Source organism: Barbus barbus (genome assembly GCF_936440315.1).
Source record: "Barbus barbus genome assembly, chromosome: 4".
Taxonomy (NCBI): Eukaryota; Metazoa; Chordata; class Actinopteri; order Cypriniformes; family Cyprinidae; genus Barbus; species Barbus barbus.
This window is the reverse complement of record NC_136732.1, coordinates 38,989,642-39,132,806: the sequence shown is the minus strand read 5'-3', so window position 1 is coordinate 39,132,806 and position 143,165 is coordinate 38,989,642. Positions and strand designations below refer to the sequence as shown.

At 39.5% G+C, this 143,165-nt stretch overlaps 11 protein-coding genes across 17 annotated transcripts in view; 8 read left to right on the top strand and 3 right to left on the bottom strand.

Moving 5' to 3' along the window:
- LOC306863126 (myosin-9-like) overlaps positions 1-13,232 on the top strand; it is a 49,445-nt gene extending 36,213 nt beyond the window's left edge. For all 4 annotated transcript variants that reach the window (XM_079406323.1, XM_079406321.1, XM_079406324.1 and 1 more), the window contains 21 exons: positions 1-132; positions 231-437; positions 522-659; positions 739-862; positions 1,349-1,520; positions 1,618-1,830; positions 2,121-2,265; positions 2,350-2,556; positions 3,525-3,629; positions 3,716-3,868; positions 6,041-6,289; positions 7,175-7,387; positions 7,469-7,681; positions 8,873-9,034; positions 9,212-9,340; positions 9,416-9,504; positions 10,511-10,634; positions 10,718-10,926; positions 11,413-11,521; positions 11,606-11,778; positions 11,947-13,232. In XM_079406323.1, the coding sequence (XP_079262449.1) occupies positions 1-132; positions 231-437; positions 522-659; positions 739-862; positions 1,349-1,520; positions 1,618-1,830; positions 2,121-2,265; positions 2,350-2,556; positions 3,525-3,629; positions 3,716-3,868; positions 6,041-6,289; positions 7,175-7,387; positions 7,469-7,681; positions 8,873-9,034; positions 9,212-9,340; positions 9,416-9,504; positions 10,511-10,634; positions 10,718-10,926; positions 11,413-11,521; positions 11,606-11,778; positions 11,947-12,055 (3,375 nt within the window). In that variant the 3' untranslated portion in view covers positions 12,056-13,232. The remainder of the gene's footprint in view (positions 133-230; positions 438-521; positions 660-738; positions 863-1,348; positions 1,521-1,617; positions 1,831-2,120; positions 2,266-2,349; positions 2,557-3,524; positions 3,630-3,715; positions 3,869-6,040; positions 6,290-7,174; positions 7,388-7,468; positions 7,682-8,872; positions 9,035-9,211; positions 9,341-9,415; positions 9,505-10,510; positions 10,635-10,717; positions 10,927-11,412; positions 11,522-11,605; positions 11,779-11,946) is intronic.
- Positions 13,233-14,575: 1,343 nt separating this feature from the next.
- On the top strand, positions 14,576-18,393 carry LOC306863789 (mitochondrial glycine transporter A). Its single transcript, XM_079407341.1, has 7 exons — positions 14,576-14,927; positions 15,405-15,529; positions 15,601-15,685; positions 15,768-15,947; positions 16,396-16,564; positions 17,114-17,280; positions 18,034-18,393. The coding sequence occupies exons 1-7, from the start codon at positions 14,913-14,915 to the stop codon at positions 18,154-18,156; spliced, it is 864 nt and encodes a 287-aa protein (XP_079263467.1). The 5' UTR covers positions 14,576-14,912; the 3' UTR covers positions 18,157-18,393.
- Positions 18,394-33,964: 15,571 nt separating this feature from the next.
- On the top strand, positions 33,965-38,675 carry LOC306863397 (E3 ubiquitin/ISG15 ligase TRIM25-like). The gene is made up of 6 exons (XM_079406724.1): positions 33,965-34,640; positions 34,955-35,050; positions 35,505-35,738; positions 35,818-35,968; positions 36,093-36,152; positions 37,614-38,675. Exons 1-6 carry the CDS (start codon positions 34,035-34,037, stop codon positions 38,141-38,143), a joined length of 1,677 nt encoding a protein of 558 aa, XP_079262850.1. The 5' UTR covers positions 33,965-34,034; the 3' UTR covers positions 38,144-38,675.
- A 448-nt stretch (positions 38,676-39,123) lies between these two features.
- On the bottom strand, positions 39,124-48,487 carry LOC306863386 (ran GTPase-activating protein 1-like). The gene is made up of 16 exons (XM_079406710.1): positions 47,678-48,487; positions 46,810-46,932; positions 46,604-46,731; positions 45,513-45,572; positions 45,192-45,371; positions 44,940-45,074; positions 43,712-43,870; positions 43,336-43,449; positions 43,128-43,227; positions 42,217-42,301; positions 41,916-42,042; positions 41,693-41,809; positions 39,911-40,016; positions 39,745-39,833; positions 39,347-39,468; positions 39,124-39,262 (listed from the first exon to the last, which is right to left on the bottom strand). Exons 2-16 carry the CDS (start codon positions 46,919-46,921, stop codon positions 39,181-39,183), a joined length of 1,716 nt encoding a protein of 571 aa, XP_079262836.1. The 5' UTR covers positions 46,922-46,932; positions 47,678-48,487; the 3' UTR covers positions 39,124-39,180.
- Positions 48,488-51,239: 2,752 nt separating this feature from the next.
- Positions 51,240-74,794, top strand: LOC306863287 (zinc finger CCCH domain-containing protein 7B-like). Of its 4 annotated transcripts, none has more exons than XM_079406536.1 (22): positions 51,240-51,463; positions 53,560-53,635; positions 53,741-53,777; positions 53,950-54,147; positions 55,437-55,595; positions 56,632-56,772; positions 56,871-56,910; positions 57,773-57,963; positions 58,306-58,555; positions 58,635-58,693; positions 58,773-58,866; positions 66,364-66,525; positions 66,625-66,830; positions 68,221-68,321; positions 68,437-68,618; positions 69,441-69,496; positions 69,917-70,152; positions 70,255-70,360; positions 71,277-71,385; positions 72,860-72,993; positions 73,852-74,024; positions 74,118-74,794. In XM_079406536.1, exons 2-22 carry the CDS (start codon positions 53,577-53,579, stop codon positions 74,296-74,298), a joined length of 2,874 nt encoding a protein of 957 aa, XP_079262662.1. In that variant the 5' UTR covers positions 51,240-51,463; positions 53,560-53,576; the 3' UTR covers positions 74,299-74,794. The 4 variants fall into 4 exon arrangements, with proteins under 4 accessions (XP_079262662.1, XP_079262660.1, XP_079262661.1 ...); XM_079406535.1 differs by lacking the exon at positions 51,240-51,463 and adding an exon at positions 52,162-52,422; XM_079406534.1 differs by having other exon boundaries at positions 51,272-51,463; positions 73,852-74,794.
- A 2,933-nt stretch (positions 74,795-77,727) lies between these two features.
- Positions 77,728-81,662, top strand: LOC306868637 (zinc-binding protein A33-like; the record flags this gene model as incomplete). Its single annotated transcript, XM_079414896.1, has 6 exons — positions 77,728-78,117; positions 78,211-78,306; positions 80,370-80,600; positions 80,679-80,701; positions 80,783-80,904; positions 81,175-81,662. The coding sequence occupies 6 exons, from the start codon at positions 77,728-77,730 to the stop codon at positions 81,660-81,662; spliced, it is 1,350 nt and encodes a 449-aa protein (XP_079271022.1).
- A 6,055-nt stretch (positions 81,663-87,717) lies between these two features.
- Positions 87,718-104,485, top strand: LOC306863738 (thyrotroph embryonic factor-like). Its single transcript, XM_079407264.1, has 4 exons — positions 87,718-87,976; positions 89,129-89,494; positions 96,603-96,823; positions 101,546-104,485. Exons 1-4 carry the CDS (start codon positions 87,859-87,861, stop codon positions 101,759-101,761), a joined length of 921 nt encoding a protein of 306 aa, XP_079263390.1. The 5' UTR covers positions 87,718-87,858; the 3' UTR covers positions 101,762-104,485.
- Positions 104,486-105,594: 1,109 nt separating this feature from the next.
- Positions 105,595-111,875, bottom strand: LOC306863656 (protein Tob2-like). The gene is made up of 2 exons (XM_079407161.1): positions 111,650-111,875; positions 105,595-109,285 (listed from the first exon to the last, which is right to left on the bottom strand). Exon 2 carries the CDS (start codon positions 109,038-109,040, stop codon positions 107,880-107,882), a length of 1,161 nt encoding a protein of 386 aa, XP_079263287.1. The 5' UTR covers positions 109,041-109,285; positions 111,650-111,875; the 3' UTR covers positions 105,595-107,879.
- Positions 111,876-115,087: 3,212 nt separating this feature from the next.
- Positions 115,088-121,268, top strand: LOC306868636 (DNA-directed RNA polymerase III subunit RPC8-like; the record flags this gene model as incomplete). Its single annotated transcript, XM_079414895.1, has 5 exons — positions 115,088-115,198; positions 116,863-116,872; positions 116,957-117,017; positions 117,131-117,365; positions 121,087-121,268. The coding sequence occupies 5 exons, from the start codon at positions 115,088-115,090 to the stop codon at positions 121,135-121,137; spliced, it is 468 nt and encodes a 155-aa protein (XP_079271021.1). The 3' UTR covers positions 121,138-121,268.
- Positions 121,269-121,888: 620 nt separating this feature from the next.
- LOC306863876 (cold shock domain-containing protein C2-like) lies at positions 121,889-127,321 on the top strand. Its single transcript, XM_079407448.1, has 4 exons — positions 121,889-122,085; positions 123,734-123,978; positions 125,224-125,346; positions 125,782-127,321. Exons 1-4 carry the CDS (start codon positions 121,966-121,968, stop codon positions 125,942-125,944), a joined length of 651 nt encoding a protein of 216 aa, XP_079263574.1. The 5' UTR covers positions 121,889-121,965; the 3' UTR covers positions 125,945-127,321.
- Positions 127,322-127,464: 143 nt separating this feature from the next.
- Positions 127,465-141,183, bottom strand: LOC306863762 (phosphomannomutase 1-like). The gene is made up of 8 exons (XM_079407312.1): positions 140,891-141,183; positions 134,600-134,717; positions 133,451-133,527; positions 133,115-133,206; positions 132,923-133,022; positions 132,212-132,287; positions 129,116-129,231; positions 127,465-129,023 (listed from the first exon to the last, which is right to left on the bottom strand). Exons 1-8 carry the CDS (start codon positions 141,002-141,004, stop codon positions 128,775-128,777), a joined length of 942 nt encoding a protein of 313 aa, XP_079263438.1. The 5' UTR covers positions 141,005-141,183; the 3' UTR covers positions 127,465-128,774.
- Between the last annotated feature and the right edge of the window lie 1,982 nt (positions 141,184-143,165).

Sequence of the window (143,165 nt, the reverse complement as noted above, 5' to 3'; positions counted from 1 at the left end):
GTGAAGCCGCTGCTGCAGGTCAGCCGACAGGAAGAGGAAATGCAGGCCAAAGACGAGGAGCTCAACAAGGTTCGGGAGAAGCAGATAGTGGCTGAACAGCAGATGCAGGAGATGGCGGTCAAACAACAGCAGGTGTGAAACAGTCACAGGATACTGGTATATTTGAAATGGTACTATAAGACACAGTGCAGTTTCAGAGGGAATGTAAATGTTGTGATCTTTCTTTTTAGCTGAACGCGGAGAAACAGGCTCTTCAGGAGCAGCTGCAGGCGGAGATGGATCTGTGCGCTGAGGCCGACGAGATGAGGAACCGCCTGGTGGCCAAGAAACAGGAGCTGGAGGAGATCCTGCACGACCTGGAGGCCCGAGTGGAGGAAGAGGAGGAGCGAGCCAATCATCTGCAGGTGGAGAAGAAGAAGATGCAGCAGAACATTGCGGTAAAGAGAGTTTGCTTTCAGAAATGAGCTCGGGTGCATCTCTGTGATTTGTTGAAAGAGGAATATCTGTGTTTTGTCCAACAGGATCTGGAGCAGCAGCTGGACGAGGAGGAGGGCGCACGGCAGAAGCTGCAGCTGGAGAAGGTCACGATGGAGGCCAAACTCAAGAAAACCGAAGAGGAGGTGATGGTGCTGGACGACCAGAACAACAAGCTGTCCAAGGTCTGTCAGCAGATGCCATTGTTCAGACTCTGTGTGTGAAACGCTGGCTGTTTTTCTCACTCTTAGTCTGGTTGTGCAGGAGAAGAAACTTATGGAAGAACGAATCTCTGAGTTCACCACAAACCTGGCTGAGGAGGAGGAGAAGTCCAAGAGCCTGCAGAAACTCAAGAACAAACATGAGGCCATGATCACCGACCTGGAGGGTGAGTTCAGATGCTGTTTATAGCGTCAATAAAATCATCATTATATATTGGACATTTACATTTATTTATTCAGCAGATGCTTTTATCCGAAGTGAGGTTACAAATTAGGAATATTCAACCTAAAATATATCATATAAATATAGCATGATATATAATATGTATTATAATACGTAATATATATCATTTATAAGGTATAATTAATGTGAAATGGAGTGTGATTTATAATTCATATGTATATAATATATGATTCATAGTATAAATTTCATGTAAAATGTAGCATAATATTTGTGAAATATTGCATAATATAATTCATCTCATTAATTTAAAATGTGTAAAATATAGCATAAAATCTCAAATTAATGCAAAATGTCATGATTATGATCATGTTTATTTATTATGCAAGTATATATTGCAAATTATAAATATAATGCGACATCTTACATAAACTATATATTCTAAATTATGCATAAATAATACATATGCTAGACCGTCTGCGGCGTGAGGAGAAGCAGCGCCAGGAGCTGGAAAAGAACCGCAGGAAGCTGGAGGGCGACTCCACGGAGCTGACAGATCAGATTGCCGAGCTGCAGGCTCAGATCGCTGAACTGCGCGCGCAACTCGCCAAGAAGGAAGAGGAGCTTCAGGAGGCGCTGGCCAGGTGAGACGCACACGGTGGCCAGGCACAAGCAAGTGTCATTGCTTTGCTAATCCATCTGACGGATTAGAGCTGATAAGTGACTGTGGTTTCCCACCAGGATCGAGGAGGAAGCGGCTCAGAAGAATCTGGCACAGAAGAAGATCCGTGAGCTGGAGGCTCAGCTGAGTGAACTTCAGGAGGATCTGGAGCTGGAGCGAGCGGCTCGAGCCAAAGCTGAGAAACACCGCCGAGACCTGGGAGAGGAGCTGGAGGCGCTGAAGACCGAGCTGGAGGACACACTCGACTCCACCGCCGCGCAGCAGGAGCTCAGGTGTGTTGAGTATAATGCACAATGGTTATCAGGTTTATTTCATTTTCATGTTTGCATCATTTCCACCATTTTTGTGCACATTTCAAGTTTTCAGTGTTACAAAATGATAATGTGTACAAGACATGCAATGTCCAGGTTCAAAGGCATTTTTTTAATATATATTTGGATTGTTCTTGTAAAGATTCGTTGATCTGTTGCTTTTGCCTGGAGATTTCAACAGCAGCAATATGAGATGAAATGTTTATTGTGCAACCCCACTGGCTAAATATTTCACCTGGTGTTTCCTGCAGGACGAAGCGTGAGACTGAAGTGTCTCATCTGAAGAAGACTCTGGAGGATGAGGCTAAAGTTCACGAGCAGGTGGTGATGGAGATGAGACAGAAACACGGTCAAGCCTTCGACGAGCTCAACGAGCAGCTGGAGCAGGTCAAGCGGGTAAGACACACGCAAAACAAGCATCGGTGTCAGTTGTGTGATCTAGGTTCTTCACTCTGAATCCTTTTCCATCTCTTTTCTCAGAATAAGGTCTCGGTGGAAAAGACCAAACAGGCTCTGGAGTCGGAGAAGAACGAGCTGCAGATCGAGCTGCAGACACTCATGCAGGGCAAAGGAGAGTCCGAGCACCGCAGGAAGAAAGCTGAGACGCAGGTGCAGGAGCTGCAGGTCAAACACGCCGAGAGCGAACGGCAGCGGATCGAACTGGCCGAGAAGGTCGCCAAGGTTCAGGTGTGTATAACCACTGGAGTGGCACACACATTGAACTGCTAGGTAGTCCCAGCATATCCTAGCAACTGCCTAGTAACCTAGGGCCCTATGATTTCCGCGATATGGAAAACGCAGACGGAATCTTGGAATCCATTCATGAAAACGGAATTTACTGTATATTGCGGAATTTGTCAAATTTCAGATAAATAAATCAGCTTGAATCAAAACGCGATATGGACTAGTATCTGTAAATATTAAGCTACAAAAATTCTATTTAAATATAAATCCTGCATGTTCTGCGTGTCTCTGTATGGATGAATGGTGCAGACGTGCGATTTCGCTCGCTGTGTTTTCTGCCTCAATGTACATGAACACACAAACATAATCTCCAGAGCTGCTCTGAGGGTCCCTTCATGAGCGTTTTACAGTTTCTTTTGAGAAAAACTATCACATCATACACAAACAGAAACGTTTAGGTCTTCACGGCAACCCGTCAAAATAAGAGTTAGGTTTAACTATTATAAACTGTGACAGAAATATATTACTTAATCTAGGCCTAATGATAGTTAGTAAATTATTATTTAAACATTATTTTTGGAATATTTACCAGAAAAAAATAAAAAGTGAAAAAAACTCATTCAATTATTTATTTAAATCAGTTAATCAGAGAAAATGTAATGAAACTATTAAAATGGAATTCAGAAAATTAATGGGAAAACAGAATTTGGTAAAAATAAAACACACATTTCCCTCCAAAATAGCCACAGAATAATGCAGGGTTAAACTGTGTTGTGTCAAGACCAGGTGAAATCCTATTGAAGTGAAAGTGACGTGACATGTGACCAAGTATGGTAACCCGTACTCAGAATTTGTGCTCTGCATTTATCCCATCCAAAGTGCACATCCAAGTGATTCCTGTAATTATTTGCTCATTTTTTGGTGTAATGAAGGCATTTTGCATGATGTAAACGCTTCTGTTTCCCCTTCAGGCCGAGCTGGATAACGTCAACAGTCTGCTGAGCGAAGCCGAAGGGAAGTCCATCAAAGCGACGAAGGACTGCTCATCTGTGGAGTCGCAGCTGCAGGATGTGCAGGTACGTACGACGGCCCGCGGCATTATGGGATTTCTGCAGGTCTCTGCATCTCACACACTCTTTAAACCCACAATGTCTCCTCGCAGGAAGTGCTGCAGGAGGAGACGCGGCAGAAGCTGGCGCTGAACACGCGTCTGCGGCAGCTGGAGGACGAGCAGAACAGCCTGAAGGAGCAGCTGGAGGAGGAGGAGGAGGCCAAGAGGAACCTGGAGAAACAGATGAGCACCATGCAGACGCAGGTAAACACAGACACAGAGAAAACCTGGGCGGTGTCTGAAATCACACACTTCTCTACTATATAGTAGGCGAAAAACAGTAGTTGACAAAAGAAGTGTGTCCCAATTCAAAGGATTCATAAAAGTGTAGGCAAAAAGTACCCAGATGAACTACTACGTCTGGCGTTTTAATGAGTCAAATAAGTATTTGATCCCCTATCAATCAGCAAGATTTCTGGCTCCCAGGTGTCTTTTATACAGGTAAGGAGCTGAGATTAGAAGCACTCTCTTAAAGGGAGTGCTCCTAATCTCAATTTGTTACCTCTATAAAAGACACTAGTCCACAGAAGCACCAAACTCTCCACCATGGCCAAGACCAAAGAGCTGTCCAAGGATATCAGGAACAAGATTGTAGACCTACACAAGGCTGGAATGAGCTACAAGACCATCGCCAAGCAGTTTGGTGAGAAGGTGACAACAGTTGGTGCGATTTATTCGCTAATGGAAGAAACACAAAATAACTGTCAATCTCCCTCGGTCTGGGGCTCCATGCAAGATCTCACCTCGTGGAGTTTCAAAGATCATGAGAGCGGTGAGGAATCAGCCCAGAACTACACGGGAGGATCTTGTCAATGATCTCAAGGCAGCTGGGACCATAGTCATCAAGAAAACAATTGGTAACACACTACGCCGTGAAGGACTGAAATCCTGCAGCGCCCTCAAGGTCCCCTTCCTCAAGAAAGCACATGTATAGACCCGTCTGATGTTTGCCAATTATTCAGAGGAGAACTGGGTGAAAGTGTTGTGGTCAGATGAGACCAAAATCCAGCTCTTTGGCATCAACTTACCTCACCGTGTTTGGAGGAGGAGGAATGCTGCCTGTGACCCCAAGAACACCATCCCCACCGTCAAACACGGAGGTGGAAACATAATGCTCTGGGGGTGTTTTTCTGCTAAGGGGACAGGACAACTGCACCGCATCAAAGAGCCGATGGACGGGGTCATGTACCGCCAGGGTATTGAAGCCGGCCAGGGCATTGATAATGGGTCGTGGATGGGTGTTCCAGCATGACAATGACCCAAAACACACGGCCAAAGCAACAAAGGAGTGGCTCAAAAAGAAGCACATTAAGGTCCTGGAGTGGCCTAGCCAGTCTCCAGACCTTAATCCCATAGAAAATCTGTGGAGGGAGCTGAAGGTTCGAGCTGCCAAACGTCAGCCTCGAAACCTTAATGACTCGGAGAGGATCTGCAAAGAGCAGTGGGACAAAATCCCTCCTGAGATGTGTGCAAACCTGGTGGTCAACTACAAGAAACTTCTGACCTCTGTGATTGCCAACAAGGGTTTTGCCACCAAGTACTAAGTCATGTTTTGCGAAGGGGTCAAATACTTATTTGACTCATTAAAATGCAAATCAATTCATAACTTTTTTTAAATGCGTTTTTCTGGATGTTTTTTGTTCTGTATAGAATATTGTTTAATTATTCTATATAATTGTATCTTTATTGTTATTATTAATGACTTATTTTAGTTTCTTATGTAACTTATTTCTTATAGTTACTTAAGTTCTTTTATTTTATAGTTTGTAGTATTTCAAAAATAAATATTTTTAAATGCTATAATTTTGCATACGGTTAAGTATATACTTCATAGTGCATGCTATTATTTATTTATTATTTTCATTTTAAAAGCATGTTAAATAATATGCAGGATGTAACATTAAAGATTTCAAGCAGGGCTGTGCTAAATCATGTGCATGTTTGATTTAGTGAGTAGCGCCCAGTTATCATTTCAGAAATAGAAAGCAATTTAACACAAAATTGTGTTTTAATGCAGTTTTGTGTAAAAAACTCAACTTTTGGCAATTCAGTTAAATATTAAAGAGTCATATGTTATAAATCTCAATATACATTTTGGTAAATGTTTGCAGTGCATAAAGAAACAGTTTTTTATATTTTAATAGCATGCAGTATATAATGATTATCTGAAGATTTCAAGCAGTACTATAATAGATCACAAGGGCATCTGGTTACAGAGAGAAATACGCTTCATTTGCATTTTAATCAAAACTGAATTCAAATTAAGTGTAAAATCTTTTGCCAGTTCAGTATGCATACTGTGAAAATTAAACAAGTAGCTATTTTGATCGCAGCAATAGATGTCTAAAAAAGGTTTGTCTGTCTGTTCTGCTGCAGCTGGCTGACATGAAGAAGAAGATGGAGCAGGAGACCGGTTTTCTGGAGAGCACCGAAGAAACGAAGAAGCGCGTCCAGCGCGACCTGGAGGCAGTAACGCTGCGTCTGGACGAGAGGAATGCCGCCTTCGACAAGCTGGACAAGACCAAGACGCGCCTGCAGCAGGAGCTGGACGACATGCTGGTGGACCAGGACCATCTGAGACAGATCGTCTCCAACCTGGAGAAGAAGCAGAAGAAGTTCGACCAGGTGAGAATGAAAGCCGGGATCAGGATGGGTTTGATTCTTAGACCAGCGATTCTCGAGCAGTGACTGAAAATATATCAAAGTATCAAAATCAGCTAAAAAGATATTTCTTATTGTGATTTATTTTTTGTCTTGGAAAACCTGGATATATAAGGAAGCCTCATAGTGTGTGATTTCTACACATGGAGAGGTCTAGTTCTCATCTGGTAGAAATTGTGAGTAAAAAAATATTTGGGAAAAAAAAAAAAAAGCATTTTAATATAAATGCTAAGAATATATAATTTTTTTTTGCTCTGTTTTTTTATGCTGAGCTTCTTTAAAAAAAACAATTTGGAACATTTCTATTTATTTTATTTTTAGTCATTTTCATTTTTGGGATGTCATTTTTTTATAATTTTTTTTTCCAGGGGTTGTGAGTAACACTTATTTATTAATTTTTTTTATCCTTAATTTTTCGCTTTCTTGGGTATGGGGAGTAAGAACTATTTTTAACAATCCTAGAAAAAAAAAAAAAAAAAAAATATATATATATATATATGCATGCATACACGTTTTTTTTATTTTTTTCTAGATATACCAAAACTTTTTTTAAATTGTTTTTTTTCTAATTTAAAAATATTTCTATTCATTTTTGTTTTAGAAATGTAATTTTTAAATATTTTATCAGATGTTGTGAGTAGTAACCCTTCAAGTAAATCAGGAATGAATGGAAAAGTGGTTATTTTTGTCGAGTCAAAAATGTTGAGAGCCGCTGATTTAGGCGAACCACGACAAATGAATATAAGCAGTTTTCCGCATTTCTGCGCACAACCATCAGACTCTAAAACAGTAATATATGAATATAAGTAAAAATGCTTTGCTCAACTCCTGACGTGCTGCTGTTTTCAGATGCTGGCTGAGGAGAAGTCCATCTCTGCCCGTTACGCTGAGGAGCGCGACCGCGCCGAGGCTGAGGCTCGTGAGAAAGAGACGCGCGTGTTAGCGCTGGCCCGTGAGCTGGAAACCTTCAGCGACCTGAAGAACGAGCTGGACCGAACCAACAAACTGCTGCGCGCTGAGATGGAGGACCTGGTGTCCTCTAAAGACGACGTGGGCAAGAGTGTAAGAGGCTTTTGAGTCATCAAAGACCTCGATTATCGGTCGATCGGTGGAAATCTGACACTTATTCTGGTTCTCTCTCAGGTTCACGATCTGGAGAAGTCGAAGCGCACAATGGAGCAGCAGCTGGAGGAGATGAAGACACAGCTGGAGGAGCTAGAGGACGAGCTGCAGGCCACCGAAGACGCAAAACTGCGGCTGGAGGTCAACATGCAGGCCATGAAAGCGCAGTACGAGCGAGACCTGCAGGGACGAGATGAGCTGGGAGAGGAGAAGAAGAGACAGCTGATCAAACAGGTGCCAAGAAACCATATGATGCATTGTATTTATTTTAGGGCCACAGCTAATGTTCATTTTTATAATCAATAAATCTGTTAAATATTACCTACACACATATATACTGTATATGTATATATGTGTATGTGTGTGTTATTTAAAAATGAATGTTTTTTTGTTGTTCTTTAGGTTTTTATCATTAAAAGTTTTTTTTTTTTTATTTTATATTAATTTTATATATACATCAGATTAATCAATTTTTTCATTTTTCTAGTTTTTCATATGCTAAATCATGTGCATGTTTGATTTAGTGAGTAGCGCCCAGTTATCATTTCTGAAATAAAAGCAATTTAACACAAAATTGTTTTAATGCAGTTTTGTGTAAAAAAAAATATATTTTGGCAATTCAGTTAAATAATGAGTTAAATGTTAAAGAGAGAGTCATATGTTAAAAATCTCAATATACATTTTGGTAAATGTTTGCAGTGCATAAAGAAACAGTTTTTTATATTTTAATAGCATGCAGTATATAATGATTATCTGAAGATTTCAAGCAGTACTATAATAGATCACAAGGGCATCTGGTTACAGAGAGAAATGCGCTTCATTTGCATTTTAATCAAAACTGAATTCAAATTAAGTGTAAAATCTAAAACCAAGCTTTTTTTTTTAAATTGTGCATTTTTTTGTTTTGTTTTTAATTTAAAAGATATAATTAACTCCGAATTGATTAATTATCATATATACAAATATTTCAATTTATTTTAGTCTTAGGAAAGTAATTTTTATCTTGAACTTTTTTTTTTAATCCGGTGTTCTGGGTAAAAACTCTTTTTAAAACTAATTTTAATCCTTTAAAAAAATCTTAGAATGACATTTTTTCAAATATGTGTGTTTGTAGTCAAACCAACCCTTTTTTATTATTATTTATAAAAATAAATATATTTTTTTAGCTTTTTATGTGTTTGTCTGATTATCAAGGAAATAAAAAATTGATTATTTTTTATTTATATATATATATGTATGTGTATATACATGTTGTTTTTAGTTTTCATCTTAAAATGTTTCTACATCCGTTTAATCGTGTAAATAAGCAATGAATTAGGCATTTTATTTCACATACATATACTGCCCAGACTTGATTAATTGATAATGGAATTGATTGTTGATGATTCTCAGTATGGATTAGTTCTGTGGTGTGTTTGCGGTCAGGTGCGTGAGATGGAGATGGAGCTGGAGGACGAGCGTAAACAGCGCACAGTAGCGATGGCGGCACGTAAGAAGATGGAGCTGGACCTGAAGGAGCTGGAGGCTGCCATAGACCAGGCCAACAAGAACCGTGACGAGGCTCTCAAACAGCTCAAGAAAGTGCAGGTTCGTCTTTACAACATTACCATCATAAAATCAGTTCTGACGGCCCTGGATTAACAACCATCAACAGCATCTAAAGCAGAAAAATACTTTTTAAGCAAGGCAAATGAAATGTTCAACAATCATTAAATAAATAATCCTAAAAAATCCATGTAAGGAACAAACGTGCGGTTGTTTCAGGCTCAGATGAAGGACCTGCTGCGGGAGCTGGAGGACACGCGTGTGTCCCGCGAGGAGATCCTGGCTCAGAGCAAAGAGAACGAGAAGAAGGTGAAGAGCATGGAGGCCGAGATGATCCAGCTGCAGGAGGTCAGTGTGTGTCTCTGTCTGTCCTCATAGTCCTGAACCTCCTGCTGTTCCTGTCTGACATCTGTCTGAATGCAGGAACTGGCGGCCGCAGAGCGAGCCAAGAGACAAGCACAGCAGGAGCGAGACGAGCTGCAGGATGAGCTCAACAACCAGGCCGCTAAAGGGTGAGCAAACATTCACACGTCTGACGGCGATCATTATAGACACATTTTATTAGACCAAATAAGCAGTGCTGTTAAAATACTGCAAACAAAATCTTCCATTGTTATTAAGAATATTTTGACATTGTAAATTAAAATGAAAAATGTATGGAAAACCCTATTTTTGTTTGCCCTTTCATTTTATTATTTTTATGGAAAGCTGTTTTGTCTAACCAAAAAACTTAAAAAAAAAAATAATAATAATAATTTTTTAAAGAAATGTAAATGGAAGAAAACAATAGTCCAGGTTTTGATAGTTATTTAGGTTTTTTAATCTAAACAAAAAGCTACAAATACTACAAGGAAATCTTCCATTCTTATGAAAAATAGATTTTTAATCTATTTGTAAATAAAATGTACAAATAAATAAATTGATAACCCTATTTTTATTTGCACTCCTATTTTATTAATTGATTGATTTGTGGCATACACTGCCATTCAAAAGTTGTTCATCAGTGTTTTTTGTTAAAGAAATTAATACTTTTATTCAGTAAGAATGTGTTAAATTGATTAAAAATGATAGTAAAGCCTTATATTGTAAGAAAAGATTTCTATTTTGAATAAATGCTGTTCTTTTTTACTTTTTATTCATCAAAGAATCCTGAAAAAAGTATCACAGGTTCCAAAAGATATTAAGCAGCACAATTATTTCCAAAATTGATGATAAATCAGCATATTAGAATGATTTCTGAATGATCATGTCACTCTGAATTCAGCTTTGATCACAGGAATAAATTATATTTTCAAGATTCAAGATTTTTATTTGTCTCACACACAATTATGCAGGGTATAACCAGCAGTGAAATGTAGGTTTTGAAGAATATTAAAATACAAAACTGTTATTTTAAATTGTAATATTTCTCAATATTTCAGTTTTTTTTTTTTTTTTTCCTGTATTTTTTTTATTTAACAACCATAACCCTTTTCATCTGTTCAAATGGCCCATAATCCTTTGTGTTTGTGTGCTCAGCTCTCTGGGCTCGGAGGAGAGGAGGCGTCTGGAGGCGCGGATCGCTCAGCTGGAGGAGGAGCTGGAGGAGGAGCAGAACAACACGGAGCTGGTGAACGACCGGCTCAAGAGAGCCCTGCTGCAGGTGCGTCGCGCTCAGACCGTCCCGCCGCTGGCGTCTGATGCCCACAGCACGCTCACCGCTGTCTCTATCCGCTCTCTCCGCAGACGGACCAGATAAACGTGGAGCTGACGGCGGAGCGCAGCACCTCCCAGCGGCTGGAGGGAGCGCGCTCGCAGATGGAGCGCCAGAACAAGGAGCTGAAGCTCAAACTCGCCGAGCTGGAGGGAACCGTCAAGAGCAAATACAAGGCCACCATCACCGCCCTGGAGGCTAAGATCGGCCAGCTGGAGGAGCAGCTCGACGTCGAGACCAAGTACAGCAGCATTTACATTTACATAGAAACATACAGACATACATAGCATTTACAGACTGTTTACCATGCTATATGCATTTTGTTGTAATAATATAATAAAATAATATAATAATAATTTACAGTGACATAATTAAAATAGAAACTTTTCTTTTTAATTTCAGATTAAACGGACATCAATGACCTACTAATTTGTACATTTAGGTCTAAAAATAAGAATGTATACAATTAATAATTCATCTGTTTATTAATACATAGACAGAAATGTTTTAGATTACTTGCCATACAAGATATGTTTTACAATTCAGAATATATACAATAAATAATACATTAGAAAATAACTTGATAAAAGAAAATTACAGGGAAATGTAAAAACTTTTTTTATTTTACCATCAACATTTAGGTCTACTAATAAGAATGTACAACAATAATTCATCTGTTTCTAACAGTAGGGAAAAGCTCAAAGTAATAAATGATGTTTGTGTTCAGAGAGCGCCAGCAGGCCTCAAAACTGGTGCGTCGTACGGAGAAGAGGCTGAAGGAGGTGATCCTGCAGGTGGACGACGAGAGACGCAACACGGAGCAGTTTAAAGATCAGGTGATGCTCACTACAAACCCTGTCAGTCACACCGCTTCAGGTTAAAGTTCAGTGAGGTTAACGGTTGTTTGTGATTGGCTGCAGTCTGAGAAGCTGAACAGCCGCATGAAGCAGCTGAAGCGGCAGCTGGAGGAGACCGAGGAGGAGGCGCAGAGAGCAAACGCCAACCGCAGGAAACTACAGCGCGAGCTGGAGGACGCCACCGAGTCTGCCGACGCCATGAACCGAGAGGTCAACAGCCTGAAGAGCAAACTCAGGTGCGTCAAAACACGCCGTCACGCACGCTGCACAATAACATGCTATTATTATTCCGTTTTTCTACAAGTCTGATTAATCAAGGGAAGCAGAAATTAAAGTATGTTGTCTTACTGAGGCCTGCATGTGATCAAATGCATGTCTGACATTGAAACGTGTCTTTTGTCCAGACGTGGCGATCTGCCCTTCACCATGCGCCGCATCGTCAGCCGCTCGGGAATCGAGAGCGACGACGACCCGGAGGCCAAGACCGAAACCCCCGAACCCAAACCCGAGTGAAAGAAGCTGAACCGCAGCGTTCCCTCGCAAACACACACACACACACACACACACACACAAGTCTCAGACGACAACCTCCACGAAAACTCAGAGATACTTCGTCGATTTTTGTTTTTTTTTGTTCTTATTTTAGTGCCATAGTGTATTCATGCACACGGTGGTTCTCCTGACAATCACACACACGACAGCTTCACTCGCACAGAGGACCAAATTTGTTTTCATGTCATTGTCTAGAATAGAAAAAGAACGTAATGATATTTTTGTAAGGAAGCATTCCGTCATTGTAGTCCTGATTCCGGATCTATTTTTCTAACTGAAGTAAAAGGATTAAAAAATGGTGAAGAAGAGACCTTATTGAAGGGGACCAAAGCAAAATTGCTTTCAACAAAACTGTATTTTATTCATAAGTTTTTATAATGGTATAACGGATGAACATAGCGCTCCTCTCTTGCACCTCTGCTGGTAAATAAAAGATTGTGATGATAATTACAGTCACGCTTTTGGGCTTTACACAGGAATAAGGCATTTAGTAAATCAATCCAGCACCAAACATATTACAGATTTTCACGCCACCGTATATGCACATGAAATGGGGAAAGGCCGTTTGTTTTGAGCAATAAAACGGAGGTGTTTATCGCACTGTTGCAGCAGCTCGAGTAGGCTCATTTAGACATGGCACTATGCACTATCGCCTTAAATCTATTTGGATATTCCTCTTTTCCTTTAAGTATATGTGTCTTTATTAATGTTCAGGGCATGACTGGTGGTGGGTTAAGGTTTCTCTCACGCACACACTGTAAACGCTGAGCACGGGGACACTTCCATGGCTACTTCTGATCGCGTTTAACACTCTGAGATATATTTGATTATTCAATGATCTACATTCTCTGAAAGAACTAAGGAGAATGGCTTTGATAGCGATCTCCCTCCTGGAAGCTCGTGCTCGGTTTCTGCTTTTTTCGCTCACACTGCTGGGAAGTGAGAGAAATGTACTATTATTGATTATGTATGGATAGATAGAGCATTTCTCTCTCTCATTCTCATCGTCTCCCAATAATGACTTTGTGATGTTGTCTTATGTTCACTGTCTGTGCGACTCCTTAATGATATCTGGAGAGATTTGTCATAAATCGTTGGTATAATGATGCAATAAAATGGCTTTTTCAAAACCCCTTTAGCAAGTGTATGAGCTCTTGGCTTGATCTTGTTCTTGTCTTCTTTTTTTTGTCCTGGTTTTCTAACTTTAGTTACAGTTACAAACAAAAGTAGCCTAACAATGGCCTGTGCCAAAATGACCCCACTGCTTTCAACTATTTAGCGTTTAGTCCTATAAAATAATTAGTTTTTAACATTAAACCAGTAAAAGACATCACCCAGGCCTGGTTTCACAGACGGGGCTTAGACTAAGCTAGGATTAGGCCAGAGTTCAATTAAGTTTCATAAACATCCCTTAGACAAAAACTGGGGTGCATGAGACAAAACAAAGGCACAGTCAGTGCAAGTTTCTTTAAGCTGAAACAGCTCATTTTAGTCTAGGACTAGGCTTAAGTCTTGTCTGTGAAACCGGGGGTCGATTATAAGTGGAAACTAGCTTTAATACACGTGGTTTATCAGCATCTCGTTCACCGACGAACGTCTTTCCCAAATATTGAGAATGTTTCTGAAATCCAAAAGCTCTCTTTTATTATTTAGAAGGAATCCTGCGCATCACTGCAGATTAAAACTTTTTCCCAAATGTGTGAATATAATGTTTAGGCCGTTTAATTATATTCACCGTCAATTGTTAAGCGATTTTAATAATCAATAATGAAAATGGTTTATTGTGTGAAATATTAGGAGATCCGCCTGTAGATATAGGTTCATATGAATGAAATGGTATCAGTTCCAGAGCTCGTCCACGAGAGCGCGCTCACTGCAGAGCTGAAGGGCCCCAAACCGGTTCTGAGCGGATTTACACTGACGCAATCAATACCCTTTCAGTAAAGACTGTGTTCCACTGAGATTCTGTTGAAATAGTTTATTACTTTATTAAGTGACATGTTTTGTGCTAGATATATCATTCTCCGTTCTTATTCTCAGATAAATACTTCATTCATGCATTATAAATAAGCTGTTTGACACCACTTCGGTTAGGCTATTCTGCTCTAAATAGATTTAATAAATTGTTATTATAGTATTATTATATAATATATATTCTGCTTTAAATAGATTGAAAAAATTATTATAGTATTATTATATAATATATATTCTGCTTTAAATAGATTGAATAAATTGTTATTAGTATTATTATACAGTAAAGTAGTCAATATTTGAAGTGGATCAATAATAAGCACTTTTCGGTTTTTAGGACAACTTTGATGAAAGGTTTTGATCTACTTCTAATGTTGATTACTGTATGCGATATTAGTGTTATTTCTCAATCTTTACAGTGGGCCACTGGTCTGGCAAGCGCTAGCTGCTTATTGGCCAATCAGATTCAGTGTAGCACGCACCTTGCATCAGGCCCCGCCCCTTTCTTTTATACCTGTGGAGCAACAGCGCTTTACACAGTATTGATCATCAGCTTGACTTCTTCATTCTTCTTCTTTATTACTCTTATTTCTAAGATTCCCAACATTTACCAAAGCCCTTGCAGTAACAGAGTAAGAAGAGGTGAGCTGATCTTTTACTTAGGAGCAGTTTATTTACGACTAGAGTTTATAGGCCTGCGTTTAGTTAGTTGAACAACTCAAAAGCACTCTGCACAGAGAATAATAACCACTGTGCTTGTGTTTGGAGAGAAACACGGTCAGGTGAGATGAAGGAGATGCTGTTAGTTCCTCATTCTTTCAGAAACTGAGCTGCTCTGAAGATCATCATGGAGCTCTCCCTGGTAAGAGTCTGTTTGTGTTTTAATGCTTCGTCACACGGAACTACTTCTGTCTTTATGGCATCATACTGCTATAGTTTTTATTTGTATATTTCCTATTTTCATTTACATTCGTTTTAGCACGTTTTGTTTTTGCTCGTTTTTTTTACTTAAAAATTGTTTTATTTTAGTATCAGTTTTAGTAAAATATGGTAAGTAATTCAAAGTAAATGCAAAATGTAATACTTCAGAAACGATAAATGTTGCCTTGGCAAGTAGATGAAATAAAAAAAAAAAAAATTATATATTGCATTATTTCAGTTAATGGTTATTTTCTTTAAAGCAACATTTTTTTTGTTTGTTTTACAGATTGAGTTTATATTTTAATTAAGAATAGCAGTCTTTTAAAGCAGCTTTTGACTGACTGCAAGGTTAAATATATAGTATTTTAAATGTTGTCCCCACTCAACAGGTTTTTCTCTTTCTCTCCGTGTGATTTAGGCTCCTCCGGCTGTGAAAGCATTCATGTGTGGCTCTCTGAGCGGGACGTGCTCCACGCTGCTCTTCCAGCCTCTGGACCTGGTGAAGACGCGCCTGCAGACCCTACAGAACGGCGTCCAGCCCGGGTCAGTCCACACACAGGACGAGGGTCAGTCTGGCTGAATGAGTATTAAATGAACTGTCTTCTGTGCCTCAGGTCGGGTCGGGTCGGCATGGTCACGGTCTTTGTAAGTATCCTGCGGACGGAGAAGCTCCTCGGACTGTGGAGAGGCGTTTCACCTGTGAGTATCACACTTGATTTGGCACGAAACCTCTGTTATGTTTCTGTTTGTATGGTTATATTCTGTATTTCTGTCTCCGCAGTCGTTTGTGCGCTGTATTCCAGGAGTCGGCATCTACTTCAGCACATATTTCACTCTAAAGCAGCACTTCTTCGCTGATGGGGCCCCGGGGCCCTTACAGGCCATACTGCTGGGAGCCGGAGCCAGATGTGTCGCAGGAGTCTGCATGCTGCCCGTCACCGTCATCAAAACACGCTTCGAGGTGTGTGTGTGTGTAAAGACTTAATTATTTTATTGATTGAGGATGCATTAAATTGACGGTAAACACATTTATAATGTTACAAACTATTTCTATTTCAAATAAATGCTGTTCCTATTCATCAAATAATCCTGAAAAATAAAATGTATCGCGGTTTCCAACAAAATAGGAAGCAGCCCAACTGTTTTCAACATTGATGATAATCAGAAATGTTTGTTGAGCAGTAAATCAGTATATTAGACTGATTTCTGAAGATCATGTGACTCTGAAGACTGGAGTAATGCTGAAAATACAGCATTCAACTGTAATAATAATTGTTGATCAAATAAATGCTGCCTTAGTGAGCACAGGAGACTTCTTTCAAAAGCATTTTACCAACCCTAAACTTTTGAACGGGAGTGTATCTGTACACATTTTGTGATATATAACATAGTGCATGTGTGTGTTTCAGAGCGGACGCTATAAGTACAGCGGTGTGTTAGGAGCGCTGCGGTGTGTGTGTCGGACGGAGGGACCGAAGGCTCTGTTCTCAGGTCTGACGGCCACGCTGCTCAGAGATGCGCCGTTTTCCGGGATATATGTCATGATCTACAGCCAGGCCAAATACATGCTGCCACAAGGTCTGTACGCATGCTTCAGCTTAAATATGTGTGATTGATTAGGACTTTAGCGGCTTAAATGGTTCATTTTACAAACTTCTGCCTCTTATTTTATGGAAAAAAAATGCATTGTGACACTTGTTTCTTAAAGTTACATGGGAGCATTTTTAAAAGCCCTTTATGGGCGAATACAGTATATCTTGGAGAATGCAAAAGCTCTGGAAGCAAACTCATGCAAATTTATCTGAGAAATGCAAAAGCTTTGCATACAATCACAACATATTTTGGGGAACTGCAAACATTTCTCAGATGAACAGATTTTGTAAGCAAACACAACATTTCTTGGGAGCAAAACTCTTGTGAGTGAAAGCACAGTTTCTCTGAGGAATGCAAAGGTTTCGCAAGCAAACAAAATCATATTTAGTGAGATAACAGGCAGCAGGAATATTGCTCCTGATGTACAAATGTTTCTTCATAAGAGATAAGGAGACTGAGTGACGTTGGATTGCGTAACAGCCATGTGGAGCATTTCCACAGACTGTACTGATAAACTCTCTCTCTCTCTTTCAGAGATCAGCCAGTCGTCTTACGCTCCGCTAGCAAACTTCAGCTGTGGCATTCTGGCTGGTGTTCTGGCCTCTATTGTAACCCAGCCGGCAGATGTAGTCAAAACTCATGTTCAAGTGAGTCCAGACATCTTCAGCAGGACATCAGATGTGATTCGATACATTTACAAGGTAGGTTCTCCCAACATGCACCTCTCTCTGCCGCTTCAGATCAGCAACACAGCTCATCTAATCAGTTCAGACCCATTACTATTTGTTTTATAATAGTGCTATATTAAGTGAAAAAGAGTGAATGTCTCTATAAAAATGAAGTATGTCATTTCTGCAACAGCAGCGTAATCAAACAGAAGGACAAATGACTGTTTTCAAACAAGTTTCCACAAACGCTTACACCATCTGCTGTCGTAGCTGTATCCAGCCCTGTTAGAAAACTTGGCACAGAATATAATAAAAAAATAAAATAATGACACAGCTCATATTTAAAGCTGCAAAATTGTTCAGATTCCAAAAAGTCTGGTGATTCCATCGGACCTGTTCAGTGTTTGTCATTCGCATTTACGATCTGATTAGACTGACCTGCAGTGTTGTTATTACAACTACAGCTATTACGAAACATTTTTATTAACTGAAATAAGATAGAAACATTAGACTAAAAACTTAATGGAAACTAGAAAAGTTGCCTTGACAACTAACTGAAATAAAATAAAAAACATGACTTTTTTTTTATTCATTTTCATCCATTTTTTCATAAAAATGTGAATTCAAACTCTTTCGGATCTTCCAGAAACTTGTTCAAGGAACTAAATTACTAACTAAATAAATAAATGATTAAAATCTAATTATAACTCCAAAATGAAACCTAAAAAATGAAAGTAATTTAAACATATGATAATAACACTGTTGACCTGTCTATCTGTCTGTCAGGAGCACGGTTTGGTGGGGTTTTTCCGTGGCGCAGTTCCTCGATCTCTCAGGAGATCCATGATGGCGGCGATGGCGTGGACGGTGTATGAGCAGATGATGGCTCAGATGGGCCTCAAATCCTGAGACTGATCAAAACCACATCAGACACTGAACGAGATCTTCACACGGGACGTTTCTTTAACTGACTGTGATCCACGCGGTTCCCCGAACTTTTTATTTTCAATTAACTGAAGTGAGAATCGTGCTATAAACACAGATGTGAACTTTAAAATGCACTTTATATCAACTTGGCTTCTCTTGTGTGTTTGTGAGTGAATAATGCTGCTTGTGTTGTGCTATAATAAAGTTTTTATACGCTGTATGTTTGATTTTTGGTATTGGAAACAAGCAAAGATGACACACAAGCATATTAAAGCAAAAGCCAACACAGATGAGTTGTGTGAAACAATGCAAAATCAATATTACTCACTTATCAAAAAGAAACATGCAACCTCGGCGTCTGATTCGAGCCCTTCCTGCTCCTCGAGTTCTCTCCACCGCTGGAAGCCTGCACTGATATCTTGCCTGATCATAACCCTTCTTTTTAATGTTATCTATAGTCAATCTGCTTATATCCGTCCTGTACACTCAAATTGAGCTCTCTCTTCTCGCTATCATTTCAAGACACGCCCCTTACTGCTGATTGGCTGCATGTGTGTTTTGGGTCACACTGCTGTGAAAAGCAGTTTTCAAAATTTGCTTAGTGCACCTTTAACACAATATTCGATGAGCCTATATAGGGATTCGTGAAATGACAGGATCATGAGGAAGAGTAAAACAAGTGATTCATCATAAGGAGGCAATGACATGAGAAGTGCTAACAATACAATGTTTCTAATATAGAAATTCTAATGGTTTCCAACACCCTACCATTAGGAACATTACAAACAATCAACTAACCATTAAAAATGGTTTCCTGTAGTGTCATTTGGGACATATTCGATTCGGATTTAGTGGTTTTAACTAGGGTGACCATACATCCTCTTTTCCCTGGACATGTCCTCTTTTTGGACCTAAAAAAATTTGTTTTGCATTTGTATGCATTTTGTAAGACTGTTTTCCGCTCCTGAGTTTCTGACCATTAACGCCCGCTCCGCTGTGTGTGTTCTGCAACCGCAAATGGTTTTTTGTTAACTCTTGCCTGCTCCCACAAACATTCAAATATTGCATATAATTTTCGTTCATCAGGGAGCCGCTATCATACGGAGTATTGAAATCGCTCGCGCTTCACTTTCGATTTCGTGATCATGCATGCTCTGTGGAAAGGAAGCACATCTTACAAGATCAGATATTTGTCAATGAGCTCAGGAGCATCAAATTCTCCAGCATGGTCTGTCAGTCATCTCGCCCTAACCCATGATCGATCAATCTGCCTCCTGCAGCTCCTGTTGGATACAGTCTTTCCAAATCCACGTTGTTTTTGTTTTTCCATGGAATTGGCCTACTTTAAAGGGTTCCCATTATGCTTTTTCACTTTTTGAATTTTAGTTAGTGTGTAGTGTGTATGTTTGGGCATAAAAAGATCTACAAAGTTACGAATCTCAAAGTCCACTCCAAAGGGAGATTTTTCGTTTTTTAAAAAATCCCTTTTCAAGAACTACAGCGAACGGCTCGTTTGGACTACAGCCTTGTTTTCGGTGTTTGTGACATCACAAAGCGGCCCATTAGAAGATCATTAAAATAAATGCCTCTGGAAATTTGAATGGTTGGGGGCTGGGGAAAACACTTGGTTGAGCACTGCACTTTTCAAAATACAAACCCAGTGCGGGTGTTTTTATATGAAAAACTGTATTTCACTGTATTTCTGAAGGAAACCGACTGTCTTCAGACAATTTTGGATGTCATTTTCATTTCATCTTGCATGTAATGTCTGATAAAGCAGTGTTTGTGAGCAGAGCTCTGCTTTGTGTGCAGCGTTACAGGAGAAACCTGGCTCTCTTCTGCTCCAACAGCTCCTCCTGCTGGCAGAGAATTCATTTGCAGATATATGCCGCCACAAATAGTGTAACTCTGTGGGACTATGGTATAAATAAATTCAACTGTATAACAGTTTCAGTGCAATTCATGTTATAATGTTAGAATTAAAAAACAATAAACATAATACATATTACCATTGCACTTATCTGTACTTAGTAAATGCAGTTAAAAAAACAAACAACACAATATAACATTACCACTTTAATATGTAATATCCATGTATGCAAAGGTTCTGCGTGATCCTCTTGTTCAATATTCTCATGGTCAAAATTGATACAGCAATATTTGATGAACTTGCTGTTTTGGCGAGGGGCGGGGCAATACTGAAACACCGTCTAAGCTGTTCGCTAACCACAACCACTGGGACAGCTAACCAATCACAACACATTTCATTTTTAGGAAGGCAGGCCTTCATTAAACCCGGAACTAATCCAGCAGGCTGTGGAGAGACGTATTGTAATGTAAATTATGTGAAAAATAATGTGATTTTCGAACCTCCATGCATGAGAGCATGTTCTAGTACACCCCCAAAACAAAATCAAGACTTTGTAAAAGAGCATAATAGGATCCCTTTAACTGTTGCCATGGGTTGATTTTTCTCAGGTTTGAAATATTGCATAAATTACATTTGCCTGAAATGCTTGTATTGAAACATTTTGCATCTGCCTATAATAAAACTGTGCTAAATGTTAAGTTTTGTGAAGGAGGGCCACTAGTAGGAAGCCTTTCAGCTGTGTTTATGATCAGTCTGACAGTAACTTTGAGTTTTGATATTTGGGATATGGCCATTGTGCTACTTTGGGGAGGAGTGTCTCGCTGCAGCCCACAAGATCCAGGGGGCGGGGTTGGATCCAGATCCAACTCCTCCCACCTTACATTTACCTACACCTACCCATCTCCACCCCCTGATCCCTAAACCCACCCCATCTCCAGCCCTAAACCTACCCATCTCCACCCCTAAACCTACCCATCTCCACCCCCTGATCCCTAAACCTACCCCATCTCCACCCCCTGATCCCTAACCCTACCCATCTCCACCCCTAAACCTACCCATCTCCACCCCCTGATCCCTAAACCTACCCCATCTCCACCCCCTGATCCCTAAACCCATCCCTAAACCTACCCATCTCCACCCCCTGATCCCTAAACCTACCCCATCTCCACCCCCTGATCCCTAAACCTACCCATCTCCACCCCCTGATCCCTAAACCTACCCATCTCCACCCCCTGATCCCTAAACCTACCCTATCTCCACCCCCTGATCCCTAAACCCACCCCATCTCCAGCCCTAAACCTACCCATCTCCACCCCTAAACCTACCCATCTCCACCCCCTGATCCCTAAACCTACCCCATCTCCACCCCCTGATCCCTAACCCTACCCATCTCCACCCCTAAACCTACCCATCTCCACCCCCTGATCCCTAAACCTACCCCATCTCCACCCCCTGATCCCTAAACCCATCCCTAAACCTACCCATCTCCGCCCCCTGATCCCTAAACCCATCCCTAAACCTACCCCATCTCCACCCCCTGATCCCTAAACCTACCCATCTCCACCCCCTGATCCCTAAACCTACCCATCTCCACCCCCTGATCCCTAAACCTACCCTATCTCCACCCCCTGATCCCTAAACCCATCCCTAAACCTACCCATCTCCACCCCCTGATCCCTAAACCCATCCCTAAACCTACCCATCTCCACCCCCTGATCCCTAAAACCTACCCCATCTCCACCCCCTGATCCCTAAACCTACCAATCTCCACCCCCTAGATGTGGATGCAACCACGCCCCCTGGATCTTTTGGACTGCAGCGAGCCCTACTTGACTTTGGGGGCTACTTTAACCCCCATTTTTTCAAGAGGCATAGTAGTTGTGTTGCAGGTTTAAATTTGGCTATGATTGACAGGTTAATTTTATGTGTTGTTTATGCAGTAAAATAAAATTATTAAACAAACAAGACTGAGTCTCATTGCGCAGTCACAATTTTTATTTTTTATTGTTTTTACACAGACATTTAAGAAACAAACGTTTTTCTTACAGTCTGTCAGTGTTTTCTGATCTGACTGAGGGTCATCAGCAGAAATGAAGACTTTCTGAATGAAGGGAGCAGATAAGAGTGATGACCTCCAGCCTCTTACGCAAAACCCTTCAAACGATTCAAAGGAAAGTACACAAACCATTACAAGACAACAGCGATTACATGTGACATGCTGAACGAGTAACGCTTTACATTTGCTTCTGTGTTTGACATGTTCAATATTGTGACATAGAGAGACACTTTAATACAGCTTCAGCAAAACTATTGTCGTTTTCTAATCATTCACATTCTTAAATGTTGTATGTTTCTGATATAGCTAATAGTACACTTCTTAAACCTTTTTTTTTATTTTAATTTTTTAAGTTTCAAACAGCTTTACCTATACATAACTGTGCCATAGAGTGCCCCCCCCCCCAAAAAAAGAAAATACATAAAATTCAGAATATTTATATTTTAATTATAAAATATAGCTGTAGCTATATGCATTATACATAATATACATTTATATGTACATTTATGCTAGGCTATATACATAATATAGCTACATTGGTGTTATTTCTTTGTTAAATTATATTTTTTTAATGATATATGAATAGCTATACAGTTTTACTGCCGTAACAATAAAAAGGGCATTGTAGAGGAAACTATGAATAGCCACAGTTGTGTAAGTGAACATCTCATTGTCTATGTAAAGCTCTTTACCAGCTAATTATTTTTAGTTGTTTTGGTTTTCTGGAGATTTTCAGAGAGAACAGAATGACATTTTAACCCAGTAAACGAGGGACCAGCGAACATCAAATCACAGATTTATACTTTAACCTGTACAAGAACAACCTCATTGATAACACACACACACACACACACACAGACACACACACACACACACACACACACACATACACACACACACACACACACACATACACACACACACATACACACACACACACAACCACAACACACACACACACACACACACACACAACCACAACACACACACACACACACAAGACAAATTATTGTCCTGGTTTTTACAGCTCATTTTCACTTTCCCTTCTTAGGTTTTTGTGAGTTATGCATATATCCATATCAAATAAATGTTTCCTAAATTGTTAATTAAAAGCATGGGAACATGTTTGTTCACTGTGTAAACATTTGTGACACCGTCATTTAGGACATTATGTCTCTCAGCAAACAAGTTGCGACAGAATGTACACAGTGTTTAACCGAGGAGTCACTCCGCGTCTCGCCATTGTCTTAATATGGTCTTTGTCTTAATATGGACAATCCATCCCGTGTGTCTTAATATGGTCCCCCCGTCCATCACAGCAGCGCCACCTAGCGTAGAGGACAGAAAACACAATACAGAGACCCATAGAGAAACCCCCTGAACACAGGCGCCACCCAGCGGTGAGGCAACACAGTACAGCAGAAAACAACAGGCCTACAATCAAGGAAGAATTTAATTTGTTTACTTATAAAAATATTATGGAAATGCATTAATAACAGCATAATAAAATAAATGTTGGATTTGTTGCTCAGCTTTCAGTATGAGATTCTATATATTGATATAGTCAATATTCCATGTATATGATGAGTCAATGCATTGGACAACTCTCACGTGACCTAGTTATCTTATCAATCTGTAACCCGAGTTTTATTATTGCATGGTGTAGTTCAGGGATGTCAAACTCAGTTCCAGAAGGACCACACCCTGAAGAGTTTAACCTCAACCCTAATTAAAAGCACCTGATCCAGCTAATCAAAGCCTTCAGGCTTATTTGAAAACTACATGGTATGTGTGTTGGAGCAGGGCTTTGAACACTGAACAACACTGAAATGAACAAGCCGTTCCTAAAAAAACCTGCTTCTTAAGTATGTCATCAGGAGGATATATAAACCCTCCAAATCAAGGAGGAACTTGACTGTCGAGCTGCAGTGTGCATCTTCTCTCTGTCCGTGTTCATATACAGTGAAATGACAGAAGCCAGTATCTCATGCGCTGAGGATCAGTTCAGCTGTCCAGTGTGTCTGGATCTCCTGAAGGAGCCCCCTAAAAATGGCCTAGAGATGGCCATGGCTACATCTCATAGAAAATAGCCCACGAAATAGCAGGAAAAAACACCTCAAAACTGGCTAGAAAACAGAATTCAAAGAGAGAGGGAGAGAGAAAACGGTTTTAGGAATTCACATTTTTATCATTTATCATTTACGTATTTTCAGCCCCAGAAAATACAGAACAATGTCACCGCACATATTTGAAGTAAATATAGCAGTGAACTTACTCCAAATGCGGGGCCTGAAATGTCCGTTTGTGATATTACTGTGATCGTTATACCTTAGCCTAAACCAACACGATACCAGCCTAAACTAGCACTATACCAGCATAAATCAGCCTAAACTAGCACTATACCAGCATAAATCAGCCTAAACTAGCACTATACCAGCATAAATCAGCCTAAACCAGCACTATACCAGCATAAATCAGCCTAAACTAGCACTATACCAGCATAAATCAGCCTAAACCAACACGATACCAGCCTAAACTAGCACTATACCAGCATAAATCAGCCTAAACCAGCACTATACCAGCATAAATCAGCCTAAACCAGCACTATACCAGCATAAATCAGCCTAAACCAGCACTATACCAGCATAAATCAGCCTAAACTAGCACTATACCAGCATAAATCAGCCTAAACTAGCACTATACCAGCATAAATCAGCCTAAACCAGCACTATACCAGCATAAATCAGCCTAAACTAGCACTATACCAGCATAAATCAGCCTAAACCAGTACTATACCAGCATAAATCAGCCTAAACCAGCACTATACCAGCATAAATCAGCCTAAACCAGCACTATACCAGCATAAATCAGCCTAAACCAGCACGATACCAGCCTAAACTAGCACTATACCAGCATAAATCAGCCTAAACCAGCACTATACCAGCATAAATCAGCCTAAACTAGCACTATACCAGCATAAATCAGCCTAAACCAGCACTATACCAGCATAAATCAGCCTAAACTAGCACTATACCAGCATAAATCAGCCTAAACTAGCACTATACCAGCATAAATCAGCCTAAACCAACACGATACCAGCCTAAACTAGCACTATACCAGCATAAATCAGCCTAAACCAGCACTATACCAGCATAAATCAGCCTAAACTAGCACTATACCAGCATAAATCAGCCTAAACCAGCACTATACCAGCATAAATCAGCCTAAACTAGCACTATACCAGCATAAATCAGCCTAAACCAGCACTATACCAGCATAAATCAGCCTAAACTAGCACTATACCAGCATAAATCAGCCTAAACTAGCACTATACCAGCATAAATCAGCCTAAACCAACACGATACCAGCCTAAACTAGCACTATACCAGCATAAATCAGCCTAAACTAGCACTATACCAGCATAAATCAGCCTAAACTAGCACTATACCAGCATAAATCAGCCTAAACCAACACGATACCAGCCTAAACTAGCACTATACCAGCATAAATCAGCCTAAACCAGCACTATACCAGCATAAATCAGCCTAAACTAGCACTATACCAGCATAAATCAGCCTAAACCAGCACTATACCAGCATAAATCAGCCTAAACTAGCACTATACCAGCATAAATCAGCCTAAACTAGCACTATACCAGCATAAATCAGCCTAAACCAGCACTATACCAGCATAAATCAGCCTAAACTAGCACTATACCAGCATAAATCAGCCTAAACCAGCACTATACCAGCATAAATCAGCCTAAACCAGCACGATACCAGCCTAAACTAGCACTATACCAGCATAAATCAGTCTAAACCAGCACTATACCAGCATAAATCAGCCTAAACTAGCACTATACCAGCATAAATCAGCCTAAACTAGCACTATACCAGCATAAATCAGCCTAAACCAGCACGATACCAGCCTAAACTAGCACTATACCAGCATAAATCAGCCTAAACCAGCACTATACCAGCATAAATCAGCCTAAACTAGCACTATACCAGCATAAATCAGCCTAAACCAGCACTATACCAGCATAAATCAGCCTAAACTAGCACTATACCAGCATAAATCAGCCTAAACTAGCACTATACCAGCATAAATCAGCCTAAACCAGCACTATACCAGCATAAATCAGCCTAAACTAGCACGATACCAGCCTAAACTAGCACTATACCAGCATAAATCAGCCTAAACCAGCACTATACCAGCATAAATCAGCCTAAACTAGCACTATACCAGCATAAATCAGCCTAAACCAGCACTATACCAGCATAAATCAGCCTAAACTAGCACTATACCAGCATAAATCAGCCTAAACTAGCACTATACCAGCATAAATCAGCCTAAACCAGCACTATACCAGCATAAATCAGCCTAAACTAGCACTATACCAGCATAAATCAGCCTAAACCAACACGATACCAGCCTAAACTAGCACTATACCAGCATAAATCAGCCTAAACCAGCACTATACCAGCATAAATCAGCCTAAACCAGCACTATACCAGCATAAATCAGCCTAAACTAGCACTATACCAGCATAAATCAGCCTAAACCAGCACTATACCAGCATAAATCAGCCTAAACTAGCACTATACCAGCATAAATCAGCCTAAACTAGCACTATACCAGCATAAATCAGCCTAAACCAGCACTAGACCAGCATAAATCAGCCTAAACTAGCACTATACCAGCATAAATCAGCCTAAACCAGCACTATACCAGCATAAATCAGCCTAAACCAGCACTATACCAGCATAAATCAGCCTAAACCAGCACTATACCAGCATCAATCAGCCTAAACCATTCTCATTCATAAATATGAATTGTGTATTAATCTGCAGATGTGTTATGGTGTTTGTATAGTGAAAACCATCCAGGTCATTATTGCTCCTGAATATGAGACCAGAGACGAGTTTCTACAATGTGAGTTACTCTAAAAACACTGACAATCATTGAGAGATATACATAATTAAACATGATGATTTTACTAAGGGGTTGTACCAGAACCATAGCAACTGGACACTTTACAAGTCAGTTTAATTGTGTTGAAGCAGTTGATGCACAGCACGATTGAACTGCCTGGTGAGCCGGCCAATCACACAAATTCATATTAAACATAAAATCGGAGGAGAAGATGAGGTTTTTATTATTGCTGCTAGTGTAACAGAGGCCACACCGTTAAAAAAAATAAATAAATACTGTTGTTTTTCCAAAAAAATGTATAAATCTTGACAGCTGTGGTTGCCAGCATAATTCTGTAACAAAAATACAATAAAATTGTAAACAGAACAACCTGTGCATTTTAGAGTTTAACACTATAATGTAATTTGCAAACAAGTAAACTGCAGTGTAAACCAGCAAATAACGCACACTTCTATTAAAATCTGTTGTACCTTTACTGAAAACCACCATAATAATGCAGGTGGTAAAACAGGAAGTCAGATGAAGATTCATGAAAAAGTTAATCACAAGTAGCTGAATTATACTAGTGTACAGAAGGTGTAGTCATCGCAAACATACAACACCATAACAAAATAAGCAAATAAATAATTAGTAAAGAGCAGAGAACAGTATGACCATTCCATTCAGCAATGTGCAATGGGGATGCCTTGTTCTTTCAATTCTTGCTCAAAGTCAATAAAAATTAAAACTGAAGTATGGCATGCTTGTCTTGTTAGCATTTGTTTATATAGTACACTCTCAAAATAGATCAAGATAGCCGATTAATGAGGTGACCATGGCAGAAGAATTAGAGAGTATTGGGGAGTTTCCAGGAAGAGAAAGGGAGGAGAACACCTGCAATAAGATCATTGGTTGAAAACTGTATAAAAGTGTGAGCTGCAAGTGAGATGGTCAGATCTTCTATAGGCATCTTGGCTTTGTTGTCTTCTTGCAATTAAGTCTAATTTTGACTTCTGGAACTCTGTCTTCTGAGATTTATTTTGCAAGACAGAGAAGACGTTTCTCCACAACAGTAATAGGGATCTTCTCAAGCAGACCCAAGGACTTTAACAAGCTTTTGTGATTACAGAGAGTTTGTATTTTTGTCTTTATGTCTGTAAAGTTGACTGTCTGTCTTGACATCATTGTCAGTTCTGATCTCTCTTTTGTAGTGAAATCCATCTTTCAACTCAGAGACAAACTGCAGCAGTTCTCTAGTCTAGAGAGACTATAGAAGACATCTGGAAGAGGTGAATACTAATTTATTCCCAGAAAAAAAAACATGCAGCATCATTCATTAAATATGAAATAGTTGTAGTTTAATTTCTTGGTGACATTAGAATTAAAGTGCTTCCACTGATGCACCGATGTTGTTTGGTATTCATAGTGAAATGTTTCCAGGTCATTGTCCCGCCTGACAATGACACAAGAGAAGACACAAGACTTCCTATAGTGTGAGTCCCTATGAAAAACTGGTCTAAAAAACTGTGCTTCAACAAATAATTGATGAAACCGATTATGGAAACCAATTGTATTATGAAATGGATTGAGGTTTGATTCAAGATTTTACAAGTCAGAGAGAGATACATGTCCCTACTTTATTAATGAAAACAGACCCAGCTAATATGTTATCTTAATTATGTGAAGTCATAAGTGATTATGTGTTTATCTCCATCAGATTCTCATCTCTTGACTCTAGATCTGAACTCAGTGCATAATTGGCTCCGTCTGTCTGAAGAAAACACTGTGATTACTAGCACTGACACAGATCAGCAGTATCCTGATCATCCAGACAGATTTGATTGTTTGTCCGAGGCGTTGTGTAGAGAGAGTGTGACTGAACGCTGTTACTGGGAGGTGGAGTAGAGCGGTGATGGGTCATTACGTACAAGATCATCAGCAGGAAGGAAGAGGGTCCTCCGAATGCAGCTGGATGTAATGATCGATCCTGGAGTTTGTTCTGCTTTACAGACTATAGCTCATTCTGGCACAATAACATAGAGACTAAATTCCCTGTAGTGTCCAATAATAGAACAGGAGTGTATGTGGATCAGACCACATTCCAGACCACATTCACTCAGCCGCTCTATGCTTTGTTTGGATTAGATGATTCTATGATCAGCGAAACTGTGCCATCTGATCAATTAAATTGTGCAGACACTCTACAGATCATTTTGTCATTACATGATAAATCTGTATCAGTAAGATGTCATGGGGCTTTTCCAATCATAAATATAATGACTATTTAATTATCACAGGTATAATAAGAGTAAAGCTTCTCATCAGATAAGTATGAGTACAGTTGAGGTCAAAAGTTTACACCCCCCTTTTAGAATCTGCAAAATGTTAATTATTTAGCATCGTCTGTGGACGATGCAGTCAACACGGGACTGCATTATGTTCTGCAACATCAAGACCAGGGGTGTCCAAACTCGGTCCTGCAGCGTTTAGCTCCAACCCTAATTAAACACACCTGAAGCAGCTAATCAAGGTCTTACTAGGTATACTAGAAGCTTCCATGCAGGTGTGTTAAGGCAAGTTGGAGCTAAACTCTGCAGGACACTCTTTCACCATCGACGGGACTCCAATGGAGCGGGTCAGCAGCTTCAAGTTCCTCGTCGTTCACATCACCGAGGATCTCACTTTGACTACTCACACACAGTCAGTAGTGAGGAAGGCCCACCAGCGTCTCTTCTTCCTCAGGCAACTGAAGAAATTTGGTCTGAGCTCAAAAATCCTCAGACAGTTCTACAGTTGCACTGTGGAGAGCATCCTGACTGGCTGCATCACCGCCTGGTACGGGAACTGCACCGCTCTCAACCGGAAAGGCCTGCAGAGAATAGTTCAGACGGCACAGCACATCGTCGGAAGCTTCCCTCCCTCCAGGACATCTACACTCAGCGATGTGTGAGGAAAGCACAGAAGATCATCAGAGACTCCTGCCACCCGTGCCATGAACTCTTCTTGCTGCTACCATCAGGCAGACGGTACTGCAGCGTCAGGACCCGAACCAGCAGAACGCGAGATAGCTTCTTCTCGCTGGCCATCAGACTGCTAAACTCAAGATAACAAACGATACTCACCCCTACCCTCACTCTGGATTCCATCTACACACCAGCCACACTGACTCTGACAGCACTGTAGCATGTCTTGCACTGCACAGCTTAGAACACATGCAGCTCCATCTTCTCTTCTGCACTAACAAACAGTATCCATCACTAAGTCATATATAAAAGCTATACATACATCTATAAGTCTCTTGAAAATAGAGTTTACTATGTGTATGTATATTATGGAAATGTGTGTATTGTATATTGTGTACAACTGTCTATTGTTTATTGTGCAAATGTGTGTATTGTGTATATTGTGTATATTGTTGTTTATGTATATTGTAAATTTTTCATATCTTGTTGCTTGTACTGCCATGGCACAGAGTCTTGTACCTAAGAATTTCATCATCGGTACACTTGTGTACATGATGTGTGACAATAAAGAGATTTGATTTGATTTGATTTGATTTGATTTAGACAGACCAGGGATTTATGTGAGGATCCTGTTTGTGGACTTCAGCTCAGCTTTTAACACTATCATCCCAAACCTCCTCCTGCCCAAACTAACTCCGCATTCCATTCCCACCTCCACCTGTCAGTGGATCAACAGCTTCCTGACAGACAGGAAGCAGCTAGTGAGGCTGGGAAAATACACATCCAGCACCCACACCATCAGCACCGGAGATCCTCAGGGCTGTGTCCTCTCCCCACTGCTCTTCTCCCTGTATACCAATGACTGCACATCTAAAGACCCCTCTGTCAAGCTCCTGAAGTTTGCAGACGACACCACACTGATCGGCCTCATTCAGGACGGTGAATCTGCTTACAGACAAGAGGTTAAGGAGCTGGGTGTCTGGTGCAGTCTCAACAACCTGGAGCTTAACACGCTCAAAACTGTGGAGATGATCGTGGACTTCAGGAGAAACCCCCCTGCTCTCTCCCCACTCACCATCATGAACAGCACTGTAACGACAGTGGAGACGTTCAGGTTCCTTGGCACCACCATCTCCCAGGACCTGAAGTGGGACAATCACATCGAGTACAATGTGAAAAAGGCCCAGCAGAGGTTGTTCTTCCTTCGCCAGCTGAGGAAGTTCAACCTGCCACAGGAGCTGCTGAAACTGTTCTACTCCGCCATCACTGAATCCATCCTCTGCACTTCTATAACTGTGTGGTTCAGCTCAGCTACCAAATCTGACCTCAGAAGACTACGGAGGGTAGTCCTGACTGCTGAGCGAATCATTGGTAAAACCAGGGCCGGCGCCAAGGGGGGCACTCGCGGGCCGTGCCCCCACAAACAAGTTGCTGTGCCCCCCCAAACGAGTTACTGTCCCCCCCCCCAAACGAGTTGCTGTGCCCCCCCCAAACGAGTTACTGTGTCCCCCCAAACGAGTTGCTGTGTCCCCCCCAAACGAGTTGCTGTGCCCCCCCAAATGAGTTACATGTCCCCCCCAAACGAGTTACTGTGCCCCCCCAAACGAGTTACTGAGTCCCCCCCAAACGAGTTGCTGAGTCCCCCCAAATGAGTTACTGTGTCCCCCCCAAACGAGTTGCTGTGCCCCCCCAAATGAGTTACTGTGTCCCCCCCAAACGAGTTGCTGTGCCCCCCCAAATGAGTTACATGTCCCCCCCAAACGAGTTACTGTGCCCCCCCAAACGAGTTACTGAGTCCCCCCCAAACGAGTTGCTGAGTCCCCCCAAATGAGTTACTGTGTCCCCCCCAAACGAGTTGCTGTGCCCCCCCAAACGAGTTACTGTGTCCCCCCAAACGAGTTACTGAGTCCCCCCCAAACGAGTTACTGTGCCCCCCCAAACGAGTTGCTGTGCCCCCCCCAAACGAGTTACTGAGTCCCCCCCAAACGAGTTGCTGTGTCCCCCCCCAAACGAGTTACTGTGTCCCCCCCAAACGAGTTACTGAGTCCCCCCCAAACGAGTTACTGTGTCCCCCCCAAACGAGTTACTGTGTCCCCCCCAAACGAGTTAATGTGTCCCCCCCAAACGAGTTACTGAGTCCCCCCCAAACGAGTTACTGTGTCCCCCCCAAACGAGTTACTGTGTCCCCCCTCAAACGAGTTACTGAGTCCCCCCCAAACGAGTTACTGTGTCCCCCTCAAACGAGTTACTGTGCCCCACCACTTTCCATCCTCCCTCCTCCTCCGCAATCGATTTTGAAAGCGAAAGTACTGATAAAACAGCGCACATAAGATAGTACTGCCACCCCCCCCGGTTGAGACACAGAGACACAGATCGTCCGATCCTCCTTAATCCAATATACCAAAATAAGAGGGATCATACAAAATGCATGTTATTGTTTATTCAGTACTGACTTGAATAAGATATTTCACATAAAAGATGTTTACATATAGTCCACAAGAGAAAATAATAGTTGAATTTATAAAAATGTCCCAGTTCAAAAGTTTTAAACTGGGTTAATGGAGATGTGTAAATTTTTCTTATTTTGCCTAAATATCTTTTCTTTTTTTTATTTAGTACTGCCCTTCAGAGGCTACAGAAGATACTTACATGTTTCCCAGAACACAAAATAAGTTCAATGCACCTTGATCTTCAAATTCGAAAAGTTTCCACCCCCTGGCTCACATCATTTTTCCTTCTGTAGCATCAGTGAGCGTTTTAACCTTCTGTAATATTTGCATACAAACTTTTGACCTCAACTGTATAAAAATGGCTGTAATGTAAGAACTGATAATGAAAGTTGTTTTTTTTTGTTTGTTTGTTTTTGTTTTTTTGTGATGTAACTTGTTTGGCTTTCAAAAGTAAATTTCAACTCTTCTAATAAAATATATTTTAATAGGTCACATGCCCTGATGGTAGTTAAGTGGCAAACTTGAGTAAATATCAGACAATTTACTGTGATTAGCAATGCCACTAAGTCTTAAATAGTCTTGATAACCTTTTGATTTACTTATGACAGCCTGTGAGAGATGGAGATCAAAATCGAGATTCCAGTAGGCTAAACATATAAATAGCTGTAGGCTGATGAATAAATTGACGATCTGCCCCACTCAGATTCACCGAAGCTGCCCAGCTAACAAAAGTACGTGACTGTTACGTAAATACAACATAATCTGGTGACTAAAGTTTTGTTACGTCCACAAGTATAATAATTTTTTATTCTACCTTACTAGTAAACTATGTTATTTTTACAACATATAGCATTTTCATATAGCTGTATTGAATTACAAGAGTCTTGATATCTATATGCTGCTAGTCATCTAGTCAGTTTAAGTTTTCCAGGAGAAACATACATTTACAATTTATTTTGAATAATCTTTTTTTTGTCTGTTTGGAATTTAAGCTGGTTGCTCTCAAATGTTTGAGTGTACGTATGTTTATTTAAAACCTAAACGAAATGTCCTGCATTTGTGTTAAAAATAATATTCTGCTTACCAGGCATTTTGTAAAATGTTTTATTTTGGGTAAAAGTTCTTGCCCTTTTTTGACTAAAATTCATTTATGCAGAACTTGAACCTTGTGTAGGGATTCAGGAATGTGGTTGGATGAGATCTGAAAAAATGATAATGTTTCAGTAATGCAGACAAGCAACAGCAACAACAAAAATATACAGCACCTGCCGCAGTATTTCAATCATTAAAACAGCCGTACATTCGAAAGCATGGTCCAGTTATGATATTGTGGTGATTTTGTAATGTGCTGCAAGGTAGTTAGTAAGAGTATGGAAATCAGCAATAATGCAATGATGGTCAGTTCAGAGTATTTTATCATTTTGGCCATTTAAAACTGGAATCATTTAGTTATCTAAAAATCTGCTCAGTTTCAGTAAGTCACTCAGAAAAACCTGTTTCTCAAGCATGTCGTCATACAGATGCATCAGGTATCAAAGATGTATCTTGACTTTTGAGCTAGAGAGCATAACGTGTCTGTCTGTCTGTCTGTGTGTTCATACAGTGAAATGGCAGAAGCCAATATTTTAGTAGATCAGGATGAATTTATTTGTTCAGTGTGTCTGGATCTCCTCAAGGATCCAGTGACGATTCCCTGTGGACACAGTTACTGTATGAGCTGCATCGCAGACTACTGGGATCAGGAGAATCGGAAGGAAATCTACTGCTGTCCTCAGTGCAGACAGACCTTCAGTCCAAGACCTGTTTTAGGTAAGAATGTGGTGTTTGCTCAAATGGTGGAGAGACTCAAGAAGATGACACTCCAAGCTGCTCCGGGTCCTCCACCGGTTCCTGCTCATCCTCACAGTGGATCTGGAGATGTTCAGTGCGACGCCTGCTCTGGAATAAAACAGACCGCTGTGAAGACGTGTCGGGAGTGCCGGAACTCTTACTGTCAAATTCACCTTGAACAGCATGAGAATCTCTTCAGAGGTAAAGGACACAACTTGATGGACGCCACTGGACGACTGAGGGCAATGATGTGCCCTCGTCATGATAAAATGCTGGAAATTTACTGCCGTACTGATCAGCGATGTATATGCATGATGTGTTTGGTGGATGAACACAAACATCATGACACTGTATCAACTGCAGCAGCAAGAACAGAGAAACAGGTATGAATCGAACATTTTTACAGTTCATCTTGATGTATTAGTATTGTACTATTCGCTTAATATTACATTCAAACTTGACCCTCAGCTACAAGTATAAATGTAATCTAGCCCATTACAGTAAATCTGAATTTGAGAGTATCTCACTAAGTTTCTGAACTTTAAGGTCTCTGATGCCCAAACTGTGTTTGTGCATAAAATAAGGAAGAAGAAATCTAAAACATACACAGTAGAGGCTTGTTAGAAAATCAACTTACATTAACGTGGAAAACCAGAAAACCTTTTCTCAGGTTTTTCAATATTTGTGTTTCATGCAGGCACATTTGGAGGAGACTAAGAAGAAAATGATTCTGAGAATTCAGAAGAGAGAGAGAGATCTTCAGGAGCTGAGAGAAGCTGTGGAGTCTCATAAGGTGAGAAAGATAAACTGCTGACAGCTTGAAAAGGATGGGAAATCCTGCCATTTGTTTTGAAATCTATTCTTTCTTTAAAGAAGATTATGAGATGTCAAGAAGAAAGTCTGAGCTGCCTTTTTCAATTCATCAAAAGTGGAAAGTAATTTTTTTGATGACCCAAAATAATGTGTGATATTTTCAGAGAAAATCAGGTAGTTCTTGACACAAAATGAGGGCCTTGAATTTATTGCACAAGTATTTTTAATGGTAACTTTATAATACTTTTTATGCATGTAAAAAACTTTCATTGTATGGAGAAAAAAACCCTAGCTTGGACAGAAGAGAGAAAGCCATACAGTGAGTGAAAGACATAAAATTAGGATGCATGTTTGGGTGAACTATTACTAAGCCTCTCCTCCACTTGGTCAATGAGAACCATGAGCGGATGAGCTGATAGTGATGTGTTTAACAGCGCTCTGCACAGACAGCAGTGGAGGACAGTGAGAGGATCTACACTGAACTCATCCGCTCCATTGAGAAACATCGCTCTGAGGTAACACAGCTGATCAGAGTTCAGGAAAGAGCTGCAGTGAGTCGAGCTGAAGAACAACTGGAGCGACTGGAGAAGGAGATCAATGAGCTGAGGAGGAGAGACGCTGAGCTGAAGCAGATTTCACACACAGATAATCATATTCATTTCCTCCAGGTAACACAGATCTTCTCAGACACCGAGGACTTAAACCAGCTTCTGTAATTACAAGGAGTTTGTGTTTTTGCCCTTGTAGAGTTTGTCGTCTGTCTCTTTCTCTGGATCTACAGACAGCCTCATTGTCAATTCTCATCTGTCTTTTGACAATGTATTGAAATCCGTCTCTCAGCTCAGAGACAAACTGCAGCAGTTCTCCAGAGAGACTATAGAAAACATTTCTGGAACAGGTAAACATTACTTTGGTATCAGAAATAAAATGAAATTCATTGGATATATATAAATGCAGCATATGTAGGTTTAATTTCCTGTTGACATGAGAATTAAACTGCAGATGTGTTCTGATGTCTGTAGTGAAAACCATCCAGGTCATTCAGACTGCTGAATATGACACCAAGCAGGACTTCCTACGATGTAAGTTAGTAGAAAACCCACACACCCTTGCCAAAAAGTAGTATACTTCAAGTTTATTTTATTAAGTATACTTAAGAAAAGTTCAAGCATATTTTTAAGTATACTTTATGTAGTAAGTATACAAATATCAGTGTGCTTGTATAAAGTGTACTATTTCAATACTCATTGGGACTAAATTGGCCCACTTTCTTATATAAAAGTATACTTTAAGTATAACAGTACTAAACTTTGAGTACACAACTAGTTTACATCAATGTGTTTAGCTTGTACTGGAACGATACTAAAAGTGAATTTATAGATATACTGATAGTTTACTAATTAAATGCTTGCATTTTTACTGTAGTAGCACTTTGAAGTATAGTCTCAGTAAACGACTTTAGTAGTTTTATACTGCAATTATTCTCGTATGTTTTCTAGTGAACTTTACATCATACTTTAAGTATACTACTATGTCCCTATTTAGGTATTAATTTGTATATATAACAAAACAAGGTATCTGCTTGTAAACAAAAATATTTTATTCCAGCTTCATGCTTTTTTTTAACACTTGAATGTGGGTAAGTTTCATAAATAAAAAATAAAGTAATAAACATTTTGAACAAAAAGCTGAAAAAAGACTATGAATTGGATTCAGAATGATAATCAAGACGTAGATGGAGTCGATCAACACCCCAAAGCCTGACACTCATTATTACCTCTTCATCGGTCGACTTTTTATTCCATAACGTTACACAGTTTAGATGCTGTTTTATGTCTGATGATCGTGTTAAATTACATGTGGAAGCATCTGTTGTTTCGGTTTCTTGGATCGTGATTTTTGATAATTCTGTACAGAAGACATGTACTAGCGCCCCTACCATATAATAATGAAAACAGGGATTCTAGGAGCACAAGTATAGCTCAAATATATTTAGACTTTTTCTGAGTAGAAGTCAAGTATTAAAAGTCATTTTAAGTATATTTCTGAGAACTACATATAGCCCATTTCTGAGAAGTACATAAAAAATAGGAAAGTGCACTTTTAATGTACTTTTTGTTTAAAAAGTATACTAATATCACACTTTAATAAACTTCTCTTTCGTAAGGGCAAACTCTTTTTTTCTATAGCAGTTATACATGTGCAGTGTAGAGTAAACGCTAAGTGCCAACCGCTTTACAACTGTTTATGACATCTGTTCCCAACTGGCTGCATTTGGACTAGCATAGTTCCCATACTGCCCAGATGGGGTAACATCCAAGCGGCGACATCGCTGATTTGTTGTTTTATTTTGAAGGCAGGACTTCTTTTACTGGTGCATAAATTTAAAAATGCCATATTGGGCCTATTTCAATTTCTCCTTTCAATCTTTTGGGTGTTCCTTGGGGCAGCACATAAACTCCAATCTGGTGTGAATACAAACCAGTTTTAGAACCGGTGACTGCAAGTATCTGTTTCTAAAATATAATTTTTGCATCCATCAGATTTCCGCCAACTCACTCTGGATCCAAACACGGTGCATCCTTGTCTCTACCTGTCTGAGTGCAACACAGTGATCACTTACACCAACACAATCTACAATTATCCTTATCATCCAGAGCGATTTGATTACGCCCAGGCGTTGTGTGGAGAGAGTGTGACGGGACGCTGTTACTGGGAGGTGGAGTACAGCGGTAGTGCAGGAGTGTATATAGCAGTGGCATATAAGAGCATCGGGAGAAAAGGAGTGAGTTTGGCGTGTGCATTCGGATCTAATAATCAATCCTGGATACTGTTCTCTTCTCCCTCGAGGTGCTCTTTTAGTCACAACAGCATAAACACTGATCTCCCTGCAGTGTCCAGCCGTAGAATAGGAGTGTATGTGGATCACAGCGCAGGGATTGTGTCCTTCTACAGCGTCTCAGACACAATGAGTCTCATCCACAGAGTCCAGACCACATTCACTCAGCCGCTCTATGCTGGGTTTGGATTAGGTCTCTACTCAGCCGCAAAACTGTGTCGTCTACGCAGTTGAGTTCTTACATAGCCAAGTCTGCTGTGATCCTGCTCACAATTTTGTGTAAAGATATAATGGCTCTAATATTAAAACATAAAGTTGTAATAGCTGTGTTATAGTGGATTTATGGCATGTTTGAGCAGCATTAAACATCTAAATGCCACTTCAGAATTACTTTTGTGCCTCCTTTGGTACTTCTACTGACCTCAGATATGATAGCGTCTTATCAGATTGATCGGAAAAATGGTTGTTTTGTGGAAAGTGGGAACTGATAATCACTTGTGTATGTAGAAAATGTAGATGTGGTGTGATTATTTGTAATTCAATGTACTTTTGGCTTTTATGGAATTTGATGAACCTCTTGATTGCTTCTCATGTTGGCTTAATTAAGGAAATGCTTTATTTCTTTTTTATACGTTTGCTGTTTGGTTCAAGCAAATCAGTACAAGACAATTAGTGGACTTATATAATCTTGGGCCTTCTTTGTACTGTTTTGCATTTATGTCTGAAAATACTATAATCCATTTCCTGCAGTTTCAAGTGATTGATGAATAAAGAAAAAGAAATCCAAGACTGAGGTGTTGTTTTCATTGCAACTCAGATCTATTTTCTTGTGTATATTTATATAAACAGATAATTCTGTGAATAAATCAACAAACTATCTGACAGTTAGTCCCCTCAGTCTGGCTGTTAATCTGTTTGGGGTTTTTTTGCGATGTTTGCAAGCTTTATGAAATGGTGCCAAAAAAAATGGATGTCATAGGAAAGCAAAAATTACTATATTGTGATTATACTGTATATATATATACTGTATCTATAATTATCATATAACGCCCATTCCTTGTTAGAATAAAGCAGTATTACACTTGACCGTTCTGTCCCCCTCACTTCTGAAATAATGGATATAACCCGGCGTTAAGCACTTTTCTATGTTAAAAATTATTTTTATAAATCTGAAGGTTGGCTTAGATGGAAGATAAACTAGGCAGGAAGTCAGGTGAGGGTTCATGACAGTTTAATATTAACAATCAGATGTAAGTGTGTTTCAGAATTGTTCAGCTCTCAGATGTGAGTTTCTGCAGGGTGGATTTCAGACGCTCTCGAGCACTGCTGCACGGCTCCAGCGACTTATTCGGCCTGTATATAAAATAATCAAACACATAACACTGTTAATGACAAAAAAACGTTCATGAGTGTAAACACTACTGTTTGTTGGGTTACCTGGCCATGAAAGCGTTCAGCACAGTGATGTGTTCTCGAGGGAAATAACTCTGTTTCACCGCATGCTCCAAACACTGTAGATGTCCTGGGACGACCTTCACCGGCTTCAGCTTGTCTTCACTCTACAGAGAGAGAGAGGAACATCAAATTGCATTCAGTACAATTTCAAGCTGTTACATGCACAGATTTCGTAGAACGGTTAGATAAACACATGCTTTAGTGAATGATGTAATCCGGATTTCACAGCACCATAATCATGCCCACATTGGTACATAAAATGCCATTCATAACCTATTTTAGTTACATGATATTTCCAAGTAAAACTAAAAAACTAGATCTATTAGCAAACAGATTAGCTCAGCTTTCGCTCCCAGTCTGAATGCGCTGAACGTTTGTACCTTCAACAGTCCGAGCATCACCAGCAACGACGACATAAAACTCAAGCCCTGGAAGGAGGGTGTGAGGAAGGCTTTACTCAGCACTGCGTCTGAAACACACAGACACACGAGAATCAGTCAGACGTCTCAGATCGTCCAGCAGCCATTTGACGGATGTTCAGCTCACCGATGCTCTCCAGCACGGCTGATTTCACCTCGGCGTCGTCTTCCTTATACACAGACGAGATCTTCAGAAACACTTCTACTGTCTTACTCACATCCGACACGTCCACCTGCGGAAAACACGCACTGCGACTGTTGCAATTATTACACACAGCGCTGGGAGTAACTAGTTACATGCAACGGAATTAGGTCATTTAATTACAAAATAAGTGTAATTGTAATCAGTTACAGTTACTGAGAAAAGTAACTGTAATTTAATTACACATTTTATGAAAGTGTTAACGATTACAAAGGGGGTTACATCTGAATATTTTCACGCACACATCCAGATAGGTTTGATTTCTTTCCCAAATTGCATTGACTGCTCTGAAATCTGAGACACCAATGTTTCAAGAGTTTAGGATACGTTTATTTGATAACTGTTTTATTTCCTATTTGGGCTTGTGTATATGCTTTCTTTTGTAAGATTAACTTTTTGTTTAGTTTTTTCCCCCCAAGGCATTGTTAGATGCCAGTGTGCAAAGATTTGATTTCAAATCAGAGCAATTAAACTATTTCTTGTCATTATTTTAAATCTGTATTTAACCTCAGAACAAAATAAAAACCGGCCTATCTGTCACTGGGCTCAGAAAAATGAACTGAAAGGGAAAACACATTTTCTGAACTCACTGGCAGATATTTATCTCGTTTTAAGCATAAACTCACAAGACTTCATGTGTTTTTTTTGCATATAAAGTAAATGTATCTTGATTTAAGGATGTTAAGATATTTGTATTGGAAAACAAGAGAAATATTGAGGAAGATATTCATATTTTTGCAGTGCATGCAACATTTAATCCTTCAAATTTGTGAATTCAAGACTTTCTGCTCGATTTAAGACCTTAAAGGGGTCATCGGATGCCCATTTTACACAAGTTGATATGACTCTTTAGGGTCTTAATGAAAACTCTATAACATACTTTGGTTAAAATTTCTCAATGGTAGTGTAAAAAACACCTTTTTTACCCTGTCAAAATTTGCTCTGCACACAGCAAGCTGTGTTTTAGTCCATGTTGCTTTAAATGCTAATGAGCTTTGCTGACCCCGCCCCTCTTTTCCGTGGAGTGACGAGCAGTACTGTTTACTTTAGCCACGAAATTGGCTAACTAGCACATTATTAGGAAAGGCGATTTGCAAAGATTCATAAAAAACCCTTATACACTTCTTCTGTAGGTGAGGGTGGATCAGGAATGATTTGTGCGAACATAAGACACATTTATGTAGATCGGGATCGGTGCATTCACTTCAAAGTGAAAGTAATCCTCTGCGTCTCAGATGTTGGGAATAAATGACGACTGCTATGTTCATTATTACATCCAACAACTAAACACTTCAATCGCTTAATCTGAGACATTCTTGTCTTCCCCTGCACCGGATTCAACACAATGGCGGACTGATGACAGCTCGCTCAGGGCGGGTCTAAAGTTAGACGCTAGTGTCAATCAACTATCGTGGGAGGGGTCTGTACAGAACTACGTCATTCTGACAGGAAGCTCAGAACAGCCTGATTTGAGAAAGGAGATTTAAAATAGGGATTTAAAAGAAACATTGGGTGGATTTTTTATCATTATAGGATGGATGTGTACGCACACTTCCAACACACATGTGTTCAAACAACTTGAAAAGTTAATTTTGCATCCGATGACCCCTTTAAACTGCAGAAAGGGGAGTTAAAACTTTTTAAGAGCCACATAAACCCTGAAATGAATATAAAAGACTGTAAAAGTCACCAGCTGAAAAGACGGACCTGCTGCTGGATGAGGAAGCTTCTCTTTGCGCCGAGTCGCAGGAGTTTGTCTGGAGATGGAAAGCTCAGGAAAGACGAGACGTCTGGAGTACGAGGCGCTGAAGGCGGCGTTGAGAACTATGTAAACAGACACACATTTATTTTGTTCTCACTTACGTTTTCTGTTTTGTAATGTTGATTTGAATTGTGCTTCAAATGTGAAGAATTGATGGTTTGATCAAACCTGGTTTAATTCACTCTTTTCTTCCTCTCCTTCCTCTTCCTCTTCTTCCTCCTCCACATCATCATCATCATCGTCGTCGTCCTCCTCCTCCTCATCGTCATCTTCCTCAGGTTCTCCCTCGTCATCACTGCGACATGAGAAGGAATTACGCTCCATTCATACGAAATCATGTGAGAACCGAAAGCTCATGCAAAATCAGGTAAAGGATTAAAAATATCTCTTTTTGCATTAAGATGAAGATCATTTTAAATGTGCTGAAGTGTCATGAACGTCAAATTGTAGTTTGGGGTGTGTTTGATACCTCAGAGAGCCCAGTTTGTCTGCCATGTTCATGCTCTCCATCACCTCTCGCAGATTTTCACAGCCTTCTTCACCTAAACTGTTACCTAAAGACAAACATAATCAAATGTATGATGTGGATGTGTTTGTAAACGTCGCTGCAGTTTGTATTTTTTTATTACACAAGTTTATGTCAGGGATGTTATTTTAATATAATTTATATACTATTATAGTTTTTATTGACCTTTTTTAGTTTTAATATATAATAATATTTTTGAAACTGTTATTTTCATGCTTTCAGTTTTCATTTGAATTTTAGTTACATTTTTTGTCATTTTGTTGTGTCTTTTTATATTACTCTTTGGATTTAATTTGCTCTTTATTTCAGTTTTAGTATTTATTTATTTTATTTATTTACAGTTAATAATTAATTAATTTTATTATTTTTGCTGTTTTTGTGTCATTTTTATTAGTTTAATACATACATTTACATCGATTTTTCTAATTTTTATTTAAATTTCAGTTATTTAGTACATCTATTTAAACTAAATAAACATGTTATTTCGTTGGAAAGTTTTTTTTTATTTCAATGAACATTTATTTTAATTTAAAAAAGTTTTTAGTTTTGTTAACTGTAATAAACCAGTTATTTCTTTATCACTATTAGTGTATTTTAACATATTTCAACAGTGTTATGTATTAGATGATTAATATCAATGCGTTAACTTTCCAAGCAAATAGACAAATACATAGCCTTGACATAACGTTTAATCTTAACTAAATCTTAAATGTCTTTTAAAGACTGTCACAGGTTTATAACCCGTTCATCACCATTTGTTTGAGAGCCAAACTTGACTTAACCAGCCCATCATTAACTATCGCCGATTGTTCAGATGTTGGCAGATAAATCTTTTTTTTTTTTTCTGTTTGTACCATTCAGGTCGAGTTTTTCAAACTGATCTTTATGCTGTACGGATTGAGCCACTTCCAACGCAGCATACTCTGTGATTTCCCCAAAAGACAGATTCAGCTCCTGGTGAGAGTGAGACAAGCATATTTACTCATTTAGCTTTTTTCATGTCACCAGTTATAGCTCTTTTTCCAAGACTACATAGCATAAATATTGATCACCTATCAGTACCTTGAGTATCGGCAGTCCTTCTCTCAGGGTCTCTGCTATGGCACTGGCTCCTTCAGACCGAACAAGACAGTCGCCAAAATTTATCACCTGCACATTGCGCAGGTGTTTCAAAGCCTAACAAATAGAGAAACACATTTGAAATGAAGGCAAGAAACATCAGCTTTCATTCACTGATCAATTTTGGGCTATTTTGCTTCCTTAACATTTCTTCTTTCATACTAGTGAAAATAAAACATCCAAATTAAATATTTAAAATGTTTACTAATTTTTAACAGATATTGTTTTTGTATTTCGCTGTTGATGTCATACAGCAATTCAATAATAAAAATAATAACAGATTTTGCAGCTAAATTGCAGTATCTGTTTTTCAGTGTACCTGTGCCATGGCGATCGCCCCTCTCTTGGTGAAAGTGTTGTCGTTGAGGTTCAGGACTCGCAGTTGTGGGTTGTGCTGCATTGCTGTGGCTAAAGCTGTGACTCCTGGGTGATTGATGCCATTCTGGGGCATGTGCACTTCCTCCAGACTGCCAATCAACTGAGAAGATAAACCAACGCCAATGGATCAATGGAGAAGATAAAGTAGTGGACCAATGGAGAAGATGAAGCAATGGACCAACGGAGAAGATGAAGCAATGGACCAACGGAGAAGATGAAGCAATGGACCAACGGAGAAGATGAAGCAATGGACCAATGGAGAAGATACAACCATGGACCAGTGGAGAAAATAAAACAATGGACCAGTGGAGAAGATGAAGCAATGGACCAACGGAGAAGATGAAGCAATGGACCAACGGAGAAGATGAAGCAATGGACCAACGGAGAAGATGAAGCAATGGACCAACGGAGAAGATGAAGCAATGGACCAACGGAGAAGATGAAGCAATGGACCAACGGAGAAGATGAAGCAATGGACCAACGGAGAAGATGAAGCAATGGACCAACGGAGAAGATGAAGCAATGGACCAATGGAGAAGATGAAGCAATGGACCAGTGGAGAAGATGAAGCAATGGACCAATGGACCAACACCAGTGCACCAATGGAGATGATGAAGCAATGGACCAACGGAGAAGATGAAGCAATGGACCAACGGAGAAAATAAAGCAATGGACCAATGGAGAAGATGAAGCAATGGACCAATGGACCAACACCAGTGCACCATGGGTGATGGTCCATTGGCCCATTGCTTCATTTTCTCCATTGGTGCACTGTTGTTGGTCCATTACTTTATCTACTCCATTGATCCATTGCTTTATTTTTCCATTGGTCCACTGGTGTTGGTCCATTGCTTTATCTCCTCCATTGGAGAAAATAAAGCAATGGGCCAATGTACTTTAAAGCAATGAGTAATGGAGAAGACAACATAATGGACCAACACCAGTGGACCAATGGAGAAGATAAAACAACACCATTGAACAAATGGAGAAGATAAGGCAATGAACTAACACCAAAGGATTAATCAGCTGAGGGAAACCGAACAACATCTGCAATGGACCAAATGACAAAGGTCAGCAATCAGGTAGATTTTAAAGCACCAAATGACTGAAAATCAAGAAAATTATCAATATTATTCTGGAAGATTGTCATTTCTCGTATTGTTCAGCACCTGAAAGGCTTGCGCCAGCGCTGTGGCTCCATCGTTCTCCAGTCTGTTCCTGCCTGCGATGAACACCTTCAGCTGCAAGGGGGCACCGAGCGCACTCGACTGCTTATGACACACCGTCAGAGCCGCCGCCAGGATCTAAAGAAGCAGGTAACACCAAATTTCCAGAGAAATAAATTGGAAATATAATACAGCACAACAGTGACACCCACTTTTTCAGGGCATGATGACATCAGTATCATAAACCCCACCCACCTTTCCTCCACCGATGCCCATTCCACAGTTATTCAGACGCAGTTCCTGCAGCGTGTGGCAGGCGGTGCTCTTCAGCAGCTTCTCAATGCCTTTCACGCCATCGGGTCCGAAAGCGTTATCACTCAGATCCAGAACCTTGAGCCGAGCTCCAGCCATGATTAACGCATCGCCCAGAGAAACCTAGAGAGGCGACGTTTACCAGCATTAAACGGTCTGTTATAGTCACGACTACTAACTATGACCACACTGGGCTTGATGAAGTGTTTGTAAAAGTCTTTGCTCCAAAAGATGTAGAATTAAATCATTAAGTGCCCATCTTACCAGCGCTGGAGGAATCTCAGCTCGCAGGCGGCCGGTAAACATGTCGCTCCAGTGGCAACACTAACATAAGAGAAAAACAACAGAGGTAAAGAAGATAGTTTTAATTTGTTTCTAAATTTAACATCACTATATGACAACGTGTTTCGCAAACATTATTATCAGCATAATATTATCATCTAAATGTGGTTTCTTGCTCTTGGCAGCCAATAATTCAATGCGCAAATCACACTGTACTGATTTCCTAAGTATGGTGATGGAAAATATATAAAATATATAATGGGAGGAAATGTTATATGGTAAGGCTGTACAATAGGGTTTTGTTTGTTAACATGAACTAACAATGAAAAAATATTATACAGCATTTATTAGTTCATTTTAATGTTAACATTTACTACATAGATTTTTAATATCAAAAGTTGTATCTTTTAACATTAGTTAATGCACTGTGAACTCACATGAACTTTTTTTATTAACTAACAAAGATACTTAAATACTAATTATTAGTTATATAATGATATATTATACTGCTACATTAAACAAATATATAGCTCACTATTTATCCATGTTAACAAATAAGACCTTATTGTAAAGCATTACCAATATATTTAAACTTTAAATTATAAATTTTTTTTAAAAATCTATATTCAAATTATTTTGCAAGATAATGCACTGAAATATAATTTCTCATTTTATTTCCCATCTCATAATTTTTATCCATCATAATGTTGAATTTGTGTTCAAGTCTCGGTCATATTTGTTCATGTTTTGTTTTTTTAAACGATGTCGCACAACCTGTCCATGCTGACATCAGTCTTAATTGCATCAAATGACAGATACATTTGTGGAAAAACACTGTAGCGTTTGTGTTGACACGTCTTTGACATCAGCAACAGAATACATGTAATTTATCTTCTCACGCCTATTAAAATTTGATAAGCTGGTTTATTTTTCTGTCATTTCGATGCATGACTGGGTGCATTAAATTACTTGATTTAGCATTGTTTGTTTTTTCTGCTGCCTTTAAGCTCAGTTGTGAACTCCTGTTTTAGGCTGTGTTTAGGGTTTGGGAATAAGTCCAGATGATCTGGCACCTGCAGGTCGCTCTTCTTCTCCAGGGCTTTAGCGATGGTCTGCGCTGCCTCCACGCCGATGGTGTTTCCCTCCAGTCTGAGCGCACACAGACCGTCAAACTCCTCGATCGCCTTCACCATCTTCTCCACTGCATTACAACAGCACAGCATTACCTCTGCTACTCTTTCATAAAACATGCAAAATTAGGAGCTCATCGTCAGCTCACCAGACTGAGCGTTGTCCAGTTTAAGGCCTTGTCCTTTATAACTGAGCTCGCTCTCATCGACTTGAGTTTTGGCCAATGAGTCGGCGAGATTTGCCACATCATCTGATGCCATCTTGACAGCAACTGAAGAAAATACATAAACACACAAGAGTTTAACTTGATTGCATCTCTTCTGCTAAAGAGACAAAGAAGGCTCATGTGAATTATAAAGGTAACATTACAATTAAACCCTCTTCATTATTTACTATTAAAGTTTTTACTAAAATTATTACATTTCATGTTATTTACTATTATTAATAGAGCTGTCAAACGATTAATCGCATCCAAGATAAAAGTTTTTGTTTACATAATACATGTGTGCTGTGTGTATTTATTATGTATAAATAAATACAAACACATGCATGCATACATTTCAGAAAAACATGATATGTTTATATATTAAATATTTTCCAAATATATACTGTATGTGTGTGTTTATATAGACATAACAAATATACACAGAACACACACATATATTAAGCAAACAAAATCTTTTAATGTGGATGCGATTAATCGTCTGACAGCACTAATTATTAACAATGTAAATGAGCAATTAAATTTATTTTATTAACATTAATTCAACTGATAAATTCAACCCATGTAAACTTACTTTGCATGTTAACCTGTTAAATATTCCTAACAGCTGTTGTTCACCCCTAAAGTGATATGTGTATGTTTACATTAATGTAATGTTATGTGTCTCTATATGAACATGTGTTGCCACTGACGCAGCACGTAAAACACGTTTTAAGAGACGCAGCCTAGTTACAGCCACTAGACACTCGTTCCCGGAACACACTTCGCATATAAATATCCAGTTTGTACTTACAGTTGGTGTTTAATGTGATTTTCTGGGTGCAGATGTTATTTCTGTTGCACCCAGTTTCTTCCTCCCGCTCGTTCTGATGACGTAAGTAGCGTAGCCGCGCAAGGGTTCATGGGATTTGTAGTTCGTGTTTTTTTTTTTTTTTTGTACTTTACTGTTAGTGTTCATTACAAACACCACATACAAACCATAAAAACACTTTGTTTTTTAATCGTTTAGGATCATACGTTGACCAAATTCATCATATACATTGATTATCATTAGTAATTCGAAGGAGAGAGGCGGGAGTGTAACATCCATGTTTCTCGTATTTGTTGTTCAAATTCTTGTAGATACTGCAATGTTTGGAAGGAATTCAAGGCCACTGTAATCTGACTCAAACTTTTCCCAAAACACAAGGACATATAAAATGCCAACAAACTAACTGAGGTTTAAGCATATTTTACTGAAGAATAGGTCAATGCATGTTTTTGATTCTGCATGTTCCGTGTTATTTTTTCTTTAAAACGTTTATGGAAGTAGTTTAACAGAATCGGATGTTTTTAGCGGAGAGTCACTGTCACGTGATAAGTGTTACTTTACTCAACGCTGGTCAGGATTGGCCAATCACAGTCGTTCGCATGGATTACCTGTAGATCATAGTGTTTAAAAAATGGTGTTTTACTTTCCATCCCAGTTATCAATTCTATAAACGAACATGCTCAGAATAATATGCTTTGCACGCTATACACGTTCCCAATAATGCGAAAAAACGTCCAAATATTTAAACGCGTTTAGGTCAAGTGAGCCGCGCCTGGATCTCGTTGCACGTCTGTTTGTGGTATTACGGTACGGAGATCCGGAGCGGCCAAAAAGCTGACGAAGACCTATATTTCAGCGGTTATGAATTAAATGTGTCCCAAAACACAAAATATACAAGATACAGTTATATTATACTGTGCAGTTTATCATTAAAATAAAGTCTGCTAAAATACATTATAGCACTGCTTATTTTCTACATGCATTATTCAAATTCCTTCAGAGTTAACATGCAATTGTCAATATAAATTATATATAAATATTATATAAATATGGAAATTTCAATTCATTCTTCTTCAGGACGACCATGACTCTGTCTGTGTCAACCTTCGTTGGGATTTACTTTGAAGTTTTGGAGAAAATTAAAAACAAAGTCTGTCACAATACATTATGTCTCTGGTGTGCGTTTTCCGATAACATTGCCTCTTAGTGCACTACGAAGACTCTAAAGGTATATCTTAACTAAAGGTATACCATTTCTAGGCGTGTTCCCCGAGCTATACCTTCGGAGGATGCTTACAGGTATACCTTCTTACCTGCAATGTTACCACGTGCTGTACATGAGGATGGTGCTGGATTGGTTGATATCGATGGATCAAGAATGGATTATTCACTATGCAGGGGCTGATCAGTGCGTAATGTGAGAAAGCGCTGTTCTTTATAAAGGAATTGTTGGTTTTAAATAAAGACACAGAACTCTTTCCTGTTTGAAAGCAACAAACTTGGGTGAAACTTTTACGTTCACTTTGCTACATGCATCATGTCAGGGAACAAAACCAAGAAAGATATATGCCCAGAGCACCTCCCAGTGGCCACCACATAAAACACAATGAAAAAAACCTACATAAATCACTACTTAATAATTTAACAGCTTTTAACAACTGAAAAAAAAATTGGCCTGCACAAATCCTACAGAAAAACATTCTGATAAGATTGCTTTCCAACAAGAAGCACTTCAGAAATAGTTGAAATGGCATTCATCAGTAATCATGCAATCTTATAAAAATAATCCAAATTGCAAACTAAATCCAACCCTGGATCTTTTATATAATTTTTAAATTTTGAAACCCGCAACCTCATGCACAAACTAAACATGCATATCACTAACTGGCAGTATGCCTTCATCAACAGCTATATGGCAGAGAAAAAACGAGAAAGAGGAGAGCCGCCAGCAGCTGAATTTCGGGGCTGAAGGGGGAGTTTGGTCAAACTATGGCAGCGATACAGGGAATGATTGAGCTAAATCAAAGACGGCGCCGTCCGCTGAGCCATTAAGTGCACTAAAACTTTAGTCTCCTAGCTACTTTGTAAGAAGCTGCAATTCTTAAAAAACATTCACCTTCCACAGCAGCAAATTCAGCAGCTTATACAGGTGCATCTCAAAAAAACTAGAATATCATGAAAAAGGTCAATATTTTTTGTCACTCATTTCAGAAAGTGAAACCCATGTATTATATAGATTCATTACACATAGAGTGATATATTTCAAGCCTTTATTTCTTTAAATTGATGATTATGGCTTACAGATAATGAAAACCCAAAATTCAGTGTCTCGGAAAATTAGAATATTACATAAGATCAATAATAAAAGGATATTTTAAACAGAAATGTCAGGCTTCTGAAAAGTATGTTCATTTCTATGCACTCAATACTTGGTTGGGCCTCCTTTTGCATGAATTACTGCATCAGTGCGGCGTGGCATGGAGGCAATCAGCCTGTGGCACTGCTCAGGTGTAATGGAGGCCCAGGTTGCTTTGATAGCGGCCTTCAGGTCATCTGCATTGTTGGGTCTGGTGTCTCTCAGATTCTCTATGGGGTTCAGGTCAGGCGAGTTTGCTGGCCAATCAAGCACAGTAACACCATGGTCATTGAACCAGCTTTTGGTACCTTTGGCAGTGTGGGCAGGTGCCAAGTCCTGCTGGAAAATGAAATCAGCATCTCCATGAAGCTTGTCAGCAGAAGGAAGCATGAAGTGCTCTAAAATTTCCTGGTAGATGGCTGCGTTGACTGTGGACTTCAGAAAACACAGTGGACCAACACCAGCAGATGACATGGCAGCCCAAATCATCACTGACTGTGGAAACTTCACACTGGACTTCAAGCAATATATCTATAGAAAGCTTTAAATTACTAGCTACTTAACAAAATACATAAAAACGAAAACAAAAACTATTTAATATAGTCATTATCCGTGAAGATGCACTTCTCTCTAAAGGCGCGTCTAACGAGGAGATGGCGAATCCTTACTATTTCCCTCGGACACATTCATGGTAATTACTTTTGCTGGGGCTTTTGCTTTATTGTGTGTATTTGAAGCAGAACTCTTCATCTGTGCTGATGGCTCTCTGCTGTTGTTTCCACCAGCGGGCAATTTTTTCTCATCAATAATTGATGGATGTCTAAAATATAAAGATAAGGAGAAGCCTAAAACAGGCCAGAGGACCAGCCTGCGTCTGAACTATGACGTGAATATGGGCCCGAAGCCCGGCCCTAGGGACATAAAAAAGTCAGAGCCTGACTTTAAATTAAATAAAAAAAAATAATAAAACAATTGGGGCTAAAAGTGTGTTGTAACACAAGCGTTACTGAACATTTACCGAGTAAAATATTACTGAAAATTGATTAGTAATGCCTTACACTACTGTTACAGCAAAAAGTAATCAGTTACTGTAATGCATTACTTTTGTAACGCGTTACTCCCAACACTGGTGGTGGCCACTGGGAGGTGCTCTGGGCATATATCTTTCTTGGTTTTGTTCCCTGACATGACGCATGTTGCAAAGTGAAAGTGAAAGTTTCACCCAAGTTTGTTGCTTTCAAACAGGAAAGAGTTCTGTGTCTTTATTTAAAACCAACAATTCCTTTATAAAGAACAGCGCTTTCTCACATTACGCACTGATCAGCCCCTGCATAGTGAATAATCCATTCTTGATCCATCGATATCAACCAATCCAGCACCATCCTCATGTACAGCACGTGGTAACATTGCAGGTAAGAAGGTATACCTGTAAGCATCCTCCGAAGGTATAGCTCGGGGAACACGCCTAGAAATGGTATACCTTTAGTTAAGATATACCTTTAGAGTCTTCGTAGTGCACTAAGAGGCAATGTTATCGGAAAACGCACACCAGAGACATAATGTATTGTGACAGACTTTGTTTTTAATTTTCTCCAAAACTTCAAAGTAAATCCCAACGAAGGATGACACAGACAGAGTCATGGTCGTCCTGAAGAAGAATGAATTGAAATTTCCATATTTATATAAATATATAATATTTATATATAATTTATATTGACAATTGCATGTTAACTCTGAAGGAATTTGAATAGTGCCTGTCTAAATATGAATTAATGGTCAGTGCTATAATGCATTGTGATAGACTTTGCCATTCATTTTCTCTAAAATTCGACAGTAAAACCCAGAGTGAGTTGACACAGACAGAGTCTTGGTCGTGCTGAAAAATAATTTATTGACATTTTCGTATTAACTCTGAAGGAATTTGAATAATGCATGTAGAAAATAGTAGGAAATAAGCAGTGCTATAATGTATTTTAGCAGACTTTATTTTAATGATAAACTGCACAGTATAATATAACTGTATCTTGTATCTTTTGTGTTTTGGGACACATTTAATTCATAACCGCTGAAATATAGGTCTTCGTCAGCTTTTTGGCCGCTCCGGATCTCCGTACCGTAATACCACAAACAGACGTGCAACGAGATCCAAGCGCGGCTCACTTGACTGCGGTCCTCTCGCGGAAAACAGGTCTTAGCTGGAAACATTAGTCGGGTTCACAGCGAGGGAGCGGTGTGATGGTCACACATTTGGCAAATGCCTTGAGATTGATCAGCTGTCAGTCATTCCTCTAATGTTTTACACACAACCCGCCGAAGAAACACGCGAAACTTAGAGGAAAGCGCTTCTTGTCGCGGTTTTCTCCGGACGCAGGTGAGTTCAGAGTCTGACTGGAGTTATATAAAAGTTTGTGAGTTCACGGCTGTGACTCTAGTGCGACCTTATTCTGAGGGGATATGCGCTCTTTTGTGGCTGGCTTTATGGGCTATTAGTCTGTCGTCCTGCTTTCCAGCTCGGTTTCGTTTTTGCAGAAACGGGTTGTCTGCAGGAGGGAGGAAGCGAAGTCGAGTGAGTTTGGGCGTGTTTCGAATCTCCAGTGATCTCCCTTCTACTACAGTAACGGGTTCGAGTGTCATCCACCGAGGGAACGTTCTCAGATCTTTGACTAACGTTCTAACAGAACTCTCGAAGTTACAAACATTCTTTCAAAAACGTTAACGTTCGTTCAAAGTTACCTGGTTAACACAAAAACATTAACTTAGTTATACATTGTTCGTGGAACGCTTTTCTGAATCCTTTTAGTTGCCCTTACGAAAATTAACCATAGTTTTACAACAAATAAAACCAAAAAACCATGGTTACTATAGTTAAACACAAATAAAACCATGGTTACTATAGTTAAACACAAATAAAACCAAAAAACCATGGTTACTATAGTTAAACCATGGTAACCACAAATTAACCATGGTTTACTAACCGTAGTTTAACCATGGTGTCAAGTGGTAAAACTGTAGTTATACAAAAGATAATCAACACGCCAAAAAAACATGGTTACTACACTTTTACTACAATAAATCCATAAATTTTTGTAAGGGTGAGCTTTTTTGGGGATTTAGAAGTAAATTTCCCATAATGTTTGTAAAATGATGCAACTGTTATGTTTTCTTTATATAACCATATTTAATTTATTTTTTTCATAATTTTACAGTTTCGTTAGCAAAGTATTTTTTAGAACATTCTTGTGATAGCTGGATAGGGCATGTTATAATAATAATAATAATAATGCTCTTTAGGTAGCCAGCAAGGCTTTGTCCCATCAGATACAAATGAAAATGTATAAATGCATAAATATACTGTCATGTAATTATTTAAAACTTTGACTCTTTAGTATTTGGTGTACACCGTGTGTTGGGTTTATAATGCACACTTTTAAGAAAGCATTGGTGTCGTTTGAGACGGTGAACAGCTGGTAACCGTGAACTTTTGCACATGTGTTTGTTTGTTTTTCAGGGCTGTGATGGTCAAACATGAGCGGTGATCGTCAGAAGCGACGGGAGGAGATTCAGAGAGCGCTGAGCTTCATCAAGTACTAAAGAAATTGATTTTTCTTGTACTTTAAGCATTATTCACTCCTGCTAACTGTAGTATTTTAATCACAGTGTTGATTTTTGGTTGTTTTTCATGTCTACAGATGTTCTCTGCCTTATCCGGACCCTGAAGGCTATGAGGTTGGGCTTGAGGAAATATTTTGCACACAAACACTTATCTAAATGCAGACAAATTCACTTTTTCTCTCTGAAGCAAAGCTAAGTAAAGTCATTTAGCATGATTGGACCAGTTTGAAGACGGTCTTGTATAATAAGCTGTCTGTTTGTTTCTTGTGCTGTTGTTGTTCTTCAGGGGTTTGTGGTTCAGCTGGTGTGTGATCTCTTAGACGAGGGCGATGCCGCGTTTCAAGAGGGCGACTGGACGGAGGCGCAGGATCATTTCAGCGAGGGTGTCAACGTGGCGCTTTACGCTCAAGACGAGGGGCTTAATGTTCCCGCCGCCCTGCTGGAGAGTCTGTACATCAACCGCGCGGCCGTCCATCAGAACATGGTGAATTTGACACCGAGATCTATGTTCTTTTGTAGGCCAAACCAGAAGTTAGCATCGATCAGATTCTTTAGACAAAAACCCAATGGGATTTTTCTATTGGCTTTTGCATCGTTGTAGAAATAAGCTCTGGGAACAACCAAAGTTTACGATTCTTGCTGTTTACGATAATCAGAACACAACTTTTATTAATTTTGAAGCCTAAATAAAACGACCAGAAGATAAAAGACAAACATATACTATAAGCAAACTACACCATGGTAGCATTTAAAAAATCACAAGATGGTTTTATTATGTGATTTATGCCATAGAATAAAATGTGAGAATATCTTGAGTTTATTTCTAGCATTTAACCAAAACCCCATTTGCTTCAGGACGAAAGTGCTAAAATTCAATTCGTTTCTGGATTTTGAGCTTTTAGGTTCCTGTTGGATGCTTTAAATGTGACCCTGGAGCACAAAAGCAGTCTTAAGTAGCACAGGTATATTTGTAGCAATAGCCAACAATACATTGCAAGGGTCAAAATTACCGATTTTGATTTTCATAAAATAATTTTTCATTTATGACAAAAATCATTAGGATATTAAGTAAATATCATGTTCCATGAAGGTATTTTGTAAATTTCCTACTGTAAATATAATATGCATGGCTAAGAGCTTCATTTGGACTACTTTAAAGGCGATTTTCTATATATTCCATATACATTTCTATATAATATTTAGATTGTTTGCACCCTCAGATTCCAGATTTTGGATTAGTTGTTTCTCGGCCAAATATTCTATTCTAACAAACCATACACAGTGTTTCCCATACATTGATTTATTTGTGGCAGCCCGCCACAAATAGATTTCCCAAAAGGCTTTGACTTAATTGTTGAATAAACATGAGCACTGCACGTTTCAAAATCGAAACCTGCTTTTATATCACTGTATTTCTGAAGGAAAATTTAGACGACGTCATTTTCATTTCATCTTGCATTTAATGCCTGATAAAGCAGCGTTTGTGAGCGAAGCACTGCTTTGTGTACAGCGTTACCGGGGACACCTTTATTTCTCCTGCTGTAAGCGCCTCCTGCTGGCAGAGAATGAATTTGCATATGTATGCCACCACAAATAGATTGCAAGTCTGTGGGAAACACTGATACATCAATGGAAAACTTATTTCTTCAGCTTTCAGATGATGCATAAATCTCAATTTTAAAAAACTGACCCTTATGACTGGTTTTGTGGTCCAGGGTGACATATTTTACGTTGCAGATGAAGTGATGTGTATTTTGTCTCGGTCTGTGTCAGGGTGAGTTTGACAGCGGTGTGAAGGACTGTGATCGCGCTCTGGAGGTGTGTAAGGACAGCACTAAGGCGATGTATCGTAAGGCCGTGTGTCTGAAGGAGTCTGGGAAACTGAGAGAGGCTTACGAGTGCAGCACTGCATGTCTGCTGGCCTCACCGCAGGTAAACACCACACATCTGTTATTATCCTTATGGAAATAAAAAAAGTGTGTGTGTGTGCTGATATATTAATGCTAAATAAATGTGACTTATTGTAATTCTTCTGTACTCTAATGGACCCTTTTCACATTTACGGGTTCTCAGAAGTCGTCAGAGTTGGCAAACCTCAATAGTGGTGAATGGAAACTACAATAAATGTATTATTTTGTGTTATCATTTTCCCTAATAGTGCTTCTATGACTTTGTAATAGGGGGAAAAAAAACATTGTAGGATGCAAAATTTCAAGTCCGCTGTTAGATTAGAAATACCTTGGCATTACACTTTCTGTCATTAAATGCCAAGGTAATATAACCCAAACTATAGTGCTATAAATGTACATTATTATTGTTATCTTTTTTATTTAAATACAGAATATATATACAACGATAATCTGTGAAAACCTGTAATACTGTGATTATTTTGACTAGATTTTTACAGAATATTTCAAATGTACTTTGTATTAATTGATGAAATTGTTTCCTGTGGAAAAAACTTTCCATTATTAAATTTTTTTTCCACTTCATACTGTTTAATATCACTAAAAGGCCAAAAATGATTATATTTGTTTGTTTGTGCTTTAATCTATATCACTGAAACTCCTATGAAACTAAATATGTAAGTTACTTTAAAGCAATTTAAAAAAATTCAGAACATTTAAATTGGAGTAATTTAACTAATGCACTGTAAATAAATAAATGCTCAGCATTCAGAAACATTTAGAATATCACAATCACGAGAGCTTAAGGAATTAAACTGAAATAAATGGTTATTTGGCATAATTAGGAATAAAATTGCAGCTTGATTTACTTAATAAACTCTGTTTGTTTGGTGTAGTCAGGAAGGATAATTAACTCATTTACTAGTCAACTGTAACTCTTTGTTGCTATCTTAAATGTGTTTCATTAAACATGTTCTTGATTAGTTGTATCAGGGTCATGTGACAGTCTGGGGCTTGTGATTTTTGTCTGCTGTGTCTGTAATGTTTCCTGTGTGTTTCAGGATCAGACGGTCAGTAACTTGTCCAAGGAAATTGCAGCCGGTCTGGGCCTGAAAAACAGAAAAGCGTACATCAGTTCTCATGTGAGGGGAAAAGCAGCTGGATCTGAGGACGACTGTGTTGCGCTGTCACCTTTAGATGAGGCAGGAAACAAAAACTACTAATTTCTCATGAATTTCATCTGTGGAGTACAGCTCAGCTAGCTGATGAGTAGATTGACATCTTTTGTGTTTGTTTGCAGATTTCTTCTGTTGGGCTGGAGGAAGTGACAGACTCCGCAGGTATTTCAAAGAGACTGAATATCATGCTAATAGTAGGAATGCAGCATGTTTTCCTGCAGCTCAGAGTAAAGTGTGACGATAGCATCACCAAGGTCATGTGCTTGATTCCCAGAGAATACTGCTGATAACTGATAACATTTTTTCATTGCAATGTCCCTTTGGATAAATCTGCCTGCCAAATGCATTAATTAACATTAATGTACAAAAGTTTTGGGTGATGATCATTTTTTTTGAAGGAAACGAGGATGCATTCAATTGAACAAAAGCGAGAGTAAAGACGTTTATTATGTTCCAAAAGATAAACGCTGTTCTTTTGAACTTTCTCTTCATCAAAGGATCCTGAAACATAAAATGTATCCGTTTCCACAAAAATATGAAGCAACACAACTGTTTTCAACATTGATGATAATCAGAAATGTTTCTTGAGCAGCAAATCATCATATTAGACTGATTTCTGAAGGATCACATGACTCTGAAGACTGGAGTAATGATGCTGAAAATTCAGCTGCGCATCACAGAAATAAATTACATTTTAACAGAGATATTCACATAGAAAACAGTTATTTTAAATTATAATAATATTTCACTTTATCAAATAAATGCAGCCTTGGTGAGCAGAAGCCACTTTATACCTATTTCCAGTATGAATTATATCTCATTTTTAACATCTTGAGACATATATGTATATTTCTGAAAGGGTGATGAGAGATTCATACTGCATGTCCTTTCACATGCTTTTTTTAATCAAAAGAAGTCAGTATAATTTGTACAGTATGCTGGTGTTTCATTACAAACGTGTCTGCAGTCTAGTCTGACTCTGCAGCTGATTGTTTTCATGTTCAGTGTTTTCTCTGTCTGACAGCTGACTCTGATTGGCCGTCTCCTGTCTTACCCGCTCCAGTCCCCGTGAGCGACTCCCACGAGGCCCTGGGTCTGTCTGGAGCCATGCCGCTCTCAGTGCCCGTGTCTCAGCCGCTGGAGGACAATGAGCTGATGGGAGACGAGCTGGACAGTCTGTTGGACTGCATGTCTAAAGAGGAAGACGCATCGCAGGTGAGCCACTAACTAGCCAGACATAGATGCAGTGTTTCCCACAGTCCGGTAACACTGTACACAAAGCAGCTCTTCGATCACAAACGCTGCTTTATTAGGCATTAAATGCAAGATGAAATGAAAATGACATCCAAAATTTTCTGAAGACAGTCGGTTTCCTTCAGAAATACAGTGATATAAAAACGATTTTGAAACGTGCAGTGCTCATGTTTATTCAAAATCTATTTATGGCGGTCAGTTTTGATATTGTGGGAGTCCATCACAAATAAATCAGTGTATGGGAAACACTGTAGATGTTGTATCTTACAGTGGTGAGTTAACTCTCTCCTGTTTGGCGCTCAGAGCGGAGTCGTTCCCAGCGCTCTGCTGTGTTTCTCGTCTCCTCGTCTTCCTCCTGCCTTCTTCTCGTCCGTCGGGAGTCAGTTGAACTCTCTGGACCTCTTCACTACACCGGAGCTGAGCTCTGACTGCTCCAGCGGCGGTCTGGATGCGTTGGACTCCATCTGTCCCTCCGGTGGCTCCGTGTCCCTGCAGCGCCCTGTGGTGGTAGGAGGAGACGTGCTCGATTCGCTCTCTGAATTCACTCTGCAAGGTCTGACCATTAAACCTACGCAGCAGACTGTCGTGTGACACTTGAACTTGTGATGAGGATGTGTTTGTTTCTCTGTCAGGTGGGCAAGTGTGTCGCAGTTTTCTGCCGTCAGTCAAACTGACACATTCTCCTCCTATGGTAAGTCTGATGTTTTTGAAGATGTGGAAGCGTTAGTGCATCTCGGTTTGTTTAATTAGAGTGCGTGTGTTTGTTACAGAGGAATGGTCATGTGACCTCAACTCTGTCCAAGAACCCGCTGGAGCACACGCATGATTTCAGTCAAGCCTGCAGCAGCTGCTTCAGCAGCACAGGTGAGACTCTCAGACACTCACAATCTGCCTGTTCCTCTGTCATCTTTTTATTGTTTTATCGTTCTGTTTATCATTCTGTGGCAGCGTTCTATCATTTTATTGTTTTATAGATCATTTCATCTATCCTTCTATCTATTGTTCTATCATTTTATGTATTGTTTTGTTGTTCTATTTGTTTAATTGTTCTGCCGTTCTATTTGTCATTCGTTGTATCTGTTGTTCTATCTATTGTTCTATTTATTTTATCATTCTAATCGAGCCGTATAACAATCTCGAATTGTCCCCCTTTTATACTAAATCATGATATTGAAAAGGAATTGTTGAGATTTGGGAAAATCGCTAGTGGAATTAAAATGGTTCCACTAGGATGTAAAAGTGAGTCATGTTATGTCTTTTAGGCGTCAAGTGTTTATGTTGTTAGATTCAGCGGTTCTTGACATTTCCTTTCGAGTCCTGTATGAGGGCAAGTCCTACATGCTTTATGCAAGTACTGGAAGTTTAAAATGTTTTGAATGCGGTGAATTAGGACACACAAAAAAATGCGTGCCCTCATAAAACGAACACTGAAAATAATGAGTTAGAAAATGAAACGACAGGACCGAGTGGGTCACATGAAATGGCAAGGTCGGGTGGGTCAAAAGAGAATGATGGTGGGAAAGGAAAGGATTTAGATGTAACTGAAAGGAAGGGAGATGAATCAGAAAGGAATGAAACACAGAATAATCAGGATGAAAGCTGTGAAGGAATAAATGTAAAAAAACGTGATACTGGCTGTGAGAACGTTCAGGAAGCTGAGGTGAACTGGAAACTGGAAACAGTGATGATCATTATGTTAAGGTTGTTGATAGAGATGGATGATGATGATGATGGTAGTCTTTCAGAAATGTCTGACATTGTTTCTCAGAGTGGTGATGATCCGTTATATACAGTGAAAGAAATTAATGACTTCACTGTTGGGTGTTTCGCCCTCCAAACATCAGATAAATCATATTTTCTTATAATACTGCTTAACAATTTAGCAGACTGAGGATAAGGTTCTTCACTATTTTGGTCTAGTGTAAAATCTAAAGTACAATTCCAGTCACCCCCAAGAACCATACATACATTATCATCATTTTTTTTTTATTCACTAGATAATTTAAAAACCTCTACTCTTTCTACTCCATTATTTGGTGAGTAAATATTAATGAAAAGAAAAGGAAACCCCATTAACTCTACCTGTACAACCAATATCCTGCCCTTAACTATCTCATAAGAGGATATATTAATCATATTAAGCTGTTTTGCAAACAGAATTGCAACACCTCCGCTTAGATTAGAACCATGGCTTAGAAAAATCTTCCCCTCCCACCACATTTTCCATTCTATTTCATTACTTAGATCGCTATGGGTTTCCTGTAAAAAAATTATATCCATGTGTTTATTTTTAATCAATTCATTCAAAGCAGCTCGTTTTCTATAATTCCTTCCCCCATTAATATTAATTGTCCCTATTTTTATGCTCTCCATAAAAAGAGAAAAAAGAGAAAACAGCAGAAAGGAACAAGAAGAAGAAAACACCCCTTGTGACTTAATCATTTATTCTATTGCTTTTTAACCCTTTTTTTTTTCCTTTTCGTAATTGTGTCACAATTTTTTTCAGTCTAAATCTTTTCCTTCGGCTCAGTTCTTCAAATCCTACACTCCTCTGTATTTTAACTGCCGACCTCAAGAATCTTTCAACATCGGGAAAAAAAAGTCTGGACATCAAAAGTCTTTCCAAAAGTTTCGTCCAGGAAATCTCCATTTCTCCACCAGGAAATGACCATATTAGTGCTGCAAGGCTGGATAGGTTATATATAAGTAAAAATAATTCTAATAGAGTTTTAAAAGCTAATATTTTTCCAAATGGTTTTACTGATCATCATTTGTGCATGATAGAAATGAGTTTAAAAAAGTCACAGCATTGTAGTTATTATTGGCGTTTTAATCTGAAATTATTGCATGACTCTGTATTTTGTGAAAAGTTTGGGGTTTTTTGGTCTAAATGGGAAGAACAAAAAAGTGACTGAAGATTTAGTGCAATGGTGGGATGTTGGAAAAGCACATAAGAATTTTTTTGTCAGAATTATACAGCTCACTCAAATAGACTTATAAAGGACACAATTAAAGTACTTGAGAAAGAAATTACTGAAATTGAAGATGGAATTATTGAAGAGAATTCAGAAGTGGAACAATTAAGGACTAAATGTTGGGAAGTCGTGGCCTAATGGTTAGAGAGTCGGACTTGTAATCCAAAGGTTGTGGGTTCGAGTCTCCGGCCGGCAGGGATTGTAGGTGGGGGGAGTGAATGTTCAGCGCTCTCTCCACCTTCAATACCACGACTGAGGTGCCCTTGAGCAAGGCACCGAACCCCCAACTGCTCCCCGGGCGCCGCAGCATAAATGGCTGCCCACTGCTCCGGGTGTGTGTTCACGGTGTGTGTGTGTGTGTGTGTGTGTGTGTTCACTGGTTTTCTTCAATAAGAGAAATAGATGCTCCAAGTTCATATTTTTTTAATTTGGATAAGAAAGAAGGGGAAAGAAAACTTATGTTAGGTGGGCTAAGCTATCCAGTGTTAGTTCATAGAGGTATAAGGCAAGGCTGTCCTTTATCGGGACAGTTATACGCTCTGAACCTTTATTATATAAACTTAGGGAGAAATTGCAGGGGTTTTTAATTAATGGTTGTGAAAATAGGCCAATTACTATTTCTGCCTATGCTGATGATATAACTGTTTTTATAAGAAGTGACACCGATGTTTTGAACTTTAACAAATTCTTTGAAACATTTATGAAAGGGCTTCGTCAGCCAAAGTAAACTGGGAAAAGAGCGAAGGATATTTGTTAGGAGATTGGCAGGGGAGGACCCCTCCTGTGCTTCCAGAGGGACTTAAATGGGGAAGAGAGGGTTTGAAGATGTTGGGAGTGTTTTTAGGAATAGAGCAATATAGGAGAAAAAACTGGGAGGGTGGAGAAAATGAGTGACCGGTTGTCTCGATGGTCGTGGGTGCTACCTCAGCTATCTTACAGGGGCAGGGTATTGGTCACAAATAATCTGGCTGCTTCTGCGTTATGGCATAAAATGAATGTCATGGATCCCCCAGAAAGTGTTGTTAAAGAGCTACAAAAGATGTTAATTGACTTTTTCTGGGATGGACAGCATTGGAAAAAATCTGCTGTAATTTTCCTACCTATTCAAGAGGGAGGACAAGGCCTGATAGACATTGGGAACAGGATAAAGACTTTCAGACTTCAAGCAGCTCAAAGATTGCTGTATGCGGAACCATGCTGGGCTGATGCAGCGTGTGCTGTGTTGAAAAAAATGAATGATTTCAAGTGCAACTGTTTTTAATTAAACTGGCTGACATGGACTTGAGGGCTGTCTCCCCATTCTACAAAACTGTTTTGAGAGCATGGACATCTTTTTTTAAAGTTAAGAGAGATCTTTCAAACATTGGACTTTGGACAGAGAATGAACCTCTTTTTAATAACCCGATGATACCAGTACAGGCACTGGAGTCCAGGAGCATACAGAATGTAATGGCAAGAGCGGGGTGTACAAGAATGGCTGACTTAAAGAATGGTGCAAACTGGAAAAGTCCAGAAGAAATGCACAATATGACAGGCATCAAGTCTACAAGGATTATAAAGAGAATAATGGATGGAATTGTTTCAGCTTTACCGTCTGTCCTCAGACAAAGCCCAGAGGAAAATGAAATTCCTGAACCGAACAGAGGGAGTCATTTTCCCCGAGTGGAAATTTCGGCAGCGGTGGATGAGGAGCCAGTGGAAGGATCTATTCTGAAGTTCAGGACTCCTGTGCTTGATGGTTTTGAGACCGCTTCAAAAAAGGCACTGTACAATATTTGTCTGAAAGTGTCGCATTGTAACGTACTGAAAGACTGCAAGAGACAAGGTGGTCAGAAGTGTTTGGGCCAGACTCATCCCCTAGTGGCTGTTGGAGGTCCCTGTATAAACTCCCTATAGAGAAACGCACTGCGGATCTCCAGTGGAGGATTGTCCACTGGGCGGTAGCTACAAACAGACACGTGGCACACATTGACCCCACTGTAGGGAAAGAATGTCCTTTTTGTGGTACTGATGAGTCAATAGATCATTTGTTTTTAAGTTGTTTAAGGTTAAGAGGATTGTTTCAGGTCTTAGAAGGGTGGGTTAGAGATTTGGGGGCAGAGTTTAATAATGAATTATTCATTTTTGGACCAAAGTATGTTGCATCAGACAGGAAAAAAATATCGTTAATTAATTTTGTAATAGAGGGGGCAAAAATGGCAATATGGTTAACACGGAAAAGGAAATTAAAGGGAGAGGGGGAAGTAGGTCCTGAGGTGGCTTTAAAGGCTCTTATAGCACATAGAATCAAGGCAGAGTTTGCATATTTTAAATTGACAAATAACCTGGACAGATTTATTGAAATTTGGGCTTTGAATGATGTTTTATGTATAGTGGATGATGAAAATGAATTGTAATTACATCAATAATGAGTTTCTGTGACTGTTAAAAAATGTTGAAATGACGATTGTTTAAAAAATAAAAAATTTTAATAAGTTGCCTAATATAAGTGTTATTGTGTGGGGATATATACATGTGTATTTGGAAAAAAAGGAAAGTATGAAGTTTTATTTTTTATTTTATTATTAATTTGTTATAAGTGAATATTGGTTGACCTATGTCTAATATAATGTATTAAAAAATAAAGGTTAAAGGTCTCTCTCTCTCTCTCTGTCTCTGTCTCGCTCTCTGTCTCTCTCTCTGTCTCTCTCTCTCTGTCTCTGTCTCTCTCTCGCGCTCTCTCTCTCTCTCTCTCTCGCGCTCTCTCTCTCTCTCTCTCTCTCTCTCTCTCTCTCGCGCGCTCTCTCTCTCTCTCTCTCGCTCTCTGTCTCTCTCTCTCTCTCTCTCTCTCTCGCTCTCTCTCTCTCTCGCTCTCTCTCTGTCTCTGTCTCTCTCTCTGTCTCTGTCTCTCTCTCTCGCTCTCTCTCTCGCTCTCTCTCTCTGTCAATTCAATTCAATTCAATATGTGCTTTATTGGCATGACAATTGTTACAATGTATTGCCAAAGCATAGTGTTTACATTAAATATAGAACAAGTATGTAAAAAAAAAAAAAAAAAAAAAATACATGCATGTGTAGATATAATTAAACAAAATAGAACAAATTAATTCTAGAATTCTGTGAACAGTTTAAAAGTGTGTGTGTGTGTGTGTGTGTGTGTGTGTGGGCGCATCACTGATTTGTTGACTCCTCCCTCTTTTTGTGACAGGCATCAATGTATCTTGCTGCTAGTGAGATACAATCTTGTTTTTCACCTAATAAATACTGAAGTTGTGTTTTCTTGTTTAACATTTTGAAGTCAGGGTAAAGTGTTTCAAATTGTGGATAAAATGCCTCTCTAATGTGTTGATAGTTAGGACAGCTGGTGAGGAAGTGTTGCTCTGTCTCCACTTCTCCATGAGTACAGTATGGACAGATGCGGCTCTCTCTGGGCAGCCAGTGCTGTCGATATCTGCCCGTCTCTATAGTCAGAGTATGACCGCTCAGTCTGTACCTCGTCATCTGTCTTCTTAGTTTACAGTCTTTCACTGTACTCAGATATTCTGCAGTTGTGTAATCTCTATTTAGGGCCAAATAACATTCAAGTTTACTTTGTTTTTCTGTTGTTTCTTTCCAATAGGTTAGATAATTTTCTTTTTGTTCTTTTATAATTTGGTTGGGCCAAATGTTGTGGCTGATTATTTGAGTGTCCTGCTGCTGGATGTTAGTCATGTTAGTCTGTGTTTGCAGCTTCAGGACCATCTGAATCAGGGGACTTTTTTCAGGGTTCACTTCATGGTTTTTAAGGGCTTTAAAATGATAAGAGTTGGGGTCGCTCATTTTTAAGTGTTTCCAAAATTTGATGGCTCGTTTCTCAATGTGCATTAGTAGAGGGTATTGGCCTAATTCTGCCCTGCATGCGTTGTTGGGTGTGCTCCTCTGTACTCCGAGGATGCTCTTACAGAACTCAGCATGCAGGGCTTCAAGAGGATTTTTGTCCCATTTCTCAAATTGGTGATTTAGGAGAGGACCCCACACTTCACTGCCATATAATGCAATAGGTTCTATGACTGATTGGAATATTTTGAGCCAGATTCTAATTGGTATTTGAATTTGGATAGATTTTTTGATGGCGTAAAAGGCCCTTCTTGCTTTCTCTTTCAGTTCATTCACAGCCAAATTTAGTTTACCAGTTGCATTTATCTTCAGCCCGAGGTATGTGTAGTTTGTGGCATGTTCAATATTGGTCGTACCAAGGGTGAAATTGTGTCTCTTTCCCTGAAGTCTGGGTCTTTTCTGAAATGTTAGTACTTTGGTTTTGTTAGGATTAATAGTCAGGGCCCAGGTCTGACAGAACTTGTGCAGGATGTCCAGGTTCTGCTGTAGACCCTCTTCTGTTGGAGACAGCAGAACCAGATCATCTGCAAACAGCAAGAACTTAATGTTGGAGTCATGTAGTGTGAGGCCAGGTGCTGCTGATTGTTCCAGGAGTTTTGCCAGTTCATTAATGTAGATATTGAAGAGGGTCGGTGATAGTGGACAGCCCTGCCCTTGAGTGAAGAACTCTGTTCGTTTATTTCCAATTTTAATTGCGCATTGATTGTTTGAGTACATTGTTTTTATAATATTGTATGTTTTACCCCCAATACCTGATTCTAGAAGTTTTGACAGCAGACCTTCATGCCAAATTGAATCAAAGGCCTTTTGGAAATCTACAAAGCAAGCAAATATTTTGGTTTTGTTTTGGTTAATGTATTTGTGGATCAGGGTGTGTAGGGTGAAGATGTGGTCTGTTGTTCTATAATTTGGTAAGAATCCAATCTGGCTTTTGCTGAGGACATTGTGCTCTGTAAGGAAGTGTACAAGTCTTGTGTTGATGATCTTGCAGAACAGCTTCCCCAGATTACTGCTCTTGCTCTATTCTCTCTCTCTCTGTCTCTCTCTCTCTCTCTGTCTCTCTCTCTCTGTCTCTCTCTCTCTGTCTCTCTCTCTCTCTGTCTCTGTCTCTGTCTCTCTGTCTCTGTCTCGCTCTCGCTCTCTATCTGTCTGTTTGTTATTTATTGTTCTGTTATTCTGTTTTTCATTTTATCTTTTGTTCTAGTTATTCTAATTGTTTTATTGCTATTTATTGTTATATCATACTATTTGTAATATATATTTACCATTTTATTCTATCTTTTGTTCTATCTATAATTGTATTGTTTTATCTATTTTATTTGTCATTCTTCATATGTTGCTCTTTTTTTTTGTCTATCATTCTTTTTATCTATTGTTTTATCAATCATGTCTATCGTTCTATCTCTGTTTTCATCTGACGCTCTATTTATCGTTTTGTTTATTAATCATTCTATCTTTTGTTTTAGCACTCTAATTGTTCCATCCTTTGTTCTATTGTTTAATCTGTCATCTGTCTTTGTGTCTCTCTCAGGTCCAGGTGTGCTGGACTTTGAGTTCAGGCCTGATGTTTCTCACAGCTGTAAGAAGGATCTTCTGCTGTGCAGGAGGAGGGGCGGAGCTAACTCACCCTGGAGGCGGATCCGGCTCCGCCCAATTCGCAACAACTTTCAGGCCGCCTTTGTGCTCTGTAGAGGTGCGTCACCAGTTAACTGGTCAGTGACTGATGAACTAGTACCTTAATGTGATGTGATCCTCCCTGTGTGTGTGTGTGTGTGTGTGTGTGTGTGTGTAGAGGTGTTGGAGAATCAGGTGTGTAAGTACGGAGAGGGCTGTACATTTGCATATTGTCAAGAAGAGATTGACGTGTGGACGCAGGAGAGGCGGGGCTTACTGGTCAGAGAGCTGCTCTTCAATCCGCTCTCGACCAATGAGAGACGAGCCCTCAGCGTCATCGAACTATTGAACATACACACGGGCATGTTTATGTTCCTCTGTGAGGTAACAGCACACATCATTTTACAAGGCTTCAGCTTTATACTGATGGATTTATTCCACATTTGAAACAAGTGTCATATGATAATGTGTCACTTAAGTTTCATGAGAATCACACGATAACGTTCTGTTTGTTGTAATTGCGCTGCAGTTTTGGAGTTTGCTGCTTTAATTGCATGAGCTCTTTGAAGGATTTATTCTTATTGGTTGGTGGTGGTGTTATCGTTCATCAGCTGGAAAAAAAACGTGATTCCGTGGATACTGTCTCTGTGTCTTTATCATTATAGCTGTGGTCTGGACGATGCTACTGTTATATAGTTTGAACGATGTTTAAAATTATATTTGTATTGTTTCCGTCTGTGTTGTGAATGGACGTTTTAGTCACTTTTGTTTTTCTTGACAGAAATATTTAAATTTAACGTCATATTCATTAATTTTAGTCAATTTTACTCCTAAAGGAAACAAAAGCTAAAATTGCATATAAATTGACAACAACATGAAATTAAACCTAATAATCAACGCTTTGTATATTAATTTAAATCAGCAAAACCAAGTAAAGCTTGCTGTTAAACGTCAGTCATAATTATAGTCTAATGTTATGTTAATGTTAGTTTAAACAATCATACTCTAGATTTTCTTCTCCAAAAATGTTGATGTTTTTTGTCATATTTGTGACCATGGACCACAAAACCAGTTGTAAGTGTCAATTTTTTGAAATTGAGATTTATACATCGTCTGAAAGCTGAATTAATAATCTTTCCATTGATGTATGGTTTGTTATGATAGGACAATATTTGTCTGAGATACAACTATTTGGAAATCTGGAATCTGAGGGTGCAAAAAAATCGAAATATTGAGAAAATCTCCTTTAAAGTTGTTCAAATGAAGTTCTTAGCAATGCATATTACTAATCAAAAATTAAGTTTTGATATATTTACAGTAGGACATTCACAAAACATCTTCATGGAACATGATATTTACTTAATATCCTAAAGATTTTTGGCATAAAAGAAAAATTTATCATTTTGATCCATACAATGTATTGTTGGCTATTGCTACAAATATACCCCAGCGACTTAAGACTGGTTTTGTGCTCCAGGGTCACATTTTTCAACAGAATGTTTTCATTAAAATGCATGTGATTTATCATGGGATCTTATAAAACAGTAGCATAAAAATATAAAGAGTAGCTTTCATGAGCGTTGATTTGACTGAAGTCTTCCTCTTATGTAAGCAACACTATTTTATACAGATCTGTCGAAGTTGAAATAATGAGCTGGTTCTCCTGGATCAGTGCTGTGAACTTTGAATCATGCGTTTCAGTGAGAACGCATCTCTGTTTAAACTCTCTCTCTGTTCTGGTACTGAAACACATGTGGGGTCTGTCCTTCCACAGGCCTGTTTTGACTGCAGACCCAGAATGATCAGCAAACGCTGGAAGGAGAATCCCGCTCTGTGTGCGAACTTACTGACTCAACATCAGTTTGACAAGAAGAAGTACGTGAGAAACACAGCGCACTCATTGTCAGGCGTTAATAAAGACGTCACAGCTGAACAATCCTGGATCATTTGATATAAGCATGCACAGAGTATCTTTCTGTCTCTCTGTCAGGTGTTTGGTTCACGTGGTGAAGAGCAGCGCTGTGAGTTACAGCAAGATCCGAGCGTTGAGCGCTCGCTGTCAGTTTGACGTGTGTCGTCACGAGCTCTCTTTTGGCTGTAAGAGGAAGGACGGCTGCTGCTTCGCTCACTCGCTCATCGAGCTGCAGATCTGGATCCTGCAGAGAGACACTGGTACGCAAACAACACGCTGTTTACACCTGCTACTGTCATGTGACCTGAATCATTGCATACTTCACTCACTCAGAAGGCAAAAAAATATATAAAAGTGCACAAACATGACATTTGGAGTATCTAAAAAAAAAAACTTATTTTAGTCAAGTATCTGCATGAACGTCAGATTCACAGAAAACTATTTAAATTTGAAAGTCAGGGCAAATTGTGCTTATTTTGTCCTATGGGAAACATGTAAGTGTCTTCTATAGCTTCTTAAAGGTAGTACTAAATGAAAAAATGTGATATTTAAACAAAATTAAAAAATCCAGTTCAAAAGTTCTTAAAGCATTCCTTCTTGAGCATCAGTGAATGCTAAAACTTTTGTAATAGTTGTGTACAAGTCCTTCCGTTTTCTTCGAGGGATCTCAAAATCAGTACACTGAGGGAATGGGTTCAAATAAGCCAAAGATGCTGGAAAACCTTAAGAATTTATGGTATCTGGAGGATTTTTATGAAGAACAGTGGGCAGTTTAACTGTTGAGGACAAACAAGGGACTCAACAGCTATTACAAAACAAAAAATAAAGCGTATGTATGAATATGAATAAAGCATATGTAAACATTTGACCACAACTGTGCCTAATGCTTTATTGCTTTAAAGGTTTAAAAAAAAGAAAACAGTTGTCATTATAAACACTGAATGAATTTGATGTTAAAGTAACACATCAATACTAAAAGGACCAGTTCTGTGAGATCTATGCCTATGTTTGAGGTACTGCATAACATCAGCGATCCAGCAGGTGGAGACGCATGAAACTAAACTTCATCTGTGTGTTTTTAGGAATCGCTCATGAAGAGATCGTGCAGGAGTCTAAAACACACTGGAACAAACAGCGTGTGAGTTTCTTCTCCGTTATTAATTCATAGAAATATAAGGCATCCTTAAATAGTGCTTTATCAGTATTTATTTACCCTAGTGTTGTTCTAAAGTAGGATGACCTTCTTTCACAAATAGAGAAATTTTAGTAAACGTTCTTCTCACAATTCATATAATGGCAGTGGATGGTGACCTCCTTCAAACTTTAGAAAAGGATGTGAAAATGTCATAAAGTTGCTTTAGCATGAACCAAACCGATTTTTTTTTTTTTTGTGGAAATCTTGATCTTGGTTGCTGTTGTGTGTTTGTGTGCGGCATGAGGATTTTTTTATTTATTTGAGGAAGGATCCTTGGTGTTAGAGGTTTTTTGGAATTGGTACATTAATGCATTTATTTTTATAAAGCATTTCTCAACTCTATTTATATTGTGTTTCCATCAGCCTGCGGTCGTAGCTTCATACTCACCGAACAAAATTACTGCTGCCAAATCAAAGAGTCCAATCAGAACAGAGGAGACGAATGGGAACATGGGTCCTGTGCAGGGAACAGGAAGTGCTGAGGTCAAAGGTCACAGGCTGGAGCTGATGATGTTTGCGTGCGGTCAGTGCTGGAGAGACGGGCTGGTCAGTGAACCGGACCGAGCGCAGAAATACTGCACCGCTAAAGCCAGACACAGGTGCAGACGGATGGACAGAGGCTCACACACACACACACACACCTGAACACACACACCTGAACACAACCGCCTCACGCTCTTCCTCTGTCTGTCTCTCTTCAGCTGGACCAAAGACAGGAGGGTTTTACTGGTCAAATCCCAAGAGAGGAAGAAGTGGGTCTCAGTGCGACCTTTGCCCTTTGCCAAAACCTTTCCTCAACAATATGACGTGAGTAAATTAAAATACAGATATCGTACCGTAAACGCTGTTCATTGTTCAGAGACCTAAAACAGTGCTGTGATCTTTGTTTGGAAATATCTTCTTTGGCAAAATTGAGCAAAAACAGGCAATATTGTCTAAAATGAAGGCACTTAATGCTAACTTTATTAAACTTATTTTAATCTATTTATTTGTTGTCATGCTGATATCTGGAAAAAACAACACACTTTGTGTGATTTATGGTAGCTGTATTAAATTATATAAATATAAAAAGCATACAGAAGCATTTTTGCTGTCTTAAATTTAGAATGCCTTGAGATTTAATAGACTAATAAATCACGAGCGTGCACTCTTTGCGTGTGTTTTTGTGATCTACTCGATAATGTCAGATAGCACCTCATTACAACAACACTTATATCATCGCATAAAATATTCTGTATATCGCACACCCCAGACTCAATTTGACAGGAAAATGAATCGGCTGCAGTTGTGCACGCACTTGTTTGCACATGAGCAAAGGTGTTTTTAGGAGTCTAACTTGCAAGCGCCAGAGCACTGATTCGTCAAACTTGCTTTCCTGCAGTCTGTGTTCGTCTTCCAGCCTTATTTTGTAGTATGTAACAAATATACTTCGGGGAAATGTATCGGAGTAAAAGTATATATTTTAATTAGGATATGTAGTAGAGTAAAAGTGAAATTTGGCTGAAGTATAAAAACTAAATAAAACTAAATACTTAACTACTGTAACATATTATTATTATTATTATTATTATTATTATTATTACTTCGTTACATTACACCACTGGTAAAACAATGTCTCTTTTTAATGTAGGCTCATGAAATACAATATATTTGTTCTGTTAAAAACTCATTTGTTACACTGAAACTGAGCTCTTGAAGTATAACGCTGAATGTTTCCTCACAGATCTGCATCCATGTGCTGAAGCAGCGTAAATGCAGTTACATCGGGAACTGTAGTTTCGCTCACAGTCAGGAGGAGAAGGATCTGTGGACGTACATGAAGAACAACGGCTGTGAGCATTAAAGCAAACACAATCAACACTGATGTTCAGTCACGGTCATATGCTGCATATCCCAACCAAGTTGTGTGAAGTTCTGAGATTTGATTTAGGAATTATAGGATTTTGGGTACAGGTGTTTATGGCAACATTTATTAAATGATCCTGTTATAGCCATTCAAATACTAAAGTTCAAATTTTCAAATTATTGATCTAGGCTGTAATGAGAGTTCTACTTCACTACTTTTGTTGAGATTAAAAACCGTAAGAAGTCGAGAAAAGTAGAATTTAGTTTTTATTTTTGAATTTAGTAAGATTAGTCTTTAAAAAAAATATATCAGCCTATTTAACAAACCGTTTAATTGCCAGCATTTCTTGAGGCAAAGTTGAGGTGGGTGAGGAAATCTAACGTATGATATGCATATTGTGTGTAATATGTGTGTGAAACATTGCATTATATGCACTCATTTACACTCATATAAAATATGAAAATAGAACCACCCATTGCCCATTTTTCCAAATTTGTACAGATCTCTGGAACAAGAGTCAAACAGGCCACCATTTTTCCGTCTGACTGGCCTCAATAGCTGCTGAAATTTGTTTGGCCAATGATAGCTGTTTTTCAAAATATGTGAACAATAGGCAATGCTGGCACAAAGACATTGCCTAACCCCAAGTCAGTCGTACCAATGGGGCCATACTTGGAGCCAAGTTTTTTTCCTGTTTTAACACCACAGAGTGGCCAAGTTCTGCAGGTCTTTGCATGTGTCCTCAGAATGAGCCTATACATAAATGCACCAAATTTGGTGAAGATACATCATTCTGTTCAAGAGTCATAGCCATTTAAGTAAAAGTGACCATGCCCAATTTGAACATTTTGGCAGGCCTTTGTGCCAGTGTGTCAGGATACTGAAAATGAACTGATATTCATTTCAAGCGACGCTTTCTCCACGGTTTTGTTTCCTCCTGGACAAAACCTAAAAATGGTTTTGCCAAAAAATAAATAAAATAAATAATAATATTCAATATGGTGGGATATTTTTTTTCATGATAGAAAAGTAGTAGATGTATATGGTTTATTCGTCTTGAGCCAAGGATTCCAATAATATAAGGCACTTAAGTTGATGACAAAGTGTACTTTCTCATACTTTGTACACGTGTGTGTGTGTGTGTGTGTGTGTGAATTGGGATAATGGCCGTTTCTCAAACGGAAGGCTGCATCCTCCGGAGGTCGCATTTGTAGGCTGCATGCGTCATAAAGAAGACATTATTTTAGAATATTAACAGTTATAAATTTGACTCTTATTCTTAGTGTAAGTTGTTGTAATATGCTTTTGACTCGCGAATGTAATGCTTCGTTAACTGAAATAAACCAGGCTTGATGACGCATACAGCCTACAAATGCGACCTCCGAAGGATACAGCCTTCCGTTTGAGAAACGGCCCAAGTTTCCGAATTAATGATTGAGGTCAAATGTTCTCCACTGCAGACAGGGACATCCAGCAGGTGTTTGACGACTGGCTCTCAACCTCCCATCAGAACAGAGCATCTGACAGCACTTCACCATCCCAGCCAATGGAAGAGAAGCAGATCACCATGCCGACAGACTTTGCTGAACCGCTGGTATGTTCCTGCAGGTTCATTTTCACCATTCTCATGTTTGCTGTCCTCACACATGCTAATCAGTGTTGCCAACTCTCGCAAGCTAAGTAAGCAACCGCAGCTACAAAAACAAGCCTGATTATTTATTATCACCAATATAATTTATCAAATGCTTATCAATAAATGAGCCTGCAACATGGTAAACTGAAACCACTCTGAGTTTCAAGAGCAAAAACACAAGTTATTTTACAAAAATCATTAAATTGCAACGAAGCGGGTGGACACGCACTATCCTCCGATCACCTGTGAGCAGAATAGTTATGGAGAATAAAACAAGACCAGAGCACTAAGGGGAAGCTTTAATATAGCCACATATTTATAATAAAATAAACTCGAACCATGTATCTACTATTAGTATTACTGCTAATGATTAATGCATTATAAAAATATTTTACAAGTTAAAATCGGTCCCTTTACTCCCCTGCACCGTTCACCTTCTGCCATGTTTCCTCCATCTCTGTGCATCTCTGTTGGTGGCCTTGTTTGTCTATTTATGTCTACTAATGTCACATGTCTGCAAGTTAAACGCGATTTTACTCCAATAAAGGGGACGAGGGGGCATGATGTGCGATGACGAATAACCCTACAGCATATTAATTATTGCACTGATTGGCTTTTACCCGCAAGCAGACAGTGTCAGCAGTATATTGGGGAAAAAAAATCAACCATAAATGTAAAGTAACAAAGTTGCTTGTCAGAATTTGCTAACAAGAGACCATATTTTTTTAATATAAGCCCAAATAACGGCAACTCACAACCTGTGATTGATTTTTCATTTTTTTATTTGTTTTGTTTTTTTAACACGACTCTGCAAAAAAGCGGAACAGTTCCTACTGCCCTCTGTGTGGGAAACACAGTAACAGTGATCGGCAATGGCAGCAGCACATCTACACGGAGAAACACAAGCAGAGAGTGTTCAGCGGAGAGGGAGAGGAAGAGAGTCTGGCCTGGTCCTACCGCTTCCCTGGACCCCGTTTCTCCATCTGTCCCAGGTTCACCATGAGATCAATGAACATCATCAACGATGAAGGGTTTGTTATTAACAGTGGTCTTTGTCCTGATTGGCTGTGGTGTTTGATTGACAGGTTGGAGGATGGCTGTGCTGATGGTGTGAGTTGTGACTTCGCTCACAGTGACGAGGAGCTTCAGGAGTGGTGCAAACGGAGGGATTTCCTGCGCAAGACGTTACACAAAGCCAGAGCCGAAAATATGATCTCTCCAAATGACCATGACTTTGGCATCTTGACCTTCATACTTAAGGACTAAGCAAACAAGCCAAAATTTGTACTTTGTCTAAGAGAGTTTAATCAGGTGAGAGTTACTGCAGGTTCTGATGAGTTCACATGTTTTAATCAAGCTGAAAGATACTAAACTGAACTACGTCACCCAGAACACGAGTCTGACGTCTGTGTTTGATGAACGGATCTTTTACTTCATGTTGCTTAAATAGAGAATAAACGCAGTTCAAACACTTCATAAACGTTTCCTCTGTTAGACAGCGATCAGAACATTTCGTCTTTCAGCTGTTGATGTGCATTTAAGATCCTGGATTTGATCTGCATGCACTATTTGTCCAGGACTTCAGTAAGACAAAGAGGACAGATGTTATTTTTGTTAGTTTTACTTCTACTGTCATTCAATGTGTAATTTTCATTTTCTTGATCACAGTATAATGCAGTGAACATTACTTGTATGAAACATGTTTGTTTTGGTATTGGTTTTTGAATAAATTATGCTTTTATTTGTATTTTTAAGCAACATATTTCCTAGCTCTAGAGCTATAGCGTGTATTTCTTTTACAATTGTCTTCTCTTTACCCTTGTTCATGTTCCACGTTGTGGTTCTTCTAGTTTCAAATGTATTTTTCTTGTGCACAAAAAGTCGGTGTTGCCAAGTGTTACAGTCAATTAATATTAATATTCTTGTGTTATTGCAACTTTTGAAAAGTTATAATTTATAGGTAAAGTTGTATTTACTTTTTAATATATTGTAATTTCCCAGTCCATACTTGCATTGCATGTTCTTGAAGCTAGAAATACATTAACCAGTCTCACCTGGTTGATGATTTGCATGCATTATGCAAATGGAGTTGTGGTTACATGAACAATAGTCTTGGATGTTTGATATTACAGATAAGATGCAAACTTTGCTGTTTTCAGTCGTGATGGTGAAACAAAGCTTTGAGAAGCACCTCAACCGAATCGTAAAATGGTTCATCATTACTCAAAGCTTCTCAAGAGATTGCACACTAATGACCGATTGTGGTCAAAGCCAAAGGTGGGAAAAGGTGCCTTGGCGTCCCAGCCATTTTTGAACCATTTCATATAATAAAGAGATTTGTTATACAATTCTCACTTAAAGTATGAATAAATGAATGTCTGATCAAAATAAACGAAGATTATTGTGGAATGAACCGTTGAAGTGAACGAACCATTCCACACTTGAAACCTGTGCAATGGGGTTGTGTTATTTAAATCAGAATATGAAGCAGCCACATGGTTGTGTGTGCGAAAACTAAGCTTGGGACGTTACAGATAACATGGTTATAGTAAAAATGAATCCAGCTCTGTCACTTTAGGTGTGCTCGACTCGAAGCGGCGCTGCGCAGACCGATCAGTGTCAACATCAAAGAACCGCGAGACCTATAGAGAGCAGAGGGCTCCGTATGCTTTTGAATTGCTCTACTTTGATGTCAAACATTGATTGGTCTGCACAGCACCACTTAAAGTCGAACACACCTATTGCTTCACTGTGACGTTTCGTACAATCAGCCCTGGAGTTCCTCAGGGCTGTGTCCTCTCCCCACTGCTCTTCTCCCTCTACACCAACGACTGCACCTCTAAAGACCCCTCTGTCAAGCTCCTGAAGTTTGCAGACGACACCACACTGATCGGCCTCATCCAGGACGGTGACGAGTCTGCTTACAGACAAGAGGTTAAGGAGCTGGCTGTCTGGTGCAGTCTCAACAACCTGGAGCTCAACACGCTCAAAACTGTGGAGATGATTGTGGACTTCAGGAGAAACCCCCCTGCTCTCCCCCCACTCACCATCATGAACAGCACTGTGACTGCAGTGGAGACATTGAGATTCCTGGGCACCACCATCTCTCAGGACCTGAAGTGGGACATTCACATTGACCCTATTGTCAAAAGGCCCAGCAGAGGTTGTACTTTCTTCGTCAACTGAGGAAGTTCAACCTGCCACAGGAGCTGCTGAAACAGTTCTACTCTGCCATCATTGAATAATTATTTCTTGTGTGGTTTATAAAAGTTTATAGCTTTTTAAATGAAGATGCATCACTTTGTTATATTTCTCTCTTTGATTAAAAGTGTCTGCTAAATTAAGAATGTGTATCTAAAATGTAAATTAATTTTCTTGTCATTACAGTAATTGTAAATGAGGATGATGCAGAACAGATGGAGAGTCAGAAACTGGTTTGGTGTCTCTGTATAAGACTGACAATCAGCACCATAAGAGTAATTGAACACACTTGCAAATAAAGTACGTTGAGTCTCTTTTTGTGTGTGTTGCAGATTTAAGGTTTCCTAGCATTAATCTTTTTGAGAGTTTGATTTACTCACATTAACTTTTAAGACCCTGGCTCCCTAAAAAATAACATTCATAATCACCTACACGTGTTAACATATCATTATTGTTATTATTTTGTAATGAAGTGCAGTTTTTTTTTTTTGCTTGACTTATACCAAAGACTATAGAAATACAAAGACAGTTCACTCCTATACTAATGAATGTGAGAAAGTGCAGGAGATTTCAGGATTTATTCAGGCGAAGAGCCTTTGCTTATACAAATAAGAACAGGGACATAAGAGTGATATATATTAAGATAATTAATAAAGTAATATCAGATTAACTGTGTGTAAGATTATTATAATAATCTAAAAAACAAATGTGTTTAAAATAGGCCTGATAAAATAAAATAGTCTAAAAGTGTTAACTTAATAGTTAAGGTTAAAAAAAATAATGTGGAATTACAAAATATATATTTTTTAGCGCTATCTGAAATGCTAAGCAAAACAGGTTGGATATGAGATTTCGGAGGGCTTTTATTTTGTAATTCCACATCAGTTATATTTTGATATAATTGTTTTAACCTTAAGTTGTTACTTAACACTTTTAGACAATTTCATTTTATCAGGCCTATTTTAAATACCTTTTTAAGAGATTATTATAATAATATTACACACAGTCTGATATTACTTTATTAATTAGTATAATTAATTATCTTAATAGAATAATAAATAGAAAGACCGGCGGAAGATAAAACTAATCCGAATATAAACACTTATTATAGGTGTACCCTAGTGATTCAGCACAAGACAAAAACACGGGTTTGAATATGGATTCATGGTGTACTCGCTTATTATATACATTTTGAACACATAAAAGTCACGGACTGCTGCTTTAACTCGCGAAGAAACCCATTATTTCTCATTTCCTATCAAACTGACTCTCCTGTTGGACAAAAACGTTTTTAAGTTTTTTTTTTTTTTTTTTTTAGAAGTACGTGTTTGAATAGACATCAGATCTTTGTGATCGTCGTGATTATTTATTTTAATACATCATTCATAAAATGACAGAGAAGTTTAGATTGCTTGAGCTCATTTTGGTGATTTCTGAAGCCATCATTCAGAAAGTGAAAGCAAAGTTTATATTTCTGGAGCTCAAACGCTGAAGATGGATTCACCGGCCGAATATGACTACAGTTGTCCCGTGTGTCGTGATGTGTTCAGTGCTCCTGTGATTTTAGAGTGCAGTCACAGTGTCTGTAAAGAGTGCCTTCAGCAGTTCTGGAGAATCAAGAAGGTTCGGGAGTGTCCTGTTTGCAGGAGATTGTCCAGACATGAACCTACGTGTAATCTGGCCTTAAAGAACTTGTGTGAGTCGTTCCTGGAGAGAAATGAGAGCCTTTCTTCAGGATCTGAGGAGCTCTGCAGTTTACACAGTGAGCAACTCAAGCTCTTCTGCCTGGAGGACAAACAGCCTGCTTGTTTAGTCTGCTTTACTTCACAGACACATGTCAATCACACCTTCAGACCCATCGGTGAAGTGGCTTCATCACATAAGGTAGGAGGATTCTAATATAATAAACTATGTATGTCTCTGTACCCTCATACTATATGAGTTTCTGTTCTCTTGGATTTTCACTTTCAATCCTAGGATGAGCTCAAAACAGCACTGAAGTCCTTACAAGAGAAACTTCAACACAAAGAAAGCATTAAAGGGGAATTTGACAGAACAGTTCAACACATCAAGGTGAGATTCTTTTGAAATTTCATTTGATGAGAAAAGCTGAATTGGTTGCCTCGCATAGTTTCCCTTTGACTGGAAAACAAAACGATTCAATGCATGTTTTTATTTAATATATATCGATGGCAATTCTACAGTTTATGGACATTTATGATGTTTCAAAATATGTGGGAAAACATTTAGAAATATGCATTTAAATCTAATATTCATCCTTCTCAGGGTCACAGCAATTATTATAACTAGGGTGGCATGTCCCTTTTAAAAATGAGTCATATTCAACATTTCTATTGGTATTAGAAACTGAAACTCTGGATTGCTGGTTGCTTCTGCAGTGGTTGGGACTAACATGCAAGTGGAAATCCCATTAGCTAGTGCTCACTTTTCACACTCTTTGCTTTCAGCAAATCATTTTAGTCAAAGGCAGACAACTTGATTAATATTCATGAGCTGTTGACAATATAAATCTACCTGAGAAGATGTGAGCAAAAAGAGGAGATCGTTGACTGCTGTAAACTAAAGTAATCTAGTGCTGTTAAATAGATAAAAAAAATAGATTTAAGTATCTTTGTTTTTTTTATGTTAATAATTATTGTTAGTCTTTTTTCACAGAGACACCGAAAGACCAGTGACATCTCAAGCACCACAACCCAGTAATTCAGTTTAATCTGAAATCCTGCATTTTCATTCAGAAATGGTTTCCATGTTTTAGTTTTAATATTTAGAAAATAAATTTAAATACTGTATTGACTAACACACGTTCAGCTGTCATGCTTCCAAGTATTAAATAAATCTTCTTAAGGCTGGAATACACAACACTTTAAATACAAAGGACAATTGGTTAGAGAGCCGGACTTGTAACCTAAAGGTTGTGGGTTCAAATCTCATTCTTGGCAGGTGTGTGTGTGTGTGTTCACTACTCACTGCTGTGTCTGTGCACTTGGATGGGTTAAATGCAGAGTACAAATTCTGACCATACTTACCATAATTGGCCACATCACTTTCATTATGCTATTTTCTGATGAATCTGTCAACTGAATGGGTCTGACTTTTTTGTAACAAGCGTCAGCTTCTCCAGACTGTAAATTGGGGGAAAAATCAAGGCAAAATTAGTGTAGTGTATTCCAGCCTTTAAGCCATTTAACATTTTGTGAAAACAGGCTGATGAGATTTACAGCGGGTAAAATAAGTATTAAACATGTCACCATTTTTCTCAGTTAATATATTTCTAAAGGTGCTGTTGACTTGCAATTTTCACCAGATGTCGGTAACAACCCAAGTAATCCATACTAACAAAGACAAAAAAAATAAGTTCAGAAATTAAGTTATGTGTAATAAAATGCAATGACACATGGAAAAAGTATTGAACACATGAAGAAAGCGAGGTGCAAAAGTGCATGGAAAGCCAAGACACCAACTGAAATCTATCAGTGATTAGAAAGCAATCCTGCCCCTTGTCGGTGGAAATTAATATTAGCTGCTTCAGTCCCAACACCTACAGGACCAGGATGAGGAAGATGAAACAAGGGTGGACATTTCAGCAAGACAATGATCCCAAACACAGCCAAGCAAACTCTCGATTGGTTTCAGAAAAAGAAAATAAAGCTGCTAGAATGGCCCAGCCAATCATCTGACGTGAATCCAATAGAAAATAAGAATTCATAGAAGCCTTCAAGACTCTGTGGAAGAATGGGCTAAAGTCACACCTGAGCAATGCATGCGACTAGTTTCTCCATACAGGAGGCGTCCATTCTATTACACATAACATAACTTCTGAACTTATTTGTATTGTTTTATTTGTATGTATGAATTACCGACATCTGGTGAAAATTTCATGACAACATATTTCAGCGATATATTTACTGAGAAAAATGGTCATGTGTTCAATAATTATTTTACCCGCTCTATGTGTACTTTAACATACAGTGACAGAACATCTACTACTAGAGTACTAGTACTTCAGGAGGTTAAATGTGTCGATAACTAACACACATTTACTCACACACTCTTCACGCTGCTCTAGAATAAGTTGCATATTTGAGACGATTGGAGTGAATGTGATTTGATTTCAGTCTCAAGCTGAGCACACAGAGCGTCAGATTAAACGGCAGTTTGAGAAGCTTCATCAGTTTCTCAGAGACGAAGAAGAAGCTACAATCACTGCACTGAGGGAGGAAGAGGAGCAGAAGAAGAAGATGATGAAGGACGAGCTGGAGGAGATCAACAGACACATCTCAGCTCTTTCACAAACAATCAAAAACACGGAGGAGATGATGAACGCCAGTGACGTCTGCTTTCTACAGGTCTGATTTCAGATCATGGATTGATTGATTGATTGATTGATTGAGGTGTTGATGATCAGTGGTGTGTTTGTTCTGCAGAAGTTTCCAGTCTCAATGGAAAGGTGAGTGATCTGCTGGTGTCTCTGGTCTCTCTGCTTCTGAAGTCAAATCCACTGCAGTTCTGATCCTGAATGTTCTTCCAGAGTCCAGATCTCATCACAGCCGGATCCACAGATGGCTTCTGGAGCTTTGATTCGTGTGCCACGTTACTTGGGCAACCTGCCCTTCAGAGTCTGGAAGAAGATGCAGGACATTGTCCACAACAGTGAGTCCGGAGAATATCTGTGCTATTATACATGCACTGGAAATGATACATGGGGAAAATTTATAGAATTTATCATTATGTGTGAATAATTAGGTGAGCTACTACACCAAATTGAGCCATGAAAAGAGAACATGATATTTACAGTTACATTGATACAGCAGATCATTTTTGTCAATGTCAGTTTCTGTTTACATGGGATGCAAATAGGGTTCACTCTTGATCATTATGTGAATTTAAGAATTAAAGCAGCTGTTGATTGTGTCTCATCAGCTCCTGTGATTCTGGATCCAAACACGGCTCAGCCACATCTCATCCTGTCTGATGATCTGACCAGTCTGAGATGGAGCTTGATCAGTCAACCATTTCCTGGTAATCCAGAGAGATTTGACGAGTATGCCTGTGTTTTGGGTTCAGAGGGTTTTAACTCAGGAACACACTGCTGGGATGTGGAGGTTAAAGAGAGTTTGTACTGGAGTCTTGGAGTAACTACAGCATCAAATCAAAGGAAGGGACCTATTTTCTTTAACACTGAGGTCTGGTGGGTGCAGCATGGACTGGATGAGCGGTTTGGTGTTTCCGTTAAACAGAGGCTGGACAGGGTGAGAGTGTATCTGGACTATAACAGAGGAATTGTGTCATTCTCTGATCCTGTAACTAACACACAGCTACACACATTCACAACCACCTTCACTGACACCGTCTTTCCATTCTTCTGGTGTAATGATTTGAAAATTGTACCAGTTAATTTAATTGTCTGACAGAAGTATAATAGAATATTGTGATTCCCCAACAAAGGGACCAAACTGTAATATTAAAGGAGAGGTCCAAGCGGGCTACAAGAAATCCGGTCTCCCACAGACAATTGTCAACTTGTATTCTCCTTTTGGTGTTGGTCAAAAGGTTTGGCAACACGTTCCTCAAAGAGACTCCATTGGGGGAGATCTAACACCAGATGCTACAGGTGCTGGTCATAAAATTAGAATATCATGAAAAAGTTTATTTCAGTAATACCAATCAAAAAGTGAAACTTGTATATTAGATTCATTCATTACACACAGACTGATATATTTCAAATGTTTATTTCCTTTAATTTTGATGATTATAGCTGACAACCAATGAAAGTCCCAAATTCAGTATCTCAGAAAATTAGAATATCAATTAAGACCAATGCAAAAAAAATTCTTTAGAAATGTTGGCCAACTGAAAAGTATGAGCATGTACAGCACTCAATATTTAGTTGGGGCTCCTTTGGCCTGGATTACTGCAGCAATGCGGCGTGGCATGGAGTCGATCAGTCTGTGGCACTGCTCAGGTGTTATGAGAGCCCATGTTGCTCTGATAGTGGCCTTCAGCTCTTCTGAATTGTTGGGTCTGGCGTATTGCATCTTCCTCTTCACAATACCCCATAGGTTTTCTATGGGGTTAAGGTCAGGCGAGTTTGCTGGCCAATCAAGAACAGGGATACCATGGTCCTTAAACCAGGTCCTGGTAGCTTTGGCAGTGTGTGCAGGTGCCAAGTCCTGTTGGAAAATGAAATCTGCATCTCCATAAAGTTGGTCAGCAGCAGGAAGCATGAAGTGCTCTAAAACTTCCTGGTAGACGGCTGCGTTGTCCTTGGACCTCAGAAAACACAATGGACCAACACCAGCAGATGACATGGCAGCCCAAACCATCAATGACTGTGGAAACTTTACACTGGACCTCAAGCAACGTGGATTATGTGCCTCTCCTCTCTTCCTCCAGACTCTGGGACCTTGATTTCCAAAGGAAATGCCAAATTTACTTTCATCAGAGAACATAACTTTGGACCACTCAGCAGCAGTCCAGTCAAGACGCTTCTGACGCTGTCTCTTGTTCAAGAATGGCTTGACATAAGGAATGCGACAGCTGAAACCCATGTCTTGCATACGTCTGTGCGTGGTGGTTCTTGAAGCACTGACTCCAGCTGCAGTCCACTCTTTATGAATCTCCCCCACATTTTTGAATGGGTTTTGTTTCACAATCCTCTCCAGGGTGCGGTTATCCCTATTGCTTGTACACTTTTTTTCTACCACATCTTGTCCTTCCCTTCGTCTCTCTATTAATGTGTCAATGGTCGTCTTTTGGACAACTGTCACGTCAGCAGTCTTCCCCATGATTGTGTAGCCTACAGAACTAGACTGAGAGACCATTTAAAGGCTTTTGCAGGTGTTTTGAGTTAATTAGCTGATTAGAGTGTGGCACCAGGGGTCTTCAATATTGAACATTTTCACAATATTCTAATTTTCTGAGATACTGAATTTGGGACTTTCATTGGTTGTCAGCTATAATCATCAAAATTAAAGGAAATAAACATTTGAAATATATCAGTCTGTGTGTAATGAATGAATCTAATACACAAGTTTCACTTTTTGAATGGTATTACTGAAATAAATCAACTTTTTCATGATATTCTAATTTTATGACCAGCACCTGTATATTTATGTCCGATTCTTGAAAATATTGTTCTTTTGAGCCAATATGCAATGAGAAACTGGTCAAGCTGATTTACAAAATCAAATCTTAGTCCCGGGGCAATGATGCAAGGTGCACAGTACACAAGACCTGAATGAGCTGGTTCAAGTAACTGGCAAAGTTTTCCCAGGCAATGCTAGGAACCAGCACACCGGTTACTGAAACAAAGAACGGGTTAGAATCTGTTGAAATTTTCAGAGGATTACAGAGGAATTGCTGTCTGTTGTGTCTAGTATTGTCAAAAGTATTGGTACTTCAAGTCAGTACTGACATTTTAAAAATGTACAGAGTCAGTTCAGTACCAACCAATAGGCATTTTTTAAACACCCCTGTGCATTCGGTATTTTTGTGAGCAGTGAAAAGAATCCAGTTTTCCTATTTACAAGTTTTTTGAAGCATTGAACATTGTAGCCAATCATGGACATGTCTGTTGAGCGCGTGAACGCAATGGCCAGTAACAAGTCAAGTCCGAATCTGCTTAACATTGTTTTTGTTCTACACACTGGTGTATGCTTTCGTTATTTCTTTAGAGTATAAACAATAAAATTTAAGAGATTAATTGTAGAGCGAAGGCTTGTTATAATAAAACTTTTCACAAGATTTCAGAACCTACTTCTGCCCAAAACTAGCGATTGACAGCTTCAGTGATTATAAAGGGTGTGCTCTTTATAACCTATTCACAATTTGAATAAAAGATGTACTTTCATGCTGCTAAGTACAAACTGCAACGTTTCAGGAGTGACAAACGTATTTAATTGTGAGATTGAATCCAAAATTGCAATGACTAAATGGGACAAAACGGGACTAAGGTGGTAATGTGAACACTGTTTTCTGGACTTAGGTGTCCGCCTGCAAACTGTAACCATGTCCACCAAAAAGCATGGTCTGGGGTATGGCTAATGCAAACTCCGGTACGGATCACATCTGATGTGAACACAATCATATAGGTCAATGAAATGAGCTGTTATTAATGGTGTATACATTGTTCAAACTGTGTATTTGTGCGTTTACTCACTTGCTTTCCTGAACGGATATGCTGTGAGCAGAGATCATATCGTATTTTTGGTTTAAGAAATTGATTCTCGCATTCTTTTGAACCCTTTGCATTGCATTAATGACAAATGGATGCATGTGCCGTTCTGTATTGGAACTTTGGAGACTAATCTAAATTTTCAAAATCCGTAGTACAAAAACGAAGCGTCCATTCATTTTGCCATAGTTGTTACCAAGCAACAGGGACAAACAGCTGTGACTCTGATGTAATCAGATCAATCGAGTTTTGTCCAGGCAATCAACTTTAAAAGATCCCTAATTATATTGTGTTCCTTTGTTCTTTATTGTATTACTAGCTTTTCACTCGCCTGTTTTTAAAGGAATGTTTATTTCATTTAAAAATATTTGAAGGCTACATGCTGTCTTAGTGGATTGTTTTCTTTAGTGTATTATTTAATATATTTTTATTTTTTAATAAATAAAATAGTTAAATATAGTTTCGGTGAAGTGGTGCAGGTACGGTGACAAAACCTGGAAGAGTAATTTGCCATGGGTTCCCTCAAGTTTTTCCAATTCATGAGTGAAATACGAGCTGTGATAAATGTAGATTGACAATACATAGACATTTTGTTCTACAGTGTTATACAATAAAGGCAATATTAGTTTTTGCTATGGTACCAATAATCTGTGTTAGTGCTGACTACTGAAATTTTGGTATTGAATAAAAAAAACCTGCAGATATTTGTTTCTGTGCATTTTATGTCATGTTACTAATACAACTTATTATTACTAACATATTCATTGTTCAGTTGCAATTATATTTCTTCATTAGAAGTGGTTTGATTGACAGCTGAAGAAATCTAAAATATATTTCATCAATTTATCAATGACAGCACTGTGACCCAGTGTGCTCGCTACAAGCCTGGCTGAGACTACTGGTAACTTGGATCAGAAACTTTCTCGTTTACTTTCTCTACATTTGTATCCCTGCCTGAACTTATGTTTATGTGATTTATAATGAATTACTTGTGCTTTCAGGTTAAGAAACATCTCAAATGTGGCGTAATGCAGATTTGAATTGAGCCTATTTGTGCAGTATATTGTACTGTATGCATGAAGTACTGCGTGTTTATGATATGATGCTTTGATATAGAATTATAATCAGTAACAGCCTCAGACGATTAAACATCTGATATCTGATGAGATTATTACTGTTCATTCAAGGTCGGTCTGAGGCTTCAACTCATTCATTCATTTTGAGGAAATGACCCAATCAGGTTGTCCATGTTCAAAATGAATATTATCTCTTTAATGTTTTCTGACTTTAAAAATATATCGTTCTCAACTGACATTTGAACTGGGAGCAGTCTCTAAACATCGTAAACAAGTTTTTCATGTGCGATTAAGATAAATGAATGTTTAGAACAAGACATTGTTTCAAAGCAGCTGTACAAATAAACATGAAACTTCTATTTACTTTCATTTTTAACTTCTATTTACTTTTCAGGCATGCTATTGTAACATATGTAAACTGAGCAAAACAATCGCAAAAGAGCAGTAAAATGATCATTGGTGTTATGCAAAAGAAATAAGACAATAAAAATACAAAATCACTAAAAACACAGACAAGGAGGCCACATGCATTTAAGAGATATTAAACCCATTTTTTTAAAGAAAGAAATCATATTGCAGTACTATCACAACATCATATTTCTCATTTGCTATTATTAAGTCAGCCTTTTACAGAAATTCTTCCTTGATCTGCTACGCGTTTAAAAAATAGAAATAATTAATTACTTAAAACAAGAATTACCCTTTCAAAATGTTTGCATGAAATGAATAACCACGAATCTGATTGTCTATCATTTTAAGTTTAATTAATGTAAATTATCAAAGAACAATTAATGTATACCTGATATTGTCAGGAGTTTGTGAAGGGATGTAGTGAGGACTCAAATGCAGAGTATTACCGTGTTAACGCTTCAGCAGAAATGCAGTTAATTTCCTGAAAACAACAGTGATTTGACCAATTACATTAAGGCTACGCTTCACCCAGCACAGTTTGTAATGTAGGCTGCGCACAAATGAATGTTAATTAACGACCAAGGCTAGTAAACGTCTCCTATAAACTGCATGTGGAAATTAACCATGAACACAAAGCCACACCACACAAATGGCTTTTAATTGGTTTATTTTGTTAACAAACATGTAACTATAATTGAGGTCTTTCCATCGATCAATTTCTTACTTACACATTTAAAATATTTCACGAGGTTAACTTATACCCTACTTGTGGTCAGTCTGCACAAGATCAACAAGCTTGTTTGCTTTAGGGGCCCTTTACAAGACAAGCATTGGATCTACGTCAGAGCGTCCATGAATCTTTCTACAGCATTGCTGGCAGGGCGGCTAGGGCGATTTTTGACGCTCTCGTCGGCGGCAGTGTGAACACAGTTAATGGGCTTTTATTGACAAAAACTGGACTGGCAGTTGGACTTCATTGCTGGACATTAATATGTCTAATGTGAGTGATTTCCATGCTGAATGACATCCAGCATGTTTTCAACTCTTTCCTGGAGATTCCCACTTGTTCAACTAGCATGCAATCTCAATTCATAGGGACACGTCTTCCTCCTGATCCACAAAGTCTGGGAAATACTAGCACAGTGTAATAACTGATTAAAAGCAGCAGTATTGTGCTTAAAGATATCCGGTTAGTATAAAACCTGTAAACTGATCATATCCATAGCCATATCACCCTGCAGCCCAAGACTGGTTGCCCACTGAAGCTAAGCAGGGCTGAGCCTGGTCAGTATGTTGGTCCCTGTGGTCTGTTTGGGTCCTAATGCCCCGGTATAGTGATGGGGACTAAAATACACTCAATGTCTTGCCAGTGGGGCATGAGCTGTACTCGGCACGTGCAGAAGCCCGCCCACCCAGTGTACGCGCGCGCTGGCGGCACGTGTGAAGGCATGAGCGGTAGCACATTAACACACTTCTTGTCTTTAATAAAGATGTTTTAAAGTGTCAAGAAGCTGACTAAAACGTGCTGTATGGATATTGAATTGTCGCCGTTGATGTATGTAAATATAGAAAAAAAAATGATGATTTGCCATTTTCTGATGCATTTACAGCCAAATGTTGAGTGTATTTAGCATGTTTCCCGTGTTGGGGTATTTATATATTTATATTGTTGTAGAGCTGGATGAAGCGGATTAACCGTTGACCAATCACAGAGCGAGAATCCGCCTTGGGCTCTTTAAGAACTGCATAGACACGCCTCGTCTGTTTAAATATTCATGAGACAACCAATCAGCGCTTCGCGTTCATCATGAATATATGAGTGTTAGCCAGTACGCTTGGAGTGGATCGCTACGGTGTTGTTTTGGCTGTATTTTCTCAAACAGAAACAGGAGGATTAACGGATACAAGCGACGTTTGTGATTTTCCTCGGATAATATCACGCTAATGATGCCCGGACAGGCGTTAGTGACGGTGGCCATCGGTCCGCAGAAATCGTCCGGTTTTGTTTCAAAGAAGATCATGAATATTCCTACTCCAAACATACTGGAGGATCAAGACGACGGTGAGAACCATAAACCTGACAAAATACAAATCAAATATACAAACGGTTCCGTTGAAATCGAGTTTGTAACGTTAGTCGTGCACTTGTCTTCACCTCTACAGCTGCGCGCTGATTGGTCGCTCAGATTGACAGCTGCGCGCTGATTGGTCGCTCAGATTGACAGCTGCGCGCTGATTGGTCGCTCAGATTCACCTCTACAGCTGCGCGCTGATTGGTCGCCCAAAAGAACAGAGAGTTCCCTCAGAAGAGTGCTGCTCCAGATCCATCATATCTGACTCAAATACCGCCGCTTTTTAATATAGTTTCGCTTCTAAATGGTCGTTTTTGCAGGTTTTCTTTAAAATATCATGATACACGCCTGTTGTACATCGTCGAATTCAACAAATTGTGTCTTAACACATGTTGAATGCCTAACATATGCTCAAAACAATGGTGAAATTATCTATCAAAGATGCAAAAGTATCTTCTACATGTGGTAGTTTTTTTCCCATGGTATATATTTGGATACTTGGGCATTTATTGTAAGGTGGAACCATTGAGTATCCTAAAAGAACACCTGTACAAGAATTGTAGCAGCATTATGTTATATTCATACCATCAATGTAATATATTTTACCACACTCATGGTTATTATATGGCACACTAATGTTAGTGTTTTCTCCTTCTCTGTAATGTTTAACTCGTTCAGGATCTGTAGATCTGGAATAGAGTTGTATTCCTGTATGCTGGCGTTTAAGAGAGTAGGCTATTTTAGTTATTGATCACGTTTTGTGGATATAACATGTCAGTCTTGTGCTTTTACTGTGGTAAAGACTGACCTGCCCTTTATGAATTTTATTAATAATATTCATATCATCTGGCTTGATAATGACCCACATTAGGGCATCTGTAGGGGTGTCAATCTTTGACATCTCACACAATTGTCTAAAGTCTTTTCTGACATTTAAACTGATAACTAACATGGGTAGTTACTGATAACACACTAATATGCATGTGAACAGTTTTTACTGCAGAAAATTGAAGTGAAGTTGGATTCTATTGCATGTTTCTGTTTTATTTTGTGTATTATTCATCAAACTCCTATAAAGCAAATGGGAATAAAGCTCCCATAAAGCTTTGGTATTTGACTAAACTGTAGTTTCTCTCGCACAGACATTGGGAAGGAGAAACAGGGTTCGATCAGCGATGGGACGTCCGGCGACAGCGGTGGTTCGGGAGGCACGGGGAGTGTCTCTGCCTCTCTCACCCCTGCCATCTGGGACAAAACCATCCCGTACGACGGCGAGAACTTCCACCTGGAGTACATGGACCTGGACGAGTTCCTGCTGGAGAACGAGATTCCCATCACACTGGAGGAGGAGGAGCTGAGCAAGTGTCCCGAGGCAGAGTGGCTAGACAGCGACACACATGATTCCTCTGATGAGCCGGCGGCCGTCCCGCAGATGTCTGAGGAGGAGCACAATGACGAGGAAGAGCCTGAGGACGACTCGCTCGCTGTGAGCATTGAGACGAAAGCAGGTGAGATGACAAACAAGCACGTTTCATTGTTGTTGTACTGTAACATATATATGTGTTATACATATATGAGGTTATGAGGACATCTAGTGGTCATCTGATATAATGACATCCAGAGTAAGGTGTGTATGTTTGGTTACTGAAGAGGTGTTAATAAAGTTATGTGATGGAGCAGGTGCTCGTGTTCGTCTGTCTGTCTAAGAACAGAACATGGTGTCAGAATAAAAAACTGATATAAAACGCAAAAAAAAAAAAAAAAAAAAAAAAAAAAAAGAGGATGGCACAGTTACAGCCACCACCGCCATTGGTTCTGCAAGGAAATCTCTCGGAAAATTGGAAGAACTGGATACAGAGGTTCGAGCTTTTCTCGCTAGCTAGCGGAGTAGCAGAGAAGTCTGAGACGGTGGAGTGTGCTACGTTTCTGCACGTGGCGGGGGAAGAGGCCATAAAAGTATGTAATACATTCGAGTTCTCAAGAGAGGAGAGAAATAAGATACAAGCACTAAAAGACAAGTTTAAACATTACTGTGAGCCTCGAAAAAACCTACCGTACATCAGGCACGTGTTTTTCACGAGATCGCAAGGGCCTGCAGAAACAATCGACACGTACGTCACTGATCTGAAAAACAAAGCAAAAGATTGTGAGTTTGGTGATCTGCACGATTCATTAATTCGTGACAGGATTGTATGTGGCATAAGAGAGGATCAACTAAAAGGCAGACTTCTAAGAGAAACGGATCTCACATTGGAAAAGGCCATAGACATTTGCAGGGCCAGCGAGATCACGTCGAGTCAGATGAAAGCACTCAATGATGAAGTACATGTACACAAAGTTGAATCCATAAAGCCAAAGAGAAGAGACACCAAATCAGAGCAGACGTCAGTGATGAGAAAGGAATGCAGCAGATGCGGCAACAAGCATGAGTACAGAAAATGCCCAGCCTACGGGAAAACATGCAAGTCTTGTCAGAAGAAAAATCATTTTGCAAAGATGTGTAATACCAAAGACCTGCAGAGTCAGAGTAAAAGAATGCACGTGATTGAACAAGATGGTAACATGTTTATTGGTACAGTAACAGTGGAAAAAGAAAGAAATGTAATGTCCATCAACTCAAGTAAAGAGGATGAACAATGGGTTGAGACAATCCAGATAAACAAGAATGATGTAAAAGTGACACTGGATACAGGAGCTGAATGTAATGTCATGTCAGAAAGTGTGTACAATTTGCTAAACATAGCAGGGAGACTGCAGAGGTCACGTTGCAAACTTGTTACATATTCTGGACACAAGATGGCGCCATTGGGCAACAAAGCACTGAATTGTGTGTACAAAGGACAGAAATACCAAATCCTGTTTGAAATAATGAAGCATGATGCACCTGTCATTCTAGGACGATCTGCATGTCAAAAAATGGGCATGATTAAAAGACTGTATGAAATTGAAAAGAGCTGTGACATTCTCAAGGATTTTGAAGATCTATTTGAAGGATTAGGCTGTTTACCAGGAGAACACCACATACAAATTGATCCAAATATCAGACCAGTTGTGCATGCGCCAAGAAGGATACCTGTAGCTCTGCGAGAGAAAGTGGTTGAAGAACTACAAAGAATGGAGCAGATGGGGGTCATCGCAAAGCAAACTGAGCCAACTGAATGGGTTAACAGCATGGTAACTGTAGTTACATCAAAGAAAATGCGCATTTGTATGGATCCTAAAGATCTCAACCTGGCAATAAAAAGAGAGCATTATCCAATGCTGACAGTAGAAGATGTGGTCTCAAGAATGCCAAATGCAAAGTATTTCTCTGTGCTAGATGCGAATCAAGGCTTTTGGCAGATAAAGCTGGATCATGAAAGTTCAAAGCTTTGCACAATGAACACGCCAATTGGGCGATACCGTTTTCTTAGGTTACCTTTCGGTATATCCTCAGCGTCAGAAGTCTTTCAGAGATCCATTGCACAAATGATCGAAGGACTGGAAGGTGTGGTAAATATCATCGATGACTTGCTGGTGTGGGGAGACTCCATTCAAGAGCATGATGAAAGGCTCATAAAGCTGCTGGAATGTGCAAGAGAAAACAATTTAAAGCTCAACAGGAACAAGTGCAAAATACGGATGACAGAGATCAAATACATAGGACACATACTGAGTGCTCAAGGAGTTAAGCCAGATGAAGAAAAGGTAAGGGCAGTGACTGAAATTTCACCACCACAAAGCAAGCAAGAATTGCAAAGATTTCTTGGAGTAGTGCAATATCTGGCAAAGTTCATTCCCAATATGTCTGACATAAGTGCACCTTTGAGGAAATTGCTGGAGAGAGAGACAGAGTGGCACTGGGAGGATGCTCAACAGCAAAGTTTTGAAAAACTTAAAGATTTGGTTACTCAAAGTCCTACTTTGAAATTCTTTGATGTGAGCAAACCAGTCACATTGTCGGTAGATTCCAGTTCAGAAGGAATAGGAGCTGTGATTCTGCAAGAAGGAAGGCCAGTGGCTTATGGCTCGAGAGCTCTGAACGACTGTCAGCGTAGATATGCACAAATTGAAAAGGAGTTGTTAGCCATAGTTTATGGATGTGAAAAATTTCACCAGTATGTGTACGGAAAGGAAATCATGGTTGAAAGTGATCACAAGCCATTGGAGAGTATATTTAAGAAGCCGCTGCATCAGGCACCTATGAGATTACAAAGAATGCTTCTACGACTACAGAGATACAGTCTGAAGGTGATGTACAAACCTGGTAAGGAACTACACATAGCAGATGCTCTAAGTCGTGCTTATCTACACGAACAGAAGGAAAATCTGCTGGAAGAGGATCTAGCAGTGAACTGGATTGCGTCACAACTTCCTATTTCAGAAAAGAAACTGGATGCCTTCAAAAAAGCTACAGCAGAGGATGCAGAGATGCAAATGTTAAAAAAGGCAGTGCTGAATGGATGGGCGAAAGAACGATCTATGATGCCAAGATCAATACAGCAATACTGGACATTTCGAGAGGAAATCAGTTATGAAGATGATCTGTTATTTAAAGCAAACAAGCTCATTGTTCCAAATCAGCTAAGACAGGAAATGATCAGCAAAATACATGAGTCACACCAGGGAATTGTCAAATGTAAGGCAAGAGGCAGAGACATTTTGTACTGGCCAGGTATGTCGACACAAATTGAGGATGCAGTATCCAGATGTGCTACCTGCAATGAAAACAGGAACAACAATCAAAAGGAGCCATTGTTCCAACATGAAGTGCCAGGGCGACCTTGGGAAAAAATAGGCACAGACATTTTCTACCATAGCGGGTCAGCATTTCTGTTGTGTGTGGACTACTTTTCAAAGTACATTGAGGTAAAACTACTCAGGGACACGACAAGCTGTGGAGTCATCAGGGAAATGAAGTCCATCTTTGCAAGACATGGAATTGCAGATATAGTAGTATCTGACAATGGACCTCAGTATGCAAGTGCTGAATTTTCAAGTTTTGCAGAGGAATGGGGATTCAAGCATGTGACTTCAAGTCCTGGTTATGCACAGTCGAATGGACAAGCCGAGAGAGCAGTGCAAACAGTGAAAAATCTCTTAAAGAAAGCGCACAGTAGTCAATGTGATCCGTACATAGCACTACTGGAGTACCGTAACACGCCAATGGAAGGGATAGGATTATCACCTGCACAATTACTGATGGGGAGACGTCTCAGAACGAAGCTACCAACATCATCTGCATTGCTTACCACTGAGACAATGTCGCAAGTGCATGAGCAACTAAGGCAGAGACAGAAGAAACAGAAGCAGTACTATGACAGGATGGCTAAATACTTGCCTGATCTGCAACCTGGAGAAGGAATAAGGATGCAAAAGGGAGCTGTTGTTCTAGAAAAGCATGAACAGCCACGTTCTTTTATAGTAAAGACTCCTGATGGAAAGCTATTCAGACGAAATCGCAGACATATAAGAAAAACAAGAGAAACAGATTCTTCAACATTTGAGAAAAGCATTGACATGGATACTAAGAGTCAGCAGTCGGTTGATGCATCACAGAACAATGCACTTGACAGTAAGGACATTTCAATTGAAAGAAATGGTAATGAAAGTGAAGGAAAAGAGCAAGCTTACCGTACAAGGTCTGGAAGAATTGTAAAAATACCTGAAAAGTACAAAGGCTGAGAGTTAATGCAATGTATGTGCATTGTTGGATGTGTAAGAAGTTGAAATGCAATAGTTCATGAGTATAAATGCATTTGTAAAGTGTGTTGAATAATTTTGTAGTCATGCTGAAAGTTTGGTAAATGAAACTCAAATGTTGTGTTTAAAAGTTTGTGCAGAAGTTCTATACATCAGTATAAAGGAATATACTTAAGAAGGAGGATGTAACATATATGTGTTATACATATATGAGGTTATGAGGACTTCTAGTGGTCATCTGATATAATGACATCCAGAGTAAGGTGTGTATGTTTGGTTACTGAAGAGGTGTTAATAAAGTTATGTGATGGAGCAGGTGCTCGTGTTCGTCTGTCTGTCTAAGAACAGAACAGTACCACTGATATTATATGTGACCCTGGACCACAAAACCAGTCTTAAGTCGCTGGGGTATATTTGTAGCAATAGCCAAAAATACATTGCATGGGTCAAAATTATTGACTTTTCTTTTATGCCAAAAATCATTAGGATATTAAGTATAGATCATGTTCCATTATGTTGTACATTTCCTACCGTAAATATATCAAAACTTCATTTTTGATTAGTAATATGCATTGCTAAGAACTTAATTTGGACAACTTTAAAGGCGATTTTCTCAATATTTAGATTTTTTTTGCACCCTCAGATTTTCAGATAGTTGTATCTCTGACAAATATTGTCCTATCCTAACAAACCATACATAAACGGAAAGCTTATTTATTCAGATTTAAGATGATGTATAAATCTCAATTTTGAAAAATTGACCCTTATGACTGGTTTTGTGGTCCAGGGTCACATAAATGGCCCCCAAAATAGCTTCAGTAATGTAATGTATCAGAAGAGTAGCTTGACTGTAGTTGAACGACTCAAGTAACTTAACTAACTAGGTTTTCAAAGTAGCTTTTTCTTTGCGATAGCATATGTTTGGAATGGATGGTGTGATGGTTTAAATTGTGAGACCGTAGACATGGTAGAAATCAACCTCGAGGTCAGAAACATAATATCATAACAATCAGGTTAGTTCGCATCAGGTGCGCAGATGGCACTAGGGACGGGGGGGACATGACCCCCCCAGTTTCATAGTGACCCGATCCGTCCCCCTCACTGTCTCTACGAAAGGCAACATCAGTATACGGAGGATAAATCAGGGTTTCCGCTATGTACATTAGCCTAAGTAGTGGCGGCCAGGCCACATGCACTAAGCCATTTTTGAAAAACGCTTTTGACCGCAGTGTCTGACCGAGTCTCAAAACACGTGCAGCCAATCAGCAGTAAGGGGGCGTGTCTCGTACTGATAGAGAGAAGAGAGCGCTCTATTTGAGTGCACAGGAGTCAGGACGTATATTAGCAGATCGACTATCGATAGAGAGAGATGGCAGATAAAAAAAAGAGGAAAGTATCATAGAAACAAAACATTAAAAAGAAGGGTTACGGTCAGGCAAGAGGTAGGACCCGTGTAAGTATAGATCGGAGCAGCTTTCCAGCAGTGGAGAGAAACTCAAGGAGCAGGAAGGGCTTGAATTGGACACCGAGGTTGTGTTGTTTCTTTTTGATAGGCGAGTAACGTTGATTTTGCTTTGTCTTGAAAATGCTTTTGTGTCATCTTTGCTTGTTTCCGCAATGGTCGTTGCCATGGTTGTGTATGTAGGCTAGGCCTACATGTGGATGCTGAGATTTTTTTTAGTTTCACTTTAACTTTCGAGATTCGCAATCGCACGTACTCTGTTTATACTATGGAGCAGCAGTACTAAGCCAGTACTATGAAGCTAGATTCACACTTTGGGCACACCCTCTCACTCAAACCCCCCCCGGACCCCCCGACCCCCGACAACTGGACTGCTGACAGCTTGGCCCCCCCCCAGTTAAAACATCCCATCTGCGCCCCTGGTTCGCATTAACATGCACTACGACCTGGCTTATAGTAATATAATTGTGGAGCTTTTCGTAAGCATGACAATTTTTTTTTTAATACATGTGAAACAAAAAATGCAGTAATGGAAAAGAATAGAAAGGGATGCGTCTCAGATCAAGCTGAGGAAGAGTTTGTGTGTAATGTTAAATAATTTAAATGTGACAACTTTATTAATCTATTATAGATCTCATCTGATGTGTGTCATAGGTTTGAACCAGATTCAAACGCGTGTCATCCAGTTTATCAAAATATTTTGATGGAAGCTTAAATCTGAAGTGGAATGAAAGTGTATAAGTGTAAATTTGAAAAAAAAAGTAATTATGACACTTTATGATCTCACACTTCAGACTTTTTTGTAAAAAAAAAAAAAAACTGCATTGTAAGATGTTAACTCAGAATTCAGCGAAGAAGGTTAGTTGTAAGATTATATACTTATCATTTTAAAAATAAAACTCAGAATTGCAGGATATTAAGAAAAGTCTGAATTGTGAGATATCGACTCCAAGAATTCCAAGAAAAATTCCAAGAAAAAAAGAAAAACTTGCAAGATTTAAACTGGCAGTTCTGAAGGTTAGGGATTAGGAATATTTTAATAATATTAGGGATATTTATTATTATTTTAGTTTTCTGGTATCAGTTTGACTGCTTTAAATCTTTTGTTTTAAATTCAAGTGTTAATCTGATGTTTTGATCCATCAAGATCCAAATTAAAATAATAATAAATTATGAATGATCTGGTGTATCTAAAAATAGACAATAACACAAGATTCTTTAACATCTCTACATCAATCCATGCAGTTTGAACCTGCAGACCATTCATTTATCAGTCAAAGCACACATACATACATAAACCAGCAGAGAAATAGAAACTCAGCTAACTGCTGGTAGTTAGTTTGACCTGTTAACTGACTGAAGCTTTCTGCTGTTGAATGAATCTTCATCAGGTTCATTATTTTCTCTGATCATGGGTTTAATCTGTCGATTTTATTATAACGGCTGTACATCGCTCTGTTTTTACATTCCAGAACCCAAAGGTGACCCCGACCGTGTGACACCCACTCCGATCGACCCGGAGGAGATCGAGGTGAGTGTGGCCTTCCAGCCGGACCCCACGGATCTGGTCCTGTCCAGCGTTCCCGGAGGACAGCTCTTCAATCCACGGAAACACCGCTTCTCTGATGACGAGCTCAAACCACAGCCCATGATCAAGAAAGCCAAGAAAGTGTTCGTTCCTGAAGATGCAAAGGTGAGACTGAACCGACTGAATGAGTTTATGAACAGAAAAATCAGGAAACAGTGAGATGGCAGCAAACATGTGGCTCTCATGACAAGTTTGAACACACAGGACTCTCGCTAGACATCCAGGAAATATATTTCAATTATAATGATTAAATTTGATTCTTAGGAGTTAACATGCTGTTATTTGGCATTAGCAGCGCATACTATCGCATACTATACTATTGTTTGCCAACTTTTGATTGATCTATCATGTTAAAGTCAACCAGAATTACTCTTTGCAATCCATTTCACGAGTTCACACTTACATATATTTAGCACGAGTAAGGTAATGCGTATTTGCGTGCTGTCCTTGGGAAGGGCTCCGGGCTCAGGAATGGCCCGAACCCAGAGTACCCCTCATAGTGTGGTGAGAACTCTAGTGATACCTCTTGAGTGGAGAAGGGGTGGTGGAGGGTTGCTGATTATCCGTCAAATGAATAGAGGCATGTCAGCTGTATTTATAGCCATGCATTGATTAACTTTAGTGCGAACCTCCTATGTTAATTAGGCTAAGTATCTGACGCGCTCCTCCCGAACTTTGTTAATAAAACATAATTTCACGAGTTCACACTTACATATATTTAGAATGAGTAAGGGAATGCGTATTTGGCGAGTATAGTAATGCGTAGTTGGCGTGCTGTCCTTGGGAAGGGCTCCGGGCTCAGGAATGGCCGAACCCAGAGTACCCCGCAAAAAGCAATTGTGTTGGACAGCCGCCAGACTAAGAATCCCCCAAATACGCACTGAGATCTGGCGGGAGCTGGTTTTGAGAAATCGCTTGTATGATAGGCCGAAGTTTGCGTGCTCCGTGGGAGCGGCTTATCAGAGGACAGAGGGCGGGTAGCTGACCGAGAGAGCCCATGAAGCCTCTGACTGGAGATCAAGACTCCGGACGTCGGATGAGTGGGTCCTATCTGCCTGACAGGTAAAAAAAAAAAAAAAAAAAAAAGAGTTTGGGACGTCCAACAAGGAGGACTCTCGCAACATCCGACGGGAGATCAAGACTCACGGCATCGGATGGATGAGCCTCGCTTGCGGGCGTCAAGTATAGGAGCCCAGTTGGGAGAACTCTCGCCGACGTCTGACGTGAGATCAAGACTCATTTCATCAGACGGGTAAGTCTCGCCGGGCGGGTAGGGAGAAAAGGAAAACCGGACTGGGAGGGCTCTCGCAGCATCCGATGGGAGATCAAGACTCGAGACATTGAACGGGTAAGCCTTGCCAGGCGGGGGAAAAAGATGTGAGGTTTGGCTGAGAGGTTTCAGACAGCGTTCGGTGGGTGGGACGAGACTTATGGCATCAAACGGCTGGGCCTCGCTGACCGTCGGATGGAAGGTAAAGATGAGTGGCCGGGAGGCTCTTGCCGACATCCGACGGGAGATCAAGACTCGCTGTGTCGGACGGGTAAGCCTCGCCGGCCATAGGATGGAAAAGGTAAGGTTGTCTGACCGGGAGGCTCTCGCGGCATCCGATGGGAGATCAATACTCGCTGCATCGGAATGGTTAAGCCTCGCCGGTGGCAGACTGAAAGCCAAGATTGCTTGGCTGGAAGGCTGCTTTAGCGTTCGACGGTGGTTCGATACTCATGGCGCAAGTAGGCAAACGTCACCGGTAGTTGAAAGAGAAACGTATTCTAAAGGCTCTTGTCGCATTCGACGGGAGATCAATACTCGCTGCATCGGATGGTTAAGCCTCGCCGGTAGCAGACTGAAAGCCAAGATTGCTTAACCGGATGGCTGCTGTAGCGTTCGACGGTGGTTCGATACTCGCAGCGCGAGCGGGTAAGAATCACCGGTAGTTGAAAGAAAAACAAGGCTCTCGCCAGCATCCGACGGGAGGCCAATACTCACGGCATCGGACAGGTAAGCCTCGCCGGTCGTTGAAAGAAAACCATCTTCGGAAGGTTCTTGACGCGTTCGACAGGAGTTCAATACTCGCGATAAGCTTAGCTGGTAGTCGACCAGAGAAGCAAAGTTGCTCGACCGGGAGGCTCTCGCCGGCATTCGACGGGAGATCAATACTCGCGGCATTGGATGGGTAAGCCTCGCCGAATGTAAGACGGAAGGGTAAAGTTGTGTGGTCGGGAGGCTCTCGCCGATGTCGGACGGGTAAGCCTCGCCGACCGTGGGATGGAAAAGGCTGGGGTTGTCTGGCTGGGAGGTTTTTGCGGCATCCGACAGGAGATCAATACTCACTGCGTCGGATGGTTGAGTCTCGCCGTTAGACCGACTAAAGCGCCAAGGTTGCTTGACCGAGAGGCTGTTGTAGTGTTTGACGGGAGTTCAATACTCATGGCACAAGCATGTAGGCATCACCGGTTGTTGAAAGATAAACATATTCGGAAGGTTCTTGCCACGTTCGACTGGAGTTCAATACTCGCGGCATGGAACGGATAAGCTTAGCTGATAGTGAGGTGGAAAAGGCGAGGTTTGCTCGGCCGGGAGGCTCTCACCGGCATCTGATGGGAGATCAATACTCGCGGCGTCGGACTGGTAGGCCTCGCCGGTAGACGGACTGAAAGGCCAAGATTGCTTGACCGGAAGGTTCTTGCCTCGTTTGACGGGAGTTCAATACTCATGGCACGAGGGGGTAGGCTTCACCGGTTGTTGAAAGAAAAACATATTCGGAAGGCTCTTGCCGTGTTCGATGAGAGTTCAATACACGCAGCATCGGACGGATAAGCTTAGCTGGTAGTCGGGCAGGAAAGGCCAAGGTTTGCTCGGCTGGGAGGCTCTCGCCGGCATTCGATAGGAATTCAATAATCAAAGCGTCGGATGGGTGAGCCTTGCCGGTAGTCGACAGAGAAATGTATTTGCTCCAATGGGAGCGCTCTTGGAGCATCTGACGGGGAGTTCAATACTCAGGATAATTTGGGTCGGCTAAAAGGGAAGACGCTATGAGGATTACTTGCGCAAATGTAGACAAAGCCAATAAGCTGCTTCTGATAACACGTCAAAAATCTTGGTGCTGCTTGCATTTGAAAGTTAAGCATACGACAAAATAGGATTTCCTGTGCTAGCGTAGCCCAAATAAATGCCATGAATCTGGATGGATAGGCATGGCTTTGGAAGCGGAGGTGATGTCGACTTTTGACAGCCAGGCGCTGAGACCCATGATTTTATCAAATGGATTGCCTGATCGATGTCCTACTATTGTGAGAGAATTCGTCGAGAGGAAATCGAGGCGTTTATGCTTGAAATGGGGAGTTATGCAGAGCTGATAGATCGATTAGAATGCATTTCTTACCCTGGAAATTTTCCTAGCAGCCACTCCAATGGACTAATGCTGAGAAGGCGGTCATGGAAAAGGGCTGATCATGAACCCTCGTTTAATTGCGCCGCCTATAGGGGAAAACTGAATAGATCATGTAAATCCGCTTTGTTTACTCTCCACGAGGACGTTGCGTCGGAATTAAATCAGCGTTTGCCTCAGGCTTAAATACGAACCACTTTCCGATCGGAGGGATTGTTCGCACGGATGATATTTGCGTCCGAATGATAAGAGGATGGAAGCGATGCCAGTGGAGGCGAGGTAGCCTCGGCGTCGAGCAGAGAGCAGCAGCCGTGGCAAAGCACTGGAGCTTGGCAGTCGTGTCTGGCGGAGAAAGACCGATCATGGGGCCGGCAGATTGGCCGGAGGATCCGAAAAATCCTCAGTATAGGTCTTGTTGTTTGGACGGGACGCGTTGAGTCTGTGATGCAATGGTAAAAGGTGCAATCCGAATGCTGATTATACGTCAAATGAACAGAGGTATGTCAGCTGTATTTATAGCCGTGCATTGATTAACTTGAGTGTTAATTAGGCTAAGTAGCTGACGCGCTCCTCCCGAACTTTAATAAAACATCATTTTACGTCTGTTATGTGAATTTTCCAGGTAAAACTGGACAAAAAATGTAAAGCAGGATTTTTATGTGTGACAGATTGATTGGATAAAATACAGTTGGTATTTGGTACCAAAATTGATCTCATACTAATTTGTATTTATTGATTATTCAGAATAAGTCCTGGAACATAAATTAGGGAAATTATTATCGTTAACTAAAACTTGCTACTTGCCAAGGCAACATTTTTTTCAAATTTAATTTTAATTTGAAGTACTAAAGTAACGGAAGTTGAAGTACAAATTAATATAAATTGTATAGTTAAATTAAAAATATATTAATAGTAAATGTCATCATGCAACTAAATGACTAAAGCTCTAATGTTAATAAAATTGTAGTAGCATGTCAGTGATACTAAAATAACACTGATGAATCTTGTTTTGCATCAAACCTAAAGTAACTTGTTTCTGTAGTCAAAATTAACAACTTTAAATCAATTATTTTTCTTCCTTCCTTCCTTCAAGCTCTTTTATCTTTGATTTGAGCATATAATGATTTGAAAATCAGACTAAAAGACAAAGTTTGTAATGATGTGATGCTCGTCGTAGCTGGTTGGTTCGCTTTATGGCTTATATTTATGGCTTATATCTCTTAAAAGAAGACTTTTTAAAATCCCTCTATTAAAAATAAACACTTCGGGAACCAAGGCTGCTGAAAAAGTAGATGGGCACGCTGTTAATAATACATGCGATACAGACTATGACAATCTTTTACAGTTTGTTTTTGTTAATGGTACAACATAAAATGTAAAGTTACAACTTAAATCGTTTTACCTGCGTCAGTAACGAGATGTTTGCATTTTTCCACAGGATGATAAATACTGGTCTTGGAGGAAGAAGAACAACGTGGCGGCGAAGCGCTCTCGTGAGGCCCGGCGTCTGAAAGAGAACCAGATCGTCGTCCGCGCCGCCTTCCTGGAGCGAGAAAACGCCGCGCTGCGACAGGAAGTGGCCGAGCTGCGCAAAGACTGCGGCCGCTGCAAGAAGATCATGTCGCTGTACGAAGCCAAATACGGCTCGCTGTGAGGGATGCGCTTCACCCTGACACACATCAGTCACCCTTATAATTCACACCGCAGTTACACAGCCGGGGATTGTGGGTAATGTGGCTCCGCGCGGGAAGTGGACGTGAATGATGCGAGCGCGTGTTTTTAAGAGGATGTTTTAAGGGTCTTGAAGACACAAAACACGATAACACAGCATAACCTTTGACCTCTGCCCTCTCCACGACCCCCATGTGAACCAAGCAGTGTTTTTAGAGGTTAATTCAGTATGAAGACGAGATTATGCGGCCGACTGGAAAAGTCGCACGCCGTGGATAGCAAGTTAACATTCAGAGTGTTTTGTCATGGAAAACATGACTTTACGTCTGTTTTTGGCTAGTTTTTAGCCCGTTTCCTCTTTTTTTTACTTGACACGTCGTCTATGTTTGTGTACAAGAGGTTTTTCGCAGAAAACAAGCGCATGACCCTCGATATGAAGCAATTATTTTTTTTTCTACGAAAATGAGTGCACTTCAAGGGTAAGTGCGAACTGGAGAATTGCGGTTTGCGAAGATTTGAAAGACAGACGAGTCTGTAAATATACGCTTGTATCCGTCCACTAGTGTCGTTGTTCTTCCAGAATGATCTTACCATATAAAAAGCAACATTTCTATCATGCAGATTTTTAAAACTATAGCGACTGTGCTTCGTTCAAACGCATCTTCACGGCAGTTAACTGGACGATTATTTTAACGCGAGCGTCTGTGCAGGAGTTTAACTGTGAGAGACTGGATCTGGAGCGTTTAATCCAGGGCAATAATGTGCGATTCATCTTTACCTCAGACTAGATATTTCTAATGACTGTTTTTCTTTTTTATTTAAAATACATTTTTTAGTCGGGCAGCTCAGCATCAGTTAAAACACAAGTGTAACGAATTTGTGTAAAATGTTTTTTTTTTATTCTTACCAATGACAGTCATTATTGCATTGTTAATATATGATTGAACTAATAATAATAATAATAATAATAATGCATTTTTAGATAAATATTTGCATTGGTCAAACCATTGTGGCATGAGCATGATTTGTTTTAGTCAGCGACATTAGCATAAACAGTACTAGCATCACTAGTCTCACGTTATTGCTGTTTTTCACTGGTTTCCAAGTTATTGTTTTTTAAATGGTGGAAAATAATAATGTGCTTCCAGTGTTTATGGATTTTGATAGATTACAATAATCATGGTTTGTTTTTAATGCTGTGCTTACAATTACATTTTTAACAGATCATTTTACATTTATATTACTTTTCTCTCTCTATAGTTTTTTATAATATATATATATATATATATATATATATATATATATATATATATATATATATATATGCTTGAGGGAAAAAAATTGGATCGGAGTGTGTGTGTGTATATTATATATTACACAGTGCATATACACACACGCATACATATTTATATATACACACAATTTTTTGCATTTTAAAAACTAATGTCGTCAGTCATCAGGACTGTTTCTTCCAAACGGGTTTCTAGCACTTACAGGCGAATCTATTGTAAATCGACGAGTCGTTCGTGCATGCTGTTGTCATGGTGATGATGTGCAGTGGGCGTGTCCTTCTCTTCCATATATTCAATTGTTTTGATAGATTTGTTGTTTAAACTTTCTACTCATGTTTGATTTCATTCTACAAACCAAACAAAACTTTCACGTCAATCACTGTTTCAAATGTACAAGAATGAAGTTTGTTTGTGTTTGTTTTTATATGGCAATTTTGTGATTTAATCTGAATTGTGACGTTGGCCTTTGGTGTTTGTTATTAATCTGTCATATAAACTCCAGATGTTGAGTTCTACGTTGGACTCTAGAACTGAAATGTAGCATTTTTTATTTTTTTGACGTTTTTGTCTAAACATGTAACTTTCGATATATTGACACACTTTTAAAAATAACTTTTTTTAAAGAGTCCTGTTGTTTTTATAAAATCATTTTCCTCTGGTGTCATGCAGTATGTTATGACTGTATCATGCATATTAATAAAGTCGGATATCAGTGATTTGACCTTGCTGAGGTTGTGATGGATCTGCGCTGTGATTGGCTGCTGCTGATGACATCAGGTGCATTAGACACATCTGCAGTACAACGGCTCTCGCTGTAGAGACGATCAGTGACCTCATCTGTGCAGAAACACACATAAATAATACTGTACAAAAACATCATTCTGCATGTGCTTTTAATGCACTTTTGTCTGTACAGCGTCCTCTGGATGTGTGTGTGTGTGTGTGTTTGTTTTCCTCCATTGTGTTGGTTCATTATTATTCTCAGTCTGTTACGTAACAATCATCCTCACACTTGAGTGTCGTTACATAACATCTGCTTCAGAGACACACACTGAGCTGAATGTGTCTGAAGAGACCGAATCAAATCACCTTTATATGCTTGAGACAACAAAAATCATACAACCAGAAAATAACCAGTGTTTTAGAAAAACAGATTCTCAAGTCGCTTTTTTTAATTTTAATAGTAAAGTTTTAATATAGTATTTTTTATTTTTTTGCAGTTTTGTTTAATGTCTATATTATTACATATACATATTTTATTACACATATAATATACATTGTATTACCTTATTTAAAAAAATGCAGTGAAACAGAAGCATTCAGTTTATTTGAGGTTCAAGTGTACTTGATCATTGTGTCTGGGTCATATTTCACCCCAAATGCTCAATATTTATAGAAAAATAAAGCTTATTTGTATGTCCATTTATTAATTATATTATTTTTTGTTGGTTATACTAAAATGAGAAATATTGGCAACAAGCTAAAATAAAATCAAGTTTTTGTATATTTTAATTTACTTTATTTTGTAGTCAAGCATAACTCTGCTTCACATCTCAAATCGTGCTGGAGAAACCAGTTTTCGTTCATGTGGTGCTGAGTCTAACTGATCACTCAGAATGTGATGCCGAGAAAATCTGATGACTAGGAAATTTGCATAAGCATTTTGATAACAGGTCTGTGTCTTAATCATGCGTTTCATTCACGCAGATCAATGTCTTAAGTGTTGACGTTTTTTGGGATTGTTTCATTGAGACGAGTGCGATTTAACTTTTTCATTATTATTACCATCACTGTGTTTGACATCATATAATTGATGCATAATCTGATTTAATTTACTGACAATCAGATTTTTTTCTGCCGAGACTTTATAGGTTTGATGTTATAAGAGATGCAAGACATTCACATCTCAAGCAAGCTCTTTAAAAAAAATACCTGCTTTGAAAAAAAATGAAATAAAGTTAAAACTGCTCCAGTAATATCAGCAGTCATTGTGTTTCACACAGAATAAACAGAAAACAAACCTCAGAAGAGATATTATGAGCGTAGCGAAATTATACCTGAAAAAGAAAGAAATGGACATGTTCTTGAGATTCACTTCAAATATGTATCATATACAGAATCACATTAGACTTGTATTTATTCTACAGCATTGATTCTGGTCTAAGTTTGCACTAATAATGCAAATGTCAGGTTTAAAGAAACAAATTTGATCCGATCCACATAAACCTCATGTAGACATGACAAGTGCGTTCTGACGATCAAAGCAAATTTAGACATTTTAAACATCCATTAAAAAAAAAAAGTAAATAAGATTATATAAATGGAGCTTATGTACTATTTAAACTAGCTGTGTTTCTAATAATCAATGTGTTTATTACATGACTGGAAAACTGAATAGCCCATATAGACTGTTCTGTGTTCTGATTGGCTGAAGTCTGTGGTCAGAGGTCATGACCCACAGCTTCATTCCCAGCCGCAGGCGTTTATTCAGCTGCATGAGAACAACACCACATCTCAAGAGTTTGACATGCAGAAATGTTTTAATCTGGCAGTTGTACTGTCAAAAAACAAACCAAGACCGTCATGACTCTTAAACTCTTTTTGGATATTATTAATGATCAAAAATGTGTCCTGTATCAAAATGACTTCAATTCAAATTAAATCACATTCGATACAAAGAAACAAAGAGCTGGAGTTGTATTGCAAACCTGACTATTAACCTTATTGTAAACCAGGTTCTTTTGTTTTGTATTACAGTGGAAATACTATCACAGTTTCCAAAATGAGAATTTTAGACTATTTCCCAATAGACAGGATAGATAATGACAATGATTAAAGGATGTTTGCATTTTTGTGGATTTAAGGGTCAATAATAATAATTTGAGAACCCTGCAATGCCCAAAGAGCTATAAATGTTGGGTTTGAACATTAAAGATGATTGGAGGTTTATACACCATGCTTTGGAACACTTCATGTTTTCATGCCATAAACTATATTAGGAAATCAAGGACTTCAAGAGCAAACCAAAAACTGCTAGTGTTAAACTGAAATGACTCCAGTAGAAGGTACAATGCACATTCAGCACTTTGTTAAACACATTTTATTAGTCATTTCATTTTGCATATATTTATATTCATATAGTTATTTCTGAAAATATAACTTCAGCACGTAAGAAACTAAACAAAAGATCTTGAACATAAGAAATATATACATATTCGTGTCATCGTCGTATATATATATCTCAATTTGCTTTATAAATGCTGTAGAGAATTCTTTTGAAAAAACACGAAAATATAGAAAAATTGTAAATAAATTACAAACAAATGTAAAAATACACCCAGTCGCAGCATTTATAGAGAAATCTAAACCCCGCCCACCCCAGATGAAACCAATGGAAACGATTGAATATTTATGAAGCTGACGTTCACATTTCAAATGTCGAGGAAGGACATCACAAGAAGTACAGTCTCACCCAAGCATCTTTTTTTCCATACAATCTTTAAACTACATTACCAAGCTATAGTTCAGTCATAATTGGCCATTAAAGGGCAAGTAAAGGACCTCTAGCATCTAGCATATAGTGTTTATTATGAGGCATTACAGGAGTTTCCATAGGCCCCGTGCGTAAAGTGCAGCGCGGCTGGACGGACGGTACGCTGAGGGGGAAGTGATGTCATAAAGGAAGCCAGCATTGGCTCCTACCTTCAAGAAGATTCTAGAACGTCAGCCTCCATCCTAGCGCAATAAAACACAGCCACTGCAGTCAGAATATATGAGGTAACATTCAGAGTCCTAGAGCGGAGAAAGCAAAGTGCAATTTTCACTGTAGCATCTCTTGCAAACCACCATTTACAACCTCTGGAAAATAAAAAATAAAGCATTAAATTCAACACGCGTCTCTGTGACGGAAAACTAATCTGTGCAGCTCCGCACCAATGACCTTTAATCTCATGTCCCATCCCTTCAAAGACACTCAGCAGTTTATCAACACCTCCAACCAGTACCTCCACGCACTTCTGACCAGGAAGCCAAGTGCGAAACCAATCAGACTCACAACAATCCAGCAATCGATCATTCAGTTTGTTCATCTTCGGTGTCTAAACTTACCAGATCTTCCAGAATGAAAGTATACATCAATTCCCAATCTGACTCACTAGAAACGGGTACAAACTCTGGCTGGTTTCATCAGGATTTGGCTCAATGTGTTCAAACTGAAAAGGAGAATCCTAAAGCTAATCTAACATACCAGACATGAGCTGCCTCTTAATCATCAGCTCAAGAGTACCAGACCTACATCGGTTCAGGAAACATATCATAAAATTACCATTAATCCTCAATTATGACATCTGAGGTGTGACCGAGCTGTTAACATGGCTGTAATCTCCAGAGCATCAGGTTTCTGAACATAAACACCATCCTAAAAACCCCTTTTAGGCATCTAGAATCTTCTCTAAGAATATTAGCTTTTTTTCCCAGAATCAAATTTAAAAAAAATACCATTAACCAATATTATTGAGACAAACATTTGGGCGATAAAGTGACTCGTTACTGAAAACAACAAACACAAAAACACCTGTGCAACAGGAGGCTGGTATTCAAGAGAGTCAATTCATAAAAAAAAAAAAAGAATAAACCGCATGAAACGAGAAACAAATGAACAGAAAAATAACAAAATCACAAGTAATACTCAATTAGTAGTCATAATACTCTTGATTTATCATGGTGGTAGTAACAGTGATTCATTGAGGGGAAAAAAAATTGTCCTCAAGGAAAATGTTTCAGCATTGGGATCTCTTCAACTCTGAGACTTTAGTTGGCCAACACCACAGGTTGGAAGGCCTGGCCGGAATACTGCAGGTTGTACCCGAGTCCTTCCACGAATGGAGGTTTATCCACGAAGGAAATTCCAGTGTTGCCTCCAATGATTCCCACAGCCTGACCTGGTTGTGGACTAGAGAACGGATCAAAGGAGGCGTGTGGGTGTGGAGCCTGGAATGGCGTCATTGGCGGACCGTCGGCGTCAAAGTAGAGGGGCCTCTGGGAAGCAGGAAACACAAACTCTTTGGCATTTGGAGACAGTTGGCTTGGGATGGGTCCAGCTAGAGAGTGCATGGAGAGGGAAAGGAGTTTGTGCTTTACCAGCCCCGGTGGGGAGATGGTGCCGGGGGAGCGCGTGATCATCCTCTGTTGCGGGGCCGTGGCAACGCCAGAACTGGAAGCAACTCCGGGGTTCCCACACTTCTTCATCTTGGTGGAGCCAAATTTGGTGGCGGCAAAGCTGGCTGTGGTGAAGGTGATCGGCTGAGGTGCCGCCCGGGGGTTGGTAGTAGAATACAAAAGACCGGCGCTTGGTGGCAATGGGGTGGATGTATTGGAGGAATGAGCACTGGGATTGGTGGGAGTGCTGGGAGTGGCGTAACCGAAGAGTCCCGGGCAAGATGAGGTAGAAAGAGGAGTTGGCGAACTGGAGAGTGAGGGTAGCATGACGGGCGACACCTGGCCACCGATGGGTATGAACACCTGAGCCTCTGGGTTAAACCCCACACTCTTGACGTCCTCGAACTCCACGTCTCCATTGAGAGCAACGTCGGACCTTTCAGCGTCGCCCCCTAAACCCGGCGGATCCTCCGTGTAGAGGACTTTCACGGCACCCTTCTCCCCAATTTGGTAGGACACTTCGTAAGGGTCGATCCAAATGCTGAGCTCGGGGGGAACGTTGGCACAGACCTCTTCGGTGTCCAGACCGCTCCTCCTGGCTGCCAGCTCCACTACAGGGTCCCTGAGAGCTCCCAGATGGAGGCAGCGGAAGGCAGAACCACGTAAAGGAGCTTCAGGGTACCAGTGCCCTTCAAAGCGGGACACCAGGATACGCTCCAACTCCTCGCCAAACAGATCCGCCCTACGGCGTGGGAGCTTGTTGTACAAATAGGACACAATGAAGTTCAACGCAACCTTCACCTCCAGATGCATGATGAATTTGATTATGTCTTGAAAGCTCCTCCGGTTAGACTTAGAACAGTCCTAACATCTCTTGAAAACATCAAGGTGAAAGTCTTTAGACTTCGCCTTAAGCATCAATTTAAAAGCAAGGGCCTCTGATTTCGGATTGTTGCTCAGAAATTGCTTAAAAGTGATTGTTAGAGACCAGCTGATTTTTTTTAAAATCTTCACCAAGCACTGACGTATGAAGACAGCAGCTCTCCAAGATCCAGTCTCTAGAAAGACAAAGACAGACCAGTTAAACAGAATATTTATACTCAATGCATTGACTGTCACTGTGCATGATGGTTTGTTTCAGCAGAGGCTGAGGCCAAGGTACCAATCCAGGATTATCTTCATGAAATCTCTCTTCTGTCCCTCTGGCTAAAGCACTAAGGATTACACATGCTAAGAGAGGGAAATTTACCACCGAAAGCGCATGATCCACTCACACTAGCTCAACGAAACGCTGAAAGGGAATGCTTAACAAGGATATATTTATACTTTAAACCCAGTGAACAACATCTTTAAGTCACTCATGTAACGACATCACGCACACAAGCAGTAATATCTTCTACAAAAATTAGCTAAGGACCATATTTGTGCATTTCGAGGTTTAAACCATCTGAGGGGAAACCCTTTAAACTGCTGATAAAATGGTGCCGTTTAAGGCAGGGGTTAAAAACTACACCTCCCAGCATGCACCACGCCGCCGCCTTTAACGTCATCACCACACGTGTGATTGTTGATGTGACGCCTCCGCATTTTCAAAACACTGATAAGATCCGTTAAAACCTAACAGTCTATGGTTAAAACCCGTTTTATAAATGCACAGCCCTTGTTATATTTCTAATCCGCGGTGAGTTGAAGCACATACGAGGACAGTCACTGCCGGTAAATGTCATGAAACGGATTATGATTATTCAAAAAAAGAGCCGCGTTACGTTCCAATAAATCATAATACCAGCACTGATATAATCATGCAGCAAGTTACAGAATTAAAACCCAAGGTTTAGATGTGTGATCTGACTTTTTCCTTGTGCAATTATCTTCAAAACGCGTGAATGTCAAATATAACGTTTGCAAAATAGAATCCATATTCGAGATTATATAATGCAATTTAATATTGATATTACTGATAAACTATACGAGTCGTGTAGCCCATCTTAAGAAGTCATATCATGCATTCAATGTCACTCAATGTCAGAGTTTGATCAAATGCCATAACATTAAACATTTAGGCAACAGACAGAAATTATTATTATTTATTTCGTTACTAAACAATTATCCACAAGCCAGATTGTCTGTTTACACTCCCCATCTGTAACAAAACAACATCCAGCAGATTCACATGATCTCCCTAAACTAAAGCACATCAGCTTCATCTAAACACCAATCAAGCATCTCACTCTTGACTTTATAATGTTTAACTGGTATTAAACTATTAAACACTATTATCCAACACAGCACATTCAGATATAATGCTGGTGCATGACAACAGAAACAACTAAAGCAGATGGGATGCTGGATGCTGCTATTCAAGTTGAGCTGCTGTGTGTGTGTGTGTGTCTGTATGTCTGTGTCTGTGTCTGTGTGTGTGTGTACGTCTGTGTGTGTGTGTGTGTGTCTGTCTGTGTGTCTCTGTGTGTGTGCACGCGTGTGTCTGTCTTTCTGTCTGTGTGTGTCTGTCTGTCTGTCTGTCTGCCTGTCTGTGTGTGTGTGTGTGTGTGTGTGTGTGTGTGTGCGCATGTCTGTGTGTGTGTGTCTGTGTCTGTCTGTGTGTGTGTGTCTGCCTGTGTGTGTGTGTGTGTGTGTGTGTGCATGTCTGTGTGTATGTCTGTGTGTGTGTGTGTCTGTCTGTCTGTGTGTCTGTGTGTGTGTGTGTGTGTCTGTCTGTGTCTGTGTGTGTGTCTGTCTGTCTGTGTGCCTGTCTGTCTGTGTGTGTGCATGCATGTCTGTGTGTGTGTGTGTGCATGCATGTCTGTGTGTGTGTGTGTGCATGCATGTCTGTGTGTATGTGTGTGTGTGTCTGTCTGTCTGTCTGTCTGTGTGTGTGTGTGTTGGGGGTTCCCTCAAAGAAACTTAATTTATTTTAAGAAAACAGATCAACATATACTCTTATACCAAGAGAGGTTTAACTCAAAACCACAAATCCTAACATTATAATGAATGTTGCACTGTTTTATCAATTGACAAAAACAGTAGAATAAGATGATCCATGAAGTTATTTGTGACACTGAGATATGAGATGAGTTTATAAATATCCAGCAGCTCTGAACACTGAGAAATAACCAGCTTCTGCAAACCTATGGCCTGCTTTAGTCACCATTAAAGCCAAGGACATCTGTGCAAACACACATTCATCCAGGGTTTCAACAGTGTTGCATGCAAAATTGCAAATGCATCAAATATCATCAATTAGCAACATATTATTGCATCTTTAAATGTGTTAGTTTATGACCATCTAAAATGGACGACAACCCATCACTCATTCAAATGAAAAACAAATATTATGAATTTATCCTTTCAACATCATGGCCAGCGCTAATAAATTCTGATGAAAGCAGCTGGCAATTTAAACAAATAAACGAAGTACTTACGGATTCAAAGCTCGTGTTTTTGTCCTGTGCTTATCATATCCATTAATCACACAAATATCAATAATTATTCGTGCTTTTGGCGTTGAAAAAAATCCCTCACAGAGAAGCGCTGTCTAGTGTTGCGTTTGACTGAAACGCACTTCTATTTTTATTTAATTTAATTTAGTTTAATTCATGGCGTGACGCGTCTACACTCCCGCGCGCGCCCGTGGAAACTTCACTGTATGACGACCTCGCGCATTTATATCTCAGCTCACGCGCGCGCGCTCCGTTTTCTGCCGGAACTACTTTCTGATTTAGATCTTGCGCAATAACTCAACCCACCCAGATGGATAAGCGCTCAAAAGTATGTTAAAACGCGTTGAACTCATTTAAACTTTATAAGAGTCATACAGTACTCGATTTTAAGCTGTGTTTACCTTTAATACTATAGTATGTTTTAACTAAATGTTAAAATCAGGCTGATTTGAGATTTGTATTGGTCTCAGAGATATTCCTGAGGGAGCTGTTTGTTTCACTTCGTCTCTATTTAATTTGGCGAAATAATGTTTCCAAATGTCAGGCTGTGCGGCGGAAGGCTAAAAATAAAAGATGTCATAGCAACAATGCAGCCATTGGCTGAGAACGCAGCGGCAGCGTCCACTCAGCAGGGGGCGTGGTGACGTAGGTTCAGCGCGTAACAAAGTGCATGATGGGAACTGGAGTTCCGAACGATGCAATGAGTTTTAAATTAGAAGATTTATGAAATGAAAAGCAGATTAAATGTAAAGTGATATTTAAACCCCAAACACAAATAATTAGAGGCAGAAGAAAATTATTTTGTAATGTTTGGTCAGAGCTCTTTACTGGCTTTTGGAATATTTTCTCATCGGAAAAAAAAAGTTTTATTGTTTTAATTTTGATGATTAGAGCTTACAGCTAATGAAAGTCAAAAATCAGTATCTCAAAATATTAGAATATTTACATTTGAGTTTCAATTAATGACCATCCCTACAGTATAAATTCTGGGTATCTCTTGTTCTTTGAAACCACAATAATGGGGAACACTGCTGACTTGGCAATGATCCAGAAGACAGTCATTGATGCCCTCCACAAAGAGGGTAAGTCACAGAGGGTCATTACTGAAAGCTGTGGCTGTTTACAGAGTGCTGTATCAAAGCATATTAAATGCAAAGTTGACTGGAAGGAAGAATTTGGGTAGGAAAAGGTGCACAAGCAACAGTGAGTGCATCAAGAGTCACCACGCTCAGACGTCTTCAGGAAAAGGGCTACCAAGCCACTTCTGAACCAGAGACAACGCCAGAAGCGTCTTACCTGGGCTAAGGAGAAAAATAACTGAACTGTTGCTCAGTGGTCCAAAGTCCTCTTTTCAGAAGAAAGTAAATTTTGCATTTCATTTGGAAATCAAGCTCCCAGAGTCTGGAGGAAGAGTGGAGAGGCACAGAATCCATGTTGCTTGAAGTCCAGTGTGAAGTTTCCACGGTCAGTGATGATTTGGGCTGCCATGTCATCTGCTGGTGTTGGTCCACTGTGTTTTCTGAAGTCCACAGTCAACGCAGCCATCTACCAGGAAATTTTAGAGCACTTCATGCTTCCTTCTGCTGACAAGCTTTATGGAGATGCTGATTTCTTTTTCCAGCAGGACTTGGCACCTGCCCACACTGCCAAAGATACCAAAAGCTGGTTCAATGACCATGGTGTTACTGTGCTTGTCTGGCCAGCAAACTCGCCTGACCTGAACCCCATAGAGAATCTGAGAGACACCAGACCCAACAATACAGATGACCTGAAGGCCGCTATCAAAGCAACCTGGGCTTCCATTACACCTGAGCAGTGCCACAGGCTGATTGCCTCCATGCCGCGCCGCATTGATGCAGTAATTCATGCAAAAGGAGGCCCAACCAAGTATTGAGTGCATAGAAATGAACATACTTTTCAGAAGCCTGACATTTCTGTTTAAAATATCCTTTTATTATTGATCTTATGTAATATTCTAATTTTCTGAGAGATTGAATTTTGGGTTTTCATTATCTGTAAGCCATAATCATCAAAATTTCAAGAAATAAAGGCTTGAAATATATCACTCTATGTGTAATGAATCTATATAATATATGGGTTTCACTTTCTGAAATGAGTGACAAAAAATATTGACCTTTTTCATGATATTCTAATTTTTTGAGATGTACTTGTATTACAAGTATTACACTATAAAATAGTCTTACAAGCAATTTAGTTTTTAAGTCTTAAAATAATTCAAATCTAACATATTTTGGGAAAAATAAATAAATAAATAAATGAAGGAAGATATGCTTTTATTTGGCAGGTTTCTGTTTATCTATGCGGTCACGTGACGTCAGTGCCGTAAAGCGCCAGCCGCTGTCGTGAATCGGCGCATGTGTGACTGTTGTCATGCTGTGCGCCCAAATCATGAAAGATTTTGTTATTAATAGTGTAAATGTATAAACTGGAGCTGCTGGATACTGTCTGCCCGCACAGAAACACAGACTGCTGAAGCTGCCGGAGGACTGACAAGTAATATGACAAAGCTGCAGAACATCAAATTTAAGAGTGACAGATTCATAAAGCAGTAACTAATAGAAGTTCATAGTTAACGCTACTCATAGCAAACAAGCTCAGTCTGAAAGATCTCGTAGTCTGGTTTCCGCGGGTTTAGAGTTCTGGTCTGGTTCTAGGTCTGGTTCTGGTCTAGTCTGGGTCTGGTCTGGTTTAGTCTGGTTCTGGTCTGGTCTGGTCTGGTTTTGGTCTAGTCTGGGTCTGGTCTGGTTTAGTCTGGTTCTGGTCTGGTCTGGTCTGGTTCTGGTCTAGTCTGGGTCTGGTCTGGTTTAGTCTAGTTCTGGTCTGGTCTGGTTCTGGTCTAGTCTGGTTTAGTCTGGTTCTGGTCTGGTCTAGTCTGGTTCTGGTCTGGTCTGGTCTAGTCTGGTTCTGGTCTGGTTTAGTCTAGTTCTGGTCTGGTCTGGTTCTGGTCTAGTCTGGGTCTGGTCTGGTTCTGGTCTAGTCTGGTTCTGGTCTGGTCTGGTTTAGTCTAGTTCTGGTCTGGTCTGGTTCTGGTCTAGTCTGGGTCTGGTCTGGTTTAGTCTGGTTCTGGTCTGGTCTAGTCTGGTTCTGGTATGGGTCTGGTCTGGTTTAGTCTGGTCTGGTCTAGTCTGGTTCTGGTCTGGTTTAGTCTAGTTATGGTCTGGTCTGGTCTGTTCTGGTCTAGTCTGGGTCTGGTTCTGGTCTGGTCTAGTCTGGTTCTGGGTCTGGTCTGGTTTAGTCTAGTTCTGGTCTGGTTCTGGTCTGGTCTAGTCTGGTTCTGGTCTGGGTCTGGTCTGGTTTAGTCTGGTTCTGGTCTGGTCTAGTCTGGTTCTGGTCTGGTTTAGTCTGGTCTGGTCTAGTCTGGTTCTGGTCTGGTTTAGTCTAGTTCTGGTCTGGTCCAGGATGTTTGTGCTGGTGGAGATGGTGGACACGGTCCGGATCCCTCCGTGGAGTTTCCACCGACAGCTGAACGAGGCGATCGCCGAGGAGCTCAACAAGAAACTCGCCAACAAGGTGAGCTGGGTCATGCATATAAGAATTATCAATACATACATCCTCAAAATATTCTTCTGCTCAACAGGGATGCATTTATTTCACAAAAACAGTAATACTGTGGAGTAGTAGTATTATGAGTTAAAATATTATGTGACCCTGGAGCACAAAACCAGTCTCTGGGGTATACACTGTACACTGTATGGGTCAAAATTATCCATTTTTATTTTATGCAAAAAATCATTAGGATATTAATTAAAGATAATGCTCCATGAAGATATTTTGTAAATTTCCTACTGTAAATATATCAAAACTTAATTTTTGATTAGTAATATGCATTGCTAAGGACTTAATTTGAACAACTTTAAAGGTGATTTTCTCAATATTTAGATTTTTTTGCTCCCTCAGATTCCAGATTTTCAAATAGTTGTATCTCAGCCAAATATTGTCCGATCCTAACAAACCATACATCAATGGAAAGATTATTTATTCAGTATGTATAAATCTCAATTTCAATGTCAGTGAACATAGTGCCATCTGAATGAAAAGTCCTTGTGTCATTGTCACAAACCTGCTTAGTCATGTTGTCAATATAACAATGTACTCTGGAGGCATGCTCTGATGTAAACTATGGTAACAGTTTGGATGACAGTTACTGTACTGAAATGCAGAAGGCTGCGCTTCTTAGGCATGCCATATATCCTTTCAAAAGTACAAATCTACACATTACTGTACGTGGGATATTGATTGAAAGAGACTGTTTCTAAATGTTTGAATTATTGAGGATATGGTCGATCTCCCAATATTTAGCTGCACCCTTCAGCCATTGTAAGGCCATGATTGACAACATGGTCCACAATAGTGGCCCTTATTTCATCTGATATGGCCTATCTGTGTCCTTGGCCTCTTCTGCCTCTTCCTCTGTTTTGCCTCTGTACCCTTCCTCCATGCATCCTTACTCTTCTTCTACTCGGCTGTTCATCCATTGTCAGAATTTGTAACTCTTGTGTTATCCTCTGTCTATATGCTTTCCAATTGAAGGCTGATGAGATGCACCTTTGAGCTATTTCAGAGAACATGCTTATAATTGGTTGATCTACATTTTCTTCATTAGTGAGAGTCAAGATTCAATTGCACGATTTATGGTAAATTTACAAGTCTAATAGAAATATGTAGACAATATGCTTGACAGTTTATGACAACTAGATTTAGCATCTAATGACTTGTACGATGAACTAATGACTAGATGTTTTGAGGGGTAAGACTATAGCACAGAGAACTATATTTTGAGCAACATGACAATAGCAACTGATAATGTAACCGCATTTAATCATTTAGCAGACACTTTTATCCAAAGCGACTTACAAATGAGGACAACAGAAGCAATCAAAACCAACAAAAGAGCAGCAACATGCAAGTGTAATGACCAGTCTCGGTTAGCCTAACGCATAGCATGTTTTTTTTTGTTTGTTTAACTTGTACTAAAAAAAAAAAATAATAATAATAATAATAAAAACGATATAGATCAATTTAAAAATATTTTTAACAAATACAAAAAAAAAGATTTACTAAAAAACTCTAAAATAAAAACAAAATACTAAAATAAAAACAAATTCTGAATATTAATAAAAACTATAATAGAATCTGAGTGATACTGAAAGAACACAGAATGATGGCTTGATTAGAATATGGAAGGTAATTGGAAAAGGAAAATGTCAAAGTCTGCATGTGAACCGTCGTTATGAGGTGAATAATGAGTTCATGTTTTTGATTCCACAGTGAGCCTCGGATTCTTCGATGACATCATAATGCCAGAGTCGCTACAGCAACCGGTTACATTGTATCCTGAATCATGGCTTCTACCATCACATTAACATGACACTGTTAATTAGCTACCAGTGTATTTGTTGCATCATGTACCCAGCATGCTCTGTTCCTTCACGGTTGGCATAGCGATGAGGCGGAGCAGGTGTGGGTGTGGGAGTACGAGACGGACGAGGGCGCTCACGACCTCTACATGGACCAGGGAGAGGAGATCCGCTTCCGGGTGGTGGACGAGATCTTCATCGACACGTCGCCCACGGGTCCCAGCGCAGAGAAGGAAGGGCCGGGCACAGCCGCAGCCACAGCGCCACCTGCAGGAGCGGAGGACAGCGCACAGCAGAAAGAGGCTCCATACACACTCTTAGTGAGAATATTAGACTTTAAAGTGCCCCTATTATGGATTTTTGAAAATGACCTTTCATGCAGTGTGTAACACAGCGCTAAGTGAATGAAAACATCATGCAAAGTTTTAAATCTGAAAGTGCACCATGTAAAAAGTTATAGGGCCCTATTTTAACGATCTAAGCGCAAGGCGCACTTAGGGCGTGTCTGAATCCACTTTGGCTAGTTTCAAGGCGGGAAAAACGGTCGGCGCGCTTGGCGCATGGTCCAAAATGGTTGTCCCTATTCTCTTAATGAGTAATGGGTGTGTTTTGGGCATAACGTGCAATAAACCAATCTATGTCTCATCTCCCATTCCCTTTAAAAGCCAGTTGCGCTTGTGCCATGGCGGATTCGCTATTTACACGGCGGAATTTGCAAGAGCAAAGACTGAACGAGTCTCCAGAGAGGAAACGGAGCTGCTTGTGCGCGAGCAAATAGGTAACCTAATTCTGAAACATGCAATGATTATCCATTATGACATGTAGGCATTTTTATATTTATGTAGCCTACGCGTTAATAATCTTTTACATTGTAATCCTTTAATTTTGAATATTAGTCATGTTTGTGTGCTGCTGCGTGTACCTGTGTGTGTAATGATCAGAGCGTACGTGCGTTGTGGATCCACCTGTAGGCGCATATTACTAACTCGCTCTTTAAATAACCAAAAAAAAATACTGCGCCATTGTCTATTTCAGTTGTCTCAAAATAGCAACGCGCCAACAAAGCGCCTTAACACACCTCGTTTTCAGACCAGCATGCCCATGGGGCGCACAAATGGGCGCAAATGCATTTGCTATTTAAACAACTTGGTGCAGGACATGAAAATGATAACTGCGTCGGGCTCAAACTAGTAAAAAACACCTGCGTCGTGCCTGGCGTCTTGACGTCAACATGAAACATTAGCGAGGAGTTGCGTGACGTGCTCAAGAACCTAGTCGCACTTGAGTAGAGCTCCGTACGTTTGGCCCTTTTTTTTTTTTTTTTTCGTTTTATTTTAAGTTTTATTCATTAATAATACTTTCACTGATGGCATAGTTGTTTCCGTCGACTTCTCCGATTAAGAAGAAATCCAAGCCACCGACTGCGAGTGATATGATGGACAAGATGGCGAACACTGTTACACACTTTGAGGACATTCTAAGAACCGAGTTGACGGCGATGCGGAACGAGTTCACTTCTCATGTCAGTTGTTCAGTCGCTATGCTCTAAATTGGATCTTCTTACAGGGGAGATGAGAGAACAAAAGAAAGTTGTCGCTGATCACATTAGACGCGCTCGAGCAACAGGTTGTGGACTTACAGGATCGCAATAGGTGCAGCAATCTGCGTCTGGTCGGATTGCCTGAAGGTTCGAAAAGGACGACCCTATGGGCTTTTTGAAAAGATCACTACCGAAGTGGCTCCCGTCTCTGGTGGGCAACGAGATTGAAGTGTAGCGAGCGCATCGCGTGTACACAAGGCTCTCCTCAGATCGCGCTAAACCACGGGTTTTCATCTTTAATCTGCTGCGGTACACGGACAGGGAGCTCATTCTGCGGCCGCCAGACTTCATGCCCCGGTGAAAACTTCCGACGGAGCAACGCTGTCTTTCTTTCAAGATTTTTCTCCGGTCACCGCAAAAAGAAGTAGTGCATTTGCACCAATTAGGAAGGAAATGAGAGAAGCTGGCATCCAGAATTTTCTCCTTTATCCTGCAACACTGAAGGTCATTCTCAATCAAGGTGAACCTAAAATGCTACACTCCCCAGAAGAAGCGGTAGTTTTTCTCAGATCCCTTTTTCTCAGATGCTCTAAATGGTTTGGTGACCGTTCCTTTCTCTGTTCACTGTAATGTTCACTTCTTAATTCATAGTTACTAGAAGCTTTCATTGTGCATACAGTATCGCTTACTGATTATGATGTCATTTTATTTATGTTTTATTCCTTCTCTTTCTTTCCTTTTTTATTTATTTATTTATTTTGTAATAGAGATACTACCTAGTCAATATGTGACTATGGGGCCAAATGTTGGTGCTACAGTAATGTGCAGGTTTTTGTTGATGCCATGGACCATATTAAGGGGTGCTGGCAGATCAAGGTTTGTTCTGCCATAGTTCATGGGAATGTTTTTATGTTTTTTTAATGATAACGGGGAGGGTGGGGGGTGGTTTAATGGTAGACTCAACTGGTTTTATTTCCAAACTTGTATTTTGTCTTATTATGCAGTAATTCTGTTTGACACCTATGACTGACCTTAATATTCTGAGTTGTAATATTAATGGCCTAAATGGCCCTCACAAACGTACAGTTTTTCAGGATTTTTTGCGAAGAAGACAGATTGATATAGTGTTAGTTCAAGTATCCCATTTGAAAGAGGAGGATATGCACAGGTGTAATAAGTTTTATGAAGTGGTATCTCACTCATCTTCGGATACTAAAATCAAGGGTGTCCTAATATTGGTGCGGAGGACTTTAAATATTACTATTCTAGATAAAGGTTGTGATACAGCCTGGTCAGTACCTGGATGGGAGACCTCCTGGGAAAACTAGGTTGCTGTTGGAAGAGGTGTTAGTGAGGCCAGCAGGGGGGGCTCACCCTGTGGTCTGTGTGGGTCCTAACGCCCCGGTAAAGTGACGGGGACACTATACTGTTACAAGCACCGTCCTTTGGATGAGATGTTAAACCGAGGTCCTGACTCTCTGTGGTCATTAAAAATCCCATGACACTCATCGTAAGGAGTAGGGGTATAACCCCGGTGTCCTGGCCAAATTCCCACCACTGGTCCTTGTCAACCATGGCCTCCTAATAATCCCCAACCACTTGATTGGCTCTATCTCTCTCTCCTCTCCACCTGTAGCTGGTGTGTGGTGAGCGCACTGGTGCCATTGTACTGTGGCTGCCGTCGCATCATCCAAGTGGATGCTGCACCTGGTGGTAGATGAGGAGAGCCCCCCCCAACATGATTGTAAAGCGCTTTGGGTGTACAGCAATACACAATAAAGCTCTATATAAATGCATCATTCATACAGATGGTAGAATAACACATATAAAAACAATAGTGGAGAATAGGAATGTTGTATTTATTTCAGTTTATGCCCCTTGTACTCCTGACCCCGTTTTGTCAACCTATTTCTTGAATCTTGATGAGGATGTGCATGTTTTATTTTCCGATCAGGTATGGGGTATGTTTACATTGTCTTCTAAAAACCCTAATCATCAAATGATTAATTGGAAATTGCTGCATAGGGTTTACTTGACTCCAATAAAACGTTTTTATACAAATCTGTCATCTAATCTCTGTTCCCAAGGAGTTTTAGGCAGGTATTTTTGTTTTGGGTTACTGTTCCTGAAAAAAATCAATAAACAGTTGAGAGAAATGAGATTGAGACACAAATGAGACCAATCGGACCAATCACCGCAGATTAGCGTCACGCAAAGGATGGGTTTGGAAAAATTAATCGTTGAGTGAATCGTTTGGAAGTCGTTGAGCAAGTAAGGTAAAAATAGATGCATATTATAAGACAATGAAAGTGTTTTTTGAGCTTGCATGCATGCCAACCTGTTGTTGGGGACTCCCAAAACCAAAATATGAACCTTTCATAACCCAATATAGGGGCATTTTAAATAAAGCTACAATGAATGTATAACCCGCTCCAACCACCATTTGTCTTTGTAATACCATACACTGTAATACCACAAACCTCTCTTGTTTTCTTTTGCAGGGATCTGTAAGTAAACCAGGTCTGGGTCTTCTGTCCTGGTGGAACAGTTAACAGTCTCATCTGTGTTATGAACTGTGAAAAATCAGCTGAAATTTCTCCTAAGACTCGTTTACACAATAAACTGAACATCTGTGGACCAATCAGTGAGCAGCTGGTGCCGACCAATAGGAGACGCTTGATAAAAGAGCCATTTATAATGATTTAAATGGGATTATTGTGTTGTATTGCTGTGTCCTACAGAGTTTACTTTATAGATAAATTCATTTCTTTTTCTGACACCGAATGGAATATTTTTGCGTGATCATGTATATATGGCTTTTTACAAAAATGGAGTAAATGAAAAATTTACTCTGTATATAATCTATGTATATAATTTAAATTATATACAGTATAAGATTGCTAAACCTTTTTTTTTAGCTATTATTTCTCTATTTTAGGTTATTGACTTTTGGACTTTCCCTCCATCATAAGTTTGGAAATAAAAACAATAATAGTAAACAAATAAGGAAACTTGCTTTGCACCTGAACATCCAAATAATATGGTACTAATGTGTAAAAATGTGTGATGTTTTATAACAGAATAGCTGTCCCCACATTATGATAAGCATCATAAATATCTATCTATCTATATATATATATATATATATATATATATATATATATATATATATATATATATATATATATATATATATATATATATATATATATATATATATATATATACACACATACATGTTCTTTAGCTTCCACTAAGGCTGTATGTGTTGTCAGCTGACTGTAGTTGTTTATATAATCTGATATGGCACGAGACAGTGTAGTGATGGGAGTGACTCATGTGAACGGCTTCAGTGCGTCATCTTCGGGATTCGGTGATGCATGCACAAACGCGTCGGTTCTCCCGGTAAAAGCGTGCTAACGGGGATCACACGAGCTCCTCACTGTATATCTCATCTTACAGGACGGGACGCGAGCATCTGTCCACTCCAGACAGCGGCTGTAAGTTTCTGCGTGGGCTCCATGTATTTGGGCGTTTTTCTTTCTTTATTTTGTCTGTATTTATTCCCGTACTGTTTGTACTATAAATAAGCGTATAAAACATCGGAATTAAAATTATTAAAGTTAATGCTTGTTTTTATTAGGCGTGATCCCATCCCATCGCCCTCCTTTGGTTGTTTTTTAAAACTTAGCGCCCTTCCTAGACAGCAGTTCTTATAGGGTTGTTCGTGCGCATAGATAACGCATAGAAGTGCTCTAGTAAGTCATCAGAGGATCTCGAGGCACAGACCCTGTCCTCCGTTAAGAACATTCTGGAAGCGGAAGATGAAAGGAACATTGCATACATCTGGCGCCAGCTCTAATCATTTTGACGCGTTTTTTATTTTTTATGAGTCAAAATCATCGCGTCAAATTGTAAACACTTTTTCTGTCTAGTTCTTGTAAGTCAGTGCGAATTTAGTTCGCGCACTGAATGCAGATCATATCATTTCTTGTGCTGTCATTGTATGAGGAATTGCATTCCATAAGCGGCGATGCTGAAATCATTGCATAATTAATATTATTGCCATTAATGGCAGAAACAGCAGCGGCTCTGACGTCACGAGGCCAGGTTTCGCGATCACTTGCGCGCGACCCCTAATCTAGACATTATACATCTGACACCTGATGTAGCCTGCTGTTAGGTCTGATCATGTTCAGAATCAACAATATTTTCTTTGCAATTTCAATCCAACTTTATAAAATCAAAGTAGAGATGATTTAAAAAAACAGCTGATATTTAATTTCGGTTTGTTTGTGGCTGGAAATATAAGGTCAACCATATAGAAATGTAAGCATTGCATTGTGGGATACAAATCTTGTAGGCACAGCTGAAAAAAATTAAATACAAAAAATGGATAAACAAATAAAATAATAATTAATAAAAATAGAAACCACCACAGAAATTCTATTGGTTTCCACTACAAATACCATCACAAACCATCAACTTGTAGTCATTAAAACCATTAATCTGTAGTGTGTTTAGGGACATATTCCATTAGGATTTATTGGTTTTAACAAGCCATAGAAGTCGACCAATTACCAGTAGAGACCCACAGGGTCCATTACAGTTTCCATTAAACCAGTACAAGTCCCATTATAACCAGGAAAAGCATTACTGATTCTGTGATGGTTTCTATTGGGTTGCTGTTGTTTTCCCAGCAGGGTACTGCGCACAGGACATAACAGCCTTTGTAGGCTACAAATAGTAGGTTTGCGCGCTATCCTTTAATGAAATATACATCTGACGCCTGTAGGCCTACAAGAGAGTACAGTTCAGTCTGATCCCAGAACGGCTCCTTGTGTTCTTTAAGGCCTCTTTGAAGACAATGCAGGCTTTTGTGCACGAGGAACCGGGCACGCAGCACTCGCGCCCCGGGCGCAAACCGTCTTGAATGTAAACTCACACACACACAGAGAGGCTTTGTGTGCACAGAATAAATGTCAGTGCAGAAGCTGTTTTACTGCACGTCGCTCCTCACAGAACAATCTGTGCCACTGCAAATAAAAAACAGAGTAAAGTGTCAACACTGCACAATGTGCGTCAGAGGGAGAAGCCGCAGCTAAATAACGCGTTGGATGTGATGTGAGTTTAGTGTTTCTCTCGCAGGTCGTCTTCCGCAAGCATCCGGAGTTCAGAGAGCAAACCTCCGCATCTAACGCCGTGCCCGTGACCATGGCGGAACCGGAGCTGTCGCCCGCGGCGGACCCGTCTCTGCGGTCTCCGCGCTCCGCGCCGCTGTCGCTGTCATTCCCGTTCCTGCGAGAAGGCAGCCGCGTTTGGGAACGAGCGGCGCTGCAGCCCGGGGAGTTACCAAGTCCTCTACCCACCAAACGCACGCGCACGTACTCGGCGTAAGTAAGTTCTGAGAACCTTCTAGGAACGTAAATAGAACGTTCTCTTTAGGTTCCCTGGAACGTTCCAACAGATTTCTTTTGCCTGCAAAATTCTACGAAATGTCGCTAATTACAGTTACAGTCATGCATTTGATACTTTCAGAAGTAAGTAAGCCTATGTTCCCTGGGGATCGAATCCACGCCCTAACGTTCTCATTAAGTTATCTCATAAGTCTCATAAACATGTTATTTCTGAATGTTCTCAGAACATTCAAAACATCACATTTTTAAAGGTTTAAACAATGTTTTTTCCCCTTATATGTGAATGTTAGATTAAACATTACCCTGCTAAAAAAACAATAGAAGCCCAATAGTGAAGTGAAATACTGCCAAGTATGGTGACCCATACTCGGAATTCGTACTCTGCATTTAACCCATCCAACGTGCACACACACAGCAGTGAACACACACACACACACCGTGAACACACACCCGGAGCAGTGGGCAGCCATTTATGCTGTGGCACCCGGGGAGCAGTTGGGGGTTCGGTGCCTTGCTCAAGGGCACCTCAGTCGTGGTATTGAGGGTGGAGAGAGCGCTGGACATTCACTCCCCCCACCTACAATCCCTGCCGGCCCGAGACTCGAACCCACAACCATTGGATTACGAGTCTGACTCTCTAACCATTAGGCCACGACTTCCCCCAGATTCAATAGAAACCATCACAGAAATTCCAATGGTTTCCATTAAAATACCATTATAAACCATTAGATTTTTCCAGTAAAACCATTACAAAATTCCTTTTCGTAGTGTGTTTTGGGCATTTTTCCAATAGGATTTAACATCCATCACATACCAGTAGACACCATTATAGTTTCCATTAAAACCAATACAATTCCCATTAAATCCATTACATTTCCTATTGTGTTTTTCAGCAGGATAATGTTCAACTTTAGCATTTTGCCAGCATGACGTGACTCTTGAATGTTCTCTGAGCCATCTGAAACAGGTAACATTAAAAAACACTAAAACGATCAAAGAAAACGTCTGATGAGCATTGTATTATGTTTTTGTGTTCACGTTTTTGATAATGTTATTAAAGCCCAGATCATTCTGAACAGATGTTGAAATGTTACAATAGGTTTGTTCGTAACTGAGAGAACCTTGCCAATTCCTCTTTAGCAGGATTTACAGACGCTAGCAATTTTGAACACAACACAGTACAAGTGAATCTGTGTAAATCTTGTCTCTGTATGTCTGCAGAACTGTTCGTGCTAACGTGGGTCCCGTCTTTAAGGGCGTGTGTAAAACCTTCTCTCGGTCGAAGGGCCACGGCTACATCAGACCCGCTCACGGTGGAGAGGACATCTTCGTACACATCTCCGAGTGAGTCAGAGTTCAGACTGAAGCCATCAGATGCTGGGATTTAGTGTGAAAAATACAAGAAAAATTCATAATAATAATAATAATGATGATGATAATTATAATAATACATTTTTGTCCAAAGCTTTAATTAATTTCTATGGTTTTAGAAAACAATAAAAAAAAAAATCTGGTTTTGTTAAATCTGTTGAATTTATGTCTTAGTTTTTTCTCTTTTTAATACAAATGATACATTTAATCAAGAAAACAAAAGTTTCTACATACCTAACCTGATATTTATTTGAAATAGCTGTGCTGCAGAAGAAAGTGTCATGTTTGTTGGCTGATGAAGAATGACTGTAAAATGCAGTAGCTTCATATCTCAAATCTCACAGTGTTTTAGAGGTTTTCCTGCTGTCATGTGTTCGTGTAAATCACTCGTCCGTCTCTCTCTGGCAGTATCGAAGGAGAGTATGTTCCTGTGGAGGGAGACGAGGTCACATACAAGGTCTGTCCGGTCCCGCCCAAGAACGTGAAGGTCCAGGCCGTGGAGGTGATCATTACGCACCTCAAACCAGGAACCAAACACGAGACCTGGTCAGGCCAGATCATCAGCTCCTAGGATCCAGTCGGAGCAGGACTGTGGGGAGGGAGGAGGGTGGGTCTTCCCAGAAGAGAGAGCAAAGCATCATGGGAAAGCTTTTGAAAGTTGAAGGGTGCAGAGAATGTTGAGTTCAGCTGCGTTACGCGAACATTAGACCTGAAACAGACTCTACACAAGTATTTATTTCACACGTCCATGTGGTTTGGAAAGTCTCAGAATACACATCGCATTCGCAAACAGCATTACAGAGGTTTGTGTAGAGCTTGTTTCTGGTTAAAGTCGTCTGTAAGTGTGAGGAACTGTGAAATGATGGTTGAACATCCACAAACTGGACTGTGAACGAATCAAAGGCATCGATTCGGAGGCACACGCTACACTTGTGGCTGTTTTTGCCTCTTATATTTATTTTTCTTTATTTATGCATTCATTTTAATGTTAAATTGATGGTAATAGGGTGGATCTCCCAAAAACCTGTCCAGAACATTAAAAAAAATTAAGGGAAAAATTAAGCAATTATGTCCTGCATAAAAGATTTTCAGGACAATTTAACACAATTACCAACAAATTCATAACACTGCAGAAAAAATGAAAAAATAAAACACTCAAATATCATAATTGACTTTATGCATTTATAGGTAATTTATTCATGCATTTTACAGATTTTAATTTTAAAACCATGAGAATCGTTACTGAGAATAAAACCAATGTCTAAAAATGTCGGTAAACAACAGTAAAACATTTTATTTAATGCAATGAGAATTTTAGGGGGTAGGTGCTTTATTCTCATAAAAGTCACAGTGCAAAAACAAATCATAATCGTCCTAAAGTTAACCTCAATTTTCATTATGCTAAATATTTTTCATTTGATTTCAGGGTGAAGTACGAATCAGAGATGATCTTGGCAGGTTTGGAGGGTTTCGTCCATTAAGCTCCGTTATATATGCTGGAACTGAAGTATCATGGACTAATATTGCACTTGAAACTTGAAACCCCAAATATAAACGGCCAAACTGACTTCATCTCCCAGGAATCTTTCTGCTTTTCAGGGTAAAACGAGCAGCATTTTGAAGACAGCTGAAGAATAACAGTCGGCTAGCAAAACCATTTAAACAGCAGAAGCGACTTAAACGATCTTGTGTTGTTTTTACTGTATGTGACGTTCATTATGTGATCAGAGATCCAGTCACGTGAAGATCATTTGGTCACATGATCTGTAGCATGTTCTTCAGTTTGTCTAGTGATTTGATCGTCAGATTTCTACGCTTCTGAACCCTCGTTTGGGCTTTAACCCATGTCTGCTTTTAAACCTCATTTTTATTTTCAGCACTTTTTAGAGCTCAGAACACAGTGATCTTCGTCATTACCATGTGGATTAATAAAATTAATTTATCATTTACACATTTGTAAGCTATCTTGCTGCAAAGCACGTTATTAATCATAAAAGTAGGCGAAGGTTTGCATGGCAATATTGCATTAGTTACAACACCTGCACATACACAAAATACACCTTAAGCATCCATACACAGATCAGACTTTATAACAGTTTATGAAAAAAGTTTTTATTTAAAATAAACAATAAACACACAATTTAAAAATTATGTTCATGATTCATCACAAGGCATATTAGCATTTGCATTTTACATTGATTTTTTTTTCTTTCAGACTCTGAACCACAAAAATAACAACTGTTTCAGTTTTTGAGTGAAGTGATAAAACTGAAACAATATATATATATATATATACTGATGGAGATACTCAATAAATGACTGTTTAATAGAATTAAGGTCACATTTCTATAATCCAGCACTGTTTACATCATTAGTGTAATTTTTGATATGAATCAATTCAAGTTAAAGTGCATATGTCATCAGATATGAAGCAACGTTCATAGCATGAGATCAGTAATGGATTGTGAATTAGAAATACTTGCTGTCCGGTTAAAAAAAAAAAAACATGTCTGACAATGCCCTGGAAATCTGTTTTCAGGGATCAACGGGAGTGTTTCAGCGACGACGCAGACTCTGTCTGGAATGTAAATATCACATCTAAACAGATTCTTTACCATGTTAAAAGAGAGCGATGCGACAAATCAATCAACTATTAATTAACTTCGTGTCAAATCTGATGAGATTGCATCGTTACAATCTCATATCCTTGCACTACACAAACACGTAGCTCCAGACCATTCATTAAATATGCACAATTGTCATAAATATCTCGAGAGCACATAAGGTGGGTAAACAATCCACATTCAACTAAGCACAAACATCTCACATCTCAAATCAACTGCGACAGTAAATAAGATCAGAAGAGCATGACAAAAGTTGAACTTAACATGAAACAGACCTATTGGTCAGAAACAGGGGTCACGTTCACACCGCGGATCCTATGTCACTCCTCGATTGGGTCCATTTACACAAGTGACAAACAAATTAACTCCTTAATGCAGTGCCAGCAGCATTTGTATTCAATCTGATACAGCACTGAAATGAAACTGTTTTGGACACCGACTAGAAAACTGTAGAACAAATGCATTTCTTCAGTATTTCACCAAACAGGGCCTTAACCGATAGGCTATTAAGTGGCTGGAGTGAGTCATGTGTCCTGTGCATCATTCAGAGGATTCATTGTGTTTTACATACAGGTGTCACTCCGGAAATGTTGCAGTGTGAACGTGGCCACAGCAAACAGCTTTTATTAGAAAAAGAAGGGAAATCTTTAGATTTAAAATTAACATTTGAAACTATTTGAATTTAAAAAAAACTATGACTACACTGATGAGGCTCCATCAGTGATAATTACATACAGTCCCTTTAGTCTGCGGATCAGCAGTGGTTTGGGTTTGCCTTCATGTCAGCTGGTTCTCAGGCTCGGTGCAGCAGACTGCATTACCCACAGTGACCAGCAGCGGGCGCAGTAGCTCTGCACACAGGCAGTCTGGTGTACGTGCAGGTGCACGCAGATGGGAGGAGATGGCTTTCTCATTGGGAGGAGCCTTGAAGAATATCTCCCTGCAGAGCCTCGCTGTGTCTTCAGGGGAGCGGACGGTGAAGCCAATGGTACGAGGGTCTTCGAAGATCTCGTAGTCATTTCCACCCTAAACCGTGAACAAATATTAAAAATAAACAGACATACACACATTAATATATATATATATATATATATATCCATATCCATTCAATCACGTACCAATGACGTTTCATTGCCGAAAAAGTAGATGGCGTTCAGTCCTTCCTTCTCCAGGACGTCCAGACAGAGGCGTTTGTCCCAGCCCTCTGGGAAGATGTCGAAACTGATCAAACCCCCTGCAGACAATGACAAAGCCAACAATTAAGAGGAACTTTAAGAAAAGATAGTCTGATTCATTTAACTTTGGCGTAACCTTGAGCATCAAAAGTTTATCTAGGATGCCTGCAGTGTTTTTCCAAGTTAAAGGTTTGGAGATGATGTTCAGTAAAGGTGTGGTGAAAGATTTTAGCTGTTTGAAACTTCTACCTGCTCTCATCCCAAATATCAGAACAAAACCCCACCGTCCTAACACATGCCAGCCAGTCTGATGCCAGCAAACCTGAACATGTAATTGAATAACAGGTACACAGTGCTTTTGACTGGCTAAATAAATCAGGCTGCTTCTCTGACACAGTTTTATTGTTTGTAAAATATTAACCCTGTAAAGCCTAATATATGAGAAAAACCCTAATGTTTTTAAATGGAACCATTTTTTAACCTTTAGACTAATTTAAAATAAATAAATAAATAATAAAGTTTACATTATATGTTTTTGTTAAATATCATACTTGATCCATAAAGCTTTTATAGCTCATATTATAATATAGTGAGAATATAGAGGAAAGCAACAGGGCCCAAAATGAGCAAAATCGTGCAGATGCTGATATTTATATGGCAAAAAGATGAAATTCTGATGCTTGTACTGTAAATCAATAAGATCTTTATAACAGAATAGCACAGGGGTAGCTAACTGGCGAACTCCAGTCCGAATACAGACCGTGAGATGTGTCTATTCGGACTGCAAAGCCCTTTGACATAGTGAAATAAATAAATGCCAAACTCTTTTTCTAACAAAATCTAATTTATATCAAGCACACATCAAGGTCAGCTCAGTCCTACGGCGCCAAGCGTTGCTACTAACTGTTGCTACAGTCAGACATGCAGGTCATGCGTGTAATGAAGAGAGCAGAGAGATGAAACTTTCAGTGAGTGAAAAGCAATGGCATTCTCAAAAAGCTGACAAGTCCTTAAAAAGTCTTAAATTTAGTTGCATCAAGGCCATAGAAAGTCTTACATGGTATAAGAAAGTCTTAATGATTATGATTTAAGGAGATCTTAAATTTGGAGACGGTAACACAAGAATTGCGATACGGCTAACTGTGACGATTAAATTTCACAAGGCTGTGATTTCACTGAATATGAGCGCTGCACGTTTCAAAGTCCACTGCTGGGCTGCTTTCTGTGCTGCCGTTACCGGGGAAGCTGCTATATTTCTGAATTAACATTATTAATAAGCACGTCTGCTGTTTTTGTTCAGACCAATGTGAAAATGAACCCATGTTTTTGTGCAGCAAACATGCAGAGTTTTAAATGTGAACTAGTGGATCGACCAGAAGATAATACATTGTAAAAATTTAAACAATTAAGACAGTAATATATGTATATGTTAATTAATATAATAAATGATTGATAATAATTGTTTAAATTAATATAATGATACTTTTCCTTCCATTTTTCTTAAAACATGTTTCAAAGGCTGAAATGTGAAGTTAATGATTTGATAAAACTTTGTTTTTGTGAAACTTTAATTTAATTTGAGCAGGTCTTAAAAAGGTCTCAAAGTCTTAAATATGAGCTTAAATATCCTACAGATACCCTGGTCTGGCAAAAACTGCCATATACTGTTTTTAGGTAGGCCTATATAATTGTCCGGCTGGTGAGGAGGGTTCATTACTGGACCTCAAGCAATTTTAATTGAAGACCCCTGGTATAGCAAATACTTACATAAAATGATATAAATATCCCTTTTCAGTTTCAACTCCCAATAACTCAATGTAGTAAGGTGATATTTAAATGCTTAGTTGTGATAAAAACTTAAAATGCAATGTAATACAGTGATGATTGGGAGATGAACAAATAAACGTTCCTGATGATCATATTTGACACTCGCAGATTTTTATAAAAAAAATTATGTCTGGATAATTAAGTAAAGTTAAATTGCTTTAGTCCAGTAAGTGTTCATCTGGAAATATTACTAACAAAATCTAACTATCAATAAGTTATTCTTATATCTTCCTTATAAAAATCAGTAAAGATTTCTCCGAAAAAAGGCACAGGAACCAAAAGCTGAAGGTGGACATTGTACAATTACACTAAAAGACCCTTTACTTGCTAAAAAAAATCAAAACTATCAGATGACAGAAGGCATGTAGTAGATAATGTGCGACAGGTTTTTCAGCAAAGTTTTGATTTAGAGGCCTTGGAAATGTGTGTATCAGACGATACAGGAGGTTTTATAGGGTTAATCTGTCATTTAGTGTGTTCCTCCAAAATTAACCCTTCCAGCGGTTTTAAAGCTGTGGCTCAGCAGCGAAACAGAGAGTTTAACGAGTTTACGAGCCCTGAGGCTCATTCTCATGGTAATGGCCCTTTTTGTGTGTGAGACGGTCTGTCGGTCAGAGACGTGACCTGCGTTATTGCTTGTCCTCAGAGAGATTGAGAAACTCTGCAGGACCGAAATCAGTCATTAAAAATTAATTATCGTCCTACACACACCCTCAACTCACACAGACACTCAGTGTCCCTCCACTGGACTGCAGAAACATTCAGCACTGACTCAACTGTTGTTCGAGCAACAGCCAATCAGAGGGCTTGATCACCTCACACCCTTGGCCCCTCCCCCTATGACTGTCCGTCAAACATAAGAAGAAAAACACAAAGCCAGTGTTTGTGAAACTGAGCTTAACTTTAGAGGCAAAACTGCTGAAAATGGAGTCCAGACATCAAAGCTAATGCATGACCGTGTGTGTGTGTGTGTATGTGTGTGTGTTTGCACGGCAAATGCAAACAGGTTGTTGAGTAAACACTCGTTTTCTCTCACGGGTCATTGGTCAGTCAACACACACAAGTGCATCCGTTAGCACTCGCTTATCACCTTTAACACAGATAGCATGTGTGTGTGTGTCTTATGTGCTGTGCAGGTACAAACAGCTCTGTTTCAGCACGGATCATTTGCTTCAGATTGTCAGAGAGCTGGTGATGTCATTTCCTGCTCACCTCTGGTGAACCGCAGGCCTTTTCCAGCAAACTCCTTCTGCAGAGCCGCCACAAACTTCTCTCGTATCTTCTCTCTCTGCGGGACAGGAGAGTTTGGATTGAAGTTTCGGGTTGTTCATTAGTGCTTTAATTGAAATCAATCAATTCATATGGACCTGTTCACACAGAAACACAGATCGTCCAATGACAACGGTACAACTTGTTTTACTTTGGATGTAAATAGACCTTTCACTGGCAATTTGCTTGATTTTCTGTTTCATCGCTCTTGATATAAACAGACCATTTAATGAAACCCATTTTGGGTTTTGTGTGAACAAATCCTCAACTTTTAGCCAATGGACCCTTTTCACGAGACCGTAATTTATAACACTATACTATGTATTATATCTCCTTTGCATCAAATTACAAAAATACTAGTTAACGCTAATGCAAAGGCGTTTCTAATGCAGCGTCTATGGGAGGGACGGTAAATTTGACATTGTTCTCTCTTCTGACTGCCGTTATCAGTCTCTCTAAAAATTTTTTTCCTTCGATTGAAAGTCGTGAAAACATTATCGTGGAGTTTTTCCTTTGCTATTTGAGCAAAAGGGAATGCAAAAAATATTTTTGTGGTACTACTCTTTTAAGTTAACCCAATTATGACAACTTCCGCTGCTGAGAAACCTGGAAATGTGAAAAAGGTCCATTCTGGAAAAATAACAGTGAGAATACCTTGTCGATTTCAGAGAACTCGATTCGCTCTTCTAGCGTGCAGCTGCGTCCGATGGGTGAGATGTTGATCATGCCGTTACGAAACTCAATGAATGTCCCTCTGAGAGAGATTTTGATTTAACTTATTAAATTTGGTTTGCTGTATTGTAATGACATTACAGGTGACCAGCTCTGGAGTGTGTATGTTGTTACCGTTTCTTGGGTAGCTTGATGAGCCCCATGTAGCTGAGACAGAAGTTGATGAGGTCCTGCAGTAACTCCTCGCCCAGATGATTCTGAATGGCCTGAGAAACAGATTGAAAAAATTACAGACACTTAAGAGACTTTCAATGAAAGTTCTAAAAAGAATTTATAAACAATTTTGTATCGACACAGAGATTTAAAAAATTTAAGACATTTTAGAGACTTTCAATTAAAGCTCTAAAAAGAATTCCAATTCGGTAACAGCGTTATTAAAGTACTTTATGATATTTAGAGCATGTAAGACATTTTTATATTTTCAGGATCTACAGACACAAAATCAATCACCTGTTTAGAGATGAGTTTGCCTTCTTTGTATTGCACGGTTCCATTTTCGGCAAAGACATAGTCAAACTTGTGTCTGACTGCAGCGAGAAACAAAACAACAGAATGAGATGCAATCAAAGTGCTGAATACATCTGCTCTGATGAACATCTTATCATCCTGGTGACCTTTACCTGTATTACACAACACACACATACTGATGTAAAGCTCATTTACACTCTGAGAGATTCACTGCTCTTTCTGATTCATTCAAGATCACACCTGTTTTATTGCTGACTGGATAACTTTATAATGCCAACCAGCATTAAATGCCAGCTGTCATTGTCGCATAAACTCACATCAGATCTGGATTCTGATCTAATGCAGTTTTACTGTTCTCAGTCTGATTCAATCATGATTTCTTGGTATATCTAATCAGATCTGCCACATGCTACACTGATAATCATCAAACACTGATGACACTAGAAACTGATCTAGATAAACCACAGTTAAGACAGAATCTCAACTTTTTCGCCAAGACAGCAATGAAATTAACATTAGCATTTTACATTTATGCATTTTGCAGATGCTTTTTTTCCAAAGCAACTTAAATTCCATTTGAGCCATACATTTGATCAGTTTCCATTGCCATACTGTTTGGGCGACAACTGCTTCTCAGATGTTTCTCACAAGAAAAAGACCCTAGTAATCTCACTTGTCTCCAAAAATCTGAAGTATGTCTCAAACTGTGCTCAGACATTTGCAAACGAAAGTCTCAACATTAAATCAAACCTTTCTCATCATTCACATTAATCTGAGGCAAAAGGTGCAGTTTAGAGAAGCATAACTGAGAACTACGCTTTCGGAGCTTTAATTAAAAAAAGCAACCTGTGAGCAATACTTTGGTCAGCCGTGGTAGTCACATATACTGGTGTTGATTTCATAACAGTTCATTCCAGTGGTCACTAGACTTGAGGGAGTTATGGGATATCAGCTGTTGTGTTAATGTTTGAGTTTACTCGGTGATCCAGTCAAACCAGTTCCTCCACATTCCACATCTGATGCAACATCCAAAACCCATTAAACACATGCTTGAATGAGTCCTAAAGACTCCAGACTGTCTGCTGGCTTCCATGATGAAATGGATGATAGGCCCACATAACATTCTCTAACCTTCATCTCCTTCTCCGAGCTGTTCTGCGATTTTGGAATAATCTGAACCGCCCACCACGCCGATCTTCACCTTCTTTCTCAAGGCCTGGAAAAAATCGTCCAGCTCAGGGTCGATCTTCTGCAGACACACAAACAGTATTACATCACTGAAGGGTTTCTGTGGCTTCAGTGCCCCTGAAACTGATTTACGAGTGACATCCAGCAGTTCAACAGGTTTCAAAGTATTTTTGACCTGCTTCACAAGTAGACAAATAGTCTAAATACATCGGCTACAGAGCAACACTTGTCTCATAAAACATCATGTTTGCAGCTCTGTACGTTATGGTTTACATTTATGTTTTCAGCAGACGTTTAAAGTGCACGTTAGTCACGTTTAATGGAAGTGCACTGGTTACGGTGTTGTGCTGAATTCTAACCCCGCCAGATTATTACCCCCTAGTATTGGTAGGTTTAGGGTTAGGTGTGGGGGAGGGGTTAGGATTAGGCAATCAGGTCAGTAGCCCCTCACTGCAGAACAAAGATCCAGGGGGCGGGGTTGGATTCACATCTAGGGGATGGAGATGGGTAGGTTTAGGGGTGGGTTTAGGGATCAGGGGGTGGAGATGGGTAGGTTTAGGGGTGGGTTTAGGGATCAGGGGGTGGAGATGGGTAGGTTTAGGTAAATGTAAGGTGGGAGGAGTTGGATCAGCAACGCTGTAGTGATACAAAGGTTCGGGGTTTCCCGCTATTCTCTTGAAGAAGGGGTTTTAACACTTTATCGCTATCGCATCCTGATGCGAATGGGCTTTTAACGCAGTGGCGGCTGCTGGTCTTTCAAAGAGGGGAAGCTCATTTTCAGCCTACATCATAAAAAGTGTCCATTTATTTATACGTAAATTATTTTCAAGAAAATGCTCTGTGACCCTGTCGTACCAACTAGGCGTCCTTTCCAGTGACTTGACCAGTGTCCAGTGTCCAGTGTCCAGTGACCAGTGTCCTCTCAATGGCCAGCAGAGCTAGGCTGCTTAAACGGCCTTGGCCCATTGTGTTACGGGTGTAGGACTTGAGCCGCTTTAAATAGGAGAAGCTCCTTTCTACAGATGTAGCTCCAATTGTTGCCACTAATGAGAACAGTTTGTAAAGCTGAGGCATTGCGCTGTCCAACTCCATGTCTTTAACCATCTGGGGTCTGAGGGTGTTCTGGGGGCCTGGAGAAGTTTTGACATGCCCTGACATTTGTGCTTTTTTCAGTTGCTTATAAATATATAAATGGCTAAAGTCTAATAACACTGTAAACAGCAAAAACAGGGCTACAATAATATGTTAGCAGCACTTATGTACTTGATTTTGTTTTTGAGAAAACAGCGTTTATGCGTGGTTAGTGAAAAACTAACATTTTGAAGTCACTGAAATAAGGCCATAAAAAAACATACAGAACATTTGTTCACAAGACTTCTGAGAACTGGATCTTGTAGCCTAGAATATTTGCTTCAAGATCATCTTGTTTATTTGCTCACAAAAAACAATATATTGATTTTTTTGAGTAAAAAGGGTCTATGCGAGAAGGCGTCAACCTTCACATTCACACCTGAGAAGACAGGCCTGCATAACGAGCTTCATAATGAGCTTCATAATGAGCCATTTAGTCAAGTATGTGACTGAGAGGAAGAGTTACAAGAAAGAATATGAGGACAAAATAAATTTAAATATTTTTTTATTATGTATATATTTAGCTATCACACAAAATAACTTGAGATTCACTTGTGAGTGCAGTTAAACATTTTATTAGGAACAATCAAAGCTGTCTTTAGCATCATTACTCCAGTCACATGATCCTTCAGAAATCATTATAATATTGTGATTTGCTGCTAAAAAAACATTTATTATGTTGAAAAGAGCTAAGAAGAATTTTTTTTTTTTGATGAATAGAAATTTCAGAAGAACAGCATCGTTTGTAACATGATACATGTCTTTATCATCACTTGTGTGCTAAATAAAAGTTTTAATTTCTATATATACTGTCTCCAAGCTTTTGCACCTGGCATTTTCATAGTGTATATTGTTTATGTGCTCTGAAGGGGAAAAAACAACAACACATTTAGAAATTCTGGGTTATTTCTCTCAGCAGATCTTCTTCCAGAAACAGAAAGTATCCGGGATGAACTTGTTTGTTTCCGCTGACAGCATTAGATATAATGAGTTGACATCGCATTGGTTTCATACGGATTACTTTAACAGAGAATATTTGTTTTTGTAGAGCACCCTGTTTATTTTCTCTATTTTTTTAAAAGCACATTGTTTTGTTGTTATTATGACAATACACAAATAAAAGTAGACCCTTTGCAGTTTCAAATAATACCTTGCTCTTATCTATACGATCAAAACTCGTGGAGTATTTTTAGTTTGTTTGCTTCATAAAGAAAAGCGAGACAGCCCGCTCCGGTGGGTTAAGGAACACCAAGTAATCACAGCTTTCTCCTGTTATGATGAAAATTGGCCAGCAATTTCACCAAGCAAATACCAAGAAATAGGTTGCAGTAGTTTGTCAATCCGCTATGGGACTGAGCTCAAATAGCTTCAGCATCAGCGACTTAAGGACACAATCGCTGTCAATCAAAAGGAGATGCAGTCTTTCAACAGACCCTCCAATCATCACGCAGAAGGCCAGAGTCCAGCCCCGCCCACTCCTCCATTCACCCCCAGAGACGCTGAGCGTCCGGGGGCGGGACATAATCGCAGCATTTATCCAATGACCGTCTAGTTTCGAAGCACTGAATAAAACAGTTCAAAGCAGCTCCATTGAAGTCAATGGACGCTAGGCTTCAGCAGGGAAATACACTGATGCTACGGGAATATATGAGAAGGAAATCGAGTCACCTGCTATATGTAGCTGATTCTGAACGAACTCGTCTCTGAGATGAATGTGTTCTAACGCAGTTTTAATCAATAAAATGTTAACACAATAGTACATATTTGACCATTAATTATTTGACATTATAGGGGAAGCCGAGCTTCCCTTGCAGTCTTCAAGAAATCCCCACTGCTATATATATATATATATATGACTTAACATAAACGAAAAGTAAAAGTAGATATGCAAATGTGAATTCTGTTTTTAAATATAACTTATTTCTACACAAATAAATGCTATGTATGTACATACAAATGTGCATATTCTTTCTCTGTGTACTATAGGATTGACTTCTCCCAGTAAGCTTTTAGGGTGCTTTCAGACCTGTAGATCGTTTGCTTTGCTCCGAAACAGGGATTCATTTGTTACATTGTTGCATTTTCCTCTTGGTTCGGTTCGCTTTCACACGGCAGCATTGCAAAGCGTACCAAACTGTGTTTATGCAAGTCACATGTCAGTAAAGCTGTCCTGTTATTGGTCAGAGTTCACTTGTTTACGTTCCTCTGCGTCATTCACCAAGATGGACTGACAAGTTTGCTCCGCGGGCTTATTGCGGCTTTATAGCTGTCCTGCTCATTCCTCTCTAATATATCTATCTATTTATAATTATATTTTCACAATATATATATATATATATATATATATATATATATATATATATATATATAGTGAAAATATAATTATACATACATGCATATACACTCACCTAAAGGATTATTAGGAACACCTGTTCAATTTCTCATTAATGCAATTATCTAATCAACCAATCACATGGCAGTTGCTTCAATGCATTTAGGGGTGTGGTCCTGGTCAAGACAATCTCCTGAACTCCAAACTGAATGTCAGAATGGGAAAGAAAGGTGATTTAAGCAATTTTGAGCGTGGCATGGTTGTTGGTGCCAGACGGGCCGGTCTGAGTATTTCACAATCTGCTCAGTTACTGGGATTTTCACGCACAACCATTTCTAGGGTTTACAAAGAATGGTGTGAAAAGGGAAAAACATCCAGTATGCGGCAGTCCTGTGGGCGAAAATGCCTTGTTGATGCTAGAGATCAGAGGAGAATGGGCTGACTGATTCAAGCTGATAGAAGAGCAACTTTGACTGAAATAACCACTCGTTACAACCGAGGTATGCAGCAAAGCATTTGTGAAGCCACAACACGCACAACCTTGAGGCGGATGGGCTACAACAGCAGAAGACCCCACCGGGTACCACTCATCTCCACTACAAATAGGAAAAAGAGGCTACAATTTGCACGAGCTCACCAAAATTGGACGGTTGAAGACTGGAAAAATGTTGCCTGGTCTGATGAGTCTCGATTTCTGTTGAGACATTCAGATGGTAGAGTCAGAATTTGGCGTAAACAGAATGAGAACATGGATCCATCATGCCTTGTTACCACTGTGCAGGCTGGTGGTGGTGGTGTAATGGTGTGGGGGATGTTTTCTTGGCACACTTTAGGCCCCTTAGTGCCAATTGGGCATCGTTTAAATGCCACGGCCTACCTGAGCATTGTTTCTGACCATGTCCATCCTTTTATGACCACCATGTACCCATCTTCTGATGGCTACTTCCAGCAGGATAATGCACCATGTCACAAAGCTCGAATCATTTCAAATTGGTTTCTTGAACATGACAATGAGTTCACTGTACTAAAATGGCCCCCACAGTCACCAGATCTCAACCCAATAGAGCATCTTTGGGATGTGGTGGAACGGGAGCTTCGTGCCCTGGATGTGCATCCCACAAATCTGGGCCAACATTTCTAAAGAATGCTTTCAGCACCTTGTTGAATCAATGCCACGTAGAATTAAGGCAGTTCTGAAGGCGAAAGGGGGTCAAACACAGTATTAGTATGGTGTTCCTAATAATCCTTTAGGTGAGTGTATATATATATATATATATATATATATATATAATGCAGTTACAGCCAGCGGGAATCGAAGCTTCGTCAGGACAGCATTCTTGTAATGCGCGGAGAAGAGTAATTAATTACACAACATTTTAATATGAAGAGGTGCTCTTTGGTTTTCAACTGCAATAACAAATACTCTCACTAACAAAATCAAAGTTTCTCACAAATTCTCACTTGCATTCACAAAATTTGTTACATTTATATAGCGCTTTTCTGGGTACTCAAAGCGCTTGACTGCTAGACACAAAAGACACTGACTGCTGCTTTTTATATAACATATTTCCCGTTATGAATTATGATACCGCTTGGTTCGTTGGGTTGGATTGCTTTCTCACCACAAATGAACCGCTCCAGGGTTCGTTTGAAAGCCTGCCGAGATCACCTCTTCAAGGAGGTCTCAGTACGCTTGTTTGGCTTTTGGTGTGCACCCGAGTGCGATTGCTGCTTTCTCATCTGCCCAAACCAACCGCTCCAAGAGGGAAACGAACTCTAGTGCGATTCAACCGAACTAAATGAGGCAGGTGTGAGAGCACCCTTAAAGAAATCCCCACTGTTTTAACGGTGTCTTTATTGACACGTTCTGTTTGAACTGTAAAGGTTTTTACATTCATTTTTCATCGATGGAACGTTCACATAAGTTTCATTCTAACAGCTGAGGACAGGATCGATGATGCAACATCTGATCTGATCGTAAATAAACACTATATGACCAGAACAGCATGTTAAGCGACAGATTTCAGTTACAGCAACAGAACCAACCTCCGGGACACAATGTTCCTCCAACAAACTGTTCTAGAAACGCATAATGTTCACTCTGTAATACTATATAAGCGCCTGATGCTAATGTTTAGGGAACGTTTTAGAATGTTTTATTATTTTATTTAAAAATTTCAAACCATAACCTAACAAGAGCGTTGTATGGGAATTGATGTATACGAGCAGAACGAGTGTACCATACTGCACACACACACACACACACACACACACGTTGTTTTTTGTGGTTTATGGGGACTCTCCATAGGCGTAATGGTTTTTATTCTGAACAAACTGTGTGTGCTATTGCCCTACACCAACCCTACACCTAAACTTAGCCCTCACAGGAGACTTTGTGCATTTTTAGATTTTCAAAAAAACACCATTTAGTATGTTTTATAAGCCTTTTGAATTACGGGGACATAGGCAGTGTCCTCATAAACCACCTTCATATTGTAATACCTCTGTCATACCCATGTCATTATACAAATTTGTGTCCTCATAAACCACATACACACACACACACACACACACACTCATCAGCGCTGCAAATAGAAACATTGTTGCATGAGGATTAAGATGTCAATCTCATAAGAGCAGAGCTAGAGAACCCATCTTTTATTACCCTTTAATTGTTATGCATTATCTTATCTATTACACGTCATGTTATCTCATAGCTATCTCGTGGATAAACATAGAGGTTATAAACTAGGCTCTCATGTGATGTTTACCTCTCTCGGGGGTGTCAGCGTTCCGTCCACATCAAACAAGCACAACACATCTCGACCTCCGGATACACGAGACTTTATTTCCATTTCTTCTTGTCCAGCAATTAAAGTAGACATAAAATAAAATAAAAATCAATTTAGACAATTAAATATATACAAATCAGACCCTAAATGACTCAAGATGAGTTAATGCATAAGAATATAAACAGTCTCTCGTCTTTCTTGAAACCAAAAGATATTATTTACAAGGACTACAGTGTATACTGCAGGCTACATGATCACTACTGAGTGTGAATGAATCTGCATGTGGTTCTCTCTGCAGCACTATCCGCCCTGGGGAGGGATCGGCCTCAGCCAATCAAATGCGCGGAGTCTGGTCACGTGCGTGCATGGAATTCGGAAGCGTCACGTGGCCTAAAACAAGCTGGTCAAACTCACCTACTTCATTACACCTGAGCATAACAATAACAATAACAACATTCCGGAAAATAACTAAATAAGAACACATACTTAAAAATGTATTTTCAATTACTTAAACCTGAGCACGAATAAAGAGAAATTCCAAATCAGACTGAACACATTATATATATATATAGATATATATTTATATTTATATTTTTTCTGCAATAGAAGAAAGGAAATATATAGGATGGGGTAGTTGTTGGGCTTTTCGCCTGTAGGGGGCAGACTGAAACTGTCAACATACACATTAACATATATACATTCACACACACACACACACGCACGCACTAACTAAATAAATAAAATACAGTAAACATTTTTTCTGAATTGCTAAAACACATTTCTTGAAACCATCACTAATTTTCTCAAAACCTTAAACACAACCCCAAACTAAACTCTCAGAACCCCTGACTCTTCTGGCGAAATCAAACAATCGCTTCAAAACCATTTCACCTGTCCTCAAAATCAAACAAAGCTTTCAAATCATACACAGGCAATAATATACACACTACATATCATTCATTAGACACTACATCAAATAATGGAGAACACAGCGTCCAGTGCATGTAGTTACACAAAAACTGCTTACTGTATAATTGTGACACAGATGTGGTGTCTTTTCAAGGCTGGATCCACTACACAAGATATATATCGTATATACTGTATATTGTAAATGTATATATGGCCCCTTGCCATACAACAGGCAAAAAAAAAAAAAAATTCTACACAAGAATATACTGAAATGACCAAAATACTGTATTAAATACATTGTAAAAAAATATAATCAGTAAAATAAATCAAATTTAAATAAAAAAATAATATAAAATAAATAAAAAATACAATTTTGTAAAAAATGTGTTCTCTTCCACTCTTCTTTTGAACTTTCCATCTGATTATGGTGGCCACAGAGAATCTGCTTGACCTCTTGGTGCTGTCTCTTGTTCTGTGCTCAAGAACATCTGAAATGACTTGCTCTCAGATTGATAGATGTACCCGTGCCTTCTGTGCACTTTGTACTGGATTACATTTTGTATATTCACATATCTAGAAACAAGTGTGAACATTTTTTAATTATTGTGTGTGAAATGATGACAGCTGTGTTGCAGTTGTGCGTAACTTTTGCTTTCGTGTGTTTAGGGTTTTGCATCACAAGGTTTACGGGGAAGTCGTGGCCTAATGGTTAGAGAGTCGGACTCGTAATCCAAAGGTTGCGGGTTCGAGTCTCCGGCCGGCAGGGATTGTAGGTGGGGGGAGTGAATGTCCAGCGCTCTCTCCACCCTCAATACCACGACTGAGGTGCCCTTGAGCAAGGCACCGAACCCCCAACTGCTCCCCGGGCAGCCACAGCATGGCTGCCCACTGCTCCGGGTGTGTGTTCAAGGTGTGTGTGTGTGTGTGCATTTGTTCACTACTCACTGCTGTGTGTGTGCACTTGGATGGGTTAAACGCAGAGCACCAATTTCGAGTATGGGTCACCATACTTGACAATACGTCACGACTTTACTTTTTTTTTTATCACGGTGCAGATTGTGTCTTAGTGAGTGAGAAGGATTAGAGTTTGCCAAAAGAGTGCACGAGATCTGCAAACTGCATGTATAAGGTTTTGCAGAAAAAAAATTGATTTTTTTGACAAACTGGTTTATTGAGAAAATTGAGAATCTGGCTCAGAGAGTGAGGTTTAGTGTCTTAGCTGTAAATAAAAAAGTTAAAGTAAAGGATGAATACGAAAAGTAAAATAAAATAAAATGGTTTTGGTTTCGCTTCACTGTACACAGATCCATCAATCACGGAATGAATGACACAAACATTACGGCGC

Coding starts and splice junctions, on each gene's coding strand:
- LOC306863789 (XM_079407341.1), top strand. Junction 15,530..15,600: donor CAGAACGGCGTCCAGCCCGG/GTCAGTCCACAC, acceptor TCTGTGCCTCAG/GTCGGGTCGGGTCGGCATGG. Junction 17,281..18,033: donor TGATTCGATACATTTACAAG/GTAGGTTCTCCC, acceptor TCTGTCTGTCAG/GAGCACGGTTTGGTGGGGTT.
- LOC306863397 (XM_079406724.1), top strand. CDS start 34,035: ATGGCAGAAGCCAATATTTTAGTAGATCAGGATGAATTTATTTGTTCA. Junction 35,051..35,504: donor AAGCTGTGGAGTCTCATAAG/GTGAGAAAGATA, acceptor TGTGTTTAACAG/CGCTCTGCACAGACAGCAGT. Junction 35,969..36,092: donor AGAAAACATTTCTGGAACAG/GTAAACATTACT, acceptor TGATGTCTGTAG/TGAAAACCATCCAGGTCATT.
- LOC306863386 (XM_079406710.1), bottom strand. CDS start 46,921: ATGGCATCAGATGATGTGGCAAATCTCGCCGACTCATTGGCCAAAACT. Junction 45,075..45,191: donor TGGGCATCGGTGGAGGAAAG/GTGGGTGGGGTT, acceptor CTGCTTCTTTAG/ATCCTGGCGGCGGCTCTGAC. Junction 42,302..43,127: donor TGAAAAACTCGACCTGAATG/GTACAAACAGAA, acceptor GTTTGTCTTTAG/GTAACAGTTTAGGTGAAGAA.
- LOC306863287 (XM_079406534.1), top strand. CDS start 53,577: ATGAGCGGTGATCGTCAGAAGCGACGGGAGGAGATTCAGAGAGCGCTG. Junction 53,636..53,740: donor AGAGCGCTGAGCTTCATCAA/GTACTAAAGAAA, acceptor TCATGTCTACAG/ATGTTCTCTGCCTTATCCGG. Junction 56,911..57,772: donor GGAAGTGACAGACTCCGCAG/GTATTTCAAAGA, acceptor TCTGTCTGACAG/CTGACTCTGATTGGCCGTCT.
- LOC306863738 (XM_079407264.1), top strand. CDS start 87,859: ATGATGCCCGGACAGGCGTTAGTGACGGTGGCCATCGGTCCGCAGAAA. Junction 87,977..89,128: donor ACTGGAGGATCAAGACGACG/GTGAGAACCATA, acceptor TCTCTCGCACAG/ACATTGGGAAGGAGAAACAG. Junction 96,824..101,545: donor TCGTTCCTGAAGATGCAAAG/GTGAGACTGAAC, acceptor ATTTTTCCACAG/GATGATAAATACTGGTCTTG.
- LOC306863656 (XM_079407161.1), bottom strand. CDS start 109,040: ATGCATCTGGAGGTGAAGGTTGCGTTGAACTTCATTGTGTCCTATTTG.
- LOC306863876 (XM_079407448.1), top strand. CDS start 121,966: ATGCACAAACGCGTCGGTTCTCCCGGTAAAAGCGTGCTAACGGGGATC. Junction 123,979..125,223: donor CGCACGCGCACGTACTCGGC/GTAAGTAAGTTC, acceptor GTATGTCTGCAG/AACTGTTCGTGCTAACGTGG. Junction 125,347..125,781: donor ATCTTCGTACACATCTCCGA/GTGAGTCAGAGT, acceptor TCTCTCTGGCAG/TATCGAAGGAGAGTATGTTC.
- LOC306863762 (XM_079407312.1), bottom strand. CDS start 141,004: ATGTCTACTTTAATTGCTGGACAAGAAGAAATGGAAATAAAGTCTCGT. Junction 132,288..132,922: donor AGTTCTCTGAAATCGACAAG/GTATTCTCACTG, acceptor CCTGTCCCGCAG/AGAGAGAAGATACGAGAGAA. Junction 129,232..132,211: donor AGGCCTGCGGTTCACCAGAG/GTGAGCAGGAAA, acceptor CATTGTCTGCAG/GGGGTTTGATCAGTTTCGAC.